Source organism: Cololabis saira, chromosome 11, assembly GCF_033807715.1.
Source record: "Cololabis saira isolate AMF1-May2022 chromosome 11, fColSai1.1, whole genome shotgun sequence".
Classification (NCBI taxonomy): domain Eukaryota; kingdom Metazoa; phylum Chordata; class Actinopteri; order Beloniformes; family Belonidae; genus Cololabis; species Cololabis saira.
In genome coordinates this window covers 15714316-15858494 of record NC_084597.1, presented here as the reverse complement: position 1 = coordinate 15858494, position 144179 = coordinate 15714316, and the positions used below count along the sequence as shown (strand labels likewise).

The 144179-nt window shown below is 42.0% G+C and overlaps 1 protein-coding gene across 2 annotated transcripts; it reads left to right on the top strand.

Moving 5' to 3' along the window:
• The first annotated feature begins 51458 nt into the window (after nucleotides 1–51458).
• Nucleotides 51459–88376, top strand: olfm1b (olfactomedin 1b). 2 transcript variants are annotated; one of them, XM_061733791.1, is made up of 6 exons: nucleotides 51459–51948; nucleotides 59993–60142; nucleotides 60826–60981; nucleotides 64415–64634; nucleotides 76955–77061; nucleotides 86267–88376. In XM_061733791.1, exons 1-6 carry the CDS (start codon nucleotides 51883–51885, stop codon nucleotides 86939–86941), a joined length of 1374 nt encoding a protein of 457 aa, XP_061589775.1. In that variant the 5' UTR covers nucleotides 51459–51882; the 3' UTR covers nucleotides 86942–88376. The 2 variants fall into 2 exon arrangements, with proteins under 2 accessions (XP_061589775.1, XP_061589774.1); XM_061733790.1 differs by lacking the exon at nucleotides 51459–51948 and adding an exon at nucleotides 57635–58175.
• The last annotated feature ends 55803 nt before the right edge of the window (nucleotides 88377–144179 follow it).

The window sequence follows — 144179 nt, the reverse complement described above, 5'->3', positions numbered from 1 at the left end:
AACCCTGCAGTCGTCAGGGGGAATCATTATGGAAGGCACGTCTACAGCTGTGGCTGGCAGCGAGAGCTTCTGCTTCAGAGCAGCTGCTGACATGATGGAGCCATCTTGAGCTTGTGATTTCGAAGCCTGTGACCATGCGATTTAGTTTTTTTTTTTTACAGGTCTATTATGAGGTCTGTCAGAATCCTGTTAAGTATTCTTTGAAGCATTTACTTTCAAAAGAAGGGTGACATTTCCAAGAATCAGAAGATGTGGTTGAACATTTAGGAAAAAATAAATAAAAATCTGTCAATATTTGAGATTGTCGCCTGACCTTCATTTCTTAAAGGTGTTAAGTGATAAAGAAGAGTTGCAAGAAAAAAAACCTAAACATAATTCTTCATAGGACTACAAATGACAATTTCTAGTCCCATGATACACATGATCAAAAGGTTCCCAACTGGGATCCAGTTTAAATTATTTAATTAACACATAAACATATTCCACAAAAAACTTGCCTTACGAAAGTTATTTCAATGGTATATTTTTTAAATTTCCAAATGAAGTAAGAGATTAGTTGATCTGTCTGTTCAATTAGTTGCAAGTGTTTGATTTGGTGTTTTTTGGATCACCAAACAAAATCTGGTTTAGGGTCACCAATATCCTAAGACTGGCCCTGACGTAGGCATTTTCATTTTTTATTCTCTAGAGAGACATTTCTCACTCTGCCTTGAGTTTAGACACAGAAATGGGTCTTAAAAAGCCGAATTGGTTTTGACCTGGGAAAAGAGTTGAATTCACAAAAGTGAGTTGAATTCAGAGGAGGAACAGGTGTGCAGCCAAGCCTAGTTTTTATTTTCATGGGTTAATATCAGACTGATTACATTTTTTGATGTAGTTCTTGCTAAATAATTGATAACATGATGTAAAATATGTGGGGTTTTTTTTCCTCTGATGCTGCATGAAATGTAAAACCACAGAATTAAAGCATGAGCAGCAGTTGGACAATAAAAAGTTAATTTATTTCAGTTAAATGACCTCCAACTTCCATATTCATGGTTTTATTACAATTCATTTTTATTTTGTTATGCATTCCCTCCCCCCTCCTTGTTCTTGTCTTCCTTCAGGTGCTCCACATCAGGCGATTGTCTGGCCTCGCCTGTATTTAAGAGGGATGGGAGGAGCAGGCGCTCTCTCTCAGACCAGGCAGCCTCAACTTGGTGCCAGGGTTGTGTTTGTTTAGTTTGTGTTGCTTTGAGGATGGGGCAAGGCAAGGCAAGGCAAGGCAAGGCAAGGCAAGGCAAGGCAAGGCAAGGCAAGTTTATTTATATAGCACAATTCAACACAAGGTAATTCAAAGTGCTTTGCATCGACATTAAAAGCGGCAAGACATAATTAGACAGTAAATAACAAAAAAATAAGAAATAAAATTATGAATAAAATAAGAATAGAAGGTAAAGTAATAAAAAGCACAAGTTGCTGAAAACTAAGGGCAGTAGAGTACAGCAGGTACCACACCACATGGACTTTTCCTTTGTTTATTGTTTTGTTTGGTCAGGCCTCCAGACTCTTGTTGTTCGGTTAAGTTATGTTTTTTTTTCTTGGTTTGTGAATAAACCTGTTTTTTTTATTATATACGCAACTTAAACTCGAGTGTGGTGTCCTTTTATGTTCTGGTTACAGAGTTGAGCCGAGTGTTCCAACTTGTGATGGTAAATGTATATATCAAAATAATAAACATGTGCACATGTGTCCGCCATTCAAACAGCTTGACTGCAATCTGTCTTGGAAAATAAACTCGTATTGGGGGAAGAGGGTTCGTTCACTTTTGCACTTGCACAACTATAATAGTAGCAAAACCAGTCTGTTCTGCTGTTTCTTGCTCAGCTCTAGAAAAAGGAGGTCTCGCTGCCTCTTTGCCATCTGTCTTTGTTGAATTGTTTAATTTCTCCAATAAATCCACTCTTTCCTACTCCCATTTTTTTCTAATTCACAGTTTCTCCTCAGCGATGCCTCTGGCACCTGATGTGGTGCACTGGCATTCACCCATTAACACCAGCTTAAATGAAAAGAAGAAGGGGACGAAGTGATTGGCACAGGGTTGCAGGAATTAGTTACACAGCAGACAGATACCCCGGGGTTACATAGGGAGGAAATTGGATCTAGAGGGAATGAGGGCAGGCTGTGTGGCGTCATTTATTACAGTAGACTGGAGGAAAGAGGTGGGGTATCAGTCATTACAGAGAGAAGTGAGTACAGCTGAGCTGCTCTGCAGGCTGACTGCTGTCTGCAGGAGTCGTACAGTTTAACTTGTATGTAGGTGGCAGAAGATTACTGAGCAGCATACTGTGTGGGAGTGAGTCAAAGCTGCTAACTACAATGCTGCCGTGAAGATAAACTTAAAAAAATGGCTTTATGTGACTATCCTTCAGCATTTATCCCTGTGAATGCAGCAGCAGCAGACACACAATGCAGGCGATTGATAATGGGGTTATGGTAGCTAATGTTCTTGTATACAAAAGACAAATGTGTGTATTTTCTCTAAGACAAAAATTGTTTTTTGTTTTTCATTTTGGCTCATGACCCTTGCAGCTATGCATTATTTATGCGGCCGCAATAACACTGCAAGTGTCCAGCAGAGGATGGGCCAGCACACCAAAAGAAAAATACCATATTTGATGCCAAGATGTGTGGCCAGGTTTTATGATCAAATTTTCAATATTGTGTAAATTATGTAAAAGCTGGACTGTTGTTTGATTCCCCACTGAGCGCCGTCTTTGATTATGCATTTTGTTTCTCACTTATGGATACAAATTGCATTTGACTGAAGGCAAAGGAAGCAAATACATTCATGCAAAAGTGCCCCCCTCACTTTTAGTTTACGAGTACCTCTGTTTATTCTTTGTTGTAAAAGCTTTACAAGAATAATGCAGTCATTGTCTGCCTCAGGTGTAGACAAATACAACTTCAGATAAACAACACAACTTTTTTTTATTTATTTAACAAAAATGAACCCAAAACAGAAAAGTTATACTAGGCTGTTTCAAATACTTCCACCTTAAGCAGCTATAGCATGACTTTATCCATCTCTTAACACCATTATAGTGGATTTCTGATCATTGCTTCAGTTCATTGATGTTTTTAGTCATGATGGTCCTGCCACAGCACTTCTGGACTTTTACTCAGCCAATCCAACATCTTGAGTGATTTACTTTTCAGCTACTTTGACGTCAATTTGCTGGTTTTATCATACATGGCTTTGGATTATAGGTCCAAGCAGTCGAAACAGCCCTACTCCCGTCTTATCTATCCTATAGACCAGTGGTCCTCAACCTTTTTTCAGTGATGTACCCCCTGTGAAATATTTTTTCAACCAAGTACCCCCTAACCAGCGCAAAGCACTTTTGGTTGTAAAAAAAAGACCTAAAACAGATTACTGTGCCATCAGTAACTGATTTATTAAACAAAAATATTGCTGCTATGCTTCAACCACAACTCCATCGTTGGTCCAAGTGATTGACAGGTGAAGCCAGGTGGCATTTGACAGGTTAGGTGGAACCATCCTGATGTGGGAGATACTCTGGGGTTTTAGGATAATAAGTTGAATAGCCTACTCCTGAAGATAAAATTCATTTTATGAATTTAGACTTATATTTTCCTCAATTATTTATGAAATGATTATTTTTAAAGGATTTTTGCATGGATGCTACTTTTTAAATATTTGTATATTTTAAAATCTCACGTACCCCCTTGAGTGTCTTCAAGTACCCCCAGGGGTACCCCCATTTGAGAACCACTGCTATTGACAGACAGAAGTCTATTCAACAAAAGTCTTGTCATTTTGAGGTGCCATCTGGTGAACCTTAGATGTAGTTAGTGGGCTTTTCAGTTTTGTTTTTTTTCTTTCTTCTTTTTTCTGTGTTTTACATGCTCTAACCTTGGGGTACATTTGATGGAGCATCCACCCATAGAAAGCTCCTCAAAGCTTTCCTCATATGAATAATATCATACTCAGATTTAAAGCAGCACAACGTAACTTTCAGCTTTTGTTGAGTTTGGCGGCATCTTTTGGACAAAAGCGGTAGTGCTCTACCAGAAAGAACACTACGTTTCCCATGAGCACCAGCGCGTAGTGCCGGAAAGATCCTGTTCCGTTGCGTGCATTTATTTGATAGCGAATGAAGACGGGACGGACTTTTCTGTTTCACCAAGTGAACAGACGGAACGCAAAAAAAAGATGTTAAACTGCTGGAAAGGAACTGGAATACCTTAAACAAGGAAGCCAGGGAGCAGTATATGGAGAAAATAATGATTATTAACGGTTTGGATCCATATGAAATCCCTACTAAAGAATGGAGCTCCTCGTCGGAACTCCACTCTTTAGAAGGGATTTACTGCCGCAGTTCTGCAGAACCCACGTCTCCGGCTACCTTGTTTAGGAGTGTTTGGCAGCTGCTTTGGTAAATGTTTGACTCGCCATGTGTTTCAATAAATTAGTATAATAGTACAACATACAGTACATGTTTTGTATCACTCTTACTTCTCTTTTCTTTTTTTTTGACTGCTATATTATGCTGAAGAGACTCCGAGGCGTGAGCAATATTTTTGTTTTCCTTGTGAGATAATTTTTTTCCTCTGCAGCTACAAATAGAGTTAATATTTTTTCCTCAACAAACTAGTTTTATCTGAAGATTGGGGTTAATCGCAACGCAGAGAGCTGGCCAGCAACTGCGTTTAGCTGGAGAAGTGGGGAATAAAACCCGTATGAATGATCCGACCCCGGTCTTTGTGTTTGTTTGTTTGTGGTTTAATAAACCCGTGTTTTGATCCGACCCCAGTCGTTATGAGTGTTTGTTTGTTTGTGAGTGAGTAAACCCGTGTTTTGATCTGACCCCCGTCTGTGTGCGTGTTAGTTTGTTTACTGTGGAACGTTATGTTTGGTCGTTACAGCCGCGATCCAACCAAGCCGACGACTCTTTCACTCTTTTACTTTGTTATGTCAGGTACTCGGCCTCCGTGGTTCTGCCTCCGAGCAGGAAAGTGGTGAAAAGTTAAACCATTAGCGATCTTTTCCCCACGTCTGTTATGTGGAGCTGCTGCAGCCACAACACAGCAACGGGTTACCAGCTTCTGCAGAGCTCTGCGCTCCACACCCCGCCCATTTTCGTCTCGACTACGAATCGGGAAGGAGGGGGAAGTGACGTATGCCGTAAAGCGGTCAAAGCCGTAAAAATGTGTAGTTTTTTTAGCGTGGCAGGGTTCCTACCATGCTCCTCAAAGTTACATAGTGCCAGTGAAGGCGATACAGACCCCTCAGAGCATGACAGAGGTGTCATTAAACCTGTTGTAAGTTGATGTACCTACACAATGACTCTGGAAATATATTACGGTGGAGAAGTTACATAGTGCTGCTTTAACTCTAAATTCATAAAGTGAAGTGGTCTTAGAATTGCTTCTCTAACACGCATGCAAATATTGCTCCTGGCTCTAACTTAACCTCTTAAATCCTGCGGTAGTTGTAGAGGCTGGCTTTAAATAATGGACACAGTTAAAAAAAGAAGCTGTTATTGTTCTCGTGAGGTCGCATTTGTTTAGTACTAAGACCCACTATGATAGGGTGATGTTTTTTTTTATGCTTTGATTTTTAGGATTTGTGGGGGATTTTAGCACGATTGTAATAATGATGGCAGCATTTGTGCAGTTTCACTGAAAAGCGTTTCAAAGCCTGAATGTAAACTGGACTTTGTGGTTTTGATTGGGCTCATTTCACTTCTAACTGGCCTGAGAGAGGCAACAAGACTGGAGAACATGGATTTAACTGGGAGCCAAGTCACAAAGCATTCAGCACCTGATTCTCAGCTTGGACAGATGGCATGATTGCGGCACGGCGGCACAAACACACAGAAAGACAGAAAGGAAAGGAAAAGGCAAAGAGTACTGCACACATGCACACACACACACACAGGCACACACTCATGTCACTGTGTTTTCTTAGGCATGAAGCCAGGAAATGCAATGTTTCATGAGGATTATAAAAGTTTTTCTGTGAAACCAAAGACTGATTAAAGACCCCATGATCATCAGATGGTGCCAAAACAGCTGTTGGGTCGGGGGGTAGTCATGTCATTGGAAGTGAGTCATACTTCCTGTCCACAGACCATTCAGCCATTTATTATGTCCCCATATGAAGATGTGTGAGAGATTTTCAATTGAGCGACCATCAAACTTTGCCCACCACGTTCCCAATCCTCCGACACCCAAATGTCAAGGGCCTCTGAGGTTTTTGACTTCCTGTGCTGATGTTGATGCAATAATGTTCCAAGCCTGGCTACTGTATTATGAAGGTCATAATGGCTTATTATGCAGAATTTTTGCATCGTATTAGCTGTACCCTGCGTAAGCCCCCGTGGAGTCTCGGGGGCGGTATTAATCCATCATGTAGATCCGTCTCCCCCACTCTTCCAGGATCCAAGATGATGAGCTGAGCTAATAAAAGCATGGGCATAAAGAAGATGGTGATAACATATTATCCTCATCATCTAATCCCATTTCTAATTACAGAGGCCATCTTAGACCAGGAAGAAAAAAACAATGAAGTAAGGAAAGATGAAGCGTGTGAAATGCCCAGGCTTTGGTTGATTGTATTAACCAGTCCGGTGATGGATCATACCAGGGCTTTTGTATGTTTAAAAGCATAATTACTATACATGTCATGTGCAACCTATCATACTACAATTGTTTGTACTTGTTGTAATATGATACCCTTTGTCATCTATTAGGATTTGCTTTAGAAATATTCTGCATTTTTCAGTGCATTGTTCTGCATTGAATAAACTTGAGTAATTTACACTGGTCAAAACATTAAAATCTGTCACTTTTTAATAACTTTCAGAGTTTTGGCAGGAAATATTATATTGTGGCCTTTATTACGTTATTAAGTACCAGCAGCCTGAACCCTGTTACATGTCAAACACATCAAACCACAGAAACAGCGGTTTCCTCAATTGTGTGGGCAAAAAATTGTTCATGAGTGACCCAGGAAACACAATAAAGAGCCCAAGGATTCAAGCATATGTGGTATTCATTGAAACTGGCCTGATTCAGAAAGGGCTCCACTGCCAGCTTCACGGTACCAGTCATGGAAGAACATTCCCAAAGGTCCGGTAACCATGGAAGCCCAAGGTGTTCGGTGACACTCTGGTGACATCTGGACATCTGTATTAGGTGACAGCAGCTGTCCGCAGACAATTGACTGGGCTGATTCATCCTTTCAAGCAGTACAATGGGATCTTTAAAATTTTCATCTCAGAGGGCCCCCTACAGGTGTGGAGGTGAAGATGCGGTTACATCACTTGTGACAGTGTCAGTGTCGGTACAACCCACTGACCCAGCAAAGTAAGTCCAGGTCACTTCGTGGAAGTTTGACAAAAACTGATTTATAAAAGAAAATGACTGTGGAGAAAGAAGAATGAGTAGAAGGAAAGCAGGTCAAAAAGATGAGATAAATTGAGATGATTTCTGTGTTCCTGCTTGCTGTTCTTGCATTGATAGTGGATGTGAATGACAAGAGAACACTTAAACTCAAAGTGCACACTGACAGGGCTGAACATCATCTCCTGGCTATGGCACACCCATCCAACACTGAGTCAACACAAACCCTCAACCAGAAGTTTTTTCCAGAGCCACATTGGAGTACTCGACCCCAGATATTTGTCACAGCCCCGTAATTATCCCTCAAAACCATAGTTGCAGCTCTGCTCCTGGTAATTTTGGCATAATCCTATTCTTCTCTCCCTTCCCCTACACCTAGCCTTACAAATATTGCTTGAAATGGAGCGCCAAGGGGTAGGGATACAAGTATTCTCCACTGACATGGAACACCCATATGACAGCATTTTACATCATATGCAGCCTGGAGCGGCCACACGCTTCACATGACTAGAGATTGCAAGCTCCAAAATGCTGACTTCAAATGGTGAATGGCTATGCGGCCTTGTGATGGACTGAACATGATGTAATTCCTCCAGTAGGTCCCTGTGACCCTTCACAGAAATAAGTAGGGATGGATGTATGGATGGATGGATGGATGGATGGATGGATGTGTTTCTCAGAGCTTTATTTCCACACATTTCCAGCATGTCTGCTCAGGGACAAGTCAAGTCAAGTCAAATTTATTTATAAAGCACATTTCACATTATGAGCATGGACTCAATGTGCTCAAAATAGATAAATAAAAAAACAAACAAAATTACAAGTTTACAATAACAGAAATTGATAACAAGTATGACAAGAGAAAAAAACAATAATAACAACCATAATTCCATTTTAACAAAAGTGCCATCACCCAGCCAACCATGAGTTTACTCAAACGCCTGTGCAAAAAGGTACATTTTTAGTCTGCTTGAAAGTGGGCACTGTTGGAGCAGACCTTAGTTCCTGTGGCAAGGAATTCCAGAGAGTGGGACTGTAGTGACTGAAAGCACCATGAGCAGATCTAGTGTGGATTCTAGGTATGATTAGAAGACTCTTATTGGATGATCTAAGGGATCTGTCCAGTATGTATTCAGTCAGCATGTCAACCATGTACTGTAGGAGGGAGCTAAGCCATTCATAGATTTAAAGACAATAAGAAGTACTTTAAAATTATCTAGTCGTTGTTTAACAGGGAGCCAGTGAAGAGAGGATAAAACAGGAGTGATGTGTTCATACCTCCTGGTTTTTGTTAGAATTCTGGCTGCAGCATTTTGAATAAGCTGGAGTTTATGTAACACTTGCTTTGTTAGTCCTGAGAAAAATGGATTGCAATAATCTAATCTACTGGAGATAAAAGCATGAACCAGCTTTTCAGAGTCTGATTGTGACAGAAAGCATCTTACTTTAGATATGTTTCTGAGATGATAGAAGGCAGTCCTGGAGACATTAGCTATGTGTTTTTGGAAGTTTAGATCAGCATCTAAAATAACACCCAAGTTTATGACAACTCACAAGGTTTTACTGACAGAGGAGTTAATAGAGGGAGAATATGTTGCCTCAGAGCACTTGGACCAATTAAAAGAATCTCTGTTTTTTTTTCATTTAGCTGTAAAAAGTTTGTTGCCATCCAATACTTTATCTGTAATGCATTGAATGAGGTCATTGACTGGGCTCAAATGATTGGCAGTAACAGATACATATAATTGTGTGTCATCAGCATAAGAATGATATTGAATATTATGATGCCGAATGTTGGACCCAAGTGGTAACATATACAAATTGAAAAGTAGGGAACCTAGAATTGAACCTTGTGGGACTCCATATTGAATGCTGACATTATCAGATTCATAGCTGCCAACCGAAACAGAGAAAGATCTACCACTTAGATATGAAGAAAACCAGTTAAGAACTGTGCCTCTGAGGCCCAAACACTGTCCAAGGCGCTGAAGTAGAATGACATGATGGTCCACAGTATCAAAAGCTGCACTATGGTCGAGAAGTAGCAGAATAGAGACTTTGTGGTTGTCTGTGTTAATTTTCAGATCATTGATAACTCTGACAAGGGCAGTTTCTGTACTGGGATTTTTTCTAAAACCAGACTGGTAGGCATCAAACAGGCTATTATATGACAGATACCTGTGTAATTGCTGGTAGACAACCTTCTCCAGAATTTTCCCCAGGAATGGAAGGTTTGAAATGGGCCTGTAGTTCTCAACAGTGAATGGATCAAGGGTAGTCTTTTTTATCAATGGTGTTATAATACCACCATTGATAAATGGTATTGGTATAAATCCTCTGGATTTGCGAGGTCTGGCAGATTCCAGACTGTAGGGAGGTATTTACAATTTTGAGTACATCATCACCAATACAGTTAAAAACATCTTTGAACAGTTTAGTGGGCATAAGATCAAGCAAACAGGTCGCAGAGCTCAGCTGTTGTACTACTTCCTGTATGTCACTGCACTGAGTAAGGGTGAAGTTGGAAAGAGTGCTGGCACTACAGTGCTGAGCAGAGGGAGAGTGGTCACGTCCACCAGCAGAGGAAGCCGCAATATTGTTCCTAAAGTTCAGGATTTTAGATTTGAAGTATAATGCAAATTAATTACATTTATCAGAGGAGTGGAACTCAGTGGGTATTGGTCTCGGAGGATTAATGAGTTTGTCAATTGTGCTAAAGAAAAACTTAGCGTTATGTGAATTGTCAGTGATGATTTGAGAGAAGTACTGTTGTCTAGATTGTTTTATTTCTTTGTTATAAGTGCTGAGCATATCTTTATAGATCTTATAGTCTGCCTGCAGTTTGGTCTTGCGCCACTTGCGCTCGGATTTGCGGCAGTTACTTTTAAGGGCCCTCATTGTTTTCACATTCCTCCATGGTGCTTTTGTCTTGCCAGAAATTAATTTGGTTTTAATAGGCGCTATGTCATCCATAATTTGCGTCACTAAACGACTAAAGTCATTGATCAAGTTGTCACATGAAGACAATGGAGATGGAGTAAAGTCCAGGTTAGAGTCAGAGTATGGCCCAATTAATCTAGCAGCGTTGGTATATTTAGCAATAAAGCTACCAGCTGTGTCAGCAGCAATGGTGCGTCTTTTGACTAGTTTTGACCCAGGTATAATTTTAGTTGTCCAGGCAACATTAAAGAAGATACAAAAGTGATCAGAGATCCCAACATCAAGAGTACACTCAGGGGTTATGTCAAGACCTTTGGAAATAACCAAATCAAGAGTGTGCCCCTGATTATGAGTAGCCCCAGCAGTATGTTGTATGAGTTCAAAAGAGGATAACAGTTCAATAAAATGGTTGGCAAAGTGATCATTGGTACAATCAATATGAATGTTAAAATCACCAGAAATAAGGATGTAGTCATATTCAACAGTAATTTGGGATACAAGTTCACTAAATTCAGCTATAAAACCTTTTCTAAAGCCTTGGAGGGCGGTATACAGTGAGAAGAAGACATGGATAAGCAGATCGAAAGTACTCGAAAGTAGAGTATGAGCCCACATGAATGGTTTTACATGATAGAATATCTGAATATATAGCAGCAACACCACCACCCTTCATATTAGTCCTGGTACTATGTGAAAATGAAAAAATTGTTGGTGATGCTTCAATCAGTTCTTTATTACCAGTCTCATCAAGCCAGGTTTCGGTGAGGAGAATACAGTCCAGTCTGTGAGAGCTAATGATGTCATTAACAATAAATGTTTTATTATTAAGAGATTTGACATTGAGGAGTGCCATCTTTAGGGATCTTGCACGAGGAACTGATCAGTCAGCTAGTGCAAGGTCGGAGTTTTGGTCAGATGGTGTAATGACTTCAAGATTCTGGGTGTTAACTCCTCTGGATTTGCGAGGTCTGGCAAGTCTGACGGTTAGTAGGGTGGGAATTGGATTGTATCTTTCAATTGTGCATGTGGTGTGAGAGGGAGCTAAGATTTCACACTGCTTTATAGATCTCCAGACTGGTATAGGTGAAACAGAGCCAGCAACAGCAGGACCTGCATTGTCAGGTGTAAACCTGACACAGACAGAGTCAGGATGCTGGGCCGGGACGTGCTGTGCAAAATATCAGTCCTGGCTAAAGGCAATAAAGTCAATACAATTTCATTGTAGTATACTAGACCCATTTTTGTTTAGATGTAGTCCATCATACCTAAATAAGTCCCGTGTGGTCCAGAAAGAGTAAAAGTTACTGATGAAACCAATACCAATGGCTATGGTGAAGTTTTTTACCCAGTTGTGTAGGCTAAAAAGACGACTGAAACGCTCAGAGTTGTTAGTAATGACAAGGGTGGGACCAGAGAGGACACATCTCCTCCCCAGACTTTCAACAGTAATGACAAGTGACTCGAGTTCATATTGCAGCTGTGTGGATTTCCTAGCCATGACGTCATTAGCACCTGAGTGCGAGATCACAGTTTGAATAGAGGGATATATGTCCAGGAGGGCCGGTGTCAGTTCAATAAAGTCAGTGGTTTGTCTGCAGAGAGATAGTAGGTAATGGCACCAGGAAGCCTTGAAAAACGGATTATGGACCACTAAGATTTCAGGATGCTCAGACTCTGGATTTCCTTTGTAAACTGCAAGTTTTGGGTTGAGTTTGTGTCTGGTGGTTGGCAAGCTGTATGAGGACGGGTGCGCTGAGTTTCTGACCTGATCGGACGCTCGCCTGGGAGGGGGCGGGGCTGCAGGAGCAGCAGCAGGTGGCTGTGAGGAGGAGGATGAGGACGCTGGAGCAGCCGCCCCGCGGGACTGGTTTTGGGGCTGTAGGAGTGATAAACGGGGTCGTTTAAGTCCTGGGGGGGCTTATGAAGAGAATGACGAGTCCGAAGACTAGGTGGCGCTGATGGGAGAAGTCCGCTTTCGGATCCGGGCGGCACTCCGTGCCGGGGGAGGAGAGATGGGCTCGGTGGGAAACATTGCCAGAGGAGAGAAGAAGTTTGAGAGTGGAATGTTGTCGTCGCCGGTGTTACACGGGTCGTAGAGGGGAAGAGACTGCTTTTTGGTGCCCTTCACAACAGAAGACCAGGAAGGAGTGGAGTTCAGACCAGGGACGTCGGTAGTGAGCGATGTTGGATCGGGAGCCACGACCCGCTGGATATCTGCAGGCTCGAGACATGCGAGCCGGGAGACCAGCACCGACTGCCGCTGGAGGAGGTTCTCGATGAGCCGCTCGATGGAGCTCCGATTTTAGCTCCATGAGCACCGCTGCCGGAGCCATTCTGGTCCAGGTAAGTGAAGCCAGGGGGCGGATGGGGTGTCCTAGGAACCAGAGACAGAACTACGGCAACAACTGTGTTGTGGAATGATGTGGTTTGTGTGTACTGTAAGCCGGTATGGAGTGAAACTTACGCACGGGGCGTTTGGTGGTCACAGATCGGGTGGGTTTGAATCCGGTAAGAAACAGGACTTACTGACGCAGGCCCAGAACTGGGCCTGTTGAGGTGAGTGAACATCCGCGTAATCCGTGTAATCGATCGCCCAGAACCCGGCAGGAAGCAGTAGGAAGCTGCAAACTAGGCGGCAGGAAGCAGCAGACAAGTCAGGAAGAACACCAACAAGATATCAGGTGTGAAATTTTTGACAGCCTGTTAGTGGCCCATGTTTTATTCTTACAAAGTGCTGAAGGCTTCAACAGGTATGTATTATTGAATGACAGAATAACCTAGAAATACCTGTTGAGGGAATTTTGATGCAATAGCTTATCTATCAGAATCCAAAATATATTTTTCAGCTTTGTAAATCATTATTATTGTTTGTGCCCTGGAACTATGTCTTTGAGGTAATCCGAGAAGGTAATCCATGTCCTCAATGCTTGAACCGTGTAGATCCAGCAGTCATGTTTTGAAAAGAAAACTGTCCAATACGTACAGTGTGTTTAAATTAGATGGTTTTGTTTTCACTCATGCTGTTTCATTGTTGTCACAGTATTGACAAAGGCTTGAAGGTGGCATTGTGTGTGTGTGTGTGTGTGTGTGTGTGTGTGTGTGTGTGTGTGTGTGTGTGTGTGTGTGTGTGTGTGTGTGTGTGTGTGTGTGTGTGTGTGTGTGTGTGTGTGCGTGTGCGTGTCTTTTTGAGACCGAAGAGGAACAGTTGACAGATGCTCCAGGTAACGTAATCCACTCCTGCTCCTCGTCTCTCATTCCCATCATCTCTGCTCAGTCACCCCCTTTTCTGTATTCCTTCTCCCCCCACATACACATAGGACACATTTTCTGAGCCTTCTCTATTTTGTCTTCCAGTAAACATTTATTGCTCCACTGAATTTAAATCGCCGTCTCTCAGCACAGTCTCCACTTTGCTTTGCCTCAATGTTTGCCTCCACCGTCTACAGTTTTATACACCAACCATCAATCTTTTCTTTCTACCGTTCTACACTCAGGTCCAGGAGCATTTGGGCAATTAGTTTTTTATGAATTTCGCCTTCATACACCACCACAGTAGCTGTGAAATTTAAAAAAAATATATTTTAATTCATGAAGGCATTTATTGTTTGCAGATTCAACACCTCCCAATCCGAGACCATGGTCCTCAGCTAGATAAGGGTGGAGTTCCCTCTCCGGGTCAGAAAATCAGATCCCGTACCAAGTGGAGGAGTTCAAGTACCTCGGGGTCTGGTTCATGAGTGAGGAAAGATTGGAGCGAGAGACTGACAGGCAGATTGGTGTGGTTTCCCAAAGCCCCCTTCGCGTTTTCTTCCGATCCCCCAATCTACCAGCCCAGGGCAAGTAATCACCAAATCACCATGACAACCAAAGACTACACTCCCGACTCCTCTCACATAAAAACGTACCCTGCCTACTTGTTCCAAAGTACAAAAACGTAAAGGGGTTACAATAATAGCCCTTGAATTGTAAAAATACATTTTTCTGACTATTCCTTTTGCGACCAAGTCACTGACTTTCAAGATTCTGGAACACCCTCTGGGAATTCCCTCTACGTAATAGTGACGAGGGGGATCCTGGACACGTGACAGATGCCCCGATCGTGTGCCATTGACTCTTTTATCAGCCCATTGAATGAGGCGTTATTTAGTCCCCATAAGTAGGCTAGTGTACTTTTCCGTCTTTTCCGTTTCCTGCGTCTGCCCTGGGGCTTCAAACCAAAAATCCAAAAGCAAAGGGCTAATCACACAGGCGAACAGGAGAATATCACAGCGAGAAACAGGGATCTTAAAAGGTGAACAAACAAAACAGATGAGTAGGAAAAACACTCTGAGACAAGTGAACACAGCACACGAGACACCCAGGGGCTGACAAAAATGGATGGGGGATGATCAGGACAAATTGTATGCAAAAGAAGGAAAGCAGACAACAGGGAAAGGACTTTCGAGAGGTGAACACAACAAGAACCACACCCGAACTCAAAAAACCCAGCACCATCACATTGATGCATGCTCGTATGATGCATCTTTACCTCTTTAGTCGGGAGGACACAGCATCCATGGTATACTTTACATTTTCAATCAACTTTGGGCCATAAATGAAGGCAACGTGTCTGGACAATAAATGTGCTTTTCTTTTTCTTTGCCAAATCCAAACACCATGACATATCACATGCTATTCTGCATCTGTTTTGTTTTAACTCTGTCATTTAGCCCTAGTTTCTTATTTTCTTGATAGTTATTCAGTTGTCAGTCACTTTTATGCTGCTTTTTTTTATTCTGCTGAATAAATTATTCAATGACTGACTTTGCATCAAACCATTTTTCATATGTGATCCATGCCGAGGATGCCATAGTAAAGCCTAATTTCACCCTATCCTGATTAACAGTGTGAAAACAATGCAGATTCCTGCTGATTTATTGAAAATAGCCCCCACCTAAATATGGCTATTTTGCAAATAATATATCAGTAACTTGCACATAAAAAAGCTTGATGTTGAAGCTTGGGTGAGTTTGTTTCTTTAAGTCTCTGAGATGAGCGATAGAGATGGGAATGCAGTGCCCCATATTAACTAAGAGACAGCACCCATTTTAAAATAAACAGAAAAACAGCTGAATTATAACAAATTACTCTCGGGTGACCTGGAAAAGCATAACAGAGAAGCCTCTCTGTTAGTTTCAGAAGTTAACTTGCCCAAGGTGCTGATGTTGAGAAGATACTTTGCTGAGCCCAGAAAATAAACGGGATAGCAGAAGGCCCTGTGGAGACTTTGAGGTGTTACTTTCATCATCTCTCTCTCTCCATGGGACAAAGCAAAGCGCATTTACTTTTGGACAAAGCCCTCTCAAGCCCTGGCAGGCACCCAGTGTTGAGCGTTATAAAAGGTTTAGACAGCTCTGACGGGAGGGATCTCTAATTGGCCGAGCAGTGAAAGTAGTTTGCACTGAAGTGCTCTCACTGACTTTAAGAGCTTATATAGACTAAGAGGAAATGCTAATTAAAACTGTCAGAATGGTTAAGTATGATAGGTGACAAGGTGCTCTCTTTTTTTTTTTTTTAACTTGTCTGCACACATATTAATGATTGATACCATGTAGGTAAAAACCAAAGGCATATATATGTGCATTATTGCTATATTTAATATATATATATACATATATACGCCTACATACGCATACACATACATACATAAATATATACATACAAACCTAGTGATTTTTTTTTTTTTTTTTTGTGGGGGGGGTTGGGGGTGGAGGGTGGTTGGTGGGGGGTGGGGGGGTGACATCCACTGCCAATCCAGGAAGCAGGAACACACAGGGGCACACGTCAAGCACTGGAAATCTGCAACAAAAACCACAAACAAAACACAAAACCAACAAAACCAATACGGAGCCAACCAAAACACAAGCAGCAATCAACCCAAATCACAGTCTGAGCTAAGCAACTGCTAACTAACCCCAAAAACTACAGAGCGAGCATGCAGGTGAACAAGCCAGTATGTATGTCTATGTGTGCGTGTGTGCGTGTATGTATATGATCATGCGTGTGTGTGTGTGTGTGTGTGTGTGTGTGTGTGTGTGTGTGTGTGTGTGTGTGTGTGTGTGTGTGTGTGTGTGTGTGTGTGTGTGTGTGTGTGTGATTATGCATGCGTGTGTGTGTACATGTCTTTGTGGCTATGTGTGTGTGTATGTGTGTGTGTATGTATATGTTTGTGTGGCTGTGTATGTGTGTGTATGTGTATGTATACGTGTGTGACTGAGTGGCTATATATGTGTGAGTGTGTGTGTGTGTGTGTATGAGCGTGTATATGTATGTGTGGCTAAATGTAACTGTGTGTGTGTATGCATATGTGTGGCTATGTGTGTGTGTGTGTGTGTGTGTGTGTGTGTATGTGTGCATGCATGAATTTATGAATATGTATACGTGTACGTGAGTTTGTATATGTCTATGTGGCTATGTGTATATATGTGGGTATGTGTGTGCGTGTGTGTGTGTGTATGTGTGTGTAATAAACCAAACAAAGCTCCACCTGAAGTGTATCTATAGTGGGGGAGGGGGGGGAGCAACCCCGCCACCCGCGAGACCAGGAACCGACCAGGAAGAACCCGGAACACAGGCAACCAGCAACCCCACAGAGGGGAGAGGTAGGAAGGAGGCAACCCACCGCCAGCGAGGCGCTCTCAAAGCTGCTGTTGATTGTATATGTTCCAACTTTCACAGTGCTCAAAACAAAGGCAACGTTTTCTGCTATTTTTGATTGTTGTTGAGCAGCTAAAACGAGCGCAGTAGATCATCTACCACCCATATGCAGCCTTACAACTACAGCGTTCAATAATGTACATACACTGGACAGATAACAGTGAACCCCTAGATTTTTGCACCAAGAGCATCCTCTGGATCAATGATTTCCCTTTCCAGGCAACAGTTGTCAAGTCACTGAAACATCACATATCTTTATTAACTTGTTGAGAGATACATTAACAGACGGTAAAGCCTGAAGATGGCAGCGTATCCCCCTGTGGGGGCAAATGTTTTTTAAAAACAAAAAATGTCAAATTATAAAGCACAACAAACATAAGATAAGATACATCTCTATTGTCATTGTACTAACATACAATGTCCAGTAGTACAATGACATTGGCCCATGTAAGGTGCACACAAATGCTGTACGCTGTGTCAAACACTAGGTACAAAATGAGATAAATTGTGCATAATAAAATAGTGCAGTGATAAAACACGGTAAAAAAAGAAAAAAAATTGCACTTTGTTGCACATGGCCAACTCCAGGGAAGCGAGTCATCGATCAGAGTCTGTTAGTGTGTGACCCTCAGCAATCTGTATCTGCAACCCGAGGGTAGCAACTCAAATACCCGGTGTGTCCTGAGGGTTTACAGTCCCTTCTTTTTACAGCAAGTTCTGATGAGGTCCTTCAAGGGGGGAGGAGGGTGGCCAATGATCTCAATGTTCATGACACATCTGTAGTGCTTTCTTGTGTGCCATGGTGCAGCTTGCGAACCATAAGAGATGCATTAAGAAAGTACGCTGTCAATAGAGCATCGACAGAAGGCCGACCTGTGCCCACCTCATGGTCGAGCCTTCTGGGGGTTCTCAGAAACTGGACATGTTGCTGAGCCTTCTTTATAATCGCTATGGTGTTAGAGCTCCATTGGAGGTGTGAATCCATGTGGGCATCCAGTAACGTATAGCTAGCCACCCTCTGTGCACACTCCTCACCGATGCTGATTGGCGACGCCTCTGTATCGGCCCCTCACAGCAATATCCCTGCTTTTATAATAGGAACTATAGGAACTATAGGAACTATCAAATATGGCCAATCAGATGAAGGGGGGGCGCGCTTTTCGGCGTCTAGCGTCGCCACGGTAAAGTAAAGTAATGCGCGTCGTCGCAGGATGGAGCCGCACATTTTGATGTATAACACACCTGGGTGCACGTTACGGTTCATGCCGTATTAACTGCCAAAGGAATGGCATAAATCGCGCCAAAATTACGCGATTATTTCAAAATGTTCAAAATGGTCGACTTCCTGTTCGGTTTCGACCATAGCGCCAAGAGACTTTTCTTTAATTTGCGACATGATACAGGTGTGTACCGATTTTCGTGCATGTACGTTAAATCGTATTGTGGGGCTTGAGGCACAAAGTTTTCTAGGGGGAGCTGTTGAGCCATTAGGCCACGCCCATTAATGCAAACCACTAAATATCAAATTTGTGCTGCATGCAAAGATCATATTTGTAAACAAATATAAATAACATAAAAAATTATCGTCACTTACCGCTAACTCGTGTGCAGTTGCCGGGTCCGTACTGTGGGTACTGATCCTTTTAAAAGGTGTCGATGCAAAACCTAATTTCTACTGTCCCTCGTTGTTCAAACAGCCACCGCTTCGGAACAATGGCGGACGCTCCAGCCGGCGGAGTTAGTTGTGGGCGTGGTTTCAGCAGCGGAGGAGACCGAAGCGTGGTTTGCATTTTGGTGACGTAACGAAAATGCGCAAATCTGAACGGCACGTAAAAGTCACATGACACTGGAAGGATCCTCTGGGCCGGGTGTACAGACCCTGCAGAATTTGGCTGCTTTACTCTTTCTCTGTGTTGGCAGGGTGAGGGGAGACTACTTTATATATGTTAAAGCAAGAAAAATCTTATTTTTCATAATGGGTCCCCTTTAAGTGGTAAGGCAAATACTCAACCTGGGTTTTTATCATATAAGGTGTGTTCGCATGACTGTAGGGAAAACACTTCTCTTTGGTCTATGAAACTGGTCAAAATCCTAAAATTGTGAACTATCATTGATTTTAGGATATGCAAAATAGTCCCTGTAAAGATTGAACTCTGGTAACATCTTTGTCACTGTTAGAAAAAGACTCCAGCGTTTGAATAAAGAAGCAACATTTAATGCTTCACAACTACGAATGCAGCCAAAAGTTGTTTTTTTTAGGTCAGTCACCCTTCAAGATCAAAAGTAAAAAAAAGTCAGTGGACTTGAAAGGGTTAGTGAGAACAGCTAACTCCAGATTGAGTCTCATTTATTCCCATTAAAGCTCTGAGGATTACTATAACCTGGAAGACTGAGAGTCTACACAGCTTCTTCCTGCCTTTTAAAACTCTTACCGTTTCATCTTCAGGAAGCTTGAGTACAGCAAGGGGATGAATTCTCTCATCTACACTCTAATAATCCAGGTTTAGCAACTCCATATTTGAACATCATGAGTGTGAGATGCGTTGCACCCCTGGACCTGACCTTGCACTTCAATTCTTTCATTATTAAGGCCGCGACCTTCCAGAGGATGATGTTGTTTGGCATTTATTTTCATCGTTGTGCCCTCCACTGTTACGGCACTGGGGCCTCATTTATAAAAGAGTGCGTAGGATTCATACTAAAAGTGTACGTGCGCTCAAAAGCCGAGAATGGCGTACGCACAAAAAAATCCGGATTTATAAAACCGTGTGCACACACATCTGCACGCAATGTTCGCTTTATAAATCACAGTCCAGCTGGAAGGTTGCGCATGTGAATTCGCCTCATATCCCGCCCTCTGCACGCCCACTTCATACCATGAATGGGCAATGCAAAGTACTTGATGACTGTATTTGCATATAAATGAGCCTGCCGATCAATGGTGTTTTACACTCAAAAATCATGGCAGGGAAGACCAGAAAGCGAAATTTTGCGTAGACTGAGATCGAGGTGCTCGTGGATGAGGTGGAGGCCAGGAAAACAACATTATTTGGTGGTCACAGTAGCGGCATCACGAATAAAAAGAAAGCAAGTGAGTGGCAGCACGTTGTTGCTGCTGTAAACGCCGTGAGTGGCACGGACAGATCTTTGGCTGAGATAAAAAAAGAAATGGTCCGATTTGAAGGTGGAGGCCAAGAGGACATAAAATAATTTCTGAAAAATGTCTCTTTTAATATGAGAGCAAAAATGTTTAACATTTTTCCTTTAACAACATGTCGGAGTAGTAGTATGATTAAATGTTATGTTATGATATAATACGTTTTTAAGTTTTTATCCTGCTAAATAATTTAGAAGCATATTTTGGTCATTTTAAAATACTACCGTATTTTGACGACCATACAGTGCACCATGTGGAAAGGCGCACCCTCAGTTTTGTGTGTCATTTCTGTAATTAAAACACACACACGGCGCACCGACCGAAAAGGCGCCGTCTACACACACGGAGCGCCGCCTTCCAACAACACACACACGCGGGCTGCACAACACACACACACACACACACAAGCGTGTGCATATTTAAAAATAGAGCGGGAGCAAAACTTAGTTTGATTGTACTTTATTTAAGTTATTACATTAATCAGTTGACAGGACTCAGGTGTCGGGTTTCATGCTAGCCTGAGCATAGACATATATAAAGGCTAGATGACTCGTCCGCGCTGCTGCCAATGGAGAGCGACGTCGTCACACGGCGGCCATCTTGCCACAGGAGAGTTCGCTCGCTTTAACATTGTGTTTAATGGTGCATGTACTGCAAAACAACCATAACTTGCTCAATTCTCAACAGATTTTCAAACAGTTTGGTTTGTCATGAACGTCAGAGATGTAGTTATGACACTGCATACTTGTGAATAATTATAAACATTGAAAAACGTACTTTTATATGAAAATAACCAGAAACAGATAGCCATGACATGGTTTTCACATTTAATCAATATTTCTATAGTATTCTTAGTAATATTTATAGTTACATTATAACATATATATATTATTACCATATAACATATATATATATATATATATATATATATATATATATATATATATATATATATATATATATATATATATATATATATATATATATATATATACATATATATACATATTATTACCATATAACATGTATTCATATGACATAACACATTAATATATTATAACATTATGATGTATTTACGTCATGACATTACATATGTGTGTCTATGTGAAGGACAGAGTCATATTGATAAGTTCAGAAAAGTGTTTTTTATTGTTGTGTTTTGATGTATTTGATGTAAGCCCAGTGGATATTTTAAGCTTACAGAAGGCTGCATTTAACTGCTGCTATGTCATTCCTGCAGTATTTCTGCAGGTGTTTTGGTCACTGCTATTATTTGTAATATATTATAATATTTGTAATCAGCACAAATTATCTGTCCCCATATGATAAAATCCACCATCCCCCCTGATGTTTTTTTTTTTTTTACAACTTGAGTACTGGTGGACACCCTTGATAACTTGGGCAGGTAACGTTAACGTTAGTTAGTGGTGATACTATTATATTGATATTGATATTATTGTATATGCTGCATGATTAGGTCGTTTTTCGCAACGAAGAGATACAATTTCAACATGTCCAAGCATCCCGAATCATACCCACGTTAATGACGTCTATGATGAACCAATCCGTTTGTAAATCCGTCAAGATTTCAGCAAGTTATGAGTATTTTTGTCTGTACAGACCACTCACCCTCCAACAGCAACAACTATAGCGCACGCATGCGCACCAGAGAGTCTCCTGTGGCAAGATGGCCGCGGGTGAACGACGCTGGAGACTCCGCCGTGAGTCATCTAGCCTTTATATATGTCTATGGCGCTGAGACCGGGAGAAGTGATCAGCTGAGACCGGGAGAACTGATCTGGGGCCTCATTTATAAAAGAGTGTGTAGGATTCATACTAAAAGTGCACGTAAACCCAAAAGCCGAAAATGGCGGGCGCAAAAAAAAATCCGGATTTATAAAACCGTGTGCACGCACACTTGCACGCAATGTTCGCTTTATAAATCACAGTCCAGCTGGAAGGTTGCGCAGGTGAATTCACCTCATATGCCGCCCTCTACACGCCCACTTCATACCATTAATGGTCTATGCAAACTACTTTATGACTGTATTTGCATATAAATGAGCTTGTTGAGCATGCGCAGCGGCTTCCTGCAGCCTGTTTCTGCCGTGCGTCAGGATGAATGAGACGTGTCGAGCCGGTGTTCTGCCGAGATGTCCTACCTCGGCAGAACATACTACCGTATGATCTTTCTTTTATCTCAGTTTGTTTTCTTTCAAAGGATTTTTCATGCAAATAGACGATTTAACAACAGGAAGTCAGAATGTGCTTCCACATAGATCCATGTGTACGACGCTTCGGCGGAAGAAAAAAACCTGTCAAATCACGCTTCCACATAGATCACGCTTCCACATAGACATCAACATTTATCTATGTGGAAGTGTGATCTGACAGGGTATTTTCATCTGTTAAATCATCCTACCTGCCAATATCTATGTGGAAGCATGATTTGACGGGTTTTTTTCTTCCGCCGACGCATCGTACACATAGATCTATGTGGAAGCACATTCTGACTTCCTGCTGTTAAATCGTCTATTTGCATGAAAAAGCCTTTGAAAAAAAAGAAACTGAGATAAAAGAAATGGGGATCGTATGGTAGTATTTTCTGCCAAGGTAGGACAACTCAGCAAAACACCGGCTTGGGTGTACATGGATCTATATGTCTGATATGTGATGACATTAAGAGTATGACATGAATCTGGCTTCATTTCACCACCTCACCGCCTGCGTCGCCAGTTCCCCATATCGTAAGACTGTTCCTACGGGAGGGTCAGGGTTGGTGTGGAGATTTTCATTGTTGTGCCCTCCACTGTTACGGCACTGGGGCCTCATTTATAAAAGAGTGCGTAGGATTCATACTAAAAGTGTACGTGCGCTCAAAAGCCGAGAATGGGTTGGCGTAGAGATACGTTGGCGTAGAGATATGCACATTTTTCGGTTAGTTTTTTCTTTTTAAATCCCAACCTTTGCGTAGAAGGTGGCTGGCGCATCTTTCAAGCCCTGTTTTTTGCACACGCAAGCTTTATAAATGAGGCCCCAGCGCTGTGACGGGCACGAGCCCGCAGCTCTGGCCATGCTGAGCAGCCGAGTCACCTTCCGATGCCGGTGTTCTGCCGAGTTGTCCTACCTCCGCGAATCGTCCTACCCGTAGGATGAACAGAAAACCAAGAGTGGTCAGCACCTGTATGTGTACTGGGATGGCGCAATTCCGACGGGTCGGTCTGTCTAACACTGGACACAGTTCAGCACATAGATCCAAGAGCACTGCTCTAGGGAATCCAAATCGGCTTATAAGCCAGTCATCATCATGGGCCGGGAAATCTTCATGGTCCCTAAATATTCTCTCCATCCTAATCCTGCCATTTACGTGATCTTCAAGCAGTGCCAGCGCATCCATTGTGCAGCATTACGCACGGTTGTCACCACGCAATTTATATTCTTACTCAGCAATTAGACTGATTGTTACACACCTTGTCATGATAAATAATCATTCTGGTGCTATTCACCACTCCATACCATTTGAAGATTGAAGTATGATATATGAACGTAGTACCTACTGCAAATACAGGCGTAATGGCTCACTTACGGAACACATAGATCTATAACGCTGCCGGCTTGGGTGTACATCTATAAGTCTGATATGTGATGACATTAAAAAGTATGACATGAATCTGGCTTCATTTGACGACCTCACCGCCTGCTTCGCCAGTTCCCCTTATCTTCAAAATGTTTGCGTAAAGATACGCACATTTTCCCGTTAGTTTTTTTTTTTTTTTTTTAATCCCAACCTTTGCGTAGAAGATGGCGTGCGCATCTTTCAAGCCCTGTTTTGTGCGCACGCAAGCTTTATAAATGAGGCCCCTGGCCTTTTATCTTCCTCTTTGGTAAAATAGGTGATTGAAGCCAGTGAAAGACCAAAACCAAGAAACCAGTCACATTTATGAGAATATTGGCATTATTATGGAGTCAGTTATCTAACACTGGAGACGTTCAGTTAATAATGTGATGTGGAGATGCCTAAACGAACACTTTATTACACATGCAAACATGGAAAGTGAAGCAAGTGGGATTTATAATGTATGTGAAACAGAATCACGTATCAATTGTGCCTCATGCATGATCACAAAAAAGAGAAAAGCAGGAGTAGCAACACACTGTGAAACAAAACTCGGTGTACCTTCAATAGATGATAATGATGGTGCTCAGCAAGTGTGACTATTTCTAAAAACGCAGGGGTTTGGCAGAGCTTGGTTTGAAAGTTGCGTCTGGACAAAGCACTTCTGGAACAGTGAAATCCAGGACAGATGACTGAAGTAGAGATGGCATTAATGCACGGTAATAAGGCGACCCTCAGGAGCTGGTTCAATCAGCCATCAATCCATTGACTCCCTTTTGCCTCACAGATCTACATCAGAAGTGAGAGGCATTTGTTGCCAACCAGCTATCTGCCTGCCAAGCTCGGTTTCCCTCTTAAACTTCCACCCATTTAAACCCAATAAATGAGCCATGTATCATTAATAAATCATGCGGATGCTTCATTAGCCCAATTGACGGACTGAACCCCTTTGGTGAAAACTGAACCACATCGGTACAAAAACACCTCATGTCAAGTGTCAAGCACGGTGACGGCAGGTCACAGCGCATGTATGGAGGTGTAGATCACTAGTAATATTATTTCAACACTTTAATATTTGTCTTCCGATCTTGTCTGTTATTCTATCATGTAATTACCTCTTAGGAGTTGATAATGCTGTTGTTGTGACAAAAAAGGAGGTCTGCAACTTCTGTCATCCAAACACCAGGCAACATTACAAAAACTTTAAGATTTTTAACCTTACTTAATGTTGCCAGGTGTATCATATTTGATACCTGAATCTCTGAGACCTCTGCACCACCGCCATAAACAGGAAGGAAAAAAAAGATTGTAAAGAAACCAGAAAAATTAAAGCTGCAAGCAGCGATGAACGGGCCCTCAAGCAAGCAATTTTCACCAATGAAGGTCAAGGACTCAAAACCAAGTCAGTTGACAACACCCACGACTCTTTATGTCAAACCAATCAAAAGTTATGGCAGGAAATAGGAACTATCAAATATCGATCAATCAGAAGAAGGGGCGGGGCTAATTTGCACCAATTATGGTCAAGGACTCAAAACCATGTCCAATGACAGCACCCATAACTCTTTATGTCAAACCATTCAAAAGTTATTGCAGAAAATAGGAACTATCACATGTCGACCAATCAGAAGAAGGAGCGGGGCTAATTTGCACCAATTGAGGTGAATGAGTCAAAACCGAGTCCAAAAGCCGAAAATGGCGGGCGCAAAAAAAGATCTGGATCTATAAAACCGCGTGCACGCACATTTGCACGTAATGTTCGCACAGTCCAGCTGGAAGGTTGCGCAGGTGAATCCGCCTCATATCCCGCCCTCTACACGCCCATAAATGCATATGGATGAGCCTACTGAGCATGCGCAGTGGCTTCCTGCAGCCTGTTAGGCGTCAGAATGAATGAGATGGTGTCCAGCACGTGACACTGACTTTCACGGAGATCTAGATGTTGAGGATGAGGTGGAGGACAGGAAAACCACATTATTTGGTGGTCACAGTAAAAGTTAGAATAAGTATATAAATAGTATACAATAAAATAAAGCGAGTGAGTGGCAGCACGCCGTTGCTGCGCTAAACGCTGTGAGAGCCCCGGCGCAACAGGGGGACACACGTCTAACGGTAGGCTCAGCCTTAAATTGCAAATTATCAAGACACTGTATGAAAGCGATACGAGAACGGCCCCGTAGCCCCGCTTCACCCCCCGCTCCCCCTCCTCCTCTCCCGTCTCCCCTCAGAGCTGCTCAGGGCGGGTTTATGGTTCTGCGTTACACCAACGCAGAGCCTACGGCGTAGGTGCGCGTCGCTGCGTTCCCTACTCTGGCTCTGCGTCGTTTTAACGCAGGACCCTAATTTAGGCTTACACCCGCACGTAAAGGTTTCACGCGCGCGCAAAACTCATATATATGAAAAAAAATCAGAGTCCCTTTAGGGGCTCCGTGGGGCTACCTAAACGCAGCCCCTCATTTGTTCTGTCCTAAAGCGGTGGGTGTGAGGAGGTTCCCCGCGTGTCACCGCGGCTGCAGCTCCAGCAGCACCAGAGTCCTGACTGACTGGGCTTCACACACAGAGGGACACGATCAGCGCTATTTTATTTTATTTTATTATTTTATTATTTCAAGTCTGATATATGTTGTGATATGTGATGACATTATTAAGAGTATGACATGAATCTGGCTTCATTTCACCACCTCACAGCCTGCGTCGCCAGTTCCCCGTGTCTTAAGTAAATTCTTACGGGAGGGTCCGAGTTGCCGTAAAGATAAGCAGATTTTTCGGTTAGTTTTTTCTTTTTAGATCCGAGGCTTTGCGTAGATGGCGCTTTTTCTGCGCAAGCAAGCTTTATAGATGAGGCCCCTGGGCATTGCCCCCCTCTTCCAATCCAGGGAGGCCCCTGGACTGATCGGGTCAAAATGAGTCTGCAGTGACATTAGACAGATTACGTGAAACGGCTGAAGGCCGTTGGAAATACTGGTGAATTGTGCTCTTGTACAAGGTTGTATTTATCTTTCTTTTCTTACGCTCTTGTAAGGTTTCTAATTACCAACAGTGTGATGCAAATGGCACATTCATTGGCGCTCTTCAGCTTTGCCTCTGACAGATGAGAGGGGCAACCCAGACCTAATGATGTTTGGATGGATTCTCACTGTTCTGCACTTGAGCTCAAATTTGACCTGCAAAAAAAACATCGTTTCTATGTTTCTTTTTAGTGTTGAAGCAAAAGTCAAACACAAGAAAAAAAAAATAAAATCCCATCAAAGCCTTGTTGGAATGGCATTATACATTTTATCTTAGTACTTTATTTCATCAATATAAATATATTCTGTTCTGCCTTGTTATCATTCACATTAACCTATCTACAACATTAGCAATCCTTATAGGTCCAGTTGGGACAAGCTTCACCCACCCGCTCCCTGGCAGCAGTGCATCAATAGCCATTGCAAAGCTAACTCTGCTACTCTGTTGATAGACAGCAGAGATATATGGAGATGTCACTAAGAGACCCACTGCTTCCTCCTATAAAATTAATAAAATATATACGTCTTGTCAGAAGGCAGCTCTGCAGGGCTGTGTTGATTTACCGTTCACTGTGCAGCCTCCTGAAATAATAAAGAGGCAGTGACTTTATAGAGTAATCTTCACTGTTTGATGCCTCAAGCCAGATGAGAGAGTATCCACTGGCATGCTAAGTGTTGAATTAAGATTCCTGTTTAAAGGCTTAACAGTCCATACGACTCTATGGCCTGAAAATTCCCATTTCCCATTACTAACATCAAAAAAAATGTTGACTTCCACAGTATTTAAATTTAATCTGCAAAGTGACTAGGCTGTCGGATAAATGCAGAGTGAAGGAGCACAAAGTGGAAAAAACAGGAGTGAGGACAGATAAATATACTTCAGTTCAGAGTACATGCATATGTTTACTCATGCAGGCCTCTCTTTATACCACAAACTGCTCGTATTTTAGTGCCTAAAATATTTAATTGGTAACAGTGCAGAAAGAGCAACTGCTGCACGAGCGTAACTGTTTCAAGCCCTTGCTTCCGGGGTAGTCATTGATTTCTTATATTTCATTCCCATATTGGTCTGAATATTTAGGGAGGAGCTGACAGAATCAAATTTTATTGATTTCACATTTAAAAGCGATCGTGAATCTTGGGGAACATGCGGTCTTCATCAGTGTTTGGAGACCAGGCCAAAAGTCTTTACCCGCACAGACGGACAGCTCAGAGAAAGGATAAAATCCAGATAAACTGCCCTGCTGTTCCAATGAAATTGGAATTGATTACGTTGAAATTTTTGTTTGATTGGTATTTCAATTAAGACCAATCAGGGAATAGTTAATGATGGAGAAACATTGAGATGCAAGAAATGAAACAAACCATTTGTCAAGCCCTGCCCCTGTTGGTAGGTCGAACAAAACTGTTATCTCTCTTGTCCACTAAAAACAAGGTTTTACAACACTTTATTTCTAATAAATGTTCCAAAGAAAATCAACAGCAGCAAGATATAAATAAAAAGGAACACTTTGGGTACCGTGGAGTGAGTTTGAAAAACTGAGACTTTCGGCAAAAACAAGAGATTTTGATTAGTTTAGCTAATAGCATGGTGGATGGTGCGGCCATTCACATTGCTTTATCCAAAGCAGACATTTTTCGTAATTTACGGTTGGTTTTGGGATGAAATGTATTCCTGTGATTCTCTCTGGGTAGCAAGTGTCACTTTTATCAGTGCCCCGGGCACACCACCTAACCATTCTAATATAAATAAATAAAATGCTTTTGTGGTTGTAGCTACAGTATGTGTTGTAGCCTGCTGCCGAGCCAACTTTGTATTGGCATTACGGATCGGATTTCTGTCAGTTTGGGGATAAAAATACACTGCACCCTCACTACACTGTGTGCAGTGTGTTCCGACGTGTTCCTTTTACTTAAATAAATAATCCACTAATTTAAATTTTGATGGAAGGCAAGTAAAAACTACGCTTTTTCTATTGATGTGAACCAGAGAGAAGGCTGTTTTGTCCAACCGGATATTCTGCCCTGGATGTAGCAACGGAGAATCATTTTTCTGATTGGTCAGTCAGGGACCAATCAGAAGGCTGAAAAAAGGTCAATCGTAATGGCAAAATTAGTACATTTGTCAGAAAGTGAATGTAACTTGATACGTTGACAGTTTGCTTTGATCAAATACAGGATTGATTACACTGCCACCATGCAACTATGCTTCTGGTGGAGCCACTTTCATAGAGTCGCTCTGGTGCAGCACCACACTGTGGGGTCAGTTGCATCTGCCAGGGGGAAGATGCACTGATAAAGAGACGTCTGTAAGGGGTGAATCATGATTTGCTGAACTTCTCAGTTAGAACAACTACAAAGACAGAAGGTCTTGTAGGAGCTCCACCTTAATGGGAAGTTATGGGGACCAGCCCTTTTGACCAAAGAGTGTAATCCAGTAGGTCAGTGACAAGTGTATGGGTGCTGATGACTCCTGATGACTTCTGCATGCGGAGCAAAATAAATGTGAAGGTTGTTAGCTAAGTGGACATCCTTGTTGATCACTGCAATTGGAGCGTGGAACATTTGAAGTAGCCTGGACTGATCACATTGTCATGTAAATGAGTTATTCGTATGTGGAAAAGATGGCACCAGGAAGTGCCAAGGGAGGAGAGGAAATTATATTTTTGCAGTGCTGCTGCCTCTTTCAACATGATAATATACCCTGCAAAAATTGTTCAGGAATGGTTTGAGGGATCTGACATAGTTCAAGGAAACCAAACTCCCCTGACCTTAGTCTGACCGAACTTTAATAGAATGTGTTGGAAAAATGAGTCCAAATGTCTTGTGGACCATCTTCACATTACGCAGTTTAACCCCAATTGATTGACCTGGATTGGAGGTTAATCAGTTGGTCAGAGTTGTAATGTGTGAACTGCTCAAAGATGAATCAAAGAGGCTTGCCAATACGTTGCTGAGCCAACTTTATTGCCAAACAGATTAATTTACAGCAGCTTGCATAAAACTCCACATCCAAGCTACAGTAGATGAGAGAGTAAAGCATGGGGTGAGGTCACTGCGAGCAAGGGAAGCATCCTTTTCCATTCCTGCTCTGAGCAAAACATCACAAACAGCTGGCAACAATTATTTCTACTTTAGCTCTTTTTCAAATAGAAAACTGCTAATGTAGCTTGGCATCATTCTTCACTGCTCAATTGTTTTTTGACAGAAGCGCGTCTCTATGGAACGAACATGGTTTGGAGAGCCACTAGAGGGACCAAATCATTGTCAGATCATGTGGTCTGTGACTTCATGTCTTCAGTCAGTTTGCAGACTTAATGATGATGTTGATAATAACATCTCATTGTCCTGTTGCAGAATACATTTAGGGACAATGAGATGGCATTGCACGATTTCTTTCTGGTCCAGGACTGCTGCTATGGTTCTTGGCATTTCCTGCTTCTTTGTGCTTCTTTAAAACAGCTTGAACAGCACATCTTAACACCAGCCGGTGTGTAACTTTGGCTGTGGGAAACATTGCTGTGCTCATGGTGTACTTTGCCGTGGCAGGAGGGACTGGACATTCCTCGCAACATTTTAACCCTCCTAGACAGCTGTTTCTGTTTTAGTCAATTATATTTCAACCTACATATGAAGTTCATGGTCATTAGCACCTGACTGCGAGTCTACCAAAATCCCTGAGTTTGTAAGTGTACCTAAAACAACTGATGCCGTTTTAAAGGGAAAAGAGGTCACGGGTTGTTTTTTTTAAGTCTTAGCTTTGCATTTTTTAAATTAAAATAAATCAAAGTTTTGTATTTTTGAATGCATTGTTACTTTTAATCCTCTTTTCCCACCTGCTTAAGACTATTGCACAATATTTTACATCACATTTATATGTGGCCTACCTGTTCTCTGGTATCTTAACTACTGTGCAAACAAATCTCCACTTTGCACACATGGAAATCTTTCTCATGATTTGTAGGTTGTTATGAACCATTTTGTTCTGTTTTGTCCTGTTGGATGACATTTACTTTAGTGGCTCTCACTTAGAGATGGCGACTACACCCATGTTGCCAGAGAGATTCTTTTAATTTTTTATGAACTTGGGGGTATTTCTCCTTCCAAGGTGTACCAGTATAGGAAGTAAAAGGGGATTTTGCTTTGTTCTCTTTGTGTGCCCACCATGCAGTTGCGTGTCAAAATGACTTGAGCCAAAAATACTGTTCTTGTTTTTTGTTTTTTCAGGAAGTAGATGTCTGTTTCAGCAAAAGATATGGCGTTTTCTTAATATTATGTCATTTCTAATGCCTAAATGTATTAATATAGCCATATAGCTGTTTTGATCTGTAAAACAGCAGAAGTTATATCCATAGGTACACATTTTTGTGACTATTATATTTTACTGTTAGAAATGCTGAGCAACCAATATACTATATTTTCGTATTTTGTTAAATATGAAGCAACCTCATAAAATGTAATCTGTAATGCACAATAATTAAGTTTTATGTGAATAACTTTTCTTAACTATTGCCAAAAAAGATAATTAAACGAACATATGTATGTAATGGTTCCCTCCTCCAGCCCAAACATCACCAACCCAAACAGCCACCTCTTTCATATCTGTGACTCCCACCAGATACTGCTGGATTTCATGCTTTTCAGTGTTGCTCTTTAACCGGCTACACAAGGTGCCTCTGGCATCCACAGCAGAAATATTACAGTGATAATGAATACAGAAAAAATGCAGTGTGGGGATTTTTAACAAATGCTTATACGTGGTGTATTAGAATGATGAGTTCCCTAGCCTTGGCCGCCTCCAGATACAGAAAAGAAAGATGAAAAGTAAGTCACCGACAGACACATTCGAAGCGAGGTGTGGATAGAAATATGAAAACAAGGGGAAATACCAGGGTTTCTGGAGTGCCTGAGCTAGATTAAAGGGCCACTGTAAGAGAAACAATATTAGCAGTAGTCTAGTATAATACGCACAATAAAATAAAAACATATATATTTCAGCATGACAGAGACGCACCTTCTCAACAAAGGCTCTGTCTGGATTGTTAAAAGGACAACAACAATGATATGTATCAGTTTGAATGACCACAAGGAGCTGCCTTCAAATCTGAGTAAATCTAAATCTAACCCTTCCTTAAAATACCCAATTTACAGTGGAAATAAACATTTAAAGCTGGCATAATGACACAGATTAGTGCTTAATTAGCCCCATAATGTCAGGTGTACCATACCTCTGTGCCCCCCTGATAATATAAAAAGAAACAGGAAAAATGTAAACAAAAAGTAATAAAAACTAAAACAAATCGAAAAAATTACATTAAAATTACTTAATGTGTTCAAAATGATGAAAAATGTACTATTTAGAAATTGTGACAGAGAAAATTGAAGATGATTTTTATTTCAATATATAATAAACTCATTTCCAATTCAAAAATAAGTTTTTTGTTTATTTTATGTTAGATATTAAAGGGATAGGGACATGGTCATTAGGGCCCATTTTCTTGATTTTCTTTTGTTTTTTTTTCTCGATGAAATCAAGGCCTTTATGCCCCCCTAAATGTGCCCCAAAAGTCACCAAATGTTGCACGAAAGCCAGGACTGGCGAAAATTTTTATATTTAATGGTTTGCATTAATGGGCGTGGCCTAATGGCTCAACAGCGCCCCCTAGAAAACTTCGTGCCTCAAGCCCCACAATGTTTGACGTACATGCACGAAAATCGGTACACACCTGTATCATGTCGCAACTTAAAGAAAAGTCTCTTGGCGCCATGGCCGAAACTGAATAGGAAGTCGTCCATTTTGAATTAATCATGTTATTTTGGCGCAATTTATGCCATTCCTTCGTCAATTAATACGGCCCAAACCGTAACGTGCACCCAGGTGTGTTATACATCAAAATGTGCGTCTCCATCCTGCGATGACGCGCATTACTTTTCTCAGTCAAAAGCATTACTGTGGCGACGATAGATCCCAAAAAGCGCGCCCCCCCTTCATCTGATTGGTCCATATTTGATAGTCCCTATTTTCTGCCATAACTTTTTAATGGTTTGATATAGAGAGTCGTTGGTGGTGTCATCCGCAAAATGTCCAGGCCTGAAGACATCTACATGGAAGTCATACAAGCGCTTCCACTGCAGCACGCCTGAACGTGCACAAGGGTGCGAGGGCCCATTCATCGCTGCTTGCAGCTTTAATTTGCCCTGTTGTAGTAATACACCACTGTGAACGGTTCTGGGTTGGCTTCAAAGGTTCCCGGAGCAATGTCGGCTCACCTGGAGCAGCCAGGAGCTGCCACGTTTCGTCTGGTACTGCTGCTTGCTCCTCTGGATGGATGACCACGATAGTTTCATAACGGAGAACGGCCAAAGCTCTAGCAGTCTTCATTTTGGATGTTGTTTGAATTGCAGCTTCAGAAACAAGAATGAATGAACAGATCAATCTGTGGATGTACAGTACCATTACCATCATTAGCTTAGCTTATGTCTTGGCAACCAATGATGCTGCTGGATAACTGACCTGTTGAGGGAATCTTGTTCATTCTGTCCATTTGCTTAATTTCTAGAGGGTAAGAAAAAGATAAAGCATGTCCAAGAAAGTCTAGTTCTTTTGGTGTAGTCCATGCTTTCAACATCACAGGTTTCACAACCTGCCCCTAGCTTGCACACATATTCATTAAATTATAACAACCACTTTTAGTATAAATGACCGTCATCAAATACTTGCAGTAAATAGGAACAAGGATGTTCAGATGAAAGACGGAGCTCCTTTAGATGTTTGGAAGATTAAGTGGATCTTACACACACAGGATGTTCAGCACTGTCTGATTTATTCATTTTCTGTATTTTTCCACAAAGAAATTTCTTTTCCTTTGTTTTCTTCTCTGTTTTCCTTGGCAGCCCAAAGTCAGAGACCGTGGAACTTGCAGTCACCACTTTGAAGATGTAACACTCACTCTGAGAAGTCTCAGAGAAGCTGATGCATCAAATTTCGCAGACTCCCTGTGATGGGCTTTGAAACTGTGTTCAACTCAACTCCACAGTATACTGCCACATCATGTTCACGTATCCTGAGCTGCATTCAAATCACTGCGAACCTGAGAGGGCGGGCTTAGCTCTCAAGAACAAATTGCACATATTCAAACTCATGATCACCGCAAGCGCCTGGCAGTACTTTCCAGTACATGCTTGGAATAGTAACTCACTTACCTCGCTGTCCTAAGATGATGGACGAAACACCAATTAACAGAAAATAATCATTGTAGGGGCGAAGAGATATCAGCTGAATCTTGTTTATTGATAAAGTATCCTATCAAAACATGCTGTTGTAGATATACGACTGTAAAGATAATTGATAACATTGTTTTGATGTCCTTCAAGTCCAACATGAGAGAAATATCTGACTTGGCTTTTAGTAGATTAGTTAAATTTACCAGCCAGTGGCTAACTTTGGGGAATATTTACTGTAGCTTGGAACTGGCACAAATATCAATTTGGCTTTGGAACAATTATTAGCCCTTTTGTATCTGTAGGAATTGTTCTCGTTCTCGTTAGGGCCCGAGCACAATACCCCCCCACAATACAGTTTGACGTACATCCACGAAAATCGGTACACCCCTGTACCATGTCGCAACTTAAAGAAAAGTATCTTGGCGCCATGGCCGAAAACGAACAGGACGTCGGCCATTTTGAATAAATTGCGTAATTTTGGAGCAATTTATGCCATTCCTTCGGCAGTTAATACGGCCCGAACCGTAACGTGCACCCAGGTGTGTTATACATCAAAATATGCGTCTCCATCCTGCGACTACGCGCATTATTTTTCTCTTTCAAAAGCGTTACCGTGGCAACGCTAGACACCAAAAAGTGCGCCCCCCCCCTTCATCTGATTGGTCCATATTTGATAGTTCCCAGAAAGTCACCAAATTTTACATGTAAGCCAGGCCTGGTGATAAATTTGATATTTCATTGTTTGCATTAATGGGCGTGGCCTAACGGCTAACAGCGCCCCCTAGAATACTTTTCTCTGCCATAACTTTTGAATGGTTTGACATAAAGAGTCGTGGGTGGTGTCATCGGACTCGGTATTGAGTCCTTGACCATAATTGCGGAAAATTAGCCCCGCCCCTTCTTCTGATTGGTTGTCCCTATTTTCTGACTATAACTTTTGAATGGTTTGACATAGAGAATCGTGAGTGGTGTCATCGGACTCTGTATTGAGTCCTTGAGCTTCATTGACCTTAATTAGCCCTGCCCCTCCTTCTGATTGGTTCTCCCTATTTTCTGTTATAACTTTTGAATGGTTTGACGTAAAGACTCGTTGGTGGTGTCATCAGACTGTATTGAGTCCTTGACCTTCATTGGCCTGAATTAGCCCCGCCCCTTCTTCTGATTGGTTGTTCCTATTTTCTGCTATAACCTTTGAATCGTTTGACATAGAGAGTCGTGGATGGTGTCATCAGACTCGGTTTTGAGTCCTTGCCCATAATTAGTGAAAATTATCCCCGCCCCTTCTTCTCATTGGTTGTCCCTATTTTCTGCTATAACTTTTTAATGGTTTGACATAGAGAGTTGTGGGTGGTGTCATCGGACTCTGTATTGAGTCATTGACCTTGATTGGCCTGAATTAGCCCCGCCCCTTCTTATGATTGGTTGTCCCTATTTTCTGCCATAACTTTTGGATGGTTTGACATAGAGAGTCGTGGGTGGTGTCATTTCTGATATGCTTATGGGGGGCGGTGGCCACGAGTGCGAGGGCCCGTTCATCGCTGCTTGCAGCTTTAATTTTGTTATCTTTTCTCTTTTGGAGCACAGATTTCAGGAAAAAGCTTATTTACAGTTATAAACTAAGCTTCAAACATTTCATTCTCTAATAAGCACACGTTTTGTTAAAGGAGACTTGGATTGGTTTTCATGTGATCCATAGTCCGTAACCTTTGCTCTGCATTCATGTTATTTTACTCCTTGGTTGCCCTCACTTCTCAATGTCATCTTTGATTGTTGCCACCTGTGTCGCTTTACCCTGTCTTACTGCAATTTTGATTCTGATTGTGTCTGTTTGTGCTTCAGTCTTGTGTGAGCATGTGCAGGTACACTTGATGTACCTAATGAACTTGGTGAATGTATACATACATAAACTACCCTAGATGACCATTTAGTAGCCCGGGCGTTTAATATGCTAAATCCACTTGGACCCCAGGCGTTTATAAGAACCAGGCGGGTATTTGCAACAGGCTACAATTTATTTTTGCAATGAGCAGCACCAGACCATTACTTACAAAGAACATATGAGATCACCATAGTACCACTGGAACTAAAATTGTACACACTGTACACAACACAACTGTGTTACCATACAAACTGTAACACAACTTAACTACCAGGTAAGCATGAGCAACTCCACCACCACCATCCAAACAACAAATTGTAAAATACAAGTACTGTAGGTCAAAAGTGCACCAGCAACAATTGAAATAAAACACAATACACTGGTAATAAAAATAAATCAGGCACTCTACCTTTGAAATAAAACAAAGTTAATGTTTTTGGTAAATACAATTATGGTACCAGTAAAAAACAACCTCATCACCATCAAAACAGCACAGCAATAGGCCTAACTCCACTCATCATCATCCTCATCCTCCACCACCTCCTCTTCCCCCCCTTCCTCCTCCTGCTCCAACCCCTCCTCTTCATCCCCCTCATAATCATCGTCCTCAATCAGAAGCTCATTGAGGAACTGCTGATCCTCATCGCTCTCCTCCTCTTCCTCAGCTGCCACAGCAGCCTGCTCTCTGGCCCTCACTAGTAGCTCTCTCCCTGGCTGGCATGGCTGTCCCTCCCTGAAGCAATGAATCGCATCATCTTCACTTCCATCAGCCGCCACCGTCAGCCCACACACCTGGGATACCAATAAACAGCAATCAGCACACAATCAACACACACACACACCTGGACACACACACGGACGCACCGAGACACACACACGCGCGCATTGCCTTGAATGAGTTGATCAAAGTGTCCTTATCCAGAGCGTCCCAGGCTCTCAGGACCCAGTCGACCAGAAGGCGGCGAGAGGGGGCTCTGAGGTTCCCTGACTTGGTGTAGGTCTTGTCGCTATCACCTACCATCCAGCTGTCATAGAAGTCGCGGAGGTGCGCTTTGAAGGGGGCGTTCCATACCACGTCAGGGGCCTGAATGTCCTTAGTGAAACCTCCTGGTATTACTGCCATGGTAAGATTGTACCCTCTCAGCGCTGTCTTCGTGGCCACGCTGATATGGCAGCGGTATGAATCCCATGCCAGCAGCCTTGGTCCGAAGCTGAATTTACCCACCACCTTCTAGAGCCATTCAGCTGTCAGGTTGTCATTGAACCACCCATTCTTGGAGGAAGTTATGACGGCTCCGGGGATATTTTGCATGGCCTTTACATCGCGGATGGCTCCTTTGAACACGATGAAAGGCTTAAGCTTTGTCCCATCTGCTTTGGCTGCCAGGGCCCTCGTGACGCGCGCCTTTTCGTGTCCGGTGGTCTTCAGCGTGACAGTGCGAGCCCCTCTCTCATTTATTGTACTGCTGCCCACCATGTCAAACCACACAGCTGTCTCGTCCATGGCGATGATATTCTTAGTTTGTATCTTCTTGCTCTGTGTCCGGCGAGTGGTGAAAACAATAAAGTTGACCAGCTTTTGGACGGGAGCGCCCTTCTGAGCGACAGTTGTTCTCCTCCTGAGAGTAAAATGATTACGTTTGAGGAACCGACGAAGCCATCCGGTCGTTGCTTTGAACACATCCCCATCTCTCCTGTCAGTCGCGGACGCATACAACTCCTTGGCTTTGACACGGATAATCTTGCGGGAGACTCGCAGGTCTCGTCCACGAGTGTGGTGTATCCACCGACACAGGTTAGCCTCAAGTTCCTCACTAATTTTCTTCCTCCCTCTACCTGACGAGCGAGCCCGCTTGCCATCAACCACCGCTTGCGCAGCCAGCTCACTTTTTTTTTGTCTCCATTCACGGACACGTTTCGGATCCACATCAAATTTTCTGGCCGCCGCCTCTCCAGAATTCTGCTCTGCATATTTCACAACTGCTAACTTGAATTTCATGTCAATTCTCCTGCTCGTTTTGCTCCATGTTCTTGTGTTGATCTCTGGCTCGCGTGCACTTCCCTCCGTTCGTATGTTTTCCGCAGCCTCTCTCTTCTTCTTTGTTTACGTACCGGTACTTTATTCCCGCGTCTACTTCCCCACCACATCTTTATTGACAATACCGTATATACAAAGACAGTTTGTCTGTGTAACGGCGACACACGGAGCTGATCAGAGCAGTATGAACGATACTGTACACAATACAATGCAAATACAGTGTTATTACCAGGTTATTACCGGTAGTCGCCCGGGCGTTTAATTGAACCGGCGTTTATTATGCCAAATGGGCTCGGACCCCGGCGGCTATTAGAGCACAGGCGCGTATTTGCGCGCGGGCGACTATTTGGTCATCTACGGTATGATGCATGGACTGTGAGATGCCTTGTATCCTCCTTTCCATTTCATTTGTTGTGCTCCTCTGCTGAGCTTCATGTGTTGCTTATCTTGTCTCTACACTCTGTATCTGTTGGTTTATTTTGGCCTCCTGCTGAGAGTGGCACCTTTTTGCTAATAAAAGATATTGTTTGTTCTCCTTTTTTTTAGTCTTGTGCATTTTGAGTTCTCCGGCATCCTCCTGACAAGGACATGCTGGAACAAAAAACAAGGAAAAAAAAGAACAACTTCTGCATTTGCAAGCATGTACTGGGGTGTTTTTTAAAGTGACATTCATCTCAGAAGTTTCAACACAACAAAATCATGTCTGTTTCTGTTTGGAACCACCTCGGTGTTAAATTAATCCGTCACTCAGTGAGTCATTCAGATTTGCAGATTTCTGTGACGTCACACACCCCGATGAGAGTAAAATAAAACTAATACTCTTTATCTTCCAGAGAAAAATAAATTTACAAAAGAGACAACCTAGAGAAGATGGCAAAAGACAACACGTCCTTCAACTTTGAGAGAAAATGGGAATGTTGCTCTTGTGGAGAACTGACGGGTGTTGCGCCAATACAACCTGGCAGAGCGTCTGAAAGAAGAGGTAGTCCATAAATGCTAATTTATTTATAATTACCAAAAAATACTTCATCGGAACATATCAGTTACCATTCAGATCAATCTTGAGGAAGCTTGAGACGATGTGGACATGAACTGGAAGTCAAACAATATGACCACCGTCACTGCAATGACACTTCCTGCAATAAGTTGTTCTGCAGTGAAGAATAACAAATCACAAAGTTATGAATTACTGAGCAAAACTAATTAAAATAATTTATAACAAACTATTGGGTACAATTAAAGGAAAAGGCCAGTTACAATTAGCGCAGCAGAGTACAGGCTACTTCCACAAGGTGGCATCAGGAATCTGGACCTCGTCCAATAGAGGATGTACAGGGATGGTCATGCTGGGCGATATGTATTCACACACTTGAAGACTGTTCAAGCTTAGCCCTGAAGCTTCCTCTCATTATTATTTGGCAACATGCTCAAGTTTATTTACTCTTCCTTACTTGTGCATGTTTGACACACAGAATGTAGTTAAAAGTCTTGCAGCACTCAAGGTGGTTATATATCAAAATAGACTCAACCGGCTTTTGTCTCCCACTCCCACCTTCTCTGCCGTCCTTCAGGTCTGCTTCTGAAACCCCCTCCCTGCAAGGCAGTCATCATATCCTGGACACAAATTTAAGCATGGCAGTGATTGGTTCAAAGTAAGTTTAGTTCAAGTTAACGAAACCACAAAAATCTCCACTTTGACAGTCTGAAAACTTGCTTGTTACAAACAAAACCCCACAAAAAAACACATTTCACATAAGTAATCATTTGATTTATGCTGTGATCTAAAGATATCGATTCTAGCTTTAGGGTAAGTGGGACTGACAAGCTTTTGCCAGGAAGGAGAAGCCTTGTGCTGCATTTTGAATCCAGGTCCATCCCCTTGTTACGCTTGCCTGCACCTTTTCTTACTCCAGAGTCTGTATTTTGGCTCTGTTCAACCTGGAGGCGTACGCACTGTAAGTGACTGAAGACTGAAGGTGTTAGAAAAAAACAGACGCCAGTGTTTACAATACCCTGTAAAGAGAAATATAATACATTTAATGAATAAAATAAATAAATAATACAGTAGGATCAGTAGAGCTGCACATCTAAGTGCGGCAGCTGACAACTGTAGTACCCAGCATTAAAATCAATGTTAAAAATACACCATGTTGAAATTCAGGGCAATCCTAACTGCTCATGTGAGGACATGCAGAACGCAGGGTATTGCTACGAACTAATCCAGTGTAATTAAGACATTCAGAAATCTGCCAACCTCCAAGCACATTGCTGAGTTGCTGATTTGTCCTCTAACGACTGATCTGGCAATGTGGCGACACTGTCCCATAATTAGCTCTGACATGAATACAGGAACCATGCAGTGATGCCGTGTGTGATGAGCAAGCAAAGGATCCTGGCGCATGACAAAAATACTTCCATCAAGGATGACTGAGCTCAGCCCATCTTTCTCCTCTGCTTTTGTTTTCGGTTTTTCTTTTGTTTTACAGTCTTTCAGTTTTGAGGCAGCTCCCGCTGTATTTTCCTGTCCACTGTTTATTTCATTCAGTAGGACTTGCCTTACCCCGTCTCCAGTTGTCTGCCCTGTGTCCCCCCCCGCCCCCGTGGATGTCAGCTGCATCGCTCGGGCCTGACCTGTATGACTTCAGGTCATCTGTTTTCTATGTAGTTGATGCATTATGATGCATGGATCTGTTTGGGACCGAGCCACCCCCCCGCCTCCCTCACCCCCTCGTTCTCCCCAGGGATGTGAGCAGTGCCATGTCAGGCACACACTCGCGCTGTTATCGCATATATATAAATCAGAGCTGTAGCAGCCTTTTGCTGACACGAGCCCCCCAGCAAAGACATGCACAAACAGCTCTGCAGCCTATTCAGAGTAAGAGAAACATGAGTCAAGACTCCACAGAGTGGAAATCAGAGCAGACATCGTTAAGGAAATAAATGGAACGGATAATTAATAGATGAAGCAAAAAATACAGGAGCCTTCCATTTAATAAAAGGCTGAAATTAAAATGGAAAAATTTGCTTTTAAATAGACATATCAGAACCTTCTCAACACGTAATTATATCTGACGATGGGCGCATTTCCATTACATTTGAAATTTTGGAAATAGAATCGGAAACTCGTCAATATCACAGGAGTGGCAAAATGTTTTTATGTGCACATAAAATGTTTTTTATTGCAATTAAAAAAAATATATATATAGTCCTCTGAATGTACAAATCACACGTTCTACCAAAAACAGTTACATTCATAGTAGCTCATGCATTATTTCAGAAGTCTGCTTGCAGCCGCAGTATCCCAGGCCGTGATGCCGATGGGCTCGCCCGACTGGGAGTGACCTGCGAATGACACCCGCGAGCGCCAGGCTGAGCGACCATATGTCCCAGGGGAGCTCTGCTAGTCCTCGTTTCAGTAGCGGCACTTGATGTGAGGATGTTCTGACGGTAGGGGTGCCACCTTTCAGAAATAGAAATAAGGGACGCCCTGATTTCAGCAGCGCAGGAGCCAAAAACAAAAGCCCTAAAACTTCTAAACTGAATAAAAATGTGTTTATTTTATATGAAAAACAAAACGCTTTGATTTAAAGTTTAAAGTGCTTTAATAGCATTGAACTTTCATGACTATAGAGACAGACAACCATATAGCAACTGAAATAGCCTCCTATGCTACGTATGTCCACATCAGCCCAGGTGTATAATATTGCTACAGGTGAAGAATATGGTGTAAAAGTTAATTTATTTCAATAATTCAACTAGAATATGGTGTAAAAGTTAATTTATTTCAATAATTTAACTAGAATATGGTGTAAAAGTTAATTTATTTCAATAATTCAACTAGAATATGGTGTAAAAGTTAATTTATTTCAATAATTCAACTAGAATATGGTGTAAAAGTTAATTTATTTCAATAATTCAACTAGAATATGGTGTAAAAGTTAATGAAAATACGGGACAAATCGCGTCCCGTATTAGTTCAATACGGGACGCAACATTTTTTTCTCAAATAAAGGACAATTCCGTATTTTACGGGACGGGTGGCAACCCTATCTGACGGGGATGACTGTGATGTAATATTAGTTAGCATCTCAAGTTAGCACAGGCTAAGTCACCCAAGCTAAAACAAAGGAGTTTGATTGACATTAGGTGGTCATGTTCCAGTCAGCTTCACAAGCCTGATTGTTCTGCGCATTTGCAACATGGGTCAGTGTACAGTAGTATGAGGAAAAAGAGGCTTCAAATCCAGCTTTTTGAAAATCTATAGATTACATCACAGTTGATTTGTGCAGTTCTTCTTGTACAGACTATGAGCATCATTATCTAAATGAATGAGGACTCTTCGATCGTTCAGGACTACCATTTGCAGGACTTGACATCTCAGTAATAAGGAGTGAAGCTCAACTCCTAACACATGACTAAAAAAATGGATATGACTTCATCACAACGCTGTGGTTCTGCATAAGATGACTGTATGTGTCAGACTACTGTATGTCTGACCTTGCAATTAAATCCCCTTTGAGCTGAGAGACCATCTGAGTTTACCTATGAAGTCTTATCCCCTCTATGATGTAATTACTGACCCCAGTGTTAAACTACTGTTCCTCAGTGAAATTGTGGATAATGACCCCACAGAAACCTCTCAGATGTGGCCAAAAAAGGTCCCTGTCTTGCAGCGATTCATCACGGATGTTTACATCTTTTTTGGAGTAAGAATGATTATGGTTAGATGCAGTTGCAGAGACAGAAATCAACTGGATGAAATCAAAAGGTTCTGGAGATCCAACGCCTTTATTCTTGGAAGGATGCACTGAAGCTATAGTGGATAGATTTGACTCCCCTCCTGCTTATGAGTCAAGGGTCGGTGTTATCATAGTGCAAGTCCAAAGCCACAAACAAATGGAGAGGATTTTGACAGGAAGGGCACCTGAGGTAAAAAAAAAAATATCCTGAATCAATATACAGTACAGAATGATCTGCTGTGGTCACCCTGAAGAGGGAAGAGCCTGATGAATTTAATTTTTTACTTGTACTTGCTTGTATTTGCGAAAGTAGCAAACAGCAAACATGATGAAGGAAATGCAGTCAATTCACATGTTTTTGCTGCAAAAACATTTTAATAGGAATGTAGTTTGTGTGCTTGCCAATAATGGATATGAGCTTCTCGTCCTCCTCCGTCATCACCATCATCTCATCCTCCTCCAAACATTAAACAGAAACTGCATAGAGACTGATGCACGGTATATGCATAATTTTGAATAAGTGTACATATAGAAGATGTCTGCATAATAGCATACATAATAGTGTTTGTCAGTTTAAAATTTTTTGCATTGTTGCTATAAACGTCTGCATTAGTGAAATCAATGAGTCAAGGGCCGGGCTTGAGGGTGGGCCTGTGGGCTTTTCCGCCCCAGGTGGAGAGTTCCCTGTGCTTACCGCGGCAAACCGAGTGGGTTGAAGAACAGTCACATCAGCCTGTACCACCCACAGAAATGATCGACTTGCATTAAGCTCCTTCATGTTCTGACATGCCAATGTAAAAGATGGGTTCATAAGCAAGAGGGGTATTAGTCCATTTTAAAATCTACAGTAAGCTTCATACCCAGTTCTTGTGGCAAGAAAAAGTAAGTGAACCTCTTGTTTCTGCATTGATATGCATAAATGGTGAGATATTCTTCACCTAAGTCACAAATGCAATGTGCTTAAGCAAATAACAGTCAGTTATGATTTATTGTATATTTACTGAACACACCCTTTGAACGTTCACAGTTCTGGTGTAAAAGTATTTTGGCTAAGCCTCTATTGGCAAGTGCTTTTGGTAAATCTGGATCAGACCACTATGAGTTTTTGACCATCCCTCTTTACTGAACTTTATGAGCTCAAACATACTACTAAGATGTTTGGTGTGAACAGCTTTTTTGAGGTCATTTCATGTCATCTCTATGGGTTTAATGCTTAAAGTCTGACTGGGCCGCTCCGAAAGACAGATTTCCTTTTTCTGAGGCCATTCTGTGGCTGATTTACTTCAGCGCTTGGAGCCATTGTCCTGCTGCACTACCCATCTAAGCTTCAGCTGGTAGACAGCCATCTGGATAATATCATATAGGATATTTAGATTTTGCCAATAGGCCACTGTAAGTCCCCTATGTGAGTCACAACTGGCCTGCACTCTTTCAGACTGACAGGACCCAAGACTGTCACAGTGCCGGCCGGCCAAAAAACATGGTAAATTAGCTGTGAATTGGCTTATTAACTCATCTGAGTCGTCAGAAACCCATGAGTGACACCACAGTGGGTTTGTTTAGTGTTACTTCTACAGTCTGATTGTCTGGACAGTTGTCGTACTAAATCGTCGTAGAAACAGTCACCGCTGTGTACATAAGTGCTTGACGGGAATCTGCTCTATAGCCAAGGAGAACACATGTTAAAAATCAAATTAATCTTGTCTTATTTCTAACCTTCCTGAAGACCTGTAATGATTTTTGGATGTAGTAATCGGTGGAGCCCTGTCATGTGTTTTGACATCTTCCAGACATGGATGAAACCTCTCATGGAGCTCCAGCAGCTTGAGTGGTGACACTATAATCCTGCAGTCGGAGGCCATCATGAAGAAAAAGTGCCTACCCACTGTGTGCAACTGATGCTGAAGACAGTCTAGTGCACTCAGCATTTACACAATCATGCCGAGCAGTCGTCAGGTGTAATGTATTGCAGCAGAGGGGCTGTAGATCATTTCAGTCCTAAAACTGCATTTTACATCATACAACTGAATCTGAATCTTTTTTTTTTTTTGCTTCCAATCATCAACATGTAAGGATGGATATACATAAAGAATTATTCATCAGAAAAAAAAACTACTTATTTTCCCATTGGAGCTGTTATGTAAGAGTTTGTCTTTGTGGACTGGCCTTGGATATTTGCATTCACTCAGCTGATGTCGTGCCATTTGTGCCAATTGTGTGAAAAGCAGTAAGTTCCAATTCATTGCATTTTAGAGGTGCTGAATTCATTCAGATGTGACCTTTTTAAAAAGGTGATATATATCAGACATCTTTTGTCTGGATATAACTGTCCAGCAGCGTTACTTGATGGACGGATGGATGGATGAACAGACATATTAATCTCCGTTCAATCTTACATTGTCCTACGCTCTTTTGACATTCTTTCATTTCCTTTCCTCCACCCCCTTCTTTGTCATCCTCTGTACATCAGTCATGCAACTCTTTGTTTTATCCTCCCAAGGTCTGAAGGATGAATTCTGATAGAGTGATAATCCAATGTATTAATACTGACTCAAGTTGAACACACAGGAGACGGTTCAATCATACTTGCACAAAGCCCTCCCTGTTTGCACAGAGCCGATCAAGGTCATGGACCCATCACTACTCGGTTCCCACAACACTAAATGAAACAAGCGTTACCATGACATAATGGAATGAACCTTTCTTCAGTGGATTCACTGTGGTGTCGAGTCTGTGGAGTGGAGAACATGGGGGGGGGGAGTGATTAAAGGGGGCAGTGATGGCAGCTTGCCTCGTGGAAGAAAGATATAAAATGTAGTAAAACCTAGCTGTTTTTCTCTCTGCCACTTGCCCCCTCTCACTTTCACACATTCCCCCCCCAAAAAAAATTGAAGAGGAATATAACCTGAATGATACAAATAAAAAGCATTGGGCTTTCTCATCTTTCCCCTTCTCTGCCAACTCAGCTTGCAGTGAAAACTGTCTCATAGTGGTGTCCCTTTTTTGTGGAGGAGGTTGTGTCCCTGTTAAAGGAGAATCCCTCTTCTCCTCCCTGGTAAGGTATTTGTAGGGGCGCAAGACAAGATCAGAGTATGGAATACCGAATCCGTGAGTACGGGCCTTTCCTTCTCCACATAAACAGAGTTTGGTTTGCATTGCCAATAGGAAGTTGGATTGGTTCTGAGTCAGACCTGGACTCTGCCAGTCCTTTTGCTCCTGATTTTCTTTGTAACTTTTATGCAACTAATTGGTTGGAGCAAGAAGGGGCAAAAATAATTATCACCATCCATCTATCCCCTCATCCATCCATCCCCTCACCCATCCATCCATCCATCCATCCATCCATCCATCCGTCCATCCATCCCCTCATCCATCCATCCATCCATCCATCCATCCATCCATCCATCCATCCATCCATCCATCCATCCATCCATCCATCCATCCATCCATCCATCCATCCATCCATCCATCCATCCATCCATCCATGCATGGAATACAATCTCATGCAAAAAAAAAGATTGATGCTGGCAACGCCTCCCCATCCTGACCATCTTCCTACTTCTAATCTACTTGTGATGAAGACATTTGAAATATATCTGCATGCAAACGAGACAATTCAATGATTTGCATTCTCAGCTCAATGGACAGGAAATTAATCTAGAGGAGAAATATCAATACAAGCAGCCCCATTAAATCAACATCCCCGTTCAACTCTGATGTGTTTGAACAGCTCTTTCATCGAATTCTCTCCAAATCACACTGGTGCTCTATCATCTCGTATTTCCGTTGCCAGCATTCAGTAACTCTGATTGTTTTTCCGTGCATCACTTGCTCCTCGCTGCCCTCATCATGATCCTCTTTCTATTAGCGCCTAAAGTGATGAGGACACAATTTAATGCAATCATGCAAAATGATCAAACTTCGTGTTGCCATGATTTGATTTAGAATAAAAACAACATAAAATAACAACAATCTGTAAAATAGGAGGGAAACAAATGTAAAAACTGGCCATCGTGCCAGTGAAATGTGTCACCTGCTGTCCAGTGAGGGGGCTGTGCAGCGCCATGCAGGGAAAGGTTCCTGCCAACCAATGCATGTTCCTCTTTATGTTTGGAATAATGCACTTTTATTCCTTACAGAATGCATTTCCTGTCATCAAATCTCCTCTGAATGAGCTAGAACTCTGCAACTAGCACCACTAGTAGCTCATAAAATATATCCATTCCTTCATGCATGAGTAGAATTGTTTCTTTTTGTGTGTTTAGTGTAAAAATCTCACTGAAAACCAAATGGATGCTGCAAAGAGGCATGCTACAATCTGACTAGATCTTTTGAAAATCAGAATGGTGGAGCTCAAATAGGAATCTGTTGCTTCTCTGACAAAGGAGTGTTTCAATCTTTTCACAAAAGCTGAATGACATCTCATTGCCATTGTGAAGGTGTAACAGTGGCACGAGGATGGCTACAAACATTTATTTAGCACTGTGTTATCGAGCCCCAACTGAAATATAACGGTCAGTGACTCTGACCATTATGCACTCATTGCTGACAGTGGACTCCAAAGTGGAGGAGAGGACCAGCTTTACATTGGAGAACACCAAAATGCTTTGTGAAAGTGTACGGTGGACAGAGACTATTACACCCTCTGTAGGACCACTGTGAATGGTGGGTTGCAGAGATCTCCACTGCATGTCTGTACGATGTAGGGATGAAACAATTTTCCTGAAGCCTAATTAAAGTAATTGTTTTTTGTCTCCATTTCAACCATGTCTTTACAGCTCTGTTCATAGCAGATGATTTTGAGTAGAGTGGCTGACTCCAGCCACTCGACACCACTCTGAACCGTTCTACTACAGCGTATATACCTTTTGGAGATTAGTGTTAAAGCTTTGTGCTCCCCTCTTTTGGGGTACAGGAAATGCAGCATGATGTGAAGTCCAGTAGAGTTGGACAAGATGGAAAACTATACTGTCACCTGGGTCTGTGATGTCACAGAACCCTGTAAAACTGAATGGTTCCCTGTAAACCCTCCAAAACAAAAGGACAGAGCTGCACCATGTCGATTCTGAAGTAGTAGTCACTTCAGACACCAACATACAGTACATGCTCCCAAATACAGACATCTTTATTTTTTCATCATCTCCACCACTTTCAAAGGTCCAAACCAGTCAACATTGCTCATAAAGCTCAAAAGAGAAGAGTTGTGCTTTGATCAAGCTCTGATGCCATTTACAAGATGATTTACAATTTCAGTGATGCCAAAAGAGGATTAATTGCTACCGTCCACTGCTGTTGGTGGAGAAAGTGGCTCAGAGTCAGGCAGCAGAGCAGCTCTGGAACCGCATAATCACCCAATTAAGAATCCTTTGTAGCTGCTCACAGTGAGATAGGTGCTAGACAGTCCACACAGAGTAAGAGTGTGAATAGTGCTAACTTCACATCCACACAAGAGCACTAGTTCTTCAACAAAGATTAAAAAAAAAGAATCCCCAATAAGCATGAAATGGAAACTTCCAGGCCTTAACACACCCCCAGACTGCTTCATTTACTCTGGATGATGAAACTCTTGGTCTTAATGACACTTGGCTACAAAGGGACTTGGCTGATGACACAATGAAGGTTGCTAACATGTGACCCTGACGTAACTGATGTAACAGCGTCTACATGAGGATCAAGGAGAACTCAATCATCCACAGTCTGTCTGATGGGAAATTCTATCAGCAAAAATGTCTCAAATGATCTTATTGGATCACATCGGCAGACTCATGAACTGTAATGAGTCTTAAAGCTGATCTCAGGGTGAAGATGCGTCGAAACGCTCAAGTCGTTTTTTTGGGTTTTCTGCTTCTCATAGTTTAAAAACCAACCCTACTTCCAGAAAAGTAGTCAGGTTTTCTAAAATACTGTTAAATTTTAAATCTGATATTTACTGAAGTTTGAACATTTTGACACACACAAATCTAAAATAAATGATTCCCAGTATCGTCACTAACTTGATTTTTTTAAGAAAACAATTTAATAAAGCCTGAACACATAGCAAAAAATAAGCAATAATGACAGAAACGTTTATAGAATAACATCATTCTGGAAGATTTCACATTTGAGCAATTAGGCACCACTCAAATACTTTGACTTCATCAGGGGTTATGTGCAGCCGCTACATTTAAGCACACCACCTGCCACTGAACACTGTATAAAACAATGAATGAAGCTTTAAGTCATGTGGTTTTTGAAAACCGGTAATAAAACCTGTTTTTCTTGCAGAGCGCAGCCATGTTGCTTCGGAAGCCGGCAGAAACATGCACACCGTATGTCAACCAAGGCTAGCTTTGCTGCCATCTCCTTTAGCCGAACCCTGCCAAAATATCTGTGGTGCTACTGTAAACGTCTGACGGTTTATGGTGGGATGTACCGTTTAACATGTTGACTCAACGGCGGAAATAAAATGACCATTATGTTTAGCCGATGCTGGGTTTGTACAAACGGTACAGTTTTGAAGTCACTCACACAGTAAAGTTTGATGTTGGGGGGTTCAGGCCTGTCATGTCATGTCCTGTGGATCAGACAGTTTTCTTCGTACAGTCTGGCAGATCATTACAACGTTGATCTAAAATCTGAAGATATCTTAGTGGCCAAGAACTACTTCACCTGCAAAAACTAAAGCATTCCCATAAAAGACATGCAATATGTATTCAACTCACTAGACAAAGTCATGTTTCCAACCTTGATACAAGTCATTCTGTCTGACAGGCTCCATTAACAGCTGCTGCTTCCAACATTCAATCAATGTGCTAAGCAGACTACACACATGGTTGAGGTACATAAGGGGCAAGATGGCTTCACCATTGTGCAGTCTTATTGGGAAGGAAACACTTTGTTCAACAGTTCAGTTACAGTGGATTCATTGAACACTTTGCCAAAGTGGAAAATAGATGGCACAGCTTAATGCACAAGGGAGGAACTAACAACTGATACTTTCTGAAACTTTGAGCTGGATATAAAAGGAACTCTAAAAATAGGGGAATTAAATCTATATATAAATCAAATCATCCTTTATTTGGAATGAAGAACATATCAAATGTGCAGTAATATTAACATTTTAGTTTAATTTGCTTTCGTGTTTGGACTCATTGATGTGACATTGACAATAGTTTTTTTTTCCCCATAAAGCCTGTTTCTTAAACTTTTATCAGTTAGTGTTTCAGTTTCAGCAGCAGTTGTTTGGAAGCAGCGGTAACAATAGACTCAACTAATGGATGTAGATGGACCATAATGTTGTCCATTTCACAAACATTGCAGGTCATTATAAAAAATGACAGAGAGGCTCTGTGTCGCAACACCACCATTGCCAGATAGTATCATAAAAAAGCCTTATGAGTACTCTAAGAATCTAACAATATATATTTCATAATGCACTTCTTTTCTTTTTTTCTCTCTCTTTTTGCCCATAATGTGAGATGGGCTCCACATGCAAATGTTGGCTGGGATGTACCATATTTTGGCAAAGTCATATCCAAAAAAACCTCAGTCTCCGGGCAGACAGTCAATATGAAGACTCCAATTAAATTCTGTGTCCACCATTATTGCTAAGTATTTATAAGCAGACATCTCAGTAACAAGTGATTTGTCTGTATTGTAAGTGTTGATGAGAAAACATTGATACATTTCTGCTAAAGATTATCTGGTAGCTGTTTTTTTTTAATTTATTTTATTGGCTTTGTCTCGAACACAACAAAACCCAATCAAATAAAAAGCATCAAAATATTTAAAAAAAAGCAAAACAATTTAACAGTCTCATTCAAAAATAAAACACACAGCAAAACAATGTGTTCGAGAGGGAACAGGAGGAAGCAGAACGCTTATTTAGTCCTGTCCCTTCCTCACAATATCATATCATATATAACCTATAAAAATTAAATAAAATTAAAAGAAAAGAAAAGAAAGAAAAGAAAAGAAAAGAAAAGAAAAGAAAGGAAAAAGACAAAATAACAAAAAAATAAATACAACACAAACAACCAATTAGCAATATCAGTAATTATAATCATAATTGAACCGGTCTCCTACAATATCCTAAATTCAAGAGTCCAATCTCCCAGTCACCTCTACAATGATCCACGAACAGCCTTGAATGTCGGCAGTTATATTTGTATTGTATATAATCCATCCACAATGAACAAAATAATAATCAGTGAAATACATATGTAAAGTAAATTACTTTCTTTAGAGGTCCCCATTTTTATACTTGTCAAGAATTGCTTTCTTGTATGTGTTTTTAAACTGTATAGAGTTAGTGCTATGTTTGATTTCATCATCCAGACCATTCCACAAAGTTACCCCACAGACTGATATGCACATGGTTTTAAGAGTAGTGCGTACACATGGTTGTTTAAAATTTAATTTTCCTCTTAGAATATATTGTCCTTCTTTAGCTTGAAACATATTTTGAATGTTTTCAGGCAGTGTATTATTTCTTGCTTTGAACATTATTATTGCTGTTCTAATTTTCACTAGGTCCACAAATTTCAAAGTCTCTAATTTAAAAAATAGAGGATTGGTGTGATCGAGATACCCAGCATGATTTATTATCCTTACTGCTCTTTTTTGCAATGTAAATTCTTTGATAATTGTCTTCTTTCTCCTCTATACCATCACATTTGAATCTCCCTCTCTCAAGCAACTTCCGCTTTCAGCACCAGGGACAGCGCCGTCTCTCCGTCTCTTTTTTTTTTTTTTTTTTTCAAATCATCGAGAGCCTATACGGCAGCTTGAGGCGGGGAGGTAAACTTTTGCCAATATCTGAATGTAAGCTTATAACCGTGTCCACGAAACTGTTCGCACGCCTTTAGCCCAATGTCCACGCCAGTCCTCTGCAGCTCCAAATAAGTGCAGCCGCGACCGAGGGTGGAGAGGCGCCGAAAACAGAGAGGCTCCAGAGATGAAATGAATATGCACAGGGACGAGTCCATGAAACAGATTTGCCGTTGTCTGCTGCCAGGCTGCTGAGAGATAAAAACAACAATCGCAACAGTTTGAAGAAAAAAAAAAGAGGAGAGAAAGATTGGAGCGACTCTCAGCTGCAGAAAGAGCCGAGAGGAAAGGACCGCCGTGAGCGGGGGACGCACCGGGACTCGATCTGCATGTGAGACCGCTGGTCCGCACACACTGGAGGCGAGAGATGCAGCCTGCGAGCAAGCTCCTGACTCTGATTCTCCTCATCTTCATGGCCACAGAACTCACCCAAGTAGGTTCTTTTTTAACGCCATTTTCCCAGCTCTTGTTTTAAAGCGGAGCCCCGCGGTTTCATTATAGCCAAAGATGCGTTCAAAGATGCCTCATCTAAAAGAATAAAAAATAGAATTAAATAAAAAAACAGGGGAGAGAGCCCCGGTGAATTGGCTATCTACCCCGTTTAAACAGATTAACTGGTGGGATTACATGATGTGAATACATTGTGCTTGACGTGCGCGGATAGATCCAGAAGAGCTTTTTTTCACCACCTCCGGGCTTTACAAATGGACCAGATGAAGGGGGGACGAAGACACAATCCGTCAATATCCTCATTAGTAAATGGTCCCATTTATCAATGGCAGCATGGTCCCATTTATCAATGGCAGCACTCTCCTGGTTTTATTCTGCTCTCTGCTGCTCTTTACTGTGAATCAGGGCTCCATAATCAAATGCATCGTCTCACAGGAGGTGTTTTGAGCATGCCCAGTGTCAGTGACCAGAGTGTGACTTGCTGGTGGATGTATGGGAAGAGAACAATTAGTCCAACAAGCCACTCAGCTCTGGAGTGGTACACAATATTGCCTGTTAATAAGCCTGACATGTACATCATATCATAAACACAACGCTGTCCTGGTGGGGAGAGCTTGAAAAAGGTGGTATTTATTTACTGCCAGGCCCTGCCACCACTGCCATAAAGTCATATTTCACAGGCTTGCCTCTTGTGAGACTATAATTCTGGTTGGTAATTGGAGAAAGAAAAATCAAATATGCAACAAGGGAGTGTCAATAAATGTTGTTCCCATTGGCAAAACATGAGTGACAAACTCAATATAATTGGTATGAACTAGTTTGCTGCAAAGCCTGCTGGCCTTGATAACCAGCAGGCTGGCAGAACAGTGCTTTGACAGAAATATGCCAGTAATTGCATTTTTTTTTTAATCCAGAGAGTAAAATCATGTGGTGCTTGATTTGCATTTTGATCATAGCTCCATCCAAACACACAATTATTAGTGATGGGTTGTATAGCTCGGGAGGCTGCCTCTAATTTGAAGTGGATATGCTGCAGACAACAGCTTCAGACACTGATGGCGAGAGAAGCTTGTTTCACTTTCAGAGTTTTGAGAGGTTCAGTCCAAGTCCGCATACCTGTGACAGACTTCCTCTGATGGCCTGAGAGTGCGTGTCATGTGTCATGTTGCTTGAAGGTAAGTCAATATTAGTCCACAGCATTGTCTGTTTGTTGCCTTTGGAGAAAACAGAGACAAGTTTCACTGACAGGCTCTATTTTTACTTGCCTCTGCTACTTGAAACTCACAGTACATTTCTCTATAGGAACCCAGGCATCTCCGCAGTTCATCTCTGACTGAAACCAGGTATATTAAAAAAGGGAGAGGTGCATCTAGATACAGACAGGGAGCCTTTTACTGCAGGATTACTCTTTCGAAAATGCCATCCAAGCAGAACGGCATCAACCTTTGATGCCAAACAATGATGCCTTCTTAATGGCCACATTAACCACCTCACTTCAAAAGTCTCACACAGCCCCCGACAGCATGTAGGGCAGCTCTTTTCTTAACATGTGGCTGCAGGAGCAGCGAGATGTTTAATTAGCGGCACCTTCTCTCCTTTCATTCACTACCGCTCCCTGTCGCTGAAGGATTTGGCGTTAACACCAAGTTCACACAGAGAAGAATAGTAAGCAGCAAGAGCTGCTGGAGTGGCTCCCCCCATGGCTGCAGGCCCACATCCTGAGCTGTGTCACTAACACCTGACAAGGCAGATGGTTTTAGAACCCCACGATCCGATATCCATCCCACAATAATCCCATAAAATAAAGAAGACGATACCTACGCCTGTGAAGCCTTCTAGGCCTATATTAAAATGAGGACTTTTCAGCGACTTCCCCATCAATTCCGCCACTGAAAATTATGCACCAACGGAGGTTTTTGAAGCACACAGCTAGTTAAATAATCTACCATTCTGTTTTTTATACGAGAAACCGAGATGGCGTTCAAGTGAATGCCAACATGCGTGGTGTAATTGGCAGCAGGGGTTGAAGCTATTTATTATTCAGTATGGCTGGCGAGCAGGAGAAGAGTAGGTGGAGGTACAATGCATTTTGCAGAGCTCTTGCTGGCTGGAATGTGGTTTTTGCAGCACATTGTGAACACTTAAAACACTGGTAACTGAACCCAACGGTACATGGGCACGCGAAGTGTGAAACCTGCTAAGTAGCGCTGCGGAGCACAAACAGAATGGCTGCTTAAATTAAGCTTTTACGTTTAGTCTGAATGTTTGCAGGTCACTGTTCGGGTATATTGCAAGAGGTGCTTGTTTATTCGTTGAGTTGAAACCTTTCACTCTGCCTAAATTCAAAACGTGTGTTAAAGTGAAAATAATGTAGCCGTGCGTTAGAAATGATAGTATCGTATGTGGTACAGTCATACAGTCATAACTGATTATGCAGCTGATCCTATTGCCGGAGGGTTTTTAACATCTCTTAAACATAAAATGTCACGTAGTCCTTGAGTAGTAAATGCTACAGTACGATTCTTAAATGATTGCCTAATTGATTGGATGAATCATCCTCTGATCAGTGCAGCTGTTGCATCCCCCGTGATAAAATCCTGAGCACTTTAAATGAAAGGGGGTGGTGCAGATGATTGATTAACTTGGAATCAGATGTCTATTACACGTCCATAACAGGCATGTCTATTAATCTGTGCTCCATCATACAACCCCACATCAGGCAGCCGGTTGTATCTGTTAGCTGGCGTCTGTTGTTACCTGGGAGGACTGCGTCATGCCGAGATCTCTGTAAATGTTGGGGGATTGGAATGATAAATGCTGGAGGGAAATAAACAAGAAAGAGAGGAATCGGAGGTGTAGTTTGCAGCAACTCACACACAGAAAACTGTAAACGCTGACAGTCTCTGGAGCTCACACTACTACCGCTCCCGTCGGCCCCAGCGCTGACCTACAGTATCAATTGACAGCAATGACCTGGTTAAAGGCAAATTAAATACAGGCTCTTTGTGCATTATTAACGTTCGGCAAAGCAGTTTATCTTGTGGATAAACATATTTAGTTTGCTCATCAGTATTCAACTAGCTATGTAGCTACAGTATCTAGCTGTGTACTAGGGCTGGGCGATATGGACCAAAAGTCATATCTCGATATTTTCTAGCTAAATGGCGATACTCGATATATATCTCGGTATTTTTTCTGTGCCTTAATTGGGGTTTCCCCCAAAGCATTATAGCATAGCATCTCTGTTAGCTTCATTTTTTTCTGAGGCAAACCCTTAAAAAAACAGTCAGTTTTAATACAAAGCCTCGTGCCAAATGTCACACAGGTACCTTTGTTAACAGAGGTCTGCACAATATCAACATGTATAAAACAAATGAAATAAAAATAAACTGCCTGCATATATACTGTAGAATAAAAATGCTTCTTGAATAAAATAAAACAAATATCCCTTTCCTGCATAACAATTAAATTAAAATACACTGTGCAATTAAAACAATGTAGACAGTAACAGGCAGACTTTTCCACTGAGGTTGACAGTTGTGCAAATAACAAAACATTTGTGCAAATCTCAAATAAAACATTCAAGTCAATTTGTCACAAAATAAGCTATATCAAAATCATTAAAAAAAAAATGTTAAAAAAAAAAAAAATTTAAATCGATATAAACGATATTGTCTAGTACCATATCGTGTTTGAAAATATATCGATATATATTAAAATCTCGATATATCGCCCAGCCCTACTGTGTACATATGTAGCTAAGCACGTAGCTACTAGATATCCAGCTTGTGTGCTGGTAGAGGCACTCCGAAGATGTGTTGCACGAAGGTACACAACAATAACGACCTCTGAAAATACAGCTGTAACAGTTTCAGTCTCAATAACCATAAAACAACAATATAAAAAACACATTTCCAGAACAAAAGGTACCGTCATGTTTTCGTTTTGTTATATTTATTCAGATAACAAAAATGAATAACATTATGCAACAATATTGTACAAAATACACAATAAAGTAAAGACAGGTCATATTTAATGAGGAGATAAAAGTATAAAACTAAAAGTCGGGCAGGAAATATTTATGGCTTCTGTATCAAAATGTTTGAGGAGAAGAAATACGCACGGTGAAGTGGTGATTTTTCAGAACAAGTAGAATATCATGAATACTAATGTTGCATATTTTTCTGATTTTGCACCACATGATTGTTTACGTATTTAAAATATTGAACAGCCACATTACGACCACGAACAGGTAGAGAGAATAACATTTTGTTACTCTGCAATGTTTCCATGAGAAAAGTTGCATCCTGGCATCTACGAGTTTTCTTTGGCACTCCCCATCCACCTAACGATTTTTCCTGACCAATCACACACCGCCAACATGCCAACATGACAACATCAGTTCCCCACAAAAGCTGCTTCCCCCGGCAGGTCAGCAGTTGGTCTCCAAACTCCACAACCTCCACAAGCAATCTTACGGGACCTAATGGGATATGTGGGAAGCAATCCCAAGCCACAGAGACTCCACCAAATAACCCAAAGGGCCAAAAAAATCCATTGCTAACATCCCATAACAGGAACCTCGTGGACTCCCCAAGATGTTCTTTGTCCAGTTGCACTGAGTGGTCAGAGCTCTTTTGGTAGCACAAAGAGAAACTGCTCAACATAAATCAAGTACAGAAGTCCAGGAAACCCATAGTCTTTTTTCTTCTTTAAATCAGGAACCTGGATCTCTTAAATCTAAATATTTAAATTCATATAATTGCAAGCATCTGTATGGAAAAATCTCTTTAAAAGAGTTAAATGTACGCTTAATTATTAATTAATTTTGTTTTGAATATTGAGTGGACTTATTTTGTGTCTGTTTTACCAAGAGATCAACAGCTATTGGTTGATGTAGACTTTGAAAGACTATGTAAATTATGAAAAAAATGCCCAATAATTTGCTGATTACTTATTTTTATTGGCCTTTTCAGTTTATATCTTAAATGAATTGGCAATCATTTAAGACTTTGATAAACAACAGGACTTTACACAATTATATTTTTTTATTTAAATAACATATTTACATTAATTACATTATGTTTTTTAATTAAATTAATATACATTTTAGAACGTAAAGCATATTTTATCCTGCAATGCCAAAATCTGCTACCAGATGGCGCCAGCGTCACGCAAATGATAAACTCATTCTTTATGACTGCTTGAGGAGTACAAAATCAATCACAACGTAAACCCAGGAGCTGTCATCCGCCCGTCTTTGCAAGCATTACTTTGTGTTGACATTTGGACTCTGTAGCTATGCATTACAAGAGTTGTTTTGGTTAAAACTGCAAGCTTTTAGCCTGCACATTCCGACGCATCAATGACATAAGGCAACTGAGAGAGAATTCACATTTAATAATAATCCCTGTTCATCATTGTCGGCTGACCTCAGCCGCTCCCTCAGGGGTCACAGTCGGCCAGCGGAGGATCAATGTAAAGCTAGGCCATTAGAATGAACGAACAACCCGGCTGACATCATCGCGTCTGGCTCTGCACATACTATCCGTAGTACCTCCTCCCCCCTCCTCCTCATCCTAGTCCTCCTCCTCCTCCTCCTCCTCCTCCTCCTCCTCCTCCTCCTCCTCCTCCTCCTCCTCCTCCTCCTCCTCTACACATCCATTTGGAGGAGCCTGCGTGTGTGAAGTCGGCGGCACTTCATCACAGAGCGCACCGGAGCAGGAGGCGGACCGTCGGGCGTGGAGCGGATAGTACAGTAGGTACCAGAGAGGCAGCAGAGACAACGAGAAAAACGAAGAGGACAAGGATTGTCCGGTCCCCTTCAACTGGACCCAGCGCTGTCATTCCCATTCCGTCCCGATCCTTCTCGTTTCGGGTCTCCTCCGTCGCGTCCGAGCCGCAAGCGCTTCCCCTCCTCGGAGATGCCCAAGAACAGGCGAGCCGAGCCGGAGTCCCGGTCCAAACGTCAAGATGCTCTGGGCACCGCAGCCCCTCATTTCTCTGCGGAGTGTGTAGAATAATGGAGAAGGATTAAATCAAGTCCGAGAAGAGCAGAAGATGTCGGTACCTTTGCTGAAGATCGGGGTCGTGCTGAGCACCATGGCGATGATCACCAACTGGATGTCGCAGACCCTCCCCTCCCTGGTGGGGCTCAATACCACCAGGCTCACGGCGGCGCAGGGAGGGTACCCAGACCGGAGCACAGGAGTAAGTTTCACCCATTTCCTACGGATAGTTGGCCTTTTATGACTCTATCTGCAGGAGTTTCCGCCGTTGCAACCAAACAGCGTAATGCATAATTTAGAGTTGAGGGTCTGCCATGCAAGGGTGTGCAAGGGTAAAAGACTCGGAGGTGCGTCTTAAGATTCCTCATTTTTGGGATTGATGTTGCCAGCACCGACTGCGTCGCCTGCCCCAGACGAAAAGTTGGTTATTTTCCCTCTGATATCCACTTAGATAAATATTGATTGGAAGCACTAAATTAGGGGCACCGACAGGTGGACGCGCTCTCATGTTCCCTCCTGTTCGCCCTTAGCTCCACAAACAGCGTGCGGGTGAGGAACGCGCTCAAAGACGAGGCGTTTCCGTGCCAACCCACTGTGCTGCGCTCTGGAAAAATAAAAAGGGGGCAAAAAATATCAAACGTGTAATGATTTTGTGAAGATTACTGCGCACATAAAAGGCATTTTATTTAATCAGCACAGATGGATGATGTGAAGTCACTCCTTGCCATTGATTGAAGCAATCAGCAGGTTCGTCCAGGATTTTTTTTTGGCACTGATACTGTCATGACGCTCAATTAAAGTCACCCACCTCATTCATATCCAGAGGTGGACAGAGTACTCGACCCCAGTACTTGAGTAAGAGTACAAATACTACTGGTCAAAATTTAAGTAAAAGTAGCTCAGTCAAAATACTACTCGAGTAAGAGTAGAAAAATACTTGCTTTTAAAGGTACTTAAGTATCCAAAAGTAAATGCTTTTAAATTTACTTTAAGTAAAAGTAAGAGTAAGAGTAAATTTCTTATTTTCCACATCAGTAAATTACTATATTTTTTCTAAATTAATTTAAGGATCTTTTAACTCTTGTTTCTGAGAATTAACCCTTTGAAACCAGCTGCACTGATTTGCTGCTTTTAGAACCACAATGTTATATAAAACCTGCAGAAACACCAAAAACAAATCAATTAAATGGGATCATAAGAGGACAGCAGATGATGCAGAGTTTATTAACAATCATGAACTGAAACCAAATGAACCTGCACCATCCAACTAAGTCTGGATCCCCCTCAAAGACCACTGCTTTAAAAAAAAAAAGCAGGCATAGCCATTGTTGCGGCTCTGTCTTGACAAACGCAGGCTACTTTGGCGGTATCGTTTTGAGGAGGCTTGACGTATTTCCGCTTTACGTACATCCCAGTGGAGAGCGTGCACTGTGATAGGTCTCCTCCTTTGACAAAAACAGCTCGTGTCCAATAGGATTTTAGGGAAGAAGAAAAAAGAGCAGACCTGAAAGTAACGAGTACTTTTCAGCCTTCCTAGAAATTTACTTTGTCTTGGAAATGTATTCAAGTAAGAGTAATAAGTACCAAAGAAATCTAATACTCAAGTAAAGTACAAATCCTCTGGATATGTACTTAAGTACAGTACTCAAGTAAATTTACTCAGTTACTGTCCACCACTGTTCATATCTCCATCAACTGATTTGTGAATTGAGAGATTCCCTCTCATGGAATAAAGAAAACCAACAATATATTTTGACCTAATACTACATCCCATATCCCACTGAAGAACCGAATAGCTTCACTGGTTTTGATTGGTTAACTTTGTCCTTCTGTGACTTTAATATTTAAAGTATTTGAGGGCAAAAAGGTGGAGCTTGATGGTCTGTGATGTCCTGGCCATCATTTATACAGGACAGCTGTCTCAAAGGGAAAATGTAGTCCTTTTTTATTTTAAAAACACAAAACCAAGCTTAGCTGGTATTTTTTTTCTCCTCTTTTTGTCCACTCTGTTGTATTCAGGTGTTGCCAGCAAACCCAGAGGAGTCGTGGCAGGTGTACAGTTCCGCCCAGGATAGCGAGGGGAGGTGTGTCTGCACTGTGGTGGCGCCCCAGCAGTCCATGTGCTCACGGGATGCACGCACCAAACAACTGAGGCAGCTGCTGGAGAAGGTAATTATGGGTTAACTGAGCTGCACAGCAATCACAGTCACACAAATACTCAGGTTGGCTTCGATTTGGATTTTCACCAGTTTGGTACATAATACACTGCATAGACGTAGCAGCTTCATCTGGTGTTTGGTCACCCAATCACCTCTCTGCCCGTTGGGTAAGAATAGAACACATGCTCTAATGAGCTCCCTGGAAACCTAATGCATCATGGGAGGTAGCTGTACGCTGTCTAGGTTTCTGTTGCACTGCGTACACCCAGAGCAACATGTTATATATATGATGCAACCCAGCTCAATACCCAGACGGGGAGCTGAGATTAACGCACTCACACGAATGGAGCACGTTTATGCAGAACTACAAATATAATCCAAAATAATGCAGATTAGTTGATTCACACCAGGGTCAGAGCATGCAGACACAGACTGATCTGTCCTGAATAACAAGATGAATAAAAGGCTGTGTGGAGTCTTAACACTTCACTTGCTCCATGTGTCTGAGGACCCTGACGAGCTGGCCTGGTATCCACGTTCCTGATTCATTTCGAGATGAAGGCCAAGTCAAAGCAACATATTAAAAGCCTGCAGCATGTTTCTTTTTTTCTACAGCTGACACTTTAATTATACCACATAGAACAACTAGAGCTGTTGAATTATACAGACTAATGTATACTAATGGCATCCCAGGTCCAGAACATGACCCAGTCCATCCAGGTGCTAGACCAGCGTACCCAGAGGGACCTGCAGTACGTAGAGAAGATGGAGGTCCAGCTTCGAGGTCTGGAGACCAAGTTCAGGCAGGTGGAGGAGAACCACAAGCAGAACATTGCCAAGCAATATAAGGTGAGGAGTCAATTCTTCTGCCATTGATCCAAGCTTCATTCCCTCACCGCTGCTTTGTAGCTCATCGCTAACAGCCCAACCCCTTCCGCAACTGCTTTGAACATCATATTTCACATCAAGGCATCCATGAGTCATGCATTATTAAAGAAGTGAAATAGAGGGTTACATAAAGGCAGCGGTCACAATGATGATGTTTTAATTTACAATCAATGATCTAATGTGTTAGCTTAATGATTATTTTATAGTGGACAATCATGTTAAGACGAAGCACCTTTATTTAGAGGGAGTATTTTTTTTCTTATAATTAAAATGAGATTTTATTTGTAAAAGGCAGATTGAACATAACTAATATACTAACCGCAGCAGGTTCGATGAGGTATTTAAAGATGTTTTTCTTTAATTAGTTGTATTGGTGCACTGAGCAAAAAAATAATGAAAAGGGACTTTCATCATCCATCCAACAATTTTTATGCAAGATTATTATAATTATTATTATCATTATTGCAAGATTATTCCAACTCCGATTATGCAGAATTTTTGAATGATTGCAGTCGGGACTTAAGGCTAATAGGATGCACCTTTTATTCTAGCGCAACAATTTTTATAATCTTCTTCAAAAACATAAATCTTTTAATTTAACTACAAGTGCACTTAAAATAGTCGTTAGCTAAGAAGAAATGATAACATGATCATTATGGCTCGAATGAATCATTACATTTGATGAAACATGCAAAAAAGTCAAAAGTACCATTTGATGTCAGTGGATCTTTGTTTGCACAAATAAGAGTAAAAAAAAATATAAAAACGATTTTAATAAGTTTTGGCAACTTTAGAAGTAATTTAACTTGACATATAGAATTTTGACATGAAAAATTCACAAAAAATCTACATTTATATAGTATTTTATTCATGCCACACGCAAATGTGTTTAAACTGGAGTTTAAAGCAGCACTGTGGAAGAACTGTTATTTTGCTCCCTACAGTTAAGGTATGGTCCAGTACTGTCGTAACTCACAATTTGAGCCCCACTGACTGATAGCGGTAAATGTGGATTTATTTACCAGCCAAACCTGCTACCAATATAACAGCAAAAAAAAAAAAAGGAATATTTTTTGTTCCCACCAGGGATAGAAGTGTTGCGTGAAGCGTAGACACGTATGATTAATTAAAGTAGATTTCTTTTGTTACCAATAACACCATTGGAAATACTTGCAGATATTGCCAAACATATTCTATCGGTGAGTATTTACGTCTATGGTCTGATACCATGTCATTACTTCAAACAGAATTCAAATTTTCTTTTATTGCCTCAAAACCAAGAAGTTATTTTTTACAGACTTGGAAGTTCATGTTTTGAGTAACATGAAGCAGCAGCAGTGTTGTTAGGTGGGAAATGTAGGATTATCGTACTAGAGACATAAAATTATCATATTTCGGGGGAAAAGACCCACATAGCCAAAATAAAAGCTGGATGTAGCGTTTAACATGTCTACTCGACAGTGAACTCAAATATGACCGCTGCGGTTAGCCGACGCTAGGTTAATACAAACGGGTGGCTGCTTCATGAAGCATGGTAGCATGATGAATACAGATGAGGAAGCGACAACTGCTAGCAATTGGCTGAGCTGGCTGCCAATCAGTCATATTAGAAAGAAATGTATTGCTTGATATGAATTCTCCTGGCATAAAAAAAAATCACCCCCCCTCAAAGTTGTTATGGCTGTGAAATCAAACGATTGAGACCAAAACAGTTTTTTGAACCAGTATGTAAATATGTTTATTTCTGCTCTAAAGTTGGACATTTTAATATGTGAGTTAATGGAGACTCGGAGTGGCCAGTCAAGGAACTGCAACGAGTCTTAGTCCTGCATGAGCTACAATGCAGAAGTGAGATGGTCTGTGCTTTGGCTTAACATTATTGAGCATATGCAATTCTCAGCAGAGATAAATAAGAAAAATAACAATGGTATCAGAACAGTTCTCAAAGCTCCCAATACCCAAAGCCCAGGTATCAAAATTCGTATTGAAAAGAAAAAATTGGTATCGGAACATTTTCAAATGAAAGGACTAGAAATGGTAAGAATTATGTCTTTAAATTAGCTGAATTTTGGCATAATTGTCACATAATCGCAAAGCCGTTGGGTAAATCTACGATCTTATGAATGTAACTGAGAAGGCGTTGCTTGAAAATGCAAAAAACGCTCCTGGTGGGACCTGACGTTGCGCTGTAGACGGAGTAAAAGTGCAGCGTAACTGGACCATGGCGCACCCATGACTAGTGAGTCTCAGGAGTTTTAACCACATTAAAGAGCTTGGATTAATAAAAGCTGCACAGTTCGCCAAAACCGACAAATAAATCACAAGTTTCAGAACAACACCGTATTCGTACATCGCACAAGGGTGAAAAATTCCCATGGCGCTGCTTTAAGCACTGAATCAAAAGAAGCTTATTAACAGTGAACCATTTTTTCATTTGTGATCTTGTCATCTGTGCATAAACAAATACTTCATGTCCACCGCATGTGTTCAATTTACTGTGACAAGTTCAGTGTGCTAAGTGTTTGTGCCTTTATGTGTCTGTTAGCTAGGTTAGCAAGATGGAGCCCCTGTCAACAGTTTGTCATTTTCTTGCTTGCAGGGCTAACTTTAAGACATGTAAAGAGAGCCACAGAGAAGAAGAGGCAGGTCATTTCCAGATTTCACCTGAGCTGGGCCACAGTATTGAGAGTATTTGGGTGTCAAACAGTTTATTTACCCTTAGCACCATTAAGACTAAGAATTCCCACCCTTCTCCCAAACCGACCCACCACTTATCTCTTCCTGCATGCTTCTGCTGTCAAAGTTTTCCATCTAAAAGCTTTTTCCAATCGTAAATACAGTCCAATAATACTATTATTATTATAATTATTATTATTATTAATTGCTGTTATTTATTTTATTTTCCTTTGGCTTCTGTCTATGCATATTTGGTTACTAAACAAATCTCTACGTAAAATTATAGACGTTAAATTCGAGACAGTTTGTTGTATGTGACATGTAAAAGCATGTAACCCTTAATACGATGTTGCATTTTAAACGATGATGACCAATAAAGAGCTTTCCCAATTGTTGTCAGTGTTCCGAGGGCTTGCTTTTTAACGGCTGCTCTGCCCGGACGGAGCCTCCTGCTCTGCTCGTCCGGCTGGTGGGGAATATTCTCCGGGTTTGTTTGCTCAGACACACACTTACACATTAAAAATAAATGAATGAAAAAAATCACACCGCTGTTAACACGCAAACACTGAACACAGACACAAACGGTGAAAAGTCAGGATAGAGCTAGAGTAGTCAGGCTAAGGCAGGTTGTTTTTTATTTTTCCTTTCTTTTTCCTTATGGACAGCGGGTCTCCCTTTGCAGCATGACACTCAACCGAGCTTATTCTAATCCTTTCAGGCCATTAAAGCGAAAATGGAGGAGCTTAGACCGTTGATACCAGTGTTGGAGGAGTACAAAGCCGATGCCAAATTGGTATTGCAGTTTAAGGAGGAGGTCCAGAATCTGACGTCAGTTCTAAGCGAACTACAGGAGGAGATGGGGGCCTATGACTACGAGGAGCTCCACAACAGAGTGTCAAATCTTGAGGAGAGACTCCGAGCATGCATGCAAAAATTAGGTAGGCACAGAAAGTTGTTGACACACACTTTCCCTCAAACATGTGCATGCAGATACACTGAAGCAGTATGTCATGACTGGACAGAAACAGGCATATTCACATGATGCAGATTATCAAAGGAACATCGTCAGTGGCTCTGATGCACAAAGACACACATTAATTTAAAAAAAAAAAGGTATATATATATATATATATATATATATATATATATATATATATATATATATATATATATATATATATATATACATATATATGTATATGTATATTTATACATATATTATATACACACATTTTTCCACCATCTGGCCTTCTCATTGACTTTGTAACTGATTTACTTTGTCAAAGTAAAAATGTGGGAAAAATTGCAAAAAAAGGTGCAAGAAGAACTTCAGAGCATTCTTTCTGAATGGAAACAAAACACAATTGCTAATTTTTACATAACAATATAAGCAGGTTGTGGAAAAAGAAACTCAGGAAGTTTAAGAGCAACTGCTTCTTCTACTGAGTTTCCTTTTGTGTGAATTTGAGGCCTTGATAAAAACCTTTTTATGTACACAAAAAGCTCTCCATTCTGAACATGAAGAGGACAAACTGGAAGCAGTACATGTACTCTAATCTTGTATTTAAAAAGAGATTTAACTTTTCCTCAAATTTCCCACAAGCTCAATGACATGTTTACAGGGTTTCCTTGGGTAAAATGTTGGTTTGATTAGTCACTCTGGAAGGAGCCTGGAGGGTGGCTCAGGTGGAGGAGCTGGCTTCCAGCAGGCCATCCTCCAGTCAGGCAAAGTAGAGATCTTTGGCTGTGGGCCAAAGTGCAAAGGTGGCTGCTGCCTGCTACTGAGCTCAGCTTCACCCCTGGACCGTTCCAGGTCAAACCAAAGCATGCTGCAATGGTCTGCTTGTACATTTAACAATATGACAAGCCCATATTATATTTAAAAATAAGAACGATCATGCTTTTTAAATCTAATAATGTGTTGCCGCAGCCCACAAACTCTGCAGCAACCAGTAATGTATTCTCCTTCCATTAGTAGATGATTTGATACAAACTACAGTTCTTAATCAACATATTCATTTTTCCAGTTTAAATTGAAAATATTTGATATATGTTGGATTGATTAGGTTATTTAAATCAAAATTATTTTTGCTACAAAGAACAGGAAACCATGCATTTGGTGGTACTTTGATGTTATGTATCATAGTAGTGCACAATCATGGGTGTGCTGACTTTCTTTCATTATCTTTAACGTCAGATCATGTATGCATCAGCATCACCATAGCTGTCCTTCTCAGCCATTTTTTTTTTTAAATATTCATGTAGTTATTTATAAATAGCTAGAACTCATTCATCCCAAATTGAGAAATTGAAGCGACACAGGGGCAAGTTGTCAGTATATAATATATTCTTTAATCTTCAAAATGAAGACATACAGTGGGGAGAACACGTATTTGATACACTGCCGATTTTGCAGGTTTTTCCACTTGCAAAGCATGTAGAAGTCTGTAATTTTTATCATAGGTACTCTTCAAATGTGAGTGATGGAATCTAAAAAAAAAATCCAGAAAATCATATTGTATGATTTTTAAGTAATTAATTTGCATTTTATTGCATGACATAAGTATTTGATCACATGTCAACCAGTAAGACTAACTGCACCTGTTTGAACTCGTTACCTGTATAAAAGACACCTGTCCAAACACTCAATCAAACAAACTCCAACCTCTCCACAATGGCCAAGACCAGAGAGCTGTGTACGGACATTAACGATAAAATTGTAGACCTGCACAAGGCTGGGATGGGCTACAGGACAATAGGCAAGCAGCTTGGAGAGAAGGCAACAACTGTTGGCACAATTATTAGAAAATGGAAGAAGTTCAAGATGACGGTCAATCTCCCTCGGTCTGGGGCTCCATGCAAAATCTCACCTCGTGGGATATCAATGATCATGAGGAAGGTGAGGGATCAGCCCAGAACTACACGGCAGGACCTGGTCAATGACCTGAAGAGAGCTGGGACCACAGTCTCAAAGAAAACCATTAGTAACACACTACGCCGTCATGGATTAAAATCCTGCAGCGCACGCAAGGTCCCCCTGCTCAAGCCAGTGCATGTCAAGGCCCGTCTGAAGTTTGCCAATGACCATCTGGATGATCCAGAGGAGGAATGGGAGAAAGTCATGTGTGTCTGATGAGACTAAAATAGAGCTTTTTGGTCTAAACTCCATTCGCCGTGTTTGGAGGAAGAAGAAGGATGAGTACAACCCCAAGAACACCATCTCAACCGTGAAGCATGGAGGTGGAAACATCATTCTTTGGGGATGCTTTTCTGCAAAGGGGACAGGACGACTGCACCATATTGAGGGGAGGATGGATGGGGCCATGTATCGCGAGATCTTGGCCAACAACCTCCTTCCCTCAGTAAGGGCATTGAAGATGGGTCGTGGCTGGGTCTTCCAGCATGACAACGACCCGAAACACATAGCCAGGGCAACTAAGGAGTGGCTCCGTAAGAAGCATTTCAAGGTCCTGGAGTGGCCTAGCCAGTCTCCAGACCTGAACCCAATAAAAAAATCTTTGGAGGGAGCTGAAAGTCCGTATTGCCCAGCGACAGCCCCGAAACCTGAAGGATCTGGAGAAGATCTGTATGGAGGAGTGGGCCAAAATCCCTGCTGCAGTGTGTGCAAACCTGGTCAAGAACTACAGGAAACGTCTGATCTATGTAATTGCAAACAAAGGTTTCTGTACCAAATATTAAATTCTGTTTTTCTGATGTATCAAATACTTGTCATGCAATAAAATGCAAATTAATTACTTAAAAATCATACAATGTGATTTTCTGGATTTTTTTTTTAGATTCCATCACTCACAGTTGAAGAGTACCTATGATAAAAATTACAGACTTCTACATGCTTTGCAAGTGGGAAAACCTGCAAAATCGGCAATGTATCAAATACTTGTTCTCCCCACTGTAGTTATGTGGTTGTAGCTTCACTCTGTGTACTTCAAAACTTTAAGTAAATATCAGGTCAATGAGTTGTAAAATTAGCCTTTGCAACAATACCCATTCGTTTCCCAAATATTCATCCATTTCCACCAGTCCAGAACATACAGGGCCAGTAGCAACCAAACCACTTACATGGCTGCAACATTTCTAATGTATCTCTGTATCAACACTGTTCCAATCAGGACAGCAAAACCATGTGTGCCACGCACGGAGCAGATACGTCCAGCACAGAAAAAAATGAAAGGCAAGAAAAACTCGCACAGATGTCCTGAATAGAAACTCCCCTGAATAAGGCCCAGGATGCGGCCAAGCCTCGAGTCGAGTGCGCACGCAAGCCCACAGGTGGCTGCAAACCCTGACTTGTATAAGCCAAAGTGCATGGATAATCAATAACCCGCTTAGCCGAAGCCAGCACCAGCAACAACACTGCGTTTAAAGACACGTGTTTCAAGTCTGCTCCCTCCAGTGGCTCAAAATGGGGGCCCTTAAGCCCCTCCAGAACCACATCCAGATCCCATGATGGAACCAGTGGTCTGGGCACGGAGAAGCCTGCATGCTCCCTCCATAAAATAACAAACCACCAGGTGCTGGCTCACTGTTTTCTTCTCAAAACCCAGGTGACCGGCGGCGATAGGTGCCAAGTACACTTTAACCGTGGAGAAGGCTTTCCGTTTGTAAATCAGGTTCTGCAAGAATGACAATATCACTCCTACTGGACACTGAAAAGGAATGTGGCCATTTCTGTGACACCATCCCTCAAACACTCTCCACTTAAGGCTGGATTATGGTTCTGCGTTAAATTGACACCGAGCGTGCGCCGCAGGTTGTACTGCAATGAGCACCCCATGGCGCACGCCACGCCGTGGCTGACGCGCACCTCCCAAAAAATTGTAACTACGCGTCAAGAGGTTGCAGACCCAATGCAAACCGAGAGGGCTGTGATTGGTTTGCTTGGTATCAACACATTTCCGCTTCCGGTTCGTGAAGCAGTCGTGGACTTTCAGAGCTCTTTTCTTCGTGTGTATGTGATTATTTTGGTTTTGGTTTTTTGCACAATAGTTAGGGCCCGAGCACTGACAGTGCGAAGGCCCTATTGTATCTGTAGGAATTCTTTATTTTTTCTTTCTTTATTATTCTTTCCAAGCAAGCCAGGCCTAGCGAACAATTTGATATTTAATAGTTTGCATTGATGGGCGTGGCAAAATGGCTCAACAGCGCCCCCCGGAAAACTTTGTGCCTCAAGCCCCACAATACGGTTTGACGTACATGCACAAAAATCGATGCACACCTGTATCATGTTGCAACTTAAAGAAAAGTCTCTTGGCGCCATGGCCGAAACCGAACAGGAAGTCACCCATTTTGAATTAATTGTGTCATTTTGGCGAAATTTATGCCATTCCTTCGGCAGTTAATACGGCCCGAACCGTAATGTGCACCCAGGTGTGTTATACATCAAAATGTGCGTCTCCATCCTCAGACACCACGCATTACTTTTCTCTTTCAAAAGCGTTACCGTGGTGACGCTAGACGCCAAAAAGCGCGCCCACCCTTCATCTGATTGGTTCAGACAGAAAAAACTTTGCGCCTCAAGCCCCATAATACGGTTTGACGTACATGAACGAAAATCGGTACACACCTGTATCATGTCGCAACTAAAAGAAAAGTCTCTTGGCGCCATGGCCGAAACCGAACAGGAAGTCGGCCATTTTGAACATTCTGAATTAATGGCGTAATTTTGGAGCAATATATGCCATTCCTTCGAGAATTAATACGGCCCAAACCGTATCGTGAACCCAGATATGTTATACATCAAAATGTGCGTCTCCATCCTGCGACTACGCGCATTACTTTTCTCTTTCAAAAGTGTTACCGTGGCGACGCTAGACGCCAAAAAGCGCGCCCCCCCTTCATCTGATTGGTCCATATTTGATAGTTCCCCAAAATGCACCAAATTTGGCATGCAAGCCCGGCCTGGCGATAAATTTGATATTTCATGGTTTGCATTAATGGGCGTGGCAAAATGACTCAACAGCGCCTCCCGGAAAACTTTGTGCCTCAAGCCCCACAATACGGTTTGACGTACATGCACGAAAATCGCTACACACCTGTATCATGTCGCAACTTAAAGAAAAGTCTCTTGGCGCCATGGCCGAAACCGGACAGGAAGTCGCCCATTTTGAATTAATTGTGTAATTTTGTGCGCAATTTATGCCATTCCTTCGGCAATTAATACGGCCCGAACCGTAACGTGCACCCAGGTGTGTTATACATCAAACTGTGCGTCTCCATCTTGCGACTACGCGCATTACTTTTCTCTTTCAAAAGTGTTACCGTGGCGACGCTAGACGCCAAAAAACGTGCCCCCCCTTCATCTGATTGGTCCATATTTGATAGTTCTCCAAAAGTCACCAAATTTTGCATACAAGCCAGGCCTGGCGATAAATTTGATATTTCATGCTTTGCATTATTGGGCTTGGCCTAACGGCTCAACAGCGCCCCCTAGAATACTTTTCTCTGCCATAACTTTTGGAAGGTTTGATTATAATAATTGGTGAAAATTAGCCCCGCCTCTTCTTCTGATTGGTTGCCCCCATTTCCTGCTATAACTTTTGAATGTTTTGACAGAGAGAGTCGTGGTTGGTGTCATCAGATTCTGTATTGAGTCCTTGACCTTCATTGGCCTGAATTAGTCCCGCCCCTTCTTCTGATTGGTTGTCCCTTTTTTCTGCTATAACTTTTTAATGGTTTGACATAGGAAGTCGTAAGTGGTGTCATTTCTGATATGCTTATGGGGGGCGGTGGCCGTGAGTGCGAGGGCCCGTTCATCGCTGCTTGCAGCTTTAATTGGCTTTATGCCTGTCAATGCTGTCCAGAGGCAATTTTTTCTTAGTCCGCTGGTTCCACCAGCTGGAAATCCAAGTCAAATCCAGAGGAACTGGAACAATTCTTTATTTCAAAAGGAAAATAATTAGGATGGCTGGCCAGACTAATGTAGAATCAGGTCATCGACCGGTTAATGGAGCATTTTACTCAATCCAGGACTCATTCTACTGATGTAATTACATTTTTAATGTTGGAATTTGGTTCTCATTCAAAAGGACACTCTTTACAACCCTTTAAAGCATGCAATTAAACCTTGAATGGACTTACATTATTGCATTGGCACACACACAAATATGTAAGTGTGAATGGCATACAGATGAAGACAGCTACAGCTCTGACGTGTATTAAGTGTGGTCATCATCACATCAGTTTCTTATCTTATCTTATCAGCCCGTGTTGAACTTTTCACACCTCTATCTCAGCCCCCAGTGCTAATGGATGCACACCCACCCAATGACTAAGATGTATTACAAGAGCAGAGATACTTTCACGTGGCACATCACGGGTATATTGTGTCCCTGTTTCGAAATTATTCACAGTCCAAGATTACACCAAGAATATGAAAAAGGCTTTTGGCCACACTGTAACACGTTCCTCGAATTTAAATTCAATCTCACTCCAAAAATGAAGTCGCTTCATCTGAGCTCACCAGTTGCTTCTTGTGTCGCTCTTGCTCTTTTGTCGAAACGCACACATTTCATACCCACTGGCCTGGATCCAGGGCCCTCTTTTGTTTTTTTTTCACTCCCAGTTCAGTGAACATGCCACTCCTCGTGTCTGCAGCTCGGCTGCCAGAAACAGGAGAGCAGGGACCTGTGGGACTTCACTCGAGTGTATGTGCAAGATCAGACGCGATAAAGGCGAGGTCACCCAGCAAGAGACTGGCTCGGGCTGAACAGAGGGTGGCTACCCCTTTTATCCCCACACACTTGCAGAGGCACTCGTGCAGAGTGCAAACAAATACACTCCAGCACACTGCCACTGCCGAGATTAAACCGGCGAAGGTCGCCAGCCACATTTGCATCAGAAGAACAGGAGCAGAAAAATGTAGGGAGGCCGGTAAGAATTTTAGCACTGAGTAATGGACAGGAAGAGCTGATAGAAGGTGGAAAGGATGGAGTGAAGACAAGCAGGAAAAGTGAAAGAGAGTAATTAGAGTATCCGCAAAGCTGTCCTTCAAACTGTTTGGTGCCTCAGAGACTAACAGCCCAGTTGCTGCTGGGACACAATGGCCATCGATCAAGAGGACACGGCAGCTTGCTGGGCAATAATCAAATAAATAAATCTTCCTGTGTTGTGCCCCTGCGCTGTGGATGCATGGAGGGCTTCAGGCGAATCGAGCCCCTGCACACGAAACACTGATGAATGGAGCAGGAAGGTCATTCCTGCACAAAGACTCCTGTTCTTTAGAATCTGCATCTGTTGTTTTTTTTCTTACCATTGCATCTCCTCGAAACACATTAGATCTTCTCTGTTTTTATCAACACCCACACCCTAAGTCTTGCCTTAATTGTCCTTTCTTAAAAGGAGTACATTAAAAAAGAGTAGTTGTTTGATTGTGTCAGGTCATTACCAAGCTCACACCAAGTTAGCAGGCTAGCATTACATCAGAACCTAAAGAAATCTGCCGTTCACTCAGCTGTTGAGCGATATTGTGACGTTCCAGATCCAGATCAGATAAGAATTATCCATGGTATCCATCTTCATCCCCGCCCAGTTTCACATTGTGCTGTATTTTCCACACCACTACCAAGTGGGTAGCCATAAAATGAGTTTTAAAAGAGGTCCTCAGCATGGAAGAGAAAAGGGTGGAGTTTAGTCATATGTCTTACTCCGGCTCCTAAAAACCACCTGATATGAACAGATAACTAAAGACATGGTTGGAAAAGTTTTTTTTGTATCTTATATATTTGTGGCATTTTGACCAAAGCATTTCTCCTTTAAAAGAAACATGAAATAAATGATCTAGGGTCGAGTCCTTTTAAGTAGTTTAATTAGTAACTAGCAAGGGATGAAAATATGTGGTTCACTTAGCAGTTCAGATTACAGACTACTGGACATCCCATAACCAAATTGGAGCAGACTTTTCCGACCTCCCCATCCTGATTTCCATACAGTTTAAAATTGTTTGTCTTTAACACAAAGCACTTACGCCGTTATCAAAATAGGCACACATCCCAATTGTGAAAGGAGGAGGTGGGGTCAAGTAGCTGCCTCCTCCCACTACTACTACTAGTACTGTCATTTAGCAGACGCTTTTATCCAAAGGGACTTACATCTGAGAGAACAAACACACCATTTTTGCCTTGGGAGCAATTAGGGTTAAGGGCTTTGCTCAGTGGCCCAAGGTGCTTCATCTTGGTTGCCATTCTGGGGCTTGAACCTGGGTCCGAGCCCACCTCTGTAGCCACTAGACTACCACTACCCACTAAAAATGATTGGTATAAACAGAGCTGTAAAGATCTTCTAGAAGATCTAAAGGTACTTCTAGAAGGGAGTTATACTCTTTTCTTTACTGTATTTTACTGTATTTTGACCAAAGCATGCTAGAAATAACTCATTAAGACCTTAGAAAATAGTGTCAACTTAAAAAAAAAAAAAAATCAGAATCAGACTCAGAATGAAGTTGTTTTTTAACACACACAAGGAATATATTGTGGTGATTTGCTGCAATACAAAAGAACACGTAATATTAACTGAGACATAAAATATAAAAATGTAAAAAGAAAAACTGTACAAAATGTTGGTTTTAAAGTGCCAGAGTAATGGTTCTGTACAGAGGTGACCCATATATATATATAATATATTGCATTTAAGTAAAGAAGAACTGGTTTACCTGGATGCAGTTTTCAGTCCTCAAAATTTTAATTACCTTACCATCATTAAATTGGATGCCGAGATATGGAGACGTGCTGAAAGAAAACAGTTAAACGAGGTAAGTATCTTCTAAAGAAATTCTCTGTAAACATTAAGCATTCATGACCAGTTTATCTATAATATTTTACAGACATGACCACTTGAATTCAAATATGTCTAGTCATCAGAATAGATAAATAAACAAATATAAAACAGGTTACTGTGAGTTTCTACTGTGCAGCATCATTTAACATCAGCCCTTCAAACCATTGACAGTTCACAGAGAAGAACATTAAACACTAGAATCCACATCTGAATCTGTCACACTTTGATTGGAGGGATGGTGTTTTTGTTGCATCAGCTTCCGCTCCCATTAGGTTTTCCGTTTGACCATGCCTCTGATTTAGGCCAGGCAAATTCAGGCCGAAACTGGATTAAACCCTGTTAGCGTCTCTTGAATCCATCTGATCCATCAGTCTGCTCCTCCAGCAGCCTGAAATAGTCGTGATCATCGAAAGATAGAGGCACGATTACAGAAAAAAAAAATCAGAAGTCAATGTATTAATGCAGACTCTAATCCCATTGAGAGTTACATAAGGGACTCAGCCCCCACTAGAAAATAGTAGATGCTGCTCATGTGGCCATGTGTTTCTCTCTGCTGCTGCTGAGGAGCAATGCCCACACACTCTCACAGGCATGACATATGCTGAACATGGAGACGCACACAAGTGCTGCAACAGAGAGACACACGTTTCATTACGCAAGGAATTGAAATGCGATAGCGAGACACGATTCAGAGCGAGCCTGATGAGAAGAGGAAGCAAAGATCTAATCTGGATTATATTGCTACAAAGTCACTTCAGGTCTCACAACAATTAAGAGTGACAATGCGGTTCTAATAGTGCGTTTTATTTTTACTCCGAAGTCAGAATTTCATCTTGGAAAGACTTCACCCACCCTGGGCCATGGCTGAGTATGCATTCTTGTCCATACTTGTGTACTTGTGAAACGTCATCAGTCGCAGCTAAAGTACTATTCCAGTCCAAAGTCACCCGATACCCACGTTGTCATTCCATTGAATATGCGCATTATCAATGATATCATGCCATATCTTTAGGCCAGTATGTCCCTACTGGCCTACCAGTATGTTCGGTAGATTGATATCCCCCATTTTTAAGGCTGACATAATGTTATTGTATGTGCTGTGACGTTACTGGCCCACCAGTATGTTCTGGCAGATTGATATCACCCATTTTTAAGGCTGACATAATGTTATTGTATGTGCTGTCACGTGACCGGTCATAGGTCCAAACATGGCCGACATTATGATTGTATTCTTTATTCTTTATTCTTTATTTATTAATACTTTTAACAAAGTTTCGACAGTTAAACCTTTTTTGCGGAAATTAAATGCATTTTCTTAACATTTCCAGCAAGAATTTGACATTGTTTTTTCTATATAGAAGGCCTAAATATTTTATGTAGTTAATATGGACCTCAAGCCAATAAGCTTATATGGGCTTAAATCCTCTACGTTATCATGAGTCATTCATTACGTAGTTTCCGTATCCGGGCTAGAACGGATACGGAAACGGCATCAGCAGCTTCGATCCGGGTTGCCATAGCGACAGAAACAACAAGATAATAATTTGTTTCTTTCATCTATTTAATTGTACTGTAACCGTTTGCAAAAAATAAAATAAAATAAAATAAAATAACATCTTTCAATTCAAGGTCTGCTCAGAGGATTTAAGCCCATATAAATTTATTGGCTTGAGGTCCATATTAACTACATAAAATATTTAGGCCTTCTATATAGAAAAAACAATGTCAAATTCTTGCTGGAAATGTTAAGAAAATGCATTTAATTTCTGCAAAAAAGGTTTAACTGTCGAAACTAAAAAATAACATTATGTCAGCCTGGGTATCGGGTGCCAAAGTCCTCGTCTTGGCACACTCAGACTTCGCATATGTGTCCTTTATTGAGGATGCATCCAGTGGAAACCCATGTAGACTTGAGACAACAAGATTGTCCGAATGCCTTTTGCATCAGCAGGAGGAAGGAAAGGAGGATGAGAAAGGTCACAATGGGAAACGACAACTTCCTTGTTGTGCAGTGGGATGTACGTGGGAGATGTGGTTCTTTTATCTTAAAAGTTGTGGGGAATTCATCAAGACAGAGCCTGTTTAAAAATTTCCTCTGATGATTTAAGAGGTGTTTCTGATATTGTCCACACAACTTTATTTATAACTATTTAAATACAAAAGCATAAAGATGTTAAAATGACTCATCGTGCACAGTAACGGCTCCATTTTTGCCAGATGGGAAGAGTCCATGGTCCAGTTGGACTCCCACATCTATGTTAAACTGCAGACATTTCTGAATTGAAGTGCTAGCTGAGATGGGATGTCAACAATTATTATTCTGAGTGTGATGTCTTTTCAAGTTCTGACTTGCGACTTCAAGTGAATGGAACCCACTATTACCCCTTTCAGATAGAAGCCAGAACCCAGTTTCTTGCTATTATCTGTTTAAATCTCTCCGACCCATTAAAGTCAGTATGGCTTACGACCTGTTAGCCCAGCTTGTGTGATTAGCAGTAATCATTCAGAACATGCTGACTCCGAATCACAGCAGAGTTTTGCGTGCTCTGACATCCCAGAACCACAGAAGAGGTTTTATCTCGGGGAAAAAAAGCTGGACATATTTCGACACATGCAGTTCTATATCAATCACGATTTACTGCCCAGGCTCTTGATCTAAGAATTAGGAATGGAGAGACGAGTGACAGGAGCAGGGAACAGGAAAGAAGAAGAGGCTTGACGTTCCTTAAATATCCCATTTAGCAAAATGAGTCTGATTGGTGGCCAGTCTTAATTGATTGGTGTTTAAAGGCCTGTCTTATTGCTCACATTTTCTCCCCCCACCCCCTGCTATGCTAATATGTTAAATAAATGGTTCTTGTCTCTGAAAGCAGTATTACAAAATGGACTAATGGACAAAATCCAGCAGATAAAACTGATAATGAAAAGCACAAATGAGCCAAGGGATATACCTCGAATCAGTGTCATTTCCTTGAAGGAAAATGTTCTAAAAGCAGCATAGGAAAATACTATCTTTGGAAATAATGTTGATTTGGTGAAATCCTGCCTTTGATTCCTGTCTGTGCTCATTAGACGATGTTTATCAGTCAAGAGGGAGACAGAGTCAAGTGTTAGTATTGTCAAATTTACATTAACACCTCAGTCAACACTAATTAACACCATGGTGGCTTACAAGTTTCACACGGGAACAGAATACACAGAGACTTCTTCACAAGTCCACACTTGGAGAATAAAACAGGCATTAGCATGTGTGAACCGAATAATAAGCACTTCTCGTAGGGAACATCGTGCAATGAGAAAAGGATAGCAACAAGCGAGACACGAACTTGCTCATCCTTTTGAAAAAATAATTTGAATGGAAAGTATAAGCGTGTGATGCCCCTGGAGTGTTGTTTCAATAAGACTTAAAACCCAAAGACAAGTTTCTGTAGTTCTGAAGTTATGTTCCCATCTTACTTCTTTCCAGCATGCGGCAAACTGACGGGCATCAGTGATCCCATCACCATTAAGACGTCTGGATCCAGGTTTGGCTCCTGGATGACCGACCCTCTAGCACCTGAAGGCGATACTCGGGTACGTACACGACAAACTCACAAGGGCATTTTTTTATACATATGGTGTCAGCTTAATGGTGGAAAAAAAAATAGTTTTTGTCTCCCCATTTCAACCAACTTGAACCGACTGCTGGTTCTGGTGTTGCCCTATAGTCAGTTTGGAGCTGGTTCACCTGAGATCTTTTAAGCAGCTGTTTATTTTTCCTCATTAACAGGGATGTGTCATTCGGCTATTACACCTCTTATACTCAGTCCACACTTTAACTTGTTTCCCTCAAAAATTAATGAATATTGCCTGCATGTGTACTTTTATCAAGGTTGTTATAATCAACAGTTTTTATTGCCATCTTTGCTATAAAGACCTGCACTTCCAAATGTTGACCATTTATGAAAGTTGCCACATACAGGACTTATGCCGGAATTTCTGAGCAGGATCATTAATGTCCAACATGTAGACTACAGACTATAGTGGGTCCATTGTCTTTTTGTTTGTTGAAATAATTTAATGTTCAAATGTTATTGTCTCATTGGCTTGTGTGTCATAGTGTCACCGAATTTGTTTTGCACTTCAGTGACCTTCAGACAATGGAACGAGATATGATTTAAGAGAGGTGATCACCGAATTCTGATTGGTCGTGATAATCTCTAGTCCCTAGCAATAATAGGTTTTTGTATTTAGTTTTTGGGACCAGAGCAGCACTGAACCTGTTTCTTCTTCACTGTTTGCTGTGGAAATACAAAGAACTGGTTCTAAGTGACACATTGGCTATGAATTAACATCCATAATCACCACAGAAACCACTTGAGTAAATAAAAAAATAATTTCAAAAAAGGACTTGAGGAACCAGTGGACTCCAGATGAGCTGTTATTAGCAATACCAATGAATGCATTATGTGGTATTTTGCAGTCAAGGCAGTAAGGCTGCAACGACATGTCAACGTTATCGATTATGTAAATATGTCGACCTGGATAGAGTGCTTCGATGTGTACACAAGGTATTTCTTAGTCTTAAAGAGACTTGGTTTTAATCCATAATGAGCTTGTTCTCAAACTTTAACGTACGAATGAACATCATCAAGAAAAACCTAGTCTGGTGCTCCTCTTGTTCATCTCTGGTTGCCCAACATACACCATAACTAGGTAGTTCCCTCTGCTGGTCATATTAGGTATAACAGTTGATTCATTGCTTATCAACACAGACAACACCCTGACAATGGCGAGTATAAGTAGCATACATTAATTGAATGAAACTTCTACCTCTTAAAACCAGATTCGTCCATCAGGTTTGGGACTTTTTCTGGGAGAAACTTAACAAAATGGTGCTATGTACGCTCAGTAATATCTTAATAGGGCATCACAGCATACCATATATATAAATATATGGACGACACGGGGGCGTAAACCGTCCGACATGAAGCAGACGACGGTTTGCCTCTGCGAAGTCCATGTCAATTAATCTCTCGTCTGCAGCTGTTGTAACCTGGTAAATTACAAAGTTTTTTAACAAGCCATAACTCAGTTTCCTTGGTAACACCTGAGGATCTGACTAATACCTGAAACAATCACTACCGTCCCATAAGGTCCTTATGCAATGGAAACAGTGTTTACTTCTCCAGTAACTAGGACGGACCTGAGATATGACTTAGCAACGGGGGATATTCTAGTCCGCTCAGCTCTGCCCGGCTATGGTACAGTAACAAACAAATATATTTGTTTATATCATTTTCTTTTCTCTTCTCTTCTGCATCCCAGTCATCAAAATTGTTAAATTCCCCAAATAAATTAAAAGAAATTACAAAATCACTCATGTCGCCATTCTGCGGTAGCCGGCTCTTCTTCTCTGATGCTCCGTTGCCGTGGTTACCACCTGGCAGTTGATCCAGCGCAATGATATTAAAGTTATCAGGCAATTTGACCGAACTTGTTTTCTAGGTGTAGATTATCACTTTTAACCTACACCTGCCAGCCAATCAGAATTTAGTTTTCACACAGACCGTGGTATAAAAGCATTTAACTAATTATTAAGTGACAGTGAATGCATTTAATTAGCATTAAATGTAGTTTGTTATTTTATAGTTTTCACGTGTAAGTCGTGACTTGATAGTTTTCTGGTGTAAAAAATAAAACAATAATGCTAACGGCTTACCTACTTCAGAGTGTCCCAGCCTATTTGGGTCTTTTTTGAGCACTTAAAACTAAACAATATTGATTTTGAATACATTATTTTTGATTCATGGAGATTGTTCTGAATAAACCTAATGATTCCCTAAAGCTGGGCATACACTGTGCAATATTTTAAATCGTTTGAGTCAGCCCCATCTCAAACTGCACCACTAGATTGCTGAGTTCAAAAGTTCACAGCCCACGATTTATGGTCTCAAACTAGACGACCCAATGCTCGGATGCGACCCGTCTGCTCACACTATACGTTCATAATCCTCACGTCGGACTTCTGTGTACTGGAACTGCAACGTCAAAAAGAAGTGGAAGAGGAGGAACCCCGAAGTGGGAGACACCGAAGATGCTCAGCATAAACAAACACGCTGCCTCAAACCTGAATTATGGCGTTAAATTGACGGCGTACCCTACGCCGTAGGCTCTGCGTTGGTGTAACGCGGAACCATAAATCAGGCCGTCCCGTGGGCCCACCACCCGCAGGAAGGACCATGGCAGGCCGGTGCTATGTGGACTGGGTAGCAGTCGTGGCGGGGTGCCTCGACGACCCAATCCCTGGACCAAAACCCTTGGAGTGGGGACATGGAATGTCACCTCGCTGGGGGGGAAGGAGCTGGAGCTTGTGCCTGAGGTTGAGAGATACCGACTAGAGATAGTCGGGCTCACCTCCACACATAGCTTGGGCTCTGGAACCCAGCTCCTTGAAAGGGGCTGGACCCTCCACTACTCTGGAGTTGCCCAGGGTGAGAGGCGGCGGGCTGGTGTGGGCTTGGTTATAGCCCCCCAGCTCAGCCGCCATGTGTTGGAGTTCACCCCGGTGAACGAGAGGGTCGCTTCCATGCGCCTTCGGGTCGGGAAAAGGTCTCTCACTGTTGTTTGTGCCTACGGGCCGAACAGCAGTGCAGAGTACCTGGCCTTCTTGGGGTCCCTGGGAGGAGTACTTGATAGTGCTCCAACTGGGGACTCCATTGTTCTACTGGGGGACTTCAACGCTCACGTGGGCAATGACAGTGATACCTGGAGAGGCGTGATTGGGAGGAACGGCCTCCCCGATCTGAACCCGAGCGGTGTTTTGTTGTTGGACTTCTGTGCTAGTCACGGATTGTCCATAACGAACACCATGTTCAGGCATAAGGGTGTCCATCAGTGCACGTGGCACCAGGACACCCTAGGCCGGAGGTCAATGATTGACTTTGTTGTCATCTGACCTTCGGCCGCATGTCTTGGACACTCGGGTGAAGAGAGGGGCTGAGCTGTCAACTGTCGCTGGCGGAGGAGGAGGTTGGACAGACCGGGCAGACCCAAACGGATTGTGAGGGTCTGTTGGGAACGTCTGGCTGAGCCCTCTGTCAGGGACATCTTCAACTCCCACTTCCGGGAGAGCTTCTCTCAGATCCCGGGGGAGGCGGGGGACATTGAGTCCGAGTGGACCATGTTCTCTGCCTCCATTGTCGACGCAGCGGCTCGAAGTTGTGGTCGCAAGGTCTCCGGTGCCTGTCGTGGCGGCAATCCTAGAACCCGGTGGTGGACACCAGAAGTACAGAATGCCGTCAGACTGAAGAAGGAGTCCTACCGGGCTATGTTGGCCTGTGGGACTCCTGACGCAGTAGATAGGTACCGGCAGGCCAAGCGAGCCGCAGCTCGGGCGGTCCTGGAGGCAAAAACCCGGGTCTGGGTGGAGTTCGGGGAGGCCATGGAGGAAGACTTTCGGTCGACCTCTAGGAGATTCTGGAGGACCGTTCGGCACCTCAGAAGGGGGAAGCAGTACTCTGCCGGCACCGTTTATGGTGTGGGTGGGGAGCTGTTGACCTCGACCTCTGGATGTCGTAGGGCTGTCATGGTTGACACGCCTCTGCGGCATCGCATTGGAGGAAGGGGACAGTACCGTTGGAGTGGCAAACCGGGGTGGTGGTCCCTCTGTTTAAAAAGGGGGACCGGAGAGTGTGTTCCAACTACAGGGGGATCACACTTCTCAGCCTCCCCGGGAAAGTCTACGCCAGGGTACTGGAGAGGAGAATACGGCCGATAGTTGAACCTCGGATTCAGGAGGAACAATGCGGTTTTCGTCCCGGTCGCGGAACACTGGACCAGCTCTATACCCTCCGCAGGGTGGTCGAGGGTTCATGGGAATTTGCCCAACCAGTCTACATGTGCTTTGTGGATCTGGAGAAGGCATTTGACCGTGTCCTTCGTGCCATTCTGTGGGTGGCGCTCAGTGAGTATGGAGTCCGAGGCCCTATATTAAGGGCTGTCCGGTCTCTCTATGATCGGAGCAGGAGTTTGGTTAGCATTGCCGGCAGTAAGTCAGACTTGTTCCCGGTGCATGTTGGACTCCGGCAGGGCTGCACTTTGTCACCGGTCCTGTTCATAATTTTTATGGACAAGATTTCTAAGCGCAGCCAGGGGCCGGAGGGGATCCAGTTTGGTAACCATAGGATTTCATCTCTGCTTTTTGCGGATGACGTTGCCCTGTTGGCTTCATCGGACCGGGACCTTCAGCATATGCTGGGGCGGTTTGCGGCCGAGTGCGACGCGGCAGGGATGAGAATCAGCACCTCCAAGACCGAGGCCATGGTTCTCCACCGGGAAAGGGTGGCGTGCCTTCTCCGGGTGGGTGGAGAAGTCCTGCCTCAGGTGGAGGAGTTCAAGTATCTCGGGATCTTGTTCACGAGTGAGGGAACGATGGAGCGGGAGATTGACAGACGGATCGGTGCAGCGTCCGCAGTTATGCGGTCGATGTACCGGACCGTCATGGTGAAGAGGGAGCTGAGTCGAAAGGCGAAGCTCTCAATTTACCGGTCAATCTACGCACCTACACTCACCTATGGTCATGAACTTTGGGTAGTGACCGAAAGGACAAGATCGCGGATACAGGCGGCCGAGATGAGTTTCCTCCGCAGGGGGGGCTGGACGCTCCCTTAGAGATAGGGTGAGGAGTTAGGTCACCCGGGAGGAGCTCGGAGTCGAGCCACAGCTCCTTCACATTGAGAGGAGTCAGCTGAGGTGGCTTGGGCATCTGTACTGGATGCCTCCTGGACGCCTCCCTAGGGAGGTGTTCCAGGCATGTCCCACCGGGAGGAGACCCCGGGGAAAACCCAGGACACGCTGGAGAGACTATGTCTCTCGGCTGGCCTGTGAACGCCTTGGACTCCCCTCGGAGGAGCTGGAGGAAGTGTCTGGGGTGAAGGAAGTCTGGGCATCCCTGCTGAGGCTGCTGCCCCCGCGACCCGGGAACGGATAAGCGGTGGACGATGGATGGATGGATGGATGGATGGATGGATGGATGGATGGATGGATGGATGGATGGATGGATGGATGGATGGAACTTTTGAATGGTTTGACACAGAGAGTTGTAGGTGGTGTCATTGAACTCGGTTTCGAGTACTTGACCTTCATTGGTGCAAATTAACTCCGCCCCTTCTTCTGATTGGTCGATATTTCATAGTTCCTATTTTCGGGTATAACTTTTGAATGTTTTGACATAAAGACTCGTGGGTGGTGTCATCGCACATGGTTTTGAATCCCTTGACCATAATTGGTGTGAATTAGCCCGGCCCCTACTTCTGATTGGTCGATATTTCATAGTTCCTATTTTCTGGCTTAACTTTTGAATGGTTTGACATAAAGAGTTGTGGGTGGTTTCATCGGACGTAGTTTTGAGTCCTTGACCTTAATTGGTGCAAATTGCACGCGCGAGGGCCCGTTCATCACTGCTTGCAGCTTTAATTATTATTGTTATCACACCATAATGATATCATACTAATTTTCCTGCTAATTAATTAATCTTTTCTTTTTCTCTTTTTACCTTAATGAAGCAGCATTCACCGCTGGGCCTTTGCGTCAAACTTCTTCATGATTTCCTCAGGTTCAATCCTCTTTGTTATGTTAGTCTCGATGTACAGAAGGTACAGAGATGACGGTCTCTGCTGGGCCATAGTTGTCCTCATCCAGTTGCGGACCCGGCGCATCGCAGAAAATGAGCGCTCACAAGTCGCTGTCCCAACTGGAAACGAAAGTGCCAATTTAAGCACTTTAGTGAAGTTTGGGTAAAACCCAGTCAAGGCAGCGGCTTTTAGATTTTCCAAAGCTACTCCACCTAAACTAATCGTTTGTGTCGGGGGTCCTGCTCTGTGACAGAAATGTTGTTGGACTCACAAAAAGTGAGTATCTCTCTCCACATAATGTCCCAGTTTTTTCTCATATCCATAAGTCCCTGTACGCTGGCCTGCAGAACACTGGAAGCTTGAGCAAGTGTGGTGTCTGATTTCTGAAGGGCCTGAGATGCGACATGGATGATGCGCAGAGCGTGAGAGAACACAACCAAACACACGCAGAAGTCTAGTTTTCCCACGCTGTGAAGCAGACCTGACGCCTCTGTAAATCGGTGGTATGGGGGCACAGAAAACTCATCAAGGGTGGTCATGATGGAGTTGACAGAGCTTTTCACAGCTGACATGTTATGCCATCATCATGCCCAAGTTGTCCAAAAAAATGTGTACAGGCATTCCATGATATAGAAAAAACCAGAGGCCACTCGGTTGACTTTGCAGGCTTCAATCAACACCAGATTTAACTCATGCGCCATACAGTGGATGTAAATAGCGCTGAGGTGATCCTTGCGCATCCTCTGCTGCACTCCGTTAACTTTCCCAGCCATAACGGCAGCACCAAAGTAACACTGTGCAACCACGGGGAGTTTGGAAATTCCATGTTCATCCAGGAACTTTTTAATGTGACCATGTATTGCCTCCGCATTCCGTCATTTCTTCAGATTTAAAGCTTCGAGCTTCAACCATGAGAGTGAAAAAAACATTCGCCTCAATTTTTCTGATAATTTCTTTCATCACCATTTCAGAGGCTATTTGTATGAACTCGTTTTGGATGTCATGACTTGTGAGAGACGCTGATTTCTGCTGCATTGTTTTCCAAAAAATTCCCACGGTTGCTTGAGCCTTCAGTCTCATCGTGTCCTCTAAAAGCAAGCCCTTGTTTTGCCAGAAACAGGACGCTTTCAGCGATGGATGTTGCATATTCTCGGTTTTCTTTTACAGTTTTCGTGTGAGCTGTGCTCATTTCTCATCAATGACAGAGCCGCTTTGTTTAGACTGCTGATAACTGTGCCACTTTTCCACACTTTGCTCTTGTTTAATAATTTTTTTCTTAATATTTCTTGTTTTGTTTTTTTGTGTGTTTGTGACAACTTTGGGGAAGCTAAGCTTCTCCTAGCCTCTTAATAGCGCCGCCTATGGTGGCGATAAATGAAAAAAGATTAGACAACGCCGTGATTGGACAAGGAATTGGCTGGGCAGACGTGGGAAATGCGGTCTTTTTTTCTGCTATTAAAACATGATTTGTAATGTGAATCGGGTCGCAGCTGCTTCAACTGTGTGATTCCTTCACGAGGAGCGACCAGGATTTCAAACACGTTTGATTTTCTTGCGAGAACACAATTCGTGATCGGGAGCTCATCGTGACGTGTTAATCTCTCGTCGTTACCCCACATATGCTGCACGAGGCACGACCAACGATTGGGTCGAAATCCGGCCCGATCCAAAAAATAGTCGCATGACTGGAAAATCGGCTCAAAATGAGCCGATAATCGCACAGTGTCTGCCCGGCTTAAGACACTTTTGGTTTGGTTTATGTATGAAATGTATTTTACTTTTTCACAAGTAAAAAATTGTGAGGATGGTAAAATGTATCATTTGTTCCCATTTAACAGAAAGAGGTATCAAAAAGTGGGAAAAAAATCTTATCTAGATTAATCGAAAAAACAATCAATAGATTAATGGACAAGAAAATTATTGTTAGTGGCAGCCCTACAAGGCAGTCCAAAAACATGCAGAACATGATACAAGACTTCTGAATAACAGTTTGCCAGCATGTTGTTTGGGGAAGTGTTCATGTGACATGAACATGGGGCACGCCTTATTATAACTTGTGGAACGTCTACCCCGTACAATCTAAATGATCTTCAACCCAAACCAGTTGTGAGCAAGAGTGAACTGAATAGTAACAAACTGAAAGTGACAGTGAAGTAATAAAGTAAAAGACCTGTAGAAAATGTTGGGTTTGAATGGTTCTGAATATAGCAAACTCAGAATAGAGCAGGACTCTTCATGACTACTTCCAACTGTGGAAGCTTGTTTGTTGCTTTGAGATCGCTGGTGAAATCCTTAAGTGTAACATCCGTGTTGAGTTTTTCCTGATTTGTGAAAGCAAACGCAGGCATCCTGGAATTTTGGAAGCAGAGAAATGCAGTCATATGACAACTTTTGCACAGTGGACAAGGATGGCAGAGATCTAAAAGTATGAGTTTATTTCCATTCTGTTTCAGGTCTACAAAACCAATTAGTAAATCGACAGAGGACTCTCAAAGTCACGCAGTAAGCTTGAGAATACTCAGCAGCAACGGAAGGCAATGTCTGCATAATTATAAAGGTAGTTTCTGCTTGAAAGCTGTTTGACAACATGGGCTGCATATCATTTTTATAAAAACTTCCCATGAAGAGTGAAGCTTCATGCTAAGATTACATCAAGCATGCTGTCAGGTGACCCTCTTTGTTGACACGAAAATACTTTAAGGAGTAGGCATGGGTGGCATGCTGCGTTTCCCTAGATACTAAAAAAAAAAAAAATCCTGACTGTCACGGCTGCACATTGAGCTAGTTAGCAGGGGGGTTCCAGCTGGAACAGGCCCACTGAGAATGAGGAAGTATTAGTGTATCTGGGATGGACACCACCACCAGAGCCAGCAGGAGGCTGGGTAAAAGCAGCTGAGACTGGTCTTTTATGCGGAAATAAGGGCCTGGTTCTCACCAGCCTGCAGCTGTCATCCTGACTGTTTGTATTCAGAAGCTTCGCTCACTTCCTGAAGACATCTCGGCGTGGACTTAATTGGGGTGCTTGTTGATGGTTTGATTTGATTTATTCTGTGTGATCTGCATTCAGGATGCTGCTACTCGGAGGGGCCCATGACTTATCTTGAGATTCTGTGCTATGAAGCAGTGCTGCGCTTTGGTCTAATTCATCTTTTTCTCTCCTTTAGGTCTGGTACATGGATGGTTACCATAACAACCGCTTCGTGCGAGAGTACAAGTCTATGCATGACTTCATGACATCGGATAACTTCACTTCCCACCGGCTGCCCCACCCGTGGTCGGGAACAGGTCAGGTGGTCTACAACGGTTCTATCTACTTCAACAAATTCCAGAGCCACGTCATCATCAAGTTCGACTTCCGCACCTCCTCCATCAGCAAGTCCCGGCAGCTCGACTACGCTGGCTTTAACAACGCGTATCACTACGCCTGGGGTGGTCACTCTGACATCGACCTGATGGTGGATGAAGGAGGCCTGTGGGCCGTATACGCAACTAACCAGAACGCCGGCAATATTGTCATCAGCAAACTGAACCCCAACACTCTGCAGATCATCAAGAGTTGGACCACCAACCACCCCAAAAGGAGCGCTGGAGAGTCTTTTATGATCTGCGGTACACTCTACGTCACTAACGGCTACTCAGGAGGTACCAAAGTCTACTACGCCTACTCCACCAACTCCTCTACGTACGAGTACATTGACATTGCTTTCCAGAATAAGTACTCGCACATCTCCATGCTGGATTACAACCCACGGGACCGTGCGCTCTATGCTTGGAACAATGGTCACCAGGTCCTCTATAACGTGACCCTGTTCCACGTCATTCGCTCAGAGGAACTGTAATGGAGATGGATTTAATACAAAAATGCGTATTGTCTGTGTTGAAATCTCATTATATTCCAAAATATGTCTGCAACATAACAGACTGTGGCGAGAACATTTATAAAACCCAGTAACTTCTGAGAGACTGCATCGCCGTTGTATGCAAAATGGATTGAATGTGCATATGAAAAAAATATATATATGAAATTGAAGGGTTTCATTCCAAAATGTCATTTATTTATCATAAGAAAAATCTATACCAGTTAATGTAACAAAATCAGAGTGGATTGTAAGAAAAATAGTTATTTTGTAAATAAAGGTGTCGATATGACTTGAATAGTTAGGTCTTTAGGTATTATACTGATAGCTTCCATATTTTTTATTTTGGAATGAAACTCTTTAGCTGTTTGCTGTTTAGAAAATGATTGTAAAAGTAGAATATATATCAGATGTAAAAGAATAAGAACGGATGCCAAAAAAAAAAGTTCGGTCATCACGCCTTTTGTTTTTATATATAAAGGAATATCAACGTAAGCTCAGACCTGCAGCTCCAGTTCTTCTGCAGAAATCCTCCGCGGTGAACTCTTCATGTGGTCTACGGGGGTCCTGAAACGAAGACTGTTAATGATAAACTGTTGGACCCCCGTGTCCCATGGATAACAGTGGGAGGTCAGTCCCGTCAAGGGGTGCGGTAGGCAGTCAATCATGTTGTTTTTAATCAAGTATGGTAGCAAATCTAAAGTCTGTAGAAAAGCAACAACATCCACGAAAAGACCTGAAGGCACTGACTGTTCATAGTGCTTTTTATTTATGAATTTTTTTATCTAATTTTCCTGTGTTGGTGACTACATGTAAAAATGAATTTCTTTGCATGGGTGTTTTTTCTTTTTTTTTTAATCCCTCCAGTCTGCTCTTCTTAAATGTATTTTCCTGTACGTTATAAAAAAAAAAAAAAAAAAAAAGTTTGGGTATTCGGGTGGAAAAGAGCCCCTCTGGGATTTGAGGATTTGCAAGTTTATTTACTTTCTTTCTGCTTCTTTCCATTTTCTTAACATGTATTTCTATTTGTTGTATGTCATTTTATTTTTCAAATGTTCTTGTATTACTGTAACTGTTGGCACCAGTTCTGCCTCTCTATACTCGTCTATCTAGCTCACATCTCTCTGAAAAAAAAGGAAGAAGAAAAAAACAGAATGTATGACGTATCGTATCCTGGATAAAGGAACCCTGGTTCTTTTATTTTCTAGTCACATCATGCGCCTCAAGTAGGGAGAAGTCTGTTTTTTGTGGCTAATCCTGCCTCATGTCATGTATCCCCACACTGCTAGTGAAGGATAATGTTTAAATGTATACCTTTTGCCGAGAACAAAAGCTTTTCACTCTTTTTGCGCTTTGCTGAATATGTGTTGTATCTGAAATGAGATAGTTAATGATTCGTGTCAATAAAACAGAGAAATGTCACTCTTATATAGTTGCCTTAATCATGTACAAGCTGTTTAGGTCTCAAACAGCACAGGTTACTACTTCTCCATCGTATTTATTCATAGAAATAACTTTTTTTTTTCTAGTGGGGAAATTGATAACTCATTCAGTGCCACATGCATGTGTGCTGCTCTTCATTCTGTCTCTAACTGCTCTATTCAGCTGCTCTTCGCTCTTTCAGCGGGGGCAACCACTCAGCTGCAGTGAGAAGAACGTACCTGCCACCAACAAAAGTTTCAAATATTCAATGAAACGTTTAGCCCATACAAATTGTATCTGGGTCCATAATTAACATGGGAGGAAAAAGGTCCTAATCATCATCTTTTATTTGATCTGCAATGTCCTGAAATGTAACCTTTTTATCTCTGCGGTGTGTGTCCTCATGCTCAGAATCAAAAGTCTGTTACAGTTTAAACACCTTGATAAAGCTGACTCCTCTATCAGGAGCAGTGGGCTCTGCTTCGTTAGAAAGTCAGCACGTTTGATTTCTGACAAACATCAGAAGTGGCTTTTTCTGATGTGCTGGATTCTGCATCAGCGTTCTTGCCCTCCAAACTTGATTGGTCCAATACTTCAATGAAGCATCATTACGGGAAAACTTGAGGAGATGCACTTCGGCCTCCTGGTGATGGTATCACAGCTCAGCTAGAATGATGACATAAATTCTAAAAATAAATAATAATTTCAAACAGGTTCTTTGAAGTTAAAAGGACTACGTGTATATCCTGAATAAGAACTATAGACAGAACTATATGGACTATAACACCTCCTTGGTGAGCTTTTCTGGACACGTTCTACTGGGAGGAGACCCAGGACACGCTGGAGGGACTTCACCTCTCAGCCGGCCTGGGTATGCCATGGCATCGCCACAGATAAGCTGGATGAAATGGGGAGAGTGAAGTCTGTGAAGTCAATGCTGAAGATGCTGCCCCCACGACCTGACCTGACCCAGAGGATGGATGGATGGATGGATGGATGGATGGATTAACTACATTACTGCATCAAAACTACATGCCCTTACATGAAAACAAAGTTGGAACTTTCTCCTTTTCTCCTGCTACAATCTTTCCTCTTCACCAGCACTTTCATTTGTTGATGCAAAAAAAAACGTTTTTTTATCACTTTGACATCTCAAGTGTACATATTTCTCCACTGGATTCATCCTCAGTAAAATGGGCAGAGCGAGAACACATCTGCGCATTGGGATTACTTGACCTGACTTCACTTGACTTGTACCCCTAGCGCACATGAACACAGAGACAATGATGGATGAGGAGAAACAGCAATACTCCTCCAGCTATCACGCAAAATATTTAAGAGTGGCCCGGACAGGACTCATATACATTAGGGACTCACCAAAAATAAAAATAAGAATGTAACAAATATATCAAACCTTCGTATAAAAACTCAGCCTACTTGGACTCAGCAGGAAGGGTTGAACCTATGACAAGAATCTCCGTGACTGTGGAGAGAAATGGCAACTCTTCTACAAACGTGAGCACAACAGGTTGATTTATCGAGGGCTACTTGAATTGTCATTAAAGGTGATTGACAAAAGAGTGATGTGAATACTTCAACAGCTTGATAAATACCCCAAAAAATTACTTGGGGTTGAGTCAGGAGAAAAATCTGTCGGTGACAGCAGCACATCTGTGAAAAAGATTTGTTTTATTCTCATAAGATCAGACACACATTCTGTGTTTGCTTGTAAGCCCAAACCCAACGAATGACCTATAGGGAAATGTGCAGTGACATGCATACACCTATAAACCATGTGGGTTGTTTTTTCAGAACCATCCAAGGGGATCTGCCTAAACTGAAGCTTCACTTTAGATCGGGCAAATGTGATCTCCCCTCTCATGTTGATAATGTGTCCTGAGTGCCTTTTACATTGACGGATACCCCGAGTTTAACACTTGAATCTAGCTTGTCACCTGTCCTTTTCGCATTAAAGGAGCTTGAGGCCGGATTGTGGCAGGATTTATGAAAAAAATCCGTATACATTTTAAGTTTTCTAGTAATAATGTCAGATGAAGCGTTCCAAACCCAAAAGAATGAGCCCTCTAGTGTATCTCTCCGTTGCCTTGAACAGGCTGTGTGCTGCAAAATGTGCTGCAATTCGGTCCCGAATTTCCCGCGCTGGGCTGCAGATGTGACGTCACATGACGCTGCATGTGCGTTCTCCCCGTTCTCCCGTGCCGGCTTCACTGTTGGCTGCAGTACCCCCAACGGCCGTGGCGCTACAGAGTCTCATTTCTTAAAAGGAGCCTCAAGCTCCTTTAAGTGACACAGTTTTGTGTGTCGAACAGGCCCCACCAATAACCTGCATCGGAGGGTACAATTAAATCACGGGTCAGGACTAAGAACTGATGTGGGGTGGCAGACCGTGGGTGGGAATTGTTGATGACAAGAAGAAGATGTCTGCAAGCTCCTCATCATCAGAGCCATGGACGCCATAAATCAGCTTACAGAACCGTTATCTGCAACTGGCTACTAAAGTGACAGACTGCAGCTTTGCAAAGACACGGCACTGGGATAACTAATAAACTGAAGAACCTCAGGAAGATATTTACGTTCAATGAACAACAGAAGCCGCAGAGAGAGACTGTTGGTAATATATTATCTGTACAACGTGATTTGTTATGCCAATCCAACATGGATCCGCCACCCGCTCCATCTCCTGCATTGGACAGCTATTCGGATGCATGTGAAACCAGAGGCCACCCAGACAGGCCATCATGTTACATAGTACCAGAACATGAGCCCTTAACAATTATTATATAAACAGTGGCAGGTAAAAACTCCCTTAGTGAGAGAAAAACCTTAAGCCAAAGAGTGGCAAGAAAAAACTCCACTTTAGGAGGGAAGAAACCTTTAGCAGGACCTGGATCATAAGGGAAGAAAGCCAGATGATTTAAATGACGATAGGAAAGAGAGGATCAAGAACAGAGAGAGGAGAGACACAAATATATTGTCAATATTATATACTGTATAGCAGGGGTATTCAACTAGATTCAGCCGGGGGCCACATCTGCAAAAGGACTGTATGGAGAGGGCCACACAATTTGAAAATGTGGGGGTTTTCAAAATGTATTTTGCACTCAAAGACGAAGACTTATGTAAATATAATACATTTGTATTATATATTTGAATATATCTAGTTTACATATGAATTATGTATTAATTGTCTCCAGATTTAGTAATTGTGAATGTTAAATATAATATTCAGATAAAGAAATATTATTTTGAATGCAAGTTCATTTTGAAACCATGCATTGAGCAAACTTAAAGAAGTTGATATTGACCTACTTTTAATAAAACACACCATAATGACAAAGCACCACTTTCCACCAAGATTTCCTTATTTGAATATTATATTAAGCATTGAGCACAACCATTTTAGTCCATAGTAGCCAGTTATAAAAATATTATAAAAAAAAAAAAAAAAAAAAAAAAAAATTCAACAAACACCCCCTTTTTTGAAATATGACCAGGGGCCATATAAAAGCTCCTGGCGGGCCGCATGTGGCCCGCGGGCCGCCAATTGAATAGCCCTGCTGTATAGGATACTTGTATCCATTATCTGTCAGATGGAGAGCTAAGAGGTCTAGGTACATATGACTGACACTTGCTTAGTTGATTTACAACAGAGACCACCCTGGAAGCTCTGGCTTGCAAACATATACAGAAGATATAGAGGGGGCAGAGCAGCACAAAATACTACAAGAACAATGAAGCACAGTTATGTTTACGAGGCGCCAGTATTGTAATTAACAACTATGGATTGAGCAGAAAAGAAAAGAAGGAGAAGAAAAGAGGAGAAGAGGAAAGGATGGAGAGAGAAGGAGGGTGAGGGGCACAGCTCAGTGGATCATTTACAGTGGCGTAACATCATGGTGATAGGCCCCGATGCAAATATTTTTTTTGTGCCCCCACCCCTGCCCTACACAAAAGGGCACATCGCATGCACAGCCATTATAAAGAACTGCTATTGTCGCCATGTAGGCTAACATTGTTGCTGGCCACACTCACCCTGACCTGGCCCTGGCGTAACCCTGTGGAGCACTGACTAATCTGTGCAGTCTTTGATGACTAGCTGATGTGAAACATCTCCTCTGACTCGGGCGTGTTGGAGCTGGGAAAAATCTGGAAGACTCAGGCGTCTCCCGTCTCCCTTTAGCTTGAATTTTGAGCAGTGAAAGGTTTGAAAGCTCAGTCTAAGACGTAAAGTGGAAACATGTTCAATGTTTTTTGCTAAATTAAACACTTTGTATTGTTTGAGTACTCAAGGTTTGAGTAAGTTTTTTATTTACGTGTTTTAACTAAAATGATGCCCGTCAGTGATTTTTGTTCCATTGTCTTCCTTTTTAACCAAACTGTCCCCTTTCACTCACCCCAACTTCTCTTTTTTCTTCTCCCTTATGCTTCAGCAAGTCTATCATTCCTGCTCTTTGGTGTTCCATCTCCCCTACTGCCCCCTAGTCCTCTGATGTTTCAATCAATGAATAAATGATTGCTTCTATTTTCACCCCGAGTGCATCCCTAACGCCAACTGCTTTGTTCTCCATGAAGAAAGAAATGGAATTTGGGAGGCAGAAAAACACACACCGAGAGAGACATGTTCAGCAGAGAGAACTGAATCACTTGACACACGGAGCTGTCACTCAGGACATTAATATATTTGCATATTTAAACAGTGTGTCACACCAGCACTCCCTCTAGCCCTCTGCCCTGATAGTTATGCTTAATTTCATTATTATGGATATTATTTAGCCATCTCTAGTCATACCTGAACCAATATTATGTTTACTCCAGATATTAAAAAAGACTTCACTAGCGTAATTTACTGTACATGCGCATACATTGTCCTCTAAATGCTACAATCACTGCAGGGTCACTGCTCGAAGTAGAGGACGGCCACAGCGAGAGGTTTGACCTCGCTCAGGCCAGCTGTAAGGAGCACCATTCCCCTAAGGACCAAACCACTTACCAGTGATAGAGAGCTGGAGTGCAAGTGCCAAAAGTAAGCTTGCAAAAAAATTTGCACAGTGCTGCAGTAACTTCATTTTGCAGTACATAACTATATGCCAAGATTGTCATAATTGAAGAACTTTCCAATCATCACATTACATAATCACCCTTGTCACAGACTGCTTTGCATGCGTCTCTGGCCTGCTTTTACATCCAAATTTTTTGAAATATGCAGACTCGGACTTAAGGTTTTCTGAAGGGGGTTTAGTTCTGTCAGCACAATCTTCCTTCCTGTTCAGGGAGTTTCCTTTCTGACCTGAAAAAATGCTCTCAAACAAGTGTTACATTAAATGGACCCGTCAAACTCAGCAGGTCATATTAGGTTATATTTTTCCATTCATAAAAAATCAGATCATGAATATTATGTTTTGAGTAGAATAGATAGGTAGAAGATATGCTGAAATGACTCCATTTCACAAATGGATTTTGCTTAAAGAAACACCTGCAAACTGCAAACTGAATGTAACAATTGAATTACAAAGAATATTTAAGGATTTTAGCCTCAATCTTTTTAGTACATATCATTAAACAGGTTTTCTATGTTTATTCTCCAGAAATTACTTTAGCAAGAGAAAGTATGTGAACCTTTTGAAATGTACTGGTTTAATTTCCTGGTATAATTACTCATGTGCTCATTTAGCACACCCATTTCCCACAGTGTTTGAGGGAAAAGTCAGTGAACTCCTGGAGTTAACAGCTGATTCAACCTCATTTAGCAGTTGTGCGTTCAACCAAGGATTTTTACGAGCTCTAGTTTAATCCTCCACAATATCCAGAAGGAATTTCGTACCATTTATCTGTCCAGAACGTCTTTGTCTCCGACGTCTGTGTGAAGGGCTCTCTTTGAATTCTGACTCTGACTCCCCCTTCACTTAGAAGTTGGCACCCAACCAAGATGACTCCAAAGCTTGGAATCCTCTTTAACTAACTCTCATAATGCATGCATCTTCTTTATTAGAGTTAGTTCAAGTGGATTCCAAGCTTTGGAGTCATCTTGGTTGGGTCAGAGTCAAGAAGACAGACTGTAACTGTGGTCTTGGTCACTTCTGTTGGTCTGATGTCATCCCTAATCCCTGATTGTTTCCACCTGTCTTCCCCTGTCTGAGTGGCCAGAATATTTACGTTGTCTCATCAAGATATCTCCAGTCTTGTCTTAAGTATTTCCAAGTCAAGAGAGAGCTATTCGAAGAAATAAAGCCTGCCTTAACCGCTGCCACTCTGCATCTGAGTCCTTCTTGCTGCCACAGCTTGACACTTCCAGCTTTGTGCAGATCAAATACTCTGGATTGTATGTGTTACACCGCTTGCACACATTGAAAACTTCAGTGGTGTAGAAAACATAGATTTTATTACTTCACCGGTAGGACCAGTAAATCTTACAACAAGCTGTACGTACTTCAGCTCCTTTGCTGACAAAAAAAGGCAAATTTTTTTCATCACAACTAAGGCTGGGCGATATATCGAGATTTTAATATATATCGATATATTTTCAGAAACGATATGGTATTAGACAATATCGTTTATATCGATTTAAAAAAAAAAAAAATTGTTCTTTTACATTTTTTTTAATGATTTTGATATAGCTTATTTTGTGACAAATTGACTTGAATGTTTTATTTGAGATTTGCACAAATGTTTTGTTATTTGCACAACTGTCAACCTCAGTGGAAAAGTCTGCCTGTTACTGTCTACATTGTATTAATTGCACAGTGTATTTTAATTTAATTGTTATGCAGGAAAGGGATATTTGTTTTATTTTATTCAAAAAGCATTTTTATTCTATATATGCAGGCAGTTTATTTTTATTTCATTTGTTTTATAAATTTTGATATTGTGCAGACCTCTGTTAATAAATGTACCTGTGTGACATTTGGCACGAGGCTTTGTATTAAAACTGACTGTTTTTTTAAGGGTTTGCCTCAGAAAAAAATTAAGCTAACAGAGATGCTATGCTATAATGCTTTGGGGGAAACTCCAATTAAGGCACAGAAAAAATATCGAGATATATATCGAGTATCGCCATTTAGCTAGAAAATATCGAGATATGACTTTTGGTCCATATCGCCCAGCCCTAATCACAACACACTCGTCTTCTATAAAGCTTGCTACTCATTGTCATTGCTTAGACTCCCACCTATTGGCGAATGCCATAATACTTTTTGGAACAATTGTACAATAAACTAACTGGCTATGTAAGTATAATGACTTAGTCTTATTCCAGGTGCTACATATGACTTCAGAGATCTCCTCACATCATGGGATCATAGGTAAGGCAGGGTACGCTTTGAGCAGGTCAGCAGTCCATTGCAGGGGTTGCCCTTAACTCAAGTGTATCTCATTTATTGGACTTCAGGTGTCGAAACTGCTAACTCCAATTACTGTAGAAGGTATTAGGCTATGGGTTTACTTACTTTTCCCGCTCATACTGTGAATGTTGAATAGATGTGTTCCATGGAGATACAATAAACTATAATCACATTTTTGATGAAGATCCAGTGACATTTTATAGTGAATTACTGCAGAAAAACAGTTTCTGTAGATATTTACTGTACCTTCTGCACTGTCACTCATTTTGTTTTTAATCAAGGTTTTAAGATGTGTATTTTAATTATATTACCTATACTATATGACGAATTACACATTTTATGGTGATTTTATAGTATTAATGGATCTCTGAGAAATCATTGCATCAATTTATTTTCACCAAGGCATGAATAAATTACACATTTGGTCTGATTAATTCAAGAGGTTCACATATTCTTTTGCTTTCTATTAAAGATAAAGTTTTAGTTAAGATATTAAGATCTGACTAAGTCTCAACTTTCAAGAGAACAGAACATGTAAAAACAATATACAGAGCTTTGACCATCACCACAGTCAAAGAACTACTATAAGCCTTTTCAAATAAAATGCACAATGTCACATACTGAGATTTTATCAAACACACTTGTTTATTTTACTGTTTCATGATAAAAGTTTCCATTCAATGGAAAGGGGAAAAAAAAGAAATAAAGTCCAAGTTTTCATGGGAGCTCGGGGGCAAATATAAAAGCAAAACTTATTGCAAGTCCAGCGTGGATTGGAATAACAGCCGATAATAAATCAATAGAACCATAAAGGACGGAACTGAGAGAAAAATCAGCAACACAGACAATTCATTTCAATTATCGTAAAGTAAAATGCAAAGTAAAATAAACTCAGATGCCCCCTTTTTTGTTGACAGTTCTGTCCTTGTCAGCAATTCAAGCACCTGTTCTCTCAGAAAACAGCTCCTTAATTTGCATTTTCAGAAGTGCACTGTTCTTCTTAGGGTGCGTGCATGCACATACAGAGCTCAGACTGCCACCCGTACTCACAACACTAATCCCACATTCATTTTTCATTAGGTCAACTACAAGTCTACAAATCCATTTACTAATTTGGAAAGCCTTTTTGCTAGAATCATTAATGCTGCATAAATCGTTTTAACCTTCAGCATCTGCTTATTTTTAGTCCATGAGCGTTGACATTCATAGACTGTACCTCAAGAGTGCCATGGTGGGTTTTGGTTTAATATTGAAAAAGTTAACATTTCCCACTTGATTCCTTAAGTCAGCAAAGTTCTTATTTGCAGACTGACGCCTAGCACAAAGGAGCAGTTGGCTGTTCCAGTGTTAAAATTAGGTTAATATTGCTGGGAATGCATGCTCGCCTTATTTGTCTTTCACATTGCTTCTGTGCACCAATGCAATCTGCCCAGAAGAAGAAGAAGGACCTGCAGCGTGTGGTGAGGACGGCCCTGTTCTCCCCACTCCCCTCTGGAAAAATATATCGCACCCTCAAATACAGAACCACAAGACTGAGTAATACCTTTTTCCATCAGGCCGTCAAAGCCATCACCCCACCCCTAACCCAGCCCACCTGACATTGAATGACACCAATCCCCCAACCCCTCCCACACACACTCATACACGCACACACAACCAAGTGCAATAATGCCCCTTGCCCACTTCCATTGCATACGTTTTAGAAAGTATTTATCTCTCGTCTTGCACTACATGTACAGTTAATTAGGGCCCGAGCACTTACAGTGCGAAGGCCCTATTGTATCTGTAGGAATTTTCCTTTTTAGGGCCCGAGCACTTACAGTGCGAAGGCCCTATTGTATCCGTAGGAGTTTTTTCTTTCTTTCTTCTGGCGAAAGGAAGGCCTTTTTGCCCCCCTAAACGAGACCCAAAAGTCACCAAATTTTGCACGCAAGCCAGGCCTGGCGAAAAATTTTGTATTTAATGGTTTGCATTAATAGGCATGGCAAAATGGCTCAACAGCGCCCCCTAGAAAACTTTGTGCCTCAATACGGCGTACACAACGTACATGCACGAAACTTGGTAAACACCTGTATCATGTCGCAACTTAAAGAAAAGTCTCTTGGTGCCATGGCCGAAACCAAACAGGAAGTCGGCCATTTTGAATTAATCATCGTCATTTTGGCAAAATTTATGCCATTTCTTCAGCCGCTTCAGAACCCGAACCGTAACGTGCACCCAGGTGTGTTATACATCAAAATGTGCGTCACCATCCTGCGACAACGCACATTACTTTTCTCTTTCAAAAGCATTACCGTGGCGACGCTAGACGCCAAAAAGCGCGCACACCCTTCATCTGATTGGTTCAGACAGTAAAAAATTTGTGCCTCAAGCCCCACAATACGGTTTGACCTACATGCACAAAAATCGGTACACACCTGTATCTTGTCCCAACTTAAAGAAAAGTCTCTTGGCGATTTCTGTTTTCAGTTACCCTTAAATATTTTCATTATACCACCATATTTTCATTCTTATTTTTCTTTTCTCACCTCTATCTACCCTCCATCTCCAGCAGGATTTGTTCTCTTCTTTTATTGACACTCCTCCAAATCCTCTGCACTATATGCTTTTTATTTGTTTTTGCCCCATAGTGCAGCTTTTCCCTGCAGCAGTACCTTGACTTTTTTTTTTTTAAACGAAAACAGCATCTTCCTTCACCATTCAAGACATCTTCCCAGTAAGAGCCAATGGAAAAAGAGGCCTTAACAGGAGCTAACCTGCCCTGAGTGGGCATTTATTAAATCCATGAAAACAATTAACTGAAATCGAGTTTGGAATTTCTGCTGTGGATAAAATGGGCCTTTTTGATGCAGGGCATCTGGTTCTGAGATTTCCCAAAGGGAACTGGTGCATCCGTGGGAACCGGAGCAGCTCTCATGTAAATCAAAGCAACTCCAGTCCAGTCTTTATTCTGCTCTGATCTCACTTGCTGCTTAGTTTTATCCTGGCCAGCCATAACCATTCAAGATTGTTTGTTGTGAAAATCGTTCTAGTTGCCCTTCAATTTGCAGCCATTTCTACATGAACAGAAGAAACTTGCAGCAGGGCAGGTTTTATGCGATGACTTATACAGTATTGTCCACGAGCCAAATTCAAAACAAACAAGATGCTGCAGATTTGTTTACAACACCATGATTAAAAAGTTTTTACTGCAAAACTGACAGTCAGGGCCTTCCTAAATGCAGAACATGCACTGTGCGTAGGGCCTCATCTTTGTTGTGCCACACAGGGGCGCTGTTTCGGTTATCAAAAGAGTTATCAATTATTGTCCTTCGACAATTATTAAATTAAGTAGATTATTTATCAAATTGAATTATCAAAATGACTTAATCAAAACGGGGTACCACCTGATGTAATCAGGAAAATGATAACTTAACAGCAAAATCAGTCTCAAAGTTCATTATTCTACAGAATAATAGTGAAGGAAGCAAAGTTCGGCAAACCAGGGCCTGTATAACTCCAGCATTTGTAACAAAAAATGTGCAAAATAAACACAAACAACTTCTCTCATTCAAATTAATCAGAATTTATTTACATAGGTGTCAAGCAGGTGACAAACGACACCTCGGATAAATCCTGTCCACGTCACGCCACATGAAACAAAACAAAATGGTGGACACGGTATTTAAAACAGATTGTTGCAGATTTCCAGTGCTTGACGTGTGTCTCCGTGTGTTCCTGCTTCCTGGATTGGCAGTGGATGTCGTCACCCCCACCCCCCCCCCCCCCAAAAAAAAAAAAAACACTGGGTTTGTATGTGTATATTTATGTATGTGTACGCATATGTGTGCGTATATATATGTATATATATTAAATATAGTAATAATGCACATATATACACTTTTGGTTTCTACCGTCACGGTATCAATCAATAATATGTGTGCAGACAAGGTAAAAAAAAAAAAAAAAAAAAAAAAAAAAAAAAAAAACACAAATAACTGACGAAACGGCGCCACGCGGGTCTAACCAAGAGCGGGCAAGCCTCGTGGTCCAATTACTGTCCGTGTCCATGTAGTTATTGAAAAGGAGGGCAACAAATCATATAAAAAATATACACGTAACGGGGAAGCCGTCGGCGTGCCACACGAATAAACACACAGCGCTGCCGGTGGGTTGTGCCGGCAGCGGTGAGGAATCTCACAGACACAGCAGCTGTCGGTCAATAGGAGACCGTCGGTGCGTTACACAGTAATATGCATACAAAATTACAGTAAACACCAGTCAACGTTAACAGCTTAATAAACTTACTAATTGCCCAAACACAACCTCACGTCTCGTGATTCTGGATCTGGAGGGGTCGCGGTGTCCTGAGGGCCTTGGGAGAGCACTCGGCTCAGTTCAGCTCTATCAGGTGCCTAATCCACGCTTTTGCCGGGGTTTTTCCGGTCCGAGCGGCCTCCCGGTCCTCTTTTCTCCTTCCAACTCTGAAATGAAAAGACAATTGGTACAGCGCCTTGAGCCGGCTTCTCCTTCCTGATCACGGAGCCTCTCACGCGCCTCGAGGTGTGCGGTGACTGGTTCACTGTAGAACGTCCGTCTGATCGCCGAGACACAGGGTGTCACGGATCCAGGTGGCTGGAAGCTCACGACTTCGGCTGGACACGCTGACCGGAGGGTGGGGTCCTCCTGGCGAAAGGACTCAGAGCAGAGAGGGGAAGTTAGAAGGAGAGTGAGACCGGAGTGCGCGCAGCGCAGCGCTCTGGGGCAACAGCTGATGGCTACCGCTCGGCAGGTAATCCTGGCCTGGGCGCATCCCCCCCTTCCCTGACCGGGGAGGGAAGAAGGCCGGTTGGCCCAGACGGGCTGGTGGCAAGAAGAGGAGAGCAGAAGAGAGGGGTTTCTGGGGTCCCATCGGTTTTATCCGCCGGGCTGCGGTGACGACATCAATGCCCGCCGGCAGATCGCAGTGAAATCTGATGATCACAGATCAGATTCTGTGAAGCGCCGGCTCAGGCATCGCCTTTTGTTCACACCTCTTGGACTACAAAGCCCAGCTGGCTTTGTAGTCTTTCCTTACATTCCCCAAACAAAGCGGCCATTTCACATAATCACAAATGTTCGGAAAGTTCACGTAATCACACAGCGGGTGGTCCAACATCTTCCAACAGTGGCCAGATTTTGCGCGTGGGGATGCATTTGCACGGTAGCGCACATGCACAATGGAGTGAGGCGAACAAGAGAAAAGAAACATGTAATCTTACCATGCAATGATTGAGGGCACTCTGACCAATCAGAGGGTCAATCAATCAATCAGAAAGCTAGGTCATCTGAATTTCCATCTGAGTCAAGCGTTATTTCCCTCGATACTTAGTTACCTACCCTAAGAAGGTATACCTACTTTATACCACCTTAGACCACCATGATGCCCCGCCATTACTATCTTCTTGCCTCCCGATTTGACCATCAGTTTTTCCCCGCCAAAGAACAAGTCCCCCACATAGTGGTCGTTGCTTTAAAACATCTAATTAGGGCCCGAGCACTTACAGTGCGAAGGCCCTATTGTATCTGTAGGAATTCTTTCTTTCTTTCTTTCTTTCTTTCTTTCTTTCTTTCTTTCTTTCTTTCTTTCTTTCTTTCTTTCTTTCTTTCTTTCTTTCTTTCTTTCTTTCTTTCTTTCTTTCTTTCTTTCTTTCTTTCTTTCTTTCTTTCTTTCTTTCGACAAAAGGGCCTTTTGCCCCCCAAAACGTGCCCCAAAAGTCACCAAATTTTGTACGCAAGCCAGGCCTGGCGAAAAATTTGATATTTATTGGTATGCATTAATGGGCGTGGCCTAATGGCTCAACAGCGCCCCCTAGAAAACTTTGTGCCTCAAGCCCCACAATTCGGTTTTACGTACATGCACGAAAATCTGTACACACCTGTATCATGTCGCAACTTAAAGAGCATATTGCAGGTTAGGGTTTTTTCAAAAATTATACCTGACCTTATGTGAAAATGACTATGTGAGAAGTTAATGTAGGATTTAATATGTTTTACAAGACATAAGGGCCATATTCAGAGGAAAAAGTGGCTGATTTTAGCAAAGCTCCTACAAACGCTTTTTTTTCGAACACCGCGTCATATGACGCAGCTGGAGGGAGGAAAGGGAGGGAAGGATGAACAAAAAACAGGAATCCAAAACTATACAAGGAGACATGGAGGGAGCAAACAGTACGGACCGACAGGAAGCAGGGGAAAGACAAGACTAGGACCCCGTCCACACGTAGCCGGGTATTTTTAAAACCGAATATTTCCCCCCCTCCGTTTATAAAATAATTTGTATCTACATTACATCGTTTTTTAAAAAAAACCCTTCCACACATAACCGAAGATCTGCGTTTTCGACCACATTCATAAGCATTCTAAACCTGTAGATCATCTGCGGCTCCAGGGAAAGCTGCGCCTCTGCTCCCGTGTCCCACCACGGAGCTGCCGCGTTATCGACGCAACCCTACGCCGTAGGGTATGCCGTAGGGCTGCGCGTCGCGGCGTACCCGGCGTAGGCTCTGCGTCGGTGTAACGCAGTAAACGGTGGTCAAGAGCAGAGACCATTTATTTAATAAATAGCTTGGAGAACAGATGCTGGATCATCTGTAGTTCTGTAATAAAAAAAGGTTGCACGTCAGAGCAGATTTGTTGTTGTTTTGGCGCATAATGTGACGTTCGAAAACGCAAAACCCCGGTTGTCTCTGTCTACACGCATCTACATAAACGGAGTTTTCAAAAATCTTCACTTTGCCCGGAATTTTTTTAAACATTCGTTTATTTGCGTTTTCATGTGGATGACAGGTCCAAACGTAGGAAAATATCTTCGGTTTAGCAGATACCCGGCTACGTGTGGACGGGGTCTAGATATACACAGGGGACAATGAGACACAGGTGCAGACAATCAGGGCAGATGGGAAACAAGAGGGACAGAACGGAGAATCAAAAACTGGGGGAAGTGTCAAACCCTGACACTTACTGCTGGTCTATAAAGCACTGAATGGTCTTGAACCAAAATACATGCTTGATCTGTCAGTTTCATATGTGTACGTGTGTGGGTGAATGTCTACAGTGTAAAGCGCTTTGGGGCTGTAGGAGTACAGCTGTAAAGACATTTACCATTTATGAAGCACCCAGACTCCTTATATCATCTAGATCTGGTTTGTTGTGTGTCCCAAGAACCAGAACCAAGCAAGGTGAGGCAGCGTTCAGTTATTCTGCTCCTCACCTGTGGAACAAACTTCCTGTAGACCTAAGGTCTGCTCAAACTATATGCTCCTTTAAATCAGGGCTAAAAACATTAACTGTTTACTGAAGCATACTCTTAAATACTTACCTGCTGTACTCTACTGCCCTTACTTTTTAACAACTTGTGCTTTTCATTGTTTTACCTCTTTTCTTATTTTATTTAATTTTATTACTTACTGTTTAATTGTGTCTTCCTGCTTTTAATGTTGATGTAAAGCACTTTGAATTACCTTGTGTTGAATTGTGCTATACAAATAAACTTGCCTTGGCTTGCCTTGCCTTGTTTAAACCTGACAATTATTTTTTCCCTATATGCAAATGCAGTCCGATGCTCTATGTGTGACTACTGTATGTGTTATTTTCTTGGTAGAGCACTTCCTTTCACACTTAAGTGGCCACATGTAGTGATGACAGTTGGGCTGCATATTGTAAAGTACTTTACCCAAGCAGTGTGGACGGTCCTCTTCCAAGGGTTAAGCCTGATCTTTTGTGCACACACTCATGTGCACTTACGCGTGCATGCGTCTGTGTGTGGGTATGTATTGCTAACAAGCCATTGAGGCAAAATGTGTGCCATCTGTGCACACAGGAGATTTCACACTCTTGAGCTGTGCCAGTATTATTTTCAGGGACTCTGGCCAATCATCACAGGGGAGAGAAGAGCAACAAGCTCCAGCCTGTTAGCCAGTCACGTGTGCATCATGCTGATTTTCAATAATACAGTAATTTGGAAAGTTATGACCCTCCCCTTTCAATTCTGTGTTTTTGCTAAGTACCCCAAGGCAGAAGCTTGTAGATAAATATCTCTACGTACTCGCTTCCTGTATGATTTTATGAATCTGTTGCATCACTGTGAAGAAATTGTGACCCATTCCTTGCAACATCATTTCAGTTCTTGGACTTTTTTTGGCGTTCTTTTATCCACAGCTCTCTAAGGTCTCAACCCTGCATTTCATTTGCATCGAGGTCTAGATTTTGACTTGGTCACTGAAAAACTTTGATCGATTCATTTATCAGGCATTGTGTTGTAGGTTTGCTGGCGTGATTTGGATAATCATCCTGTTTGTTGCATGACCTTGTTTTGGCTATGTTGTACTGTATGACATACTGTACTGTATGTCTGTGGGGCCTTATGAACTCTAAACAACAGAATCAAAATCTAGTTATCTGAAAAGGTCTTTATTTATGTGATAAAAGATTTTATCCTGGCTCTTACATAAATGTAGTGAGGTCTTAAATTGATCATTATTCACCCAATGTCTTTTTCTGCATTGTCCCCCAATTCGTTTTATTTTTAGGGCCCGAACACTGAAGGTGCAAGGACCCCATTGTATTTGTGGTGTTTATTATTATTATTATTATTAGGGCCCAAACACTTACAGTGCGAAGGCCATATTGTATCTGTAGGAATTTTTTCTTTATTCTTTATCCTTCTGACGAAAGGAGGGCCTTTTTGCCCCCCTAAACGTGCCCCAAAAGTCACCAAATTTTGCACGTAAGCCAGGCCTGGCGAAAATTTGATATCTAATGGTTTGCATTAATGGGCGTGGCAAAATGGCTGAACAGCGCCCCCTAGAAAACTTTGTGCCTCAAGCCCCACAATACGGTTTGACGTACATGCACGAAAATCGCTACACACAGGTCTGTATCATGTCGCAACTTAAAGAAAAATCTCTTGGCACCATGGCCGAAACTGAACAGGAAGTCGGCCATTTTGAATTAATCGTGTCATTTTGGCGAAATTTATGCCATTTCTTCAGCCGCTTCTTCGCCCGAACCGTAACGTGCACCCAGGTGTGTTATACATCAAAATGTGCTTCTCCATCCTGCGACAACGCGCATCACTTTTCTCAGTCAAAAGCGTTACCGTGGCGACTATAGATGCCCAAAAGAGCGACCCCACTTCATCCGGTTGGTCCATATTTGATAGTTCCGACCTTCTGCCATAACTTTTGATTGGTGTGATATAAAGAGTCATGGGTGGTGTCATCTGACTCGGTATTGAGTACTTGACTTTCATTGGCATGAATTAGCCCCGCCCCTTCTTCTGATAGGTCGATATGTGATAGTTCCCATTTTCTGCCATAACTTTTGAATGGTTTTATATACAGTCGTGGTTGGTGTCATCCGCTAAATGTCCAGGTCTGAAGACATCTACATGCAAGTCATACAAGCGCTTCCACTGCAGCACGCCTGAACGTGCGCAAGGGTGCGAGGGCGTTCATCCCTGCTTGCAGCTGTAATTCAGTTTGAATTTCAACTTTTTCAACCTGAAATGAGTTTTTAATATCATTCACAATGATCTTAGAGTGTTAAGACATCTTAAAATGAATATGTTAAAACCTGCAGATACAGTTTTTTAGCTCTTTGACAGATGACATAATTTAACTTTGTACAGAGGAGTTCAAAGTTGACACAGTAACTAAAAAGGTTCCTAGGACCTGTGGCTGCAAAATAACCCAAAATCCTAACCCCCCCTCCACGTCCATGTTTGAGAGGTATCTTTGCTGAGAGATTGGGTATGGTTTTTGACAAATAAGGCCCTTCACATTAAGGTAAAACAGCTACACTTTGGTCTTATCTGTTCAAAGGACATCATTCTAGAAGTCATACAGCTATGTATATTCACATTAAACATGCTCAGTAACACCTGTAGGGTCTTTGGTGTAGGCGCTGGCATTTTTATTTTTTTCTTTGTACCTCTCCAAGCACTGTAATGAGAACCTGAGGTATATTTGCTGGAGCATCCTCTCTTGAAAAGATTGGCTAAATGCTTTTGACTTTTGAATAATCTTTGTCATTGCCAAACATTGAACTCTAAACTGTTTAATAAATAATTCATAACTTTTTTCAGCTTGATGTACAGCAACAATTCCATCTCTATTATTCCTTCTTATGTCTTTCCCTCTTGGTATTAAACACATGAATGTTCCAGAACAATGAACAAAATTGCTGATTTTATAGAAGTTTCCACACCTGCTGATGAATCAGCTCCTCAAGGACCAAGGAGCCACAGCACAACTGCAAAATACCATCTTAAATACTATATATTTAGTAAATCGATACTTAAGCTTTTCTTTTCTTTTTAGATTCATTTTTGTTAAACACAAAAAAGTTAAGAGCTCATGTTTGCCAAGACCCACTACAATCAATTTACTTTTATTACATTTTTACAAAAAATATTATAGGCATAAAATAGGGGCACTAACCTTTGAACAGTGATGTACTGTCCCTACGTTGGTAGGCAGTTTGTGTTTAATATTAGTTTGTATTAGTTTTTCTTTACTTTTAGTTTTTATCTTTTTTGAATAGCATACATCTGTTTACTGAGGAACCTTTTATATTATCTTTTTTAGCATGCAGGGCAAGGAATGTGCATCAAAAATTAATCAGGAATGCGAGTGAAATTCATGAGCAGCGATTTTTATTTGAGACTCAGATCATAAGTGACGTTCAATTATTATTTTGGAGGTATGATCCAGTGTGTGATGAATCATTGATTATCGTTCGTAAAAAACGATTTTCACCCTTGCTTCCAGTGTGTTGAGGAGTTATGTTTAAGAGCCATCATTATTTTCCTATTGCTAGTTGATTATCAAGAAGGTCGATTATCAAGGATAGACTAAAAATAATATAGGGATTTTAAAAGTGGTATTAACAAAGTTCTTGTTCCAGAGCTGTTTACAGGCTCATTTTTAAATCACCATATGCTTTCGATGAATTGAGACCTTTATATTCCTTCTTAATCCCTTCCTGACTTTGTGGCTGCCTGGTTGTGGCGCCATAAGATGTCAATAACACAATTACTTTAATGCCCTAAAGGCCCCCTCACATGGCATGCCTCAGTATTGTCAAATGTCTTCAAATTGGAAACTAATTCAGCACGGAGTCCTGTCAGCCCAGCCTGATTACTCAGTTTCATCTGACACCTTCAGTCTCAACAAAAGCAGCAAAAACAGAATTAGATGTAACCAAATCAATACCTGCAGACAGTTTGCACCTACTGCGCCAGTACCACATAATTATGTTCTCCTGCCATCCACCTCAGTTGCGTGCACAGTGCCCAACTCGCACTCTAAAGGTTGTGTCAGGCGCGTAACCACCCTGCAACGATGTTTCTGATCTCTCAGAGGAACGTAATCGTATTGGTCATCCCCAATGTTGGCATGTTTTTATGTTTCACAATCTCTGCCTTGGTCATTTGGAATGCAAACTGGGATTGACAGAGCAATCGTGGATCCCATCAATAAGATGGAGTGAAACAGCTTGGTCAATATGGAGCCGACTGAGGGTTACTGATTCAACACTTTTGGTGTCTAAGGGTGTGCATCATTTTGTGTGTTTGTGATGGGTATCAGTGAATCTCAGAGAGGCCTGTGAATCATGAGGAACTTTTAATCCTATGTTTTGTGTGAATACATACTGTAACAGAAACGATCTGATTGTAGCTGCTCTCAGTATGAGCCAAATACAGCCTCAGGAATATAACTAAATGTCGTCATCTCTACTGCACCATTACCTATTTGACAAAAACAAGTATTTTTAAAAAGAAATAAAAACAGTATTGGGCTATAGTGAATAACCTTTTGATGACTTACTCAGACTGTCACATGGTTGAGGAATCATTTAGGGTCATTCTTTACTACAATGGTTGAGGTAATTGAGGCTTACGGGACTCTTTTAAGATCCTGTCATAGTAAGTATTTTAATAAGACTGGGACCTGGACATGGACTAAGCCCATTTGAAAACCTTTATTATTGTATTTTTCAGTTGTTCTAATTTTCTGATCTCTTTTGAATTATTATCCTGTAGCACAGCTCAGTTTCAAGCCTCAGTTTTGCTTATAACACTTTGGTATACAGACAATGAAAAACTACCCCAAATCATCACTCCTCCACCACCGTGTTGCGCAGCCTTTCTTTAAATACTGTTTATTTTATTTTTTATTAAACATGGAATGATGGGTTGTGTAATAGCTCAGCGCCACATGTAGAGAAAGTCCTTTCACAGTAGCGCGGATTTCCAACCTGGCCTTCTGATCCTTTGGTGCATATATTTCCTTCCACGAACTGCTAGTGGTTTTCTGTGTAAATACTTTGAATAAAGTCCAGTAATTTCACCGAAGGCTAAAAGAGAAAAGAAAAAAATACGAGCAAATAATAACATTTGCTAGGATGTCCACTACCGTCCATTTGGCAATCATCTATCTCACTACAGAACCTTGAACAAGTTTTTTACATTTACACATTCTCTTTCCAACCCTTTCCAGTTTGCTGTGCTAAAACAACTGTCAAGGATACACCGAGTGTGATGGCCCCAGCCACACAGGCCAGTTGAAAAGGGTAATATCCTACACACTAGGCCCTCATTAATTTAAGCACACAGGCTAATTTTATTTGCAGTCAGCCACACCCCAAACAATTCAATTAAACATTAAGGTTTAGTTTATTTGATATATATTTGTTTATTTATAACCTTACACTGTTTAAATAGAGTGCACATGTTTCTTCATTGTAAGGTTATAGTTCATTTCTTCTGTTTATACTAATCTTTATTTCCTTGTTTTGAGTTACCATGCTGGTGGAGGAGTTACCTTTCCTGGTGAGGCAAAAGGTGTGGCCAAGGGTGGAGGACTGCTAAATCCTGTGGCATGCCCATTAAGCCATACCATGTGCTGTTATGTTAGAGGGGGATTTGGGGTTTAGTTGGTTTCCTTTTGTATTAGTTGTACTTGTTGTCCATTTTGGTTTCCCCTTGTGTGTTATTTGGTTTGGCCAAGCCACTATATATGTTCCCTTCTGTGTCATTATAAAGAGAGTCAGTTTTGTTAGTTGGTGTCTTGTTATGTTGCTAACAGTTTCAATGTAGTTCTGGTTTGTTGACCTCTTTTATAAACCTGGTTAATTAGTTTTGGTTTATATATAACTTTTTGTAGCAAATAAAACCCCTTTTTTTAAAACCAACTCTTGTGCTCCTCCTTGCCGACTGCTTGGTCCCTAACAATTGGTGGCAGTGGTGGGATCATTCAGTGGAGGACACAGGATTTTTTTTTCTCTCTGTTTCCCACCTCCAACATAAAAGGAAAATGCATCGAGGAAAGACTGGAAAGAAAGTGATAATTGCTCAGGAGAAGCCAGCTGGTGAGGAGGAGGAGGAGGAAAATGGAGTCCCTGAAGTGGTGGAAAGTACTGACGGTGAAGGTAGAGAGCCAACTCTCTCAGACATGATGGGTATTCTTCGGGCTCATATGCATCAACAAGAGGCTCGAGAGGTAAAGCAGACTGAAGTGACTGAAAGACAAGAACAGCGCTTTAAAGCACTTCACCACCAATTTCAGCTTTTACAGTTAGAAGTTCAGGCTCGAACGTCTCCAGTGCCAGATCCTCAGTTGGCAGACTCTGATCCAGAAGAGTTGGGAGCTCACTTATCCAGCATACCGCCTTCTCAGGCCCGAGTGGAGCCTTTGGCAACCAGTCCGACTATGGCCCCAGGTTGTCAGCTTCACACTCATCACACGCCTAGGTTGGAGAAATTAACTGACACTGATGACATTGAACACTTTCTCATCACATTTGAACGCATTGCTGTAGCATGCCGGTGGCAAAAAGCAGAGTGGGTCTTTCATTTAATCCCATTGCTAACTGGAAAAGCTAGAAGCGCTTATGTACATATGGACATTGATGACTCCCTTGATTATGATCAAGTAAAATCTTCCATTCTTGCTAAATATGACATTAACCCTGAGACCTACAGGTTAAGATTCCGCTCTCTAGAGGTGAACCCTGATGAAAACCCCAAGGAGTTGTACGCAAGGCTTAAGGAGCTCTATGGGAAGTGGATGCAACCACAAGGTAAAACCATCAAGGATATTAGTGAAATGATCATATTGGAGCAATATCTGAGAATGTTGTCCCCTGAGCTTCAGGTCTGGATTCGAGAGCGTGACCCAGATTCAGCTATGGAGGCTGCTAAGCTGGCTGATGTCTTTGTGGCTGCCCGGAGGAAGGGGCAACCATGGAGTTACCACTCATGGAGAACCACAAAGGACAACCGCAAACTAGCCCATCAGGACCATCAGGGGCAAACGACCAGTATGGGTAAGCCTCCTATTGGGGGAACCCGGCCAGGTAGTGGACCATTAAAATCTTTTGGCAAAAAGCCAATTTGCTATCTCTGTGGAGTAGAAGGCCATACAAAACCTATGTGCCCCAAAAACTCAGGTAAAATGACGCAAATGTGCTTTGTGCCACGTCCTCATAGGGAATTCGTGCTGAAGAGCAATCAGTCTATTAAAATGAAAGACATTGAAGTTAATGGAACAACTCTAAAAGCTCTACTGGATTCAGGGAGTGATCAGACCCTAGTGCATAGGACGTTTGTACCATCTAATATAATCAGCACCAGAGACACCATACCTGTATGTTGTGTACATGGAGACGAGAAGAATTATCCAACAGCGGATATGTATATAAAGGTAGATGGCGTAACCTACCTCTTGAACATTGGAGTTGTGGATAACCTTCCATTTCCTGCTGTGCTAGGAAGAGACCTGCCAGTACTCTTTGATTTGTTGGAGTCAGACCAAAGCCAAAGATGTAATGTTGCTGTCACTAGGGCACAGGCAAAAAAACCCACTACTCACTCTGAAACTCTCAGTGCCCTGCCCTTCTACAATGAGGAATTGGAGACAATACCCGGGAAGTCTCGAAAAACTCGTAGACGAAGAAAGCAGGAAAAATTCCAACACACAGTTATGAATCCGCCCACCAACCCAGAGCCAGAGTTACCTCTGGGATTCCAAATACCAGCAGACATCACTGAGATGCAGAAAAATGATCCAGCTTTAGTGCTTCTATTTCAAAAAGCAAAGGAAAAGAAGCCGGGGCATCAGTTGGACATTAGTGAAGACGAGTATGTTCTGCAAAATGGCATGCTCTACCGGCAACATGGGTCAGTGTTGCAGCTAGTGGTCCCCCAAGCAGCTAGAGACATCATCCTTGCCTTGGGGCACTCTGTTCCCTGGGCTGGCCACCTGGGTAAGCATAAAACCACAGCTCGTATTAAACGTCATTTCCACTGGCCTGGCCTAAGTAGAGATGTTTCTCAGTTCTGTAGAAGTTGCCCTCAGTGCCAAATAACATCTGCTAAAATCCCAGCCAGAGCCCCTTTACAATCATTACCCATAATCAGTACCCCATTTGAACGCCTGGGGATGGACATTGTTGGTCCCGTGGAGAGGAGCAAGATGGGGAATCGTTATATGCTGGTTATAACAGACTATGCTACAAAGTACCCCGAAGTTTTTCCACTCAAATCCATAAAGGCAAAATCAGTGGCCTTCTGTCTGGTGCAGTTCTTTTCCAGAGTAGGTTTCCCTCAGGAAATATTGACTGATCAGGGAACTAACTTCATGTCCACTTTACTGAAACAGGTCTACCAGTTACTTGGGATAAGGAGCCTGAGGACCACAGCATATCATCCCCAGACTGATGGGCTGACGGAGCGCTTCAATCAGACCCTGAAGCAGATGCTTCGGAAGTTTGTCAACAGCACTGGGACGGACTGGGATCAGTGGCTGCCATACCTCCTCTTTGCATACAGAGAAGTACCCCAAGCCTCCACTGGCTTCTCTCCATTTGAGCTTTTGTATGGGCATGAAGTACGAGGACCTCTCTCACTACTGAGAGAGATTTGGGAGGGAGGCAGGGAGAGGGGGGATTCTGTTAATGTTATATCATATGTTGTACAGATGAGAGACCGATTGGAGAAAATGAGTGAGCTTGCTCAATCATACATGGCGGAGGCCCAGCGGCGCCAGAAGTCCTGGTATGATAAATCAGCCCGGCAGAGATCTTTTGACCCTGGACAGAAAGTGCTAGTGCTCCTCCCTAGCGATGATAACAAGTTGTTGGCAAAATGGCAGGGACCATTTGAGATCCTGAAGAAACTTGGACCTACCACATACCGGATATCAACCCCGGGATGGGCACGGCCAAGTAGAGTACTGCATATAAATCTCCTGAAGGAGTGGGTGCAACAACCAGAAAAGACAAAGGTGATGCTAATCAGAGGTGTGCTGGAGGACGAGGAGGTGGATGAGCAATATCTCCCTTTGGCTGGGCCTCTATTACCCTACAATCTCAGTCACCTCCCAGAAGACAAGCAGTTCCAGGTGAGAGAGATCTGCAATTCAGATGTTTTCCAGGAGAACCCTGGGAGAACAGATATTATTGAACATGACATTGTTGTTAAAGAAGGTGCTTCTGTGAGACGGCTTAGTTACAGGATCCCTGAACGCATGCTAGCCTCTCTAAAAAAGGAGAGTGACCTGATGCTGTCCTTGGGGATTATTGAAAAATCACAGAGTGAGTGGTGTAACCCGGTGGTCCTGGTGCCAAAGAAGGATGGTAGCTTAAGATTCTGTATAGATTTCAGGTACCTGAATTCAATTTCCCAGTTTGATTCTTATCCCACACCAAGGATTGATGACCTGCTTGAACGTCTGGGAAAAGCCAAATACTTGACCACCATAGATCTGTGTAAGGGATACTGGCAGGTTCCCCTCACAGAGCGGTCCAGGGAGTTTACAGCCTTTAGGACGCCGTGGGGGCTCTTCCAGTTCACAGTTCTGCCGTTTGGTCTGCATGGGGCACCGGCAACCTTCCAGAGGCTCATGGACCAGGTACTGTGTGATTTCACTGAGTTTGCTGCAGCATATCTCGATGACGTTGTCATTTACAGCACCACCTGGGAGGAGCACCTGGAACATCTGAGGGCTGTCTTGGATCGTCTCCACTCTGCCGGGTTGACGGTGAATCCATCAAAGTGTGTCTTTGCTGCTGCGGAGACCGAGTACCTGGGCCACATCATTGGAAATGGGGTGATACGGCCGCAGGTCAACAAAATCCAAGCCATTGAGTCATGTCCTTTGCCACACACAAGAAGACAGCTTCGATCTTTTCTGGGAATGGCTGGGTTTTACCGCCGCTTCATACCCCAGTTTTCCACCAGAGCAGCTCTTCTCACAGATATGACAGGATCACAGTGTCCCAACCAGATCCAGTGGACAGAGGACGCAGTGGCAGCCTTCAAAGACATCCAGCAATCACTGAGTGAGGAACCAGTTTTGCACAGTCCAGACTTTAATGAACATTTTATTTTACAGACTGATGCTTCCGATAGAGGCCTGGGGGGTGTGCTTCTTCAGGGACCATTAGGTGACCGCCATCCAATCGCCTATATCAGCCGGAAGCTGTTCCCCAGAGAGGTTCGATATTCCACGGTGGAAAAGGAAGCACTGGCAATCAAGTGGGCCCTTGATTCTTTGCGGTACTACCTCCTGGGTAGAGATTTTTCCTTGGAGACAGACCATAGAGCTCTTCAGTGGATGGCGAGGATGAAAGATGCAAATGGAAGGCTCACCCGGTGGTACCTAGCTCTTCAGCCTTTCCGTTTCAGTATTCAGCACATCCCAGGCAAGAACAATCTCACAGCTGACTACCTCTCTCGCAGTTCCTGCGAGAGTCCTGAAGGGGGGGAGTGTGTGATGGCCCCAGCCACACAGGCCAGTTGAAAAGGGTAATATCCTACACACTAGGCCCTCATTAATTTAAGCACACAGGCTAATTTTATTTGCAGTCAGCCACACCCCAAACAATTCAATTAAACATTAAGGTTTAGTTTATTTGATATATATTTGTTTATTTATAACCTTACACTGTTTAAATAGAGTGCACATGTTTCTTCATTGTAAGGTTATAGTTCATTTCTTCTGTTTATACTAATCTTTATTTCCTTGTTTTGAGTTACCATGCTGGTGGAGGAGTTACCTTTCCTGGTGAGGCAAAAGGCGTGGCCAAGGGTGGAGGACTGCTAAATCCTGTGGCATGCCCATTAAGCCATACCATGTGCTGTTATGTTAGAGGGGGATTTGGGGTTTAGTTGGTTTCCTTTTGTATTAGTTGTACTTGTTGTCCATTTTGGTTTCCCCTTGTGTGTTATTTGGTTTGGCCAAGCCACTATATATGTTCCCTTCTGTGTCATTATAAAGAGAGTCAGTTTTGTTAGTTGGTGTCTTGTTATGTTGCTAACAGTTTCAATGTAGTTCTGGTTTGTTGACCTCTTTTATAAACCTGGTTAATTAGTTTTGGTTTATATATAACTTTTTGTAGCAAATAAAACCCCTTTTTTTAAAACCAACTCTTGTGCTCCTCCTTGCCGACTGCTTGGTCCCTAACACCGAGGATCAGTTTGTCAAGATTCGCAGCACCTGGCTAACTTACCCTCCTTAACCGTGGAGAAGAAGTAAACCTGTGCAGAATAAGAACAAACATTTATCTGTGAAAATAATAATGCCAGAGTTAAATGTTGTTCTTTATCTGAGGTTGTATTTGAACAGTGTAGTACATTTTTTTAATGTCTTTAATAGTTAAATGCATCCTGATTAGTCTGCCATGACCACTGACTAGTCCAAAAATGACGTTGCATTTCATATTAGTCTTTTTGTTAATGCGTTGATTCATTTGGACATCCATGCAATCATATGTGTTTGTGTTTCATCTAAAATTCAATTGGATTAAAAAACCAGACCAACATCCAGAAACGCTGTCTAATGCAGCCGCATGCAGATCTTTGTTATCATCTCTGCCCCCAGGTGCACCGAGGCAAAGAGCAGAGTGGAGCAGAGCTGTGTGCGGTGACAGTGACATCCATCGCATGCAATGAATAATCAATGAACACCATCTGGTGCATACAACGGGGGAGCACAGCACCAATTCCTTACTCCAGGATGGCTTTTTTATTTATTCCCACACACTGCGTTTCACCATGTCTCACTTGTTTTCTCACTTTATCTTTCCTGGTTTTCCCACACAAATGTATTCAACTGCTGCCCTGTTTGATGTTATCATCTCTTCATTTTTATATCTATGTACATCTAGGGCCTATTAGGCTCCATTCTTTCTGATCCACCACCATTCTCCATATTCATTCCCAGACAGCTACTAAAGTGACCTTTCAAGGACATTTGCTGGTATGGTGTATAATAACCAAATATCTTGTTAGAGTGGGAGACCTGTAAAATGGGGGGTCCTGATTTTAGTCATTTATTTCACCATCTCCTGCACATTTTAACCTGTGACGTCATACAACATCATTACACAGCTGAGGGGGGAAACAACTCCGGATTACTACAACTGCCTCGAAATAGATACATAAAAGCAACATGTTGCTGTCAGCCCTTATTTTACTTTTACTAACTGTGCTGTATCCACTTGAACTACAGGAGATGAATGGACACCAAAGTACATTGAGCATTTCAATATCTCGGAAGGAAACCAACTGCGAGGTTACAGTCTTCAGGATCTTTCCAACCTCAAATTATGAGTGCACAAAGAATCCGACCCTACTATATCTCATTGACATTTTTAGTCCATATGGGTGGTTGTCTATATTTAATTACCTTTCAGGACTTCCAATTCAATTTCAATTCAATTGTATTTATATATATATTTATATATATATATATATATATATATATATATATATATATATATATATATATTATTTATATATAGCGTCTAATACAACAGAGTTGTCTCTAGACGCTTTCCAGAGACCCATACCCAGAACATGACCCCCGAGCAGTTATTACATAAACAATGGCAGGTAAAAACTCCCCTAGTGGGAGAAAAACCTTAAGCCAAACAGTGGCAAGGAAAAACTCCCCTTTAGGAGGGAAGAAACCTTGAGCAGGACCAGGCTCATAAGGGGGGACCCTCCTGCCGAAGGCCAGACTGGTGGGTCAGGGACCAGTGTTTATAAAAAACGATTTAGTGCCCAAACAAATTGCAGTAAAAGGGAAATATATATAGGGAAATATCTTATTGTCCTCTTGTTGTTGTTATCAGGAAATGTCCAACTGAACCCTGGCCCTGATCCTGATCTTCATCAATTAAACACTCATGCAGAGTTTAAAGCTACGTCCGGGATTGGTATTGTTCATTTCAATGTGAGAAGCCTTATACAAAAACTGGATGTCGTGAGGATCTGGGCAAAAACCACTGACACTGATATTCTGGTCATATGTGAGACCTGGTTAAGTAAGTCAATTACAGATAAAGTTACAATTTTTTTTGTTTTGACCATCCAAAAAAAGATGGTGGAGTTGCCATTTATGTTAAACAAAAAATTACAGTTACCATTCTCTCTTCAGTATCTGCTACCAAACAGTTTGAATTTCTTGCCCTGAAAGTGGTACAAAGGTCATATCATCACTGTTGTGGGCTGATACAGCCTTAGTTTCATTGGCAAAGCAGTTGTCTAGACTTGATTTTAAAGAGATTATTTTTGCTGGAGATTTTTCTTCTTTTTTTTTTATATATTATATTTTTTTTAAATACTTAGAGGTACCAACAACCACAGGCCAGAAGCCTATAAGCCAGTTTTCTCATTAGGGCCCGAGCACTTACAGCACTTACCATCCACGACAGTACAGTCGTAGATGGTGTCATGGGACTCAGTATTGAGTACTTGACCTTCATTGGCCTGATTTAGCCTCGCCTATTCTTCTGATTGGTCAATATTTGATAGTCGCTATTTTCCGGCATAACTTTTAGGGCTGGGCGATTTTGGACAAAAATAAAATCCAGATTTTTTTCTCTGAAAACCCGATTTTCGATTTCGATTTTTTTGGTAAAACTACAAAAGACAATGGAATAAATTGTTTCAAATATTTTATCTTTATTTTTAAAGAAAAATAGGAAACAAATGTCCCTATTGGGAATGAAGTGCAATTGAAAGATACTGTAAATCCGTCCTTGAGTTTAGTAAAGTGACAACATTTACAATTTTCTTGACCAAACAAAGATGACTAGACAAGCTCTGTCTGTAATGCAGCCAGCTGCAAAAAAGGAAAATCGATTTTCCGATTTTCCTTTTTTTAACATCGATTGTGATAAATAAATCCGACTTAGATTTAAAATCGATTAATCGCACAGCCCTAGGTTTGACATAGAGAGTCGTGGGTGGTGTCATCTGACTTGGTTTTGAGTACTTGACCTTCATTGGCATGAATTCTTCTGATTCTTCTTCTGATTGGTCGATATGTGATAGTTCCTGCTTTCTGCCATAACTTTTGAATGGTTTGATATAGACAGTCGTGGCTGGTGTCATCCTCTAAATGTTCAGGCCTGAAGACATCTACATGCAAGTCATACAATCGCTTCCACTGCAGCACGCCTGAACGTGCTCAAGGGTGCGATGGCCCATTCATCGCAGCTTTTAGCTTTAATTAAAGTTACTACCTTAACTTTTCATCAGTTGTGAACTTCAAACAAAATGGACCAGATTGTCAGGCAAGTACAAATAGACCTTTTTCTCTACACTTCCTGTACACACAATGTACGTTTATTGGTAGGGCACATTTAATGTAGAAGACAATTCAAAGTGCTTTACATGAAAGCATTTTTAAAAATGCATTAAAAAGTAAAAGAGTTTAAAGCAGAATCAAAGACAGATATGGCTTCAAAAGAATAAAGCAAGTAGGATGAAAGAAATTAAAAGTTGTAGCGCATTGTGGGTGTTTACTGGAATGCAGCAGTAAAAAAAGTTTTTCAACCTTGACTTAAAGCAACTGGGTTTAAGCAGTCCTGATGAATTCTGGGAGTTTGTTCCACAGTTGAGGAGTTTAAAAGCTGAAAGCTGCCTCACCGTGTTTGGTTCTAACTCCGGGTACAGAAAGTATGCGTGACCCTGATGACTTGGGGGTTCTGGTTGTTCCATAATACATCAGGATATCAGAGATGTATTTAGGCTCTTGACCTTTCAGAGATTTATAAACCAACAGCTGGATTTTAAAATTTATTCTGCGACAGACAGGAAGTCAATGTAAAGATCTAACAACTGGAGTAATGTGGTCATCTCTCTTGGTCTTAGTGAGGACTCGGATTTCTTGGTCTGAGTGAGGACTGAGGTCTCTCTGTCTTAGTGAGGACTCGGGTCTCTTGGTATTAGTGACGACTCAAGCAGCAGCATTCTGAACTAACTGCAGCTGTTTGATGATTTTTTTAAGGAGACCTGTGAGAACAGCGTTACAGTAGTCCAGTCTACTGAAAATAAAAGCATGGACAAGTTTTTCTACTGTAAGTCCTGCTGAGACATCAATTCTTTAATCCTCCATATGTTCTTTAGGTGATAATAGGCTGACTTCACTACTGTCTTATGTGGTTGTTAAAATTCAGGTATGAGTCCAAAACACCTCCCAGATCTCTGGCTTGGCTATTGGTCTTGTCTTTACTACTTGGAGCTTAGTGCTGACTTTTAATCTTTCTTCCTTGGCTCCAAACACTATTATTTCTGCTTTGTGTTAATTTAACTGAAGAAAGTTCCGGCATCCATTCAAATTACCCCGGTTTGTCTGAGGAATGGCATTTTTGAGGCTTCAAGCAGCAATTTATTCTGGCATAGACCAATTCCAATCAGGGCTAACATTAATGCCCATCATACAGCAAATTAATATTCTGTACCAACTCAAAACATCTTTAAATCATGTTGTTCTGAGCCCTAATGAAAGTTTACCATTATTATCATCTAATAATAGATTCTTTTATCCTTTAATAAAAACTGCAAAATCCATTTTATCCACTCATAAAAAATGTACATGTGTATGAATACGACAATGACATGACAGATATGTTTTAGGGCTGGGTGATATATCGAGTATAGGCGAAGTATCTCGGCTTCTACTCTGTGCGATGTACAAAATGACTCTATCGTGAATATTCGAATATACATTTGCTTTTAGCCGCGGGCGTTAAATTACAGGCTTTTCTCACTCTCTCATCTCGTCCCTCCTTCTCTGAGACATAAAACAAGCGCACCCTGTTACACACGTCAGTCACGTGCTGTCGTGTGTGCATTATCATAGGCCCCCGACAAGCTGCTTGTGTCGGCGCTGCTGTCCGGGACCGCCGGTCACTTCCACCTCGCTTTAACTTTCCCAAACTCGCCTGTTTGCGGCGTGAGCTCATTCGCGCGGTTGCTACGCGCGACGGACTCTTTTCAAAGCAAACCGGTTTAGTAAAGACGGGAAGGGATGTTTTCTCCTCGCACGGCTCTCCGGAGAGCCGAGGAGCCGTTCAGTGTGACAAGCGCAGCAGAGCCTTTAGACTGATTTATGGTTCCGCGTTACACCAACGCAGAGCCTACGGCGTAAGTGCGCGTCGTTGCGTACCCTACGCCGTAGGTTCTGCGTCGATTTAACGCGGAACCATAATTCAGGCTTTTCTCTTCCAGAGCTGAGAAACGTCACCTAGTGTTGCTTAAATGTGGCCACATGAAATCAATCACTATCATCGAAACAAAGTCAAACAAGACTATATGACGTCATATTTCTAAAAGTAAGTGAAAGTGATGCAAATTAAAGGAGGAAAGGATGAAACATTGCAGTCCCTACACCTACATTAGTCTGAATATAAAGGTGCTGTAAAGGGCCCTCCTGCTCAGAGCAGCTCATCCTGGTAAAACCAGATAAAACCAGGTTAAGCCGGGTAAAACCAGGTAAAACCAGGTAAAACCAGGTAAAACCAGGTAAAACCGGGACCAGAACATGTTCTTAGCAGATGTTCTTCAGACGGGGAGTCAGAGATGCAACATGCACTTTCTGTTTTGAAATGACACTTTTTATGTTTGTGCCACTCACTGCTTAGTAACTGTTTAATAAATACAGTTTTGGTAAATTTGACTTATTTGAAAGTTTAAAATGAGCATATATTAATGCAGTATGAACAAGAATTTTTTAATGTAGACATATAGATCATCATAGGCTACTGGTGTGATTGTAGGCATCAAAGTGTTAATTCAAGGCTAAGGCAAGATATCAAGATATATATCGTGTATCGTGACATGGCCTAAATATATCGAGATATTAATAAAAGGCCATATCGCCCAGCCCTAATATGTTTGTCTTATCGCGAAAGTCTCCGTTTGCTGCTCAGTAAAGATGAATTCTTTGAAACAAACGTGATAATGTTGATAATTTAACGTGTCAACATGTTAAAACACTCAATATATTCTTTCAAGCCAAGTCCCTTAAGTATGTCCTAATTTATTTGTTTAACTGTTTAGTTTCAACCAATATTTATTTGAATAAATATTTATCAATATTTTCTTCAATAATTTTGAATCAAAGATTTCATAATTCATGGTATATGTTGAAATAAATTGTTTTTTCCCCAACAGCTGCAGTTACTGTGTGCATGTCTTTCACTAATCGACACGCAGTGTTCCTCAACAATGAGCTTTTTACATTTAATTAATTTCATGAATTTCTTTTTTTCCATTACAGTAGCTCTGTTTATCTCCATAGCTAATAATTATGAAAGTATTTAACTCTCATACGTCTCATGAATCAGCCTTGATTATTATCTCTGTCAGGTTTTGCAACCACATCACTAAACACACTGAGCAGTTTATTTACTCAAGTTGATCAGGTCTTAAAACGAGGGAAAAAAAATCAAAATTACTGCTGGTGTCTTATACTGCGAATAAAGCCAATAGTAAAAGGCAGAGTATGTTTTTACTGCTGCTGGGGAACTGTAAATGTCACCCGCTGTAACCCTCTGGGATTTCTCTTTAGTGCTGCAGAACTCCCGAAAAGAAGAGTGGAGGCTCATATTGCCCCAGAATTCACTGGGGCGAGCTTTAGCGATGCAGCTCCATTGGTGTGTGAACACTGATCTGGCATAGAGTCCCTCAGTAGTTGGCACACACAAAGCAAATATGGCTAAATGGCTGAAGGACAGGGGGAAGAAAAACAGTCTTTTGTGTTTTAGTTAATCCCAAATGTCCTATCGTTCTGAATTGATTTCAGCTTCGGTTCTTGGCTTGAGATTACCAGGCGAGGATTTCCAACTCCCTCGCCATCTGACTGCTCATGCTCTTTTTGAAATGGAGCAATGCAGATGGCATCGACTAAAGATGCACAACATCACAACAGGCCATTGGCTGAATCCCTATAAAATATAAAGAAGAGCATTATTTATTTGCTCTTAACTACAATTTATAGGTACTCTAACAGCTGTCAACCCTTTTGATCCATTCGCCACAACATGAAAATATGTGCTGCCTCTCAGTTGGTGTACATTTATTCTTGTTTAATTAAGGCAAATTAAGGGCCACCCACACCGCTACCTGTGTTGAGAGCTGCCACTGCTGCTGATCTCTCCGTTGTATAAGGACAAAAAGGATGGCAATGTTGGTGCCAGCTCATTTTAATTAATAGGCCCCGAGTTAATATCTCGTGGCCACGTGTTAATATCTTGTGGCCACGTGTTAATATCTCGAGATATTAACTCATGGCCACGCATTTATTTATTTTTTTTCTTCCTCAAATGTCACCAGAGGGGGGCTCCTTATTCTACACCAGGGGTTCTTAACCTTTCTGACCTTGTTGGAGCCCAATTTTTTCAGTACAGAGTGGCCCGGGGCCCATTAAATATTAACACTGTATAGCAGGGGTATTCAACTTTAAGGTCCATTTAGAGAAAATTTACTCAAGCGAAGGTCCAGAACATCATAATATATATATATATATATATATATATATATATATATATATATATATATATATATATATATATATATATATATATATATATATATATATATATATATATATATATATTCCCCTTTTCTTTGTTAATTGTCTCAACACATTTTTATAATAAATTAATATAAACACATCTTAACAATTGAACAGTTTTGCAGTTTTTCTTTCTTCCCCTTAATCTTATGCCCCCACTTTCTGTCGTTCAGTGCGAGAACTGAGCTCTAATTTCTCAGGTGTCAGGTTCTCATGCACATGTGAAGGTGCTCATTGGTGAGCCTGGAACGATATTTAGTTTTAATTATGTTCATTGTGGAGAAAGCTGCTTCACAGCTGTATGTTGACCCAAACATGTTTTAAGATGGTCAGCTTATTTTCTGTGACTTCAGTTCAGACTTGAGAGGATATGTTTGATGAAAAACTTTGTGTTTTGCTTCAGTGGCGTTTCACTTTCGCACTTTGAACGCCACGGTCTCCATTCTGAGTTGAACTTTCCTTTCCACCTGTTACGCTTTTCATCTCTGTAAGAGTCAAGCTAATTACTTACTAAGTAACTTACTAAGTTTTATTTACATTAATAAGTTGTCAGGACTGCACGTGTCGGATTTCATCCGAGCCTGATCAGCTGAGACGGGCAGAGCCCGCAGCTCTCTGGCCGCTGCAGCCGTGTCACTTTCCGATGCTTTTGCGAGCCCGAACAACAGTCCAGCCCACACATCTACATCTACAATCGCGGGGACGCGTCGGGATAAATTATCATGCCGCGCTCGCTCGCTCTGGGCGCAGACCCAAGTAATCGATCCCTGATCCTGGCGGATCTAAACGTACTCTGTGCAAAATGAAGGATTTTCTCTATAAATACACACCATTTCTCTTACTATTACACGTACAGCTAGCTGAGGGTCTTCTTCTCCTCATTTGGTCGGGAGTTGCTATGCAGTCCCGCGGCCCGAGTGTGGGCCGCGGCCCTATGGTTAAGAATCACTGTTCTAGACTACATTACTGTGATGTTTTATTAGCAAGATATCCAAGTACTTCTCGGAATATCCTGCAGCTGCTCCAAAATACAACAGCGTGAGTGCTGACAGGAATCAACAAGAGAGAACACGTCTCTCCAGTGTTAGCCTCACTCCATTGCCTCCTCGTAAAACTTAGAATCAAATTCAACATTTTAATACTTGTATATAAAGCCCAAAACAGCCTAGCTCCACAATATTTGCAAGACTTAATAGTACCTTATGTTCCTAATAGAGTTCTCAAAGTGCAGGTTTAGGCTACTCGTAGTTCCTGTAGGGCCAGTAGTCATAGCTGCAGCTACAGGACAAGACTAGAGCAGCTTGTTTGTAGATATGCTGCTATAGGCCTACGCTGGAGGGGGACACCAATATGATCCAGTGAGCGGTGCCTTTCTTCAGATCAACCCTCATTTATTAATCAGAAATATATTTTCACTATCATTGTTTTTCCTTGTCCTTGTAGTTTGTTGTGCTGGTCTTCCCCCTCCTTTTCTCTTTTGTGCATGTACAGTCCAGAACCTCAGGAGCTGCATGCTGCCCTGCAGCCCTACCCCTGATCATCCCACTGCTTCCTTCCACCTGTCTGTATAGATGTCTGCTGGATACCCACTGACGTCCTGACCGGCAGCCTGACCACCTCAATATCTGCTGTCTAAATCTATAGTCATTCCTGTAGTACACCAAGTACAGTCTGTGCCCCTGCTCTTCTCTGCCCAGCTGGCCTTCGGCAGGAAGACCAACCCTTATGAGCCAGGCCCTGCTCAAGGTTTCTTCCCTCCTAAAGGGAAGTTTTTCGTTGCCACTGTTAGGCTTAAGGTTTTTCTTCCACTTGGGGAGTTTTTACCTGCCAGTCAATGTAATAGTTGCTCGGGGGTCATTTCCTGGGTCTTTGGAAAGCACCCAGAGACAATTTGTGTTGTAATAGATGCTATATAAATAAAATTGAATTGCACCATGTTCCTTTATAGTGAAAAATACTGCAGAAAATAAAACAAAATGTGCACATGGCAAGGTGATGAAAAAAGACGATGACGAATAACATGCAAGGAAAATGCGTTGTATGGGACCGTATTACGAGAACAACAAGCACAGTTCTCTGAGATTTAGGAAATACTATTTTGGCAGTAGCTTGTTCAGCCCACCCCAATTAATTAAAAAAATAATAGCAAACAGGAGGAAAGGGACTGGCCATCAACTAGAACATGCTCAACTAACCTCAGTTACTGCAAGCTCTTTGCTTTAGCTTAGCTTAGCTTAAGCTAACCTACAATGCTAACTGACCTTACCTTTATTAGGGCCCGAGCACTGACTCGAAGTGCGAAGTGAAATTCTGTAGGAAATTTTTATTTATTTATTTTTTTCCGACGAAGCGAGAGCCTTTTTGCCCCCCTAAACGTGCCCCAAAAGTCACCAAATTTGGCACGCAAGCCAGGCCTGGCAAAAAACTTTTATATTTAATGTTTTGCATTAATGGGCGTGGCCTAATGGCTCAACAGCGCTAGCAACCCTAGAAAACTTTGTGCCTCAAGCCCCTGTCGAGACACATTGTCATGCAAGTTCCAGTTTCCTGAAAACCCTGCAGGGGAACGAGGCCTTGCAGGTTGCCCCACCCTCATACCCCCTCTTGACCCATTGTCACACAAGTTCCGGCGTCTTGCATCCCTGCTGAGACAGGCACCGTGGAAGTGGCTTTGACTTCCAGCCCCTGGAGATGAGGACTTGATCCACGAAGATGCCATATCATGGACTTCCTGACTCCTCAGGGGGTAGTTCCAAACAGAACGATCACACCTAACTGTAAATTACTGTTTGTCTCTCACTTGGCTTGTTTATTCCTACCTTTTGTTGATTGAACTTCTTGTATAAAAACCCTGTTGTAAAATCTCTCTGGGTCGGCACACCAATTCAGACCTGATCTGTGTAGGTCTGCTCACCGCCGGCTACTGAATAAAACTCACTACTCACAAGCGGACTTCTGAATTGGTTTTGATAAATTCCTCAAAACCCCACAATACGGTTTGACGTACATGCACGAAACCGAACAGGAAGTCGGCCATTTTGAATTAGTCGCGTAATTGTGCCGCAATTTATGCCATTCCTTCGGCAGTTAATACGGCCCGAACCGTAAAGTGAACCCATGTTTGTTATAAATCAAAATGTGCGTCTCGATACTGCGATGATGCGCATTACTTTTCTCAGTCAAAAGCGTTACTGTGGCAAAGACAGACGCCAAAAAGCCTGCCCGCCCTTCATCTGGTTGGTCCATATTTGATAGTTCCTACTGTCTGCCATAACCTTTGAATGGTTTGACATAAAGAAACATGGGTGGTGTCATCGGACTCGGTATTGAGTACTTGACCTTCATCGGCCTGAATTAGCCCCGTCCCTTCCTCTGATTCGTCGATATGTGATATCTGATTTAGTTTATAGGCAGTTAATACGGCCCGAACCGTAACGTGCACCCTGGTGTGTTATACATCAAAATTTGCGTCTCCCTACTGTGACGATGCGCATTACCTTTCTCAGTCAAAAGCGTTACCGTGGCAAAGATAGATGCCAAAAAGTGTGCCCCCCCTTCATCTGGTTGGTCCATATTTGATAGATCCTATTTTCTGCTACAACTTTTGAATGGTTTGTCATAAAGACTCGTGAGTGGTGTCATCGGACTCGGTTTTGTGTTCTTGAAAATAATTGCTCCAAATTAGCCCCGCCCCTTCATCTGATTGGTCGATATCTGATAACTGATAGTTTATAGGCAGTTAATACGGCCCGAACCGTAACGTGTTATACATCAAAATGTGCGTCTCCCTACTGTGACGATGCGCATTACTTTTCTCAGTCAAAAGCGTTACCGTGGCGACGATACCACCAAAAAGCACGCCCCCCCTTCATTTCATTGGTGCATATTTGATAGTGCCTACTTTCTGCCATAACTTTTGAATGGTTTGACATAAAGACTTGTGTGTGGTGTCATCTGACTCGGTATTGAGTACTTCACCTTCATTGGCATTAATTAGTCCCGTCCCTTCTTCTGATTGGTCGATATTTAATAATCCCCATTTTCTTTTGAATGGTTTGACATAGAGAGTCGTGGGTGGTGTCATCCCCTAAATGTCCAAGCCTGAAGACATCTACATGCAAGTCATACAAGCGCTTCCACTGCAGCACGCCTGAACATGCACAAGGGTGCGAGGGCCCGTTCATCGCTGCTTGCAGCTTTAATTAGGGCCCGAGCAGTTACAGTGCCATTTTGAATTAATCGTGTAATTTTGGCGCAATTGGTTAAATTCCTTCGGCAGTTAATACAGCTTGAACCGTAACGTGCACCCAGGTGTGTTATCAATATGTGCGTCTCCATCCTGCAACAACGCGCATTACTTTTCTCAGTCAAAAGCGTTACCATGGCAACGCTGGACTCCAAAAAGTGCACCCCCTTCTTCTGATTGGTCCATATGTGATAGTTCCTAGAGAGTCGTGGGTGGTTTCATCTGACTCAGTTTTGAGTCCTTAAACAGAATTGGTGCAAATTAGCCCCTCCCCCTCTTCTGATTAGTCGATATTTTATAGTCCCTATTTTCTGCCATAACTTTTGAATGGTTTGATATAGAGAGTCGTGGGTGGTGTCATCCGCTAAATGTCCAGGCCTGAAGACATCTACAATCAAGTCATACAAGTGCTTCCACTGCAGCACGCCTGAACGTGCTCAAGGGTGCGAGGGCTCGTTCATCGCTGCTTGCAGCTTTAATTAGGGACCGAGCACCAGCAAGGCTTGTGCGAAGCCCTATTGAAATCGCAAAGATTATTATTAGGGTTAAGTTGTGGGATGAGAAAGAACAAGTCATGCTTTGTGTACGAGAAAAAGCTTTCTCTGTACTGATCTACAACTTAATTTGATTATATATCGCTCACATTTAAAGAACAAAGGAGTCAGAACATTTTCGACTGGAAATTATGCATGCATACCTATTTACGATGAGCCTGCCAGGCCCGCTTCAAATTTTAATCGCAAACTGGAACCACAATACCACTGTACAGATGGAGAAAATCTGTAAATGCAAAAACATTCTCCAGAGAGGCCGCATCCAAAAAGAACTGACAACTTCTAATAACAACTTTTCAAAAATTACTGTTTTCCACAAATGCCTTACTGCACAGATTTAACTGTGGAATAGCAGTGGGTTTGGGTTTTCAGGAGTAGCAGAAATCATTTGTTATTTATTGAGATTCTAGCTTTGCATTTTCTCATATTTATGAATCTGTAATCACTTAGCTCTCTTTTCCCTGCTCTTGTGAGCTGCAGAGAACCAGGACAAGATACAGTTCTTCATGTAAAGAATCGTATTTCTGTGCAACATAGCTCAAAGCTAAGAGGTCCACTTTAATGAAATCAGTGAAGGAAACTGGCCATACATTTTAATGATCTCGCCAGATGTAGTTATAAGCCAAGGGCGACATGTAGAGCATTATAAGAAGTAGTTATTCAATTTAATTGGAATGAGAATGTGTCAGAAGAGAAGTTTTCACTTATAAATACACTGGTGTCATTTTGAACTCTACACCCACTTTTGACAAAGTTTGTTGCAAAGACAAATTTCAACACTTGTAGGTTCAGTAAAACCTGCGTGGTCGTGGGTGTGATTTATGCACAGCTGTAGGAGGGAGAGTGGAGAGTGTGGCCTTTTTCACCTGCACCACCCACATTATTGCAAAAAAAACAACAAAAAAAAAACAAGAAAGAATGAGTTCTTATCGAGCCACTGTTGTTCCATGTTGGTCACATATACCGACTGAAGCGAAGATATTACCCTAACTGTTCAAGTAGTCCTTTGAGCCTCCTTCAACCATATACAGATGGTCGGAGTTTCATGCAACGCCACTCACGCATGATTCTCACGTGATCTCAGGGGCGTCAATTGGGTATGCCAAGGTATGGCAGTCGCCACACCTTGGCTTCAGGGGAAAATGTAAATGTTTGTTTTTTAAATACATTTATGGAATTACTCTGTGTCTATTAGTATTGATTATTCTATTATTTAATACCTATAAAATAACTACAAATGCAAATCAGAACACCATGATGGATTTCACTAGGTATTACCTTTCCCAACACTTGTACCCCCCCCCCTCATATCTTGAAATGTGATGTCTCAGCGTCCCTGACGACAGTGGTCGATATCAATCTCGTTTTAGCGCGCTCTGCAGTGTTACTAACTTACAAACTTACAAAACTTACAAACTTACAAAAATGAAAAAGAAAGCAGGCAACCCTGCAATTGTTTTTCAAAGAGAGAAGGCAAGTGATGGGTCCAATGTTGCCCCAGTCAGGCTATTAACGAGGCTGTTAGCCACTGATGAATTAATTATGCACTTTTTTTAATTCTCTTTCTCTCCCTCCCTCTCTGTCCCCTCCCTCTCCTTTTTGCATTTGGACTTTAACTGTTTTAAGTTAAACTGGGATGTCCACGTGATATTGTTGCACTGACATAGTGGATGAAGTGAACAGAATGAGAAAGCCTGAATTATGGTTCTGCGTTAAATCGACGGCGTAGGGTACGCGGCGACATGTACCCTACGCCGTAGGCGTTGGTGTAACGCAGAACCATAAATCAGCCTTAAGTGTAGTGTTCATAGTTAGCAGGATGTGAGTGAGGCTGCATTTGAAAAAGTTCAAATTTTCTTGACCACACAGATAAGCTACATAGCAGACTTATGTGATGAGTATACTGGGCATGTTGATTGATAGTGTAGTTAAGTTCTGAGATTCGTAACCTTGCCATACCTTAGCTTTGACTGAATTGACGACACTGCGTGATCTCACGTGTAAATCACGTCTCTTGTTCGAGGGGTGGAAGAGGGGGGGTCATCAGAGGCTGCAGTGTAGCCAAACAACCACCAGGGGGCATCTGTGAGCGGCAACAGCAGGGAGCCAAAACACTATATTTAGATATTTAGATATTTAGTTGTTGCTGTTACTGTTATAATTATCATTCATTTTTCATTCATTTTTTTTTCATTTTATTCTTTATTTTCATTCAAAAAACAAAACAATTCAATACAAACACAAATACAAATGTTCCTAACTTATGAATGAAAAGGGAGCAGAAAGAAGAAGAATCTTATCTGATCTGCCCCTTTCACAAATAACATCATTTAATAATAATTAAAAAAAAAAAAAAAAAAAAAACTAAAAATTATCATTATTACTAGTATATCTATTTTACTTCTTTCTCATTTTTTTTCTTCTTTTATCTTATTATCTTATTAATGTAGAAGGAGGACAAAATAAGCTCAGGCTTTCAGTTGACGCATATTATTATTATTATTATTATTATAATTATTGTTTTGTTTAATGTAGGACACATGTAAACAATATTGAAAAAACGACCAAAATAAATACAGTCATTCATTCATTCATTCATTCATTCATTCAGGGAAATACAGTAGGACAGATTGTGACTGGCGCTTATTCCACTGCTATTCTGAGCTGCTGCATCCTGACTCGCTCTGTAGCGTCTTTTTCCTCTAAAGAACATAGTTATGGGTCGTTGTTATCGCTATTTTTTCTTCTGGGCAAAAAGATTCTTATAAACCGACATGCCACAATGGATTATATTTGAGAACTGTAATGACCGATTCATTCAAGCTTCCCGTTCTTGGGCTGCTCAGCGCTTAAATATGGAACTCAACGACTGCTCGGTGGAACAGTGGTTTAAGCAGCGGCTCATATACTGAGGACACAATCCTCCTGAGGTCACAGGTTTGAATCCCGGCCTGCGCGCTGTGACTCTGTAAATAAATACGTAATCTTTTGGATTAATAATTGAGTCTGACAATTTTTATTTTACCAGTTAACAAAACCACAAAAACAACCTGATCTCACAAGATCCGTGAAATACCCATGACTTCCTACCAATACCAGAATTATACTACTACTACTACTACTACTACTACTACTAATAATAATAATAATAATAATTTTTTTAATTAATTATTAATTATTTATCAGACTCAACCTCCAAAAATGCATTAATCATTTTATAATTTATATTAATATTAATAATATTAATATTTATAATAATAAATTCATCTGTAGGACAGACGAGTGCTTATAGCCAACCAGAGAGACATCATCAGACCTTAATGACAACATAAGTAATGTGACTGTCTTTCAACCATTTTTTAACATTAACATAAAATATTTGAAGGGATGGCACTCCTGTTTTGTTGCTGCAATTGAGAAACTAGTTTGATTTAGGGGTGGGGGAGCTAAACCGTGCAGTATCTTATAAAGTAAACAAATTTTGGCATAAACAAAACAAAAGTCTGAATCTCAAAAAGTTTCAAAATTGTTCTACAATACTGCAATAGTTGTATGAGTTCTGCTTTTTGTCCAGCACTTTAAAAGCTGAGGAAAATGAGGAAAACCAGGTTACCAGATCGTGTTCCCGTTTTTCACGTATAGCTGGTCTATTAGCATATTGGAGCAGTGCGGTTGTTGACTAAGTAGAGGCAGAGTGGTCAAGTGATGCGTGAAAACCGCTGACAATAGCAAACCTGGCAACCACTCCTATTGAGTTTTCATCTCAGAATTCCAAGAAAAGTTTTAATGAAAAAAAAATAAATCTGCTCCTCTTAGCAGTGCCGTAGGCGGAACATTTTTTTGGGTGGGCCAGGACAAAAATGGGTGGGAGATTAACGTTAAAACAGAAGTCACATTAAACGGGTAAGAAAACAATCCTGTCATAGGCACATATTTAGTAACAAAGTAGCTGTTTTTATAAAGTGATTTCTGATTTTTGTCAGTATATATTTGGACACTTAGGAATATTATTGTGTTCTGTTGCGGAGGTCTGAGGATAGCTGGGTTGGTTGCGCGTCAAAGGAGAAGAGGATGCTGCTGCGTTTTACCCTTGCACTGATTTGCTTGGCACATAAATCAAACTTAAAATGTTATTCTGATTTTATATACTTTACCTTTTCAAAAGGCTGCTGTTTTATTTTTATAAATGCAGGCTGCGTTTTATTTCACTGTTTGTTGCCCAGATAAAGGGCACGTTATTCACGTTCCATTTTGTTGTTGTTTTTTCGAATCTTCAAAATAAATCAAAAATCTGATTTCTTTATTGCATTTTTTTAATTTCATCAGAGCAATGACACATAATTAATTAATATTGTAATGAAGTTAAACTTGAGACGGCATCGTACCACAGAGTAGTCACGTGGTGCGTCATTTAGGATGCACTGCAGGGAAAATAAATATTTAATCGTGAAGGCTCATTATGTATTTGTAGCCAACTTAGTCATTTTGATAGTAGGCTAATATAGCTAAAATAGATAAATACAGCATGTGCTGCCTTCATTCTAAGGCTTATATAAGGCTTTTAATTTTTTGTGGCTCCAGACATATTTGTTTTTTGTTTTTTTGGTCCAATATGGCTCTTTCAACATTTTGGGTTGCCGACCCCTGGTCTAAAGAGTCACAAAGCTCCTTTTCAAAGGACAAGAGGACCAAGTTGTTGAGATGGTTAGTACTCATGGATGCCCTGAGGTCAGTTTTAATCCCACCTGCAGTGGAGAACAGTCTCTCAACACTACAAAAAGTCATGGGAAGGGTGATGATGACTCAAAGTAGTTTATTGAGGTTTGGAAAAATGTCAGATGCACAATTGTCTAATATTTCCATGATAGTTGGAAATTCCAACCTTCCGACGCAGTTGCTGAATGAATGTCGTGAATTCAGCATCCTCAACCGAGATGTGATAGTGATCACATGAGGTACGCAGAGATTCCTTCTCCGCAAATGTCTTACCCTGCGTTCACACTGAAAGCGTCACGGGCGTCCCGACGCCAGCATCTCGCCGCTTGGTGCATTCACACTGAAGCGTCAGTGCCTGCAGCGGGGCGGGGGTGGGCGGGGTTTTTTCATTGATACTATTCAGAAAAAAGTGAAAATGTGTGACAGGGGAATCACACTTGTCAGCCTCCCTAGTAAGCTCTATGCAGGGGTTTTGGATAAGAGAGTGCATCGGTACAGTGATTATAAGGAGGAACAATACTGTTTTTTTCTGACCGTGCAACAATGGATCTCCTTAATACCCTCACTAGGGTCCTGTAGAGGGCACAGGAGTTTGTGCAACTGGTCCATATGTGCATAGAGAACTTTGAGAAGGTCTACAGAGGGTGCTGCGCGGACCAAGTCCGTATAGATCAAATACGTTGTTGTTGCTTCAATTTTCGCGCCAATGCAAACGCAGCAACATAACTGACATTGACAGTGACGTAAAGACGTAGCTCCCCTTAGCACTTGCCCTTAGAGGTGTCAAAATGGGGCAGGATGGAGGTCACGTGCGGACAGTAAGGACAGTGAATTGGTCCGCTGGCCCTGCTGATGCGAAGTGCGTCTCCGCTGGTGGTTAAATAACAGTGGCTTCCCGAACCTCGTCCTCTTTTTTTCCAGGCTTCCAAGTTCTTGCACAGAGCTCTCCGTGAGCTACAATTGGTAAATGCTCGTCAACACGGAGACAAGGAGAGCGAGGAAAAGAGCCACTCTTTACCAGGACCCCCTGCGGAGCGTAACCATCCAGCTGTTCACCAAGGAACGCTAGTCTGCTTCCCAAATCTTACTCTCTCCGACTTTTTCATCGCAAGGGAAAACGTCTACTGTCCTTACTTTTTGTCCTTGCCCACCCGTGTTACAACGGAGTGACCCGCAAACGTTCCGACGCTTCGACGAGCGGGACGGGGACCGTGCGCAACGAGACGACATGACCAGGCTAGGACGACCAGGAAAGGGGGAAAGCCCATCTGCCAGCGGTGCTGCATCATCTGTCTCCGAGAGAAAGAAAGAGAGAGGAAAAAGGGAGCCGCTCACAGCTAAACCACCGGCGGAGAAAAAAGTTACTCAAGTGCTGTCAGGGTATTTTATTTCAACTGTTTCTTAAATAAGAAGCCCTAAAGTCAATATGTCAAAACTCCTAGAACATTTTGTCAACAAAGTATTTGATTTATAACAACTTAAAAATACATATGCAACAAAGATGGCGCCCAAAACACGAGCAACCCCCCTAACAAAACACAACAGAACGCAAGATCCATTTTCTCCACCCCAACGTAGTGAGTATCATATGAAACTAGAAAATTTACAATTTCAGATCATAATGAAACATAATCTTTTCTGGGCCGACCATTTCATGCCAATATCAAAACAAACCAAAAGCCCAAATTTACATTTCACAGCCTGCAGATTCATCACACAATACGTCAGCAAATCCCAAAGCTATTCCAACAAATAGCAGTATATTTTATTTCCTTAGCGTTTCGTTGTCATTTTCAGTCTATCCACGGCATTCTTTGACCAAAATTCTTATTAATCATACATAGTAGTGAAACTGCTTCATCCGCCATCATTTCATATCCTGCAGGTCTCGGCCATTTTGTTGACTTCTCGTGGCTTTTGGGAACTTACGTAAACTTTTTTGACATTCTACATGTCGCAAGCTTTCAAATAAGATATTACACTTGAACGAGACCTCATTGATCAGGCCTCTACCGTTGAGCATAAACTCTGAAGCGCGGCAGCAATCTTGGATCATTGACGCACAGCTGCAAACTGCAGAGAGCGACACCCACCGAGTGACCTGCACAGAGCGCAGGGATGTTTGGATTGAGATTTTACATTTACGAAATAATTTATCATCAAATCATCAAAGTATTTTATAGCCATATTCCCTTCAAAAAAGGTAAAAAAACATATTTGGTACATTTTGGCACAGTATAGGTATCCAAGTGCCCAAATAGAGAGTCCGCCTGGTACTATCCACACTAAAACCTTTATAAAATCTATGTGCTTTAAGCTATTCTCATGTAACTTGGTACAGTTGTTGGTGTTTATTTTATACACATTTGTCACAGCTGCTAGTTGCAAAGGTCTGTGCTCGGACTCCTTCCTTCACTGTTATTCTGTAACGCCACCCCTGGAAACGGGCTGGCACTTATGGAATAAAAGCTACTTTGAGACTGATTTTGCTGTTTAGTTATTATTTTCCTGATAACTCAGGTGGTGCCCTGGTTTGATTAATTAATTTTAATAATTCATTTTGATAAGTAATCTTCTTTACTGATTATTAATTAGACCCACCAGAAATACGCGATTATGCGATCGCAGATAATATAATAATTAAGAAAATGGCGCTTGATTGTGCGGGGCTCGCTTGATTTCACAATCCCCGCATATTTTCCGCATAAAATTGGAAGGAAAAAGTGAAATGATGCTGTGACGCGCAACGTCATCAGCAATACCGTGACGTATTGCATGAACGTGTGGACAGAGGAACACAGACAATATGACGGAAAAATCTAATTTACCAACAAACATTTCTGCTAAAGACCGAGCAAAGCAGTATCCTGATCTCTTGCACGAAAGTGGGGGGAAACTATTCTGCACCCCGTGCAACTGTGTGTTGGAGCACAAGCGAAAGTCGACGGTGCACTTTGCGAGCATGAAACACAGGAACAAGTGTTCTGCAGCTGAGGGAAGGAGGATTAAAGCCACACAACTAACGTTCAGCGAGACTTCCAGCTCCAAAACCCTTCAAGGGCTGCAAGAAACGAGGTGAGTGGAAGCTGCTAAGATCCGAACGGCTATGTGTTAAATTGAATGGGAAAGGGGTTTAACGTGTGTGTGTGTGTGTGTGTGTGTGTGTGTGTGTGTGTGTGTGTGTGTGTGTGTGTGTGTGTGTGTGTGTGTGTGTGTGTGTGTGTATGTGTGTGTGTGTGTGTGCGTGCGTGAATGTAAATAATCCATGTTTGAAATATATGCTTTTACAATTATGTCTACTGAATTGTGTGTAACTGAATGGGACAAAGAGATTTAACATATAGGTGTGTTTGCATGTCCTAATACTAAATTGTGTTTAACTGAATAACATTAGCTGCGTGTGTGTGAGAGTGTGAGTGAGAGAGAGAATAAATAAGTGAAAATACAGTTAAATAATTTGTAAAAAAATATATATTTTTTGTTTGTAGATTTTTTGAGACCTGGGTCGCCACCTGCACTGCTGTCAATATTCCACTCTCTAAGAGCGACCATCCTACAATGAGGAAATCCCTCAATGAAAAAGTAATCAATGGCAGAGCCATTCCAGGATTTCACCAGCTTCAGAAGAAATACTTGGGAGCAGTGTATGAGAAGGAAAAAGAAGAGTTGAAGACACTTCTTGCAGGAAAACCTGTTACTGTGATATTTGATGAGACTCCAGATGTAGAGGGGAGATGCGTGCTGAATATCTTGCTTGCGCCACTCGAGAAGGATCATTCTGGCCAGATCTTGGCCAACACCGTGTTCCTTGAGCAGTGCAATCATTTCACGTTATCTATGGCTGTTGTAAAGTGCCTACAATAATATAGCATTAAAATTGAGGATGTGATTGTGTTTGACACTGATAATGCAGCATATGAAGAAGGCATTCAAAACGGCTCTGCAGGCGCTGTACCCGAACTCACTGCACATCACGTGCATGGCACACATAATGAATCTTATCGGCAATGCCTTCCGCAAACCTTTCGTTCAGTTGAACAGCTTCATGATGAATTTTTCCCAGATGTTCTTCAATGCTGGATCACGCAAAAGATATCTCTGCTTCATGACAAACAAGCTGCCAAGAAAAAAAGTGACACCAAACCCCTATGCAACACAGTGGAACTCCAGGTTTTTGCTGTACAGTACCACAAAAAGTACTTTGGACTGTACAAGGAGCCATTGAGATGGAAACACAGGTAAATAAATGTAACTTCATATAACAGTAATTATTTATTTCTCCACTAATTAGACCCCTACACCTACACACACACAAACATGAATGAGTTAATTATATCAAAGTAAAAATGTTAGTTAATGTTATTTTTGACCTAATCATTTTCTTCTCTTTTCTTTCTCTTTGTGTTTTTCATTCACAGGTGTGTGGCAGAAGTGTACCACATTCTGAGGAGAGACTCCATGAAATGCATCAAGACCCAAATCTGGCTCAGTCCCTGAATGTGCAAATCATGATCATGGCTGACAAGTGCAAACACATAATCAATCTTCAAGACATCTTCGAGAGCAGACGCCCAGTGACCACAAAGATATTCAATTATCTGGAGGATCTGCAGGTTGTCATTGCTGCCAACAAAGAGCTGCAGTATGAGGTATGTGCCGAATACTTCAAGGAGTTTGACCTACCACACCCCACGAAGACAGAGATCCTCCGCACAGTTGGTGAGGCATACCTCAATCCTGAAGACAAGCTCACCAAGTACATGTCAGATGGACAGCCTGCCATAGAGTTTCTCCAGGAGGTCAGAGTGTTTGACCCTCGCCACATCATGTTCCTAGATGCCTCTGTGGAAAGCTACAAGGTCATTCCAGGCTTCACTCACGTGCCAACCGATGAATTAAATTCTTATTTCACAGCCCTGGGTCCAGCATCACTCAGAGTTGCGCAGTCTGGCGTGGTGGATTTGGATGTGTTTTGTGATTGCATACAAGAGAGACTTCCTGTACTGTCTTCCTTGGCCCACCGTTACAAAGATGCTGTCTCCCACTCAGCCGATGCGGAACGAAGCAACAGCATCTACAAGCTGGTGTTGTCAAGCCGAAGAAGATCAACTACCACCCAAAACCTCAAAGCCTTGGTCTTCTTATGCCATAACCAACGGTTCCACAGTGGAGCACTTGAGAGTGAGGACAGGAAGAAGGGACAGGAGATAGAGGGAGAGAATATGGAGGGGTGGGTGGATGAGAAGGATGGAGAGGAGATGGATGTTGAAGGAGAGGGGATCAAGGATGATGAATGATTGACCAGTTACACTAACTACGCAGTTGTTTTCAAAGTGGACTCTCATTTATTAATGCAGGAATTCATACAACGAGAGTTGTAAGACCGCACCATTGTTTTGTTAATTTTTCATACACTGTGAACTCTTGTTGAATACAACTTTACAGCCTGTTGTGGTGAAGAGAGAGGTGAGGGAAAAGGTAAGGCTATCTTTAGCCTCATCGATCTACAGTATGCTCCTACCATCATCGATAGTCAGAACTGTTTGTGGAAGTAAGTTTCGTCCACAGGGTCACTGGACTATTCCTTAAAGATGGGATGGGAAGTTCCACCATTCAGAACGGGTCCCTCCACACTGAGAGAAGCTACCTGAGGTGGTTGAGGAATCTAGGTAGGATTTCTCCTGGGTGCCTCTCTAGGCGGGCGTTCAGGCATGTCTAACCAGGTAGAGCCTCCAGGACAGACACAGAACAATGACAGAGATATTAGCTGCAACTTCAAGCTGCAGATATTTCATCTCCCAGCTCATCCAGGTGTTTGCCCAAATAGGCTGAAAAAAGAGGTCTCTTTGCATCTTTTCTCAGCTTACTGCCCCGTGACCCAAAATCAGATAGAAATCGACAATGGATGGATGGATGGATAGCCTTTATATTGGTGCTATCCTGTCTAGCAAGTCTGTATGTCACCATTGGAAAATTCACACATGTAAAATATAAAAAAGCACCTCCTGAGCATTGTTGGGGACAGATCAATGCAAGGAGAAGATGAAAAGGATGGTTTCCCCATGATGGTCATCCCTATTTTTCTGTTTAGTTTCTAAAAACTTAATTAAACAACCAATCATTCCACTCAGCTGCCTGCCTGTCTTTACACCCATTTGCTCTTTTTCTGTGATTGTCAGTTTCTCTTGTCTCCACTTTCATTATCCATCATAAAGTTGTAGTTTTTTTTTCTTCATTTTCTTCCCCGTCGCTATGCATGCTACTTGCTTGATTCTTTATTCTTCTGCTGGATTCATAGTTTACTTTTAAACGGGTAGGTCAACATCTGGTCAAGGGACAGGAGTTAAAATTCAGCCACTTGGGTACTACTGGCACATGAATTGAATAACAGTCCTATCTTGTTCCTCCTTTCCGGAATCTGAAATTCACTTCTTCCTGTTAATAGACAATAGCAATGCTCTGTCATGCAAGTTAAAAGCAAAGAGCTGTGGATGATCACGGCTATAATTTGTTATAAGTCACTTTGCATGACTTTGGCTGGATATTTTTAAAACTCTGAGACACCAACAGATGGATTCCAGTTTCAAACGACTTACTTGAAGGAAACGTCTTTGAGATTGAATAATACATTTTTCTATTCGTCAGAGTTTGAATTTGAAAACTTTACAAATTTTCCTCAGGAGAGTGGTTTTGTGTCTGCAGCAGCATCACTGTCATGCATCTCTGAGTCCTGGACCTGGAACTGCACAATAATAAATACAACAAGCAGTTGACAGGCGGAGTGATGTTAAGGCAAGGTCATTCTTTCTCTTCATAAATGAAACGTCTCGGTTTCTTTGCAAAGAAGAGCCATGGATACGGCTGGTTAACTGATTCGCCTGTCTCCTCTGTCATGGCTTTTTGAAGCATTGCACAACCATGGTTGTACTTGATATATTCATCAGACACGACAAAGCTATGCAGTGAGAGCAGCTACATAGATTAAACTGGGGTGATCCAGCAAAAAAGAAAAAAAAAAAACACTGAAAATGGTATTGTTAATCCATACTTTAATTGGGGACAAAACCTTATTTACCTTATAATTTATAACAGCCCTCCACTGATTGATTGCATAAACTGCCTGTGAGCAGAATTACAATTGCTTTGAGTGTGATTTTGCTCAGTTTATTAATCATATGTTTCCTATGAAGATATGTCATCTGATCATACAGACTTTTAGTATTAAGCAAATACAACCTCTAACAAAAAACAACAGACAGCATATACTTTAAAAAATGAAGGCCAAATGAAGAAGAAATCATGTGAATACCCTCAATCCTTCTATAGGATGTAAGCTGTTTAGTTGCTAACAGTTTTTAATTATCAGCCCTTGATAAACTGATCACCAGTAGCTGTGCAGACCTCTATAAAAGCAGATGTTTTGGCATTTTGCTGTCCTTGAGCATTGAAGTATATGTTAACACATAATGCTACAAAAAAAGACGTAAGTAGGAGCAATTGTTTCTGCACAATAATCTGGAAAGGTGTAGATAACCATTTCCACATAATTTGGAGTTCATTCTACCCTGACCACATGCCCCCTCTGGCCAGCCGGGGCGCCAGATGAGGTAGGGAGGATCCGGCCGGTATAACGTGATCCTTCCTCCTCACCCTGTCTGGTGAAAAGATGCGGCCTGCTCACTCCTCAGGTTAAAGAGGAGAGTTAGCAGCAGTACACTTAACACACACACACACACACACACACAGACACACAGACACACACACACACACAGACACACACACACACACACACACACACACACACAATCACACACACACACACACACACACACACACACACACACACACACACACACGCAGGGAAGGGCGGTACAAAAGTAAAAGATATTTATAATTACAAGATATGGACAATATATTGATGAGGCATTGTGACACCGTGGCTGACGTGAAACTCCAGCTTCCTACCCGCTGCGATACCTTGGAACTAGCTTCAACAAAGACTTGAACCACAGGAAAGCTATATAATGAAGTTCCTGACTGACTGATATGTTAATACCAACTCATTTGGCCACAGACTTGAATCACGAGAACACCCCATGGGGTAATTTACAACTTAGTGACAGTGCCCGATAACGGCATTTGGCCACACATCACATCTGACTGTAAATTGTTTTTGTCTCTCACTTGGCTTGTTTATTCCTGCCTTTTGTACTTTGAACTTACTGTATAAAAAGTAATGATTCCAACCACTCTGGGTCAGCACACCAACCCAGATATGCGCTGCGTAGGTCTGCTCACCGCCGACTTACTGAATAAAACTCACTACACCACAGCGGACTTCTGAACTGGATTTTATATTATTCTTCAATACATTGCGGTCGAGATAAAAAAATAGTGCGAAGGAAAAAAACAGTCCAAAAAAAAAGCAAGTAGAATGTGTGAGAGGTAGACAGATATATCATAGATATTGCATAGATATTGCACATGGTTATTGCACATATTTTTCTTTTTCTTTTTTATGGTCCCCGATTGTGGAACAGCCTCCCGGAGAACCTCACGGCCGCAGAGACTGTTGATGTTTTTAAAAAGAGGCTCAAGACCCATCTCTTTAATCAGGCTTTTAACTGACTCATTTAACTCTTTTAAATTTCTTATGCTCACCCTTATTTTTATTGGATCTTACTGCTCTGTTTTATATTTAGTTTATCCTTTTTTATCATATTTTATTTTTGTTTAATCTCATGTTTTATCTAAATATTTTAGTCGTTATTTATGGTCTATTTTATACATTTTACTGTCTTATTCTTTTAGTTTTTAATGTCTTGCTTTCTAGACATACTTTTAGGATTTTATGTTATGTTATACTTTTTTAAACTCTTTTAGTGTATTTTATCCGGCTTTCTTGTAGCTTTTATCTCCAGTGTTTCCTCATGGGGAGCCTCCATGCTGGGAGTGACTCTGGCCTGCAGGGGGGTTGTCCTGGGGGTGGTTGTGGCCTGGATGGTTGTGGAGCTCTGCACCACGGCTTCACCGCTGTGGTGTGGACTCCTCTATCCGTCCGGGCCGGGATGGTCTCTGTGGGCCCCCCCCTCTTGTAGCTGCGGGCTATGAGACCTCCTGGCGTGGACGGCTCCCTGTTACCGTTTCCTCACCTGGATCCTCTGTGCCTAGCCATGTCTACACCGTGTGTCTGTGTGTGTGTCTGTGTGTATAACCTAGGTCAATTGTAGTGTGCTTGTGTCTGCGGGGAGGGGGGAGGGGGGCAGGGCATTAATACGTTTTATGTTTATTTGTTTTATGTTAAGCACTTTGTGTTGCATTATTTGTATGAGAAGTGCTATATAAATAAAGTTTGATTTGATTTGATTTGATTTTTATAGTCCGTTAGCTACTGAGAGCAGGCCTGGTTATAGAGTCTGATGGCAGCGGGGAGGAAGGACTTGCGATGCCTCTCAGTTACGCATCGCGGGTGACGAAGCCGGTCGCTGATGGAGCTCTCCAGGGTTCAGACAGTCTCATGAAGGGGATGGGAGACATTGTCCATGATGGATGACAGCTTAGCCACCTTCCTCCTCTCCCCCACCACCTCCACAGAATCGAGACTGCAGCCAAGGATAGAGCCGGCTTTCCTCACCACCTTGTCCAGTCTCTTCCTTTCCGCTGCTGTGATGCTGCTGCTCCAGCAGACCACCCCATAGAAGATGGCCGATGCCACCACAGAGTCATAAAAGGTCCTCAGGAGGCCGTCCCTCACTCCAAAGGACCTCAGTCTGCACAGAAGGTGGAGTCTGCTTTGGCCCTTCTTGTATAGAGCCTGAATGTTAACAGTCCAGTCCAGTTTTTTGTTGAGGGGAACACCCAGGTACTTGTAAGAGTCCACAATCTCAATGTCCGTTCCCTGGATGTTCACCAGTGAGGGGGGGACTTTGTGCTGGCGGAAGTCCGCTACCAGCTCCTTCGTTTTCCCCGCATTAATCTGGAGGAGGTTCCGCTGGCACCAGTCCACAAATCTGTTGTTCAGTTCTCGGTACTCCCTCTCGTCTCCATTGTTGATGAGACCGACGATGGCTGAGTCATCCGAGAACTTCTGGAGGTGGCAGGTTGTTGTGTGGTGTGTGAAGTCAGCCATGTAGACGGTGAAGAGGAGGGGGGCCAGGACGGTCCCCTGTGGAGCTCCTGTGCTGCAGACCACCGTGTCAGACACACAGCCTCCTGTCCTCACAAACTGTGGTCTGTTTGTGAGGAAGTCCAGGACCCATGATGTCAGCGGATGGCAGACTCCAGCATGGTGCAGTTTGTCCCTCAGCAGTTCTGGCTGGATGGTGCTGAAGGCACTGGAGAAATCATAAAACATGATCCTCACAGTGCTTCCAGCCCGCTCCAGGTGGGCCAGGGACCTCTGCATCAGGAAGATGACGGCGTCCTCAACCCCGATGCTCAGCCAGTAGGCCAAACTGCAGCGGGTCGGCGGAGGAGCTCACTAGGGGGCGCAGATGGTGGAGAACCAGCCTCTCCGGGGTCTTGGCCAGGTGCAATGTTAGGGCCACCGGCCGGAAGTGGTTGAAGTCGCTGGGACGAGATGACTTGGGCACCAGTACCACACAGGACGTCTTCCACAGCTGTGGTACCTTGTGCAGTCTCAGGCTCAGGTTGAACATGTGCTCCACAATCCTGCACAGTTGCCTGGAGGTGATGCCATCTGGACCTGTCGCCTTCTTCACCTTGAGCCTGGCCAGTCCTATCTCCACCTGTGCTGTGGAGAATACCATGCTGGGCGGGGGGGGGGGGGGGGGGGGGTGGTGAGTGCGCTGGGCGGGGTTGCGGGGAGGGGGGTTGATGGGTTCGGTGGAGTAGAGAGTGGGCAGAGGGGTTGTGGAGGGGGAATAGCAGGGGACGGGGTTGAGGTGAGAGTCCTTGGAGCAGGAGAGGCTCCAGTCGGGGGAAGTTGCAGCAGGGCTGGGTGGGGGGGGCGGGTGGCTGGTTGTTCAAACCTGTTGAAAAACCTGTTCAGGTCATTCACCCACTCCTGATCCCTGTCCAGCGCAGGTCTGGAGTTGCTACGTCCTGAGATAGTGTTCAGGCTCCTCCAGACCCGCTGACCTCGTCCCGCTGCAATTGTTCTTCCATCCTCCTCCTGTAGTTGCTCTTCCTCTCCCTGATCTTCTTTCTCAGGTCCCTCTGCACCGTCTTCAGCAGGTCCCTGTCTCCTGATTTAAAGACCCCCCTTTTGTCCCTGAGCAGGTCTTTAATCTCAGGGGTGATCCATGGTTTGCTGTTTGCAAACAAACACTCTAACTGTCTTGGTGGGTATGGTGGAGTCTACACAGAAGTTAATGTAGTCCGTGACACAGCTGGTGAGACTGTTGATGTCCTCCCCGTAGTCCTCACAGAACACATCCCACACTGTAGTCTAAAAACAGTCCTGAAGAGTCTCCTCATCTGCAGAGCAGTGACAATTGCTCATATTTCCCAAGGGCTATATGTATACAATAACCAGGATTGGCCCTAGCACTTAACCCTGTGGGACATTATAGTACATAGGCTCCCAACTTGGGGTCTGTGCCCCCCCTTTTGAGGATATGCAGTTGTAAAAATTATATTTGAGCATGTTAAATAAATAAAAAATCATAATAACACACCTAATGGAATACAGTAATCCCTGGTTTTTCGCGGGGGATACGTTCTAAAAAGAACCCGTGATCGGTGAAATAGCAACCTTTTTTTTCACAATTATTATACAAGACTTCAAATTGCGGAGATCAGCACAGCCCCACCACGACCCGATTAATTGGATTTGAACGGGAGAAAATGAAAAATGATTATGAAAAAAAATACAATAAGTACAGTCGGACAAATTGTGACTAGCGCATATTTCACTGCTCTTCTGACTGCGCCGCTGCATCCTGACTCCGCCCGTGGTGCAGGTGTGTTTTTACATAGTTAGGGGTAGTTGTTGTCGCTCTTTTTTCTTCTAGGCAAAAAGATTCTTATGAACCTACATGCCACCGTCGGTTATATTTAGCACAACATACCTGTCCGAGACAGCCTTCAGCGCCCTTTTAACAACAAAAACCAAAGCACGCAAGAGACTTGATGTCCATCAGGACTTCAGGCTGGCTGTCACAAGCATAACACACGACATCGCATCCCTGGTCAGAAGTATGTAAACCCAAGGTGGCCATTAGTTCATGAATGAAAAGAATGACACAGAGTCATTCATAAGACATTGTTAGGAATAATTTATGAATTTCTTTGAATAATTTTTTTTGTTTTTTTTACACTGGTGACAAACACAGGAAATTATTTCATTACTTATTACTCATTATTATATCATTATTCAACATTTAATCATACTATCATACTATTATACTAATCATACTACTCCGACAGGTTGTTAAAGGAAAAATGAAAAAAGGAAAAAAAGACCTTTTTTTTATGTCCTTACATTTTTTTGCGTATTTTGAAGGTGAGAAAAACAAAGTCATATGTATACAGGGTAAACCAAAGAGAAATGTAACAAAAAAACATAATTAATGTTAATTTTTCAATTAAAGATTTGTAACAAATCACTTTACTTTTTTGGTGCCACGGTAACGCTTTTGAATAGGATGGAGACGCACATTTTGATGTATAACACACCTGGGTGCACATTACGGTTCGGGCCATATTAATTGCCGAAGGAATGGCATACATTGCGCCAAAATTACACAATGAATTCAAAATAGCAGACTTCCTGTTCGGTTTCGGCCAAGGCGCCAAGAGACTTTTCTTTAAGTTGTGCCATGATACAGGTGTGTACCGATTTTCGTGCATGTACGTCAAATCGTATTGTGGGGCTTGAGGCACAAAGTTTTCCGGGGGGCGCTGTTGAGCCATTTTGCCACGCCCATTAATGCAAACCATTAAATATCAAATTTTTTGCCAGGCCTGGCTTGCGTGCAAAATTTGGTGACTTTTTGGGCACGTTTAGGGGGGCAAAAAGGCCCTCCTTTCGTCAGAAGAAAGAAAGAAAAAAAAAATCCTACAGATACA

Excerpts from the sequence above, each read along its gene's own strand:
- olfm1b (XM_061733790.1), top strand. The coding sequence starts at position 58,026 with ATGTCGGTACCTTTGCTGAAGATCGGGGTCGTGCTGAGCACCATGGCG. Across the intron at positions 58,176-59,992 it reads ACCCAGACCGGAGCACAGGA|GTGTTGCCAGCAAACCCAGA; the intron begins GTAAGTTTCACC and ends TGTTGTATTCAG. Across the intron at positions 77,062-86,266 it reads CACCTGAAGGCGATACTCGG|GTCTGGTACATGGATGGTTA; the intron begins GTACGTACACGA and ends TCTCTCCTTTAG.